The sequence below is a fragment of the Urocitellus parryii genome, chromosome 2 (genome assembly GCF_045843805.1).
Source record: "Urocitellus parryii isolate mUroPar1 chromosome 2, mUroPar1.hap1, whole genome shotgun sequence".
Classification (NCBI taxonomy): Eukaryota; Metazoa; Chordata; class Mammalia; order Rodentia; family Sciuridae; genus Urocitellus; species Urocitellus parryii.
The window spans coordinates 183,191,613-183,334,719 of record NC_135532.1 but is presented as its reverse complement, the minus strand read 5'-3'; the positions used below and the strand labels follow the sequence as shown (position 1 = coordinate 183,334,719).

The following is a 143,107-nucleotide window of genomic DNA, read 5'->3' as shown; positions in this document are numbered from 1 at the left end:
ACCAGAGGAATCTGAGGCTCCATGGGCTAGTCCTGGGCTGTCTAAGAAAGTGGCATGATTCTTGAACACCTTCAATATGGCTAGTCTACACAGAAGCATGTTGTGGTGCGAAACAAAGAATGTAAACTGTCTCATAATTTTTGTATATTAATCACACATATGAAATAGTATTTTGGACAGATTGGGTTAAACAAAATATTATTAAAATTAGCTTTATTTCTTTCAACTTTAAAATTTTTTTGAGTTGTAGATGGACACAATACCTTTATTTATTTATTTATTTTTATGTGGTGCTGAGAATTGAACCCAGTGCCTCACACATGCTAGGCAAGTACTCTCTCTACCACTGAGCACAACCCCAGCCCCTCTTTCCACTTTTTAATGCAGCTACTAGAAATGATAGAATTAACGTGATTTATGTTGTATTTCTACTAGATGGTGCTGGATTCAACAGTTACCCTAAACCACAATCAAGCTTCAAACCCAGGCTGATCTGTCTTCAAAGTCTCACTCCTCACTCCTCTGCTGAAACTACAATTCTATGCTGATACTAAAGTTTCCCCACATGTGGTAGGAACCAAATACATGTGTACCTGGCCAGGGCTTCTAGGGAAAGAGGAAATATGTTGTCCTCTTTCTACACATTTGTGCATACTCTGAGAGCATCATTGTTTTTCAGAAAAGGAAACTAAATCAGATGGCATGCCCGTGGTGTCTCAGACCCTTTACCACACAGTGCTGGTGGTAGAACTTAAACCCAGGACTTGCTGTCTCCAAAGATTAGGCTCTTCATCCTGTTGTGTCCCATGACTCCCATACTCTGCACACTAGAAGGGACTGGGCTCAGGTTGTTGATACTACTTTGAAACCCAGATCCCTGGGACGTGATGAACAGGTCCATCTTGATGGACCTGAGGAGTGGCATCTTCTCGGGACAGGATGAAGTTATGTGCCATCTTCACGTTGGCACTGAAGGGGCTCTAAGAAACTGCTTTAACCTGACTTCACAGAGGAGGAACTGGGCTTCCGAAAGGTTTTGCCACTAAAGCTCACCTCACACAAATCAGATTGATCCAGGATCTGTGTTGAAGTCCACCTGACCATGGGGTCAGCATTCGGTCCCTTTTAATCTGTTTGTTTTCGTCTTGCCTTTCACTGTAGTTGCACTAGTGGCCTTCACCTATGGGGCTGGTTCATTTCCTCCTGCCTCAGACCTACCTGCTGAAACAGCTCAAAGAACGTTTGTGTACTGATTGCAAAATTAACTCTGTTTTATCCCAGAATTGCAAAGTCTTTTTCTATCCTGACAAACAGAAAAACCTGAGCATCTTTAAATTTAAATCTTTAAATTTTTAGAGTTTATTTGAGCATTCAGGGTAGCGCTGGACCACAACAGCTGACACTTTGCCAGGAATAACAGGATGGGGAAACTTTTCATAAAGTTTCTGCAGAAGCAAGACAAGGAAAACAATTTTGCCTGGAGGAGTACGTGGAAAGTTCCTAGCTAAAGGTTAGTTGGTAGTTTCTGGTTGGTTCGGTTTCAAGTTTCAGGTTTCTGTTTACTTTGGGCTTTGATTTGTTCCTGTAGGAATTTAAAGTGCCAGAGCCTCTCCAGTCTAATGGACTCTCGATTCGAATTTTTTAACAATACCCATTTCTGGTTTCTGGGTACATTCTCCTCATATTGTTCTCATTTGAAAAGCCATGCCCACAGTCCACCTGTAAAGAACAGAGATCCTTAGATCTGCATTCTGTAAATCAATCCTCAAAAAGTTCTTGTTTGTTTCCAGAAATTAGTTAGGACTGTACCTTATCAATTTTTATTAGTCTTTGTCCATTTTGTGTTGGTATAACAGCATTCCTGGGAACGTATAAAGAACAGATTTGTTTCTTGCAGCTCTGGAGGCTGGGAATCCAAGGTCAAGGTGCCCAGGGCTGGAGAGGGCCTTCCTTCTTGCCATGTTGTCCCATGGGGTAAGGCAGGAGAGCCAAGGAGAAAGGGGGCAAGAAGAGGCCGACCTCGCTTTCATAATAAACCCACTCCTGTGATCCTGCCAGGAGGCCATTCGTGAGGGCAGACCCTCCTTTTGAGGGTCCCGCCTCTCAACACTGTTGCATCAGAAATGAACTTTGGGAGCCATTTTCAAATCAGATTGGTCTTACCTTCAATTCCTGAGAGCATTGTCGGGATACTTAGTAAGTGCTTGCTGATTTATAGAGAGCTATCGTGATTGTCAAGAGCTGGCACTGCAAGCCAAGCTCTGGTCTGGTCTTCCATGTGGATGATTTCTGAGGCAGGTGTTAAGATTCACTCATTTGACAGATTTAGCTATGGAGGCTTACAGCAAGTAAGTGGCTTCCCAAGTTCATTCAATACGTAATTGAACTACAATTAGGCCATTGCTATCATGTTGGCCCAGTGAAAAGAATTCTAAACTAGAAGGTTCTGTACTACCATTAATTTACTTACAACTTTTTTTTTTTTTTTAAGGCACTCTATCTTCCTAAACCTCAGTTTTCTCATCTGGAAAATATGCCGGTTGGATTTATTAAATTATCTTTAAAAGTAGTTTTCAGTGAACTTATGTGCTACCACCCAGTTAGTGACCCAGATATTATGATTTCCCTGTCTATGAGCACAGCTATCTAATGAGAAAAAAAAAAAAAACTTGTTTCCATTCACATTAAAAAAATTTTTTTCTGAGTTATTGAGGACTTTCATTTTTATTTATTTAGTTATATGTGGTGCTGAGAATTAAACCCAGTGCCTCACACATGCTAGGCAAGTGCTCTACCACTAAGCCACAATCCCAGACCCTTCGTTCACATTTTTAATGAAATTTAAATTTTATTACAATAACCAACCACATTGATACAGCCAGCAACACAAGTATTTATATTTGTTTATTGTGCAAGCAAAGATTTAAGTAAACATAGCTGCTTTAGAACTATTAAATGTTTTGCTTATATTTCGTTTACTCTGTCAGCCATGGCTTACTACACGTGTGTTTCGGTTCAGACCAGAGGGACATTTCTTTCAATCTATTTAGAAGATCTCCACTTCCAGTCAAAATTTTCATTTCATCAAAAAACCCTCACAGACAGCTATCCTAACCTACTAGTATGTAAATTCCCAGAATATACTTGTGGGTTAATTACAGGTGTTATTAACAGCTTTATCATAGTCCAGTAAGTGTAGGAAAATCTGGTTTAAATGGTTTTTATCTCCCCAAAGATTTTGAGAGCCTTTAATATTTTCTATGTGTGGATACTCTCCAACACTGCACACAGATGGAGGCAACGGTTCCTAAACCAATTTGAACAGAACCCTTGGGCAAGACAGGGAGGTGGAGAAGGCAGGTAGGGCATGGGTGCTATTCCTTTCATGACTTGGTTTCCAGGAAAGCTTTTGGAGATAACCTAATCTAGAAGCTCTCTTTTGTCATGGATCTTTTATTTTTTTCCATGATAAATTACAGCTGGTGTGTGTGTGTGTGTGTGTGTGTGTGTGTGTTTGAAAGTAAATATTTTTTAAAAAATTGTCTTTCATACAGCCTCAATAAGTAGAACCTTCCTTGACCCCAAACAAACTGAAGGAGGAAGGCAAAAGTCCCAACCAGTATCTGGCCAGTGTTCCAGCCTACCTGCCCATCATTATCTTTCTCTCAGTAGTAGATTTTAGCCCCTTACGAATTTGCTTCCATTAGCTCCATAGAAAGAAGAATAGTCTGAGTATTATGTGAGAACTTTTGAAATCTCATTAGCCTTTTTCCATTTAAATACAGTCTTTGGCTTAAAATAACCAAGTGAGGCTCCTAATTAGAAACACACCTGTGCTTGTGGTAGGTGACTAAGGCTGCCTTTCGGGGCTAACATGAGTGGTGAACTCAGGAGATTGGCTGGAAAGTCAGAACTCCCTGGGTCTCTTGGGCTCCCATGATCTTGCGCTGCTGCCTGAGGTAAATGTCCAGCTGAGGAGACCAGCAATGAGGAATGTGGAAAGGTGATACCCACCCCCCATTATTCTGATTCAGGTGGAGACCTGGACACAAAGGAGAATCTAGTTATGATTTCCTAAGAGCCTTGAACAAATGTTTGCTATGATTTTGGGGAAAAGGTTTAAGAAACTTACATTTGTTTATGTGCACACATGAATACAAGATTGATTGCTACAGGTTGGAAGGTTACAGCATTGGCAAATCCTATCCAAAGTATTGACTCAGGGAAATGCTTGTTCAGAATTCAAGGTGATAAGTTAGGAATAGTATTTCAAATCCTTGTCAGCCATTCAGATTGCAATGATAAAATGGCTCAAGTCTGCCTTAAAGAGCCCCACTGAACAGCCTGCTCCTTCAGTTTCACGGATTGACCCATCCTGGGCCTTGTTCCCCACAGAATGGGTCTGCTCCAACTGCTGGTACTCTGTATCCTGGCCACCTGCTGCGGGGCTGTGTCTCCACCCAGGGAGATTCCGAAACCTGCACCACTGGTCTCTCGGGGCTGCAAGGACTCAGATGTGCTGTCAGTCGCAGGCTTAGCTCTAGAGGATATCAACAGACAACAAAAGGATGGCTATGTGTTGGCCCTCAACCGAGTGAAGGATGTCTGGGAACAGAGACAGGCAAGTGATAGACAGTCCCCCTTCTGAGATAGGCATTTGGACAGACTGCAGAGATGGGCCAGAGGGATGGGAACCCCCAGTTGGCAGGTGCTTTTCAAATTGGATACCCTGCTAAGAATGCCGTGCCCTCCTCTGCCAGGGGGTGCTAAGCTGCTCTTATTGGGAACAAGTGCTTACAATGTGCTTTCTCTGACACCTAAGTTTATAAGGCATCTTCACAAACCTCATGTCCTTTGACTCTCCCAGAAATCAGGGGCAGTTTTATCTAGTCTTCATGGGTTTCTGTTTCATCTGGGATATGGTGTGTCTCTCCACCCCTTCCCACCCCACAGGATGACCTGGGATCCCTGTTCTACCTCACTATGGACGTTCTGGAAACCAGCTGCCATGTGCAGAGCAGGAAGTCATGGAAGGACTGCAGTGAGAGGCCCTTGCATGAATCAGTGAGTGCTGGTTGTCAGGAAAGAAACTAAGTTCTATAGGGTGAAGACTGTTCAGTGTATGCCATTTTTAAAATATATCCCTCTGTATAATTTCCTGGACGAGGTGCATGTGTGCTTATTCTAACACTGGGGACAGAACCAAATTTAATCAGAGGCATTTCTGAGAAGACACATTAGGATAATGCTGACCAGAATTGAAGAGTTGCCTCCAAATGGTTTTCTACCTCCAAACCTCTCTGGTAGGCTTTGAGCCAGTGTGAGAGAAAGATCTAAGGAAAAGATTCTGGCTATGAGATTAAGATAGACAGCAGAAGCAATGGAGGGAGAGCTTTCCATTTTATTTTGCTTTTATTTTTGGTTTTAGTAAACACTGACATGAGGTTTGAGGCTTGGAAAAGGGATGGCTCACAGTATGGGACCCTCAAGGGTGCCAAGGAAGGGTTTTCTGTAACCATAGGACCTATTGGGCCTCAGAATCCATCCTTTCTAAGATGACCATTGAAAAGATTTGAAAATAATAGCATTAGTTTTGATTTGGTTTTTAATCACACTGTGATTATTTCCAATAATTGATATGAACTATGTAATAGGAATGCAAGATAGTGATGTGTTTAGAAGTAAAAATTTTGATCAAAATATATTTTCTAAAGATATATCATATTTGTGTGTGTATATATATATATATATATATATATAAAGTTTTTGCACAGAGAAAGATTTAGATGGACTCATCCTTAATGGTTAACATGGGTAACTGCAGGGGGATGGCAGCTTACAGGGGACCAAAAATATAAATACAGAAATGAAGATTCTAGAGGCCTTAAAAACAAGATATTTTCTAATCATTTAACCAAATTTGTCAGTGTGCACCTAACTGATTTTTTAAAGCAAATAGTCTATTTACCCTGTTGTTGGTTATATTTGTTATGGTGATACTATCTATGACAACACATACACTAAAAAACACATATTGGCTCTTACATGATAGAAGTTTATTTCTCATTCATGTAGAGTTCAAAACAGAAGTTTCTGAGCAGAGGTGGGGTGGAGGGTGGGGGAGGGGTTTACTCCAGGAGGAATATGGAGACAGGGGTTCCATATTCCTGTGGCTCAGGCTCTGCCATCTTCAACTACTGGTTTCTGTTGTCACCAGGCTCAGCTGCATCTTTCAAGGGAAAGAGCATAGCGAATAGAGCGTGCCAGACCAAAAAGTAGTTACTCTGCTCACATCTTGTGGTTAGAATTCAGTGATCCATACTTAACTCTGAGGGAGGTTGGGAAGTATAGCTCACTGTGTCCCAGGAAATGGTTCAACAGTTTGATGATAAATTTCATTTTTTCCCAGCCTAATCACAGAATTTGATTTTGAGTTTCTCATTACTTTACAATGAAACCTCCAAATTTTAATTTGGGGAGTATTTTCAAACCTCGTGGTTTTAAATCAACCATGTTATAAAATGTATTTGTTGATTTCAGGTTTATGGCAAATGTAAAGCAATGTTTTACATTAACATGCCAAGAAGAATTCTCTATTTACCTGCTTATAACTGTACTCTTCGCCCAGGTAAGAGATCATGATGATTTTGTTAATTTTAATAAAAGATGGAAAGACTATTGAAATAGGGCTCTGCCAAAAGTGTATACAGTTTCTTCTATCCTTGCTTTGTATTGTTTAAACTTCCACTACTTACCTCCCTACTGAAATTCAACTTACACTGCTTCTTTTTCCACAATTAATCTTCCTAAATCACCTTCAATAGTTCTATATTAATGCCCTGCATTAAATTCTAAATTTTCAGTCTTATATAAATGGCACATTCTCTATAACAGGTCCCAGGCTCCTTTCTAGCTATCTCTGCCATTATTGCCATTATTTTCCTGACATTCCATTCAACTGGATGCCGCAATATTATCTGAATACACACTGTACTTTCCAATATCTGCCTCTTGATTGCTCCTCTCCCTTTACTGAGCATGCCCGCCTCTGATGAACTTTGTCATTGGAACTTCTACCAATTCTTTAAGGAACACCGCCTATACAGTTTCTTCCACATTCTTCGCTATTCAAGAAAAGAAGGGTGCTCTCCTGTTATGCATTCCTACAAGACTTGGTCTAAACCACTCAGGGAGCCCAGACTGAGTACTGCTTTGACTTGGAGTCTTCTATTTCATTTAGAATGTAGAGTGTTTTCTCTTTTTCCCTACTACATACGCCCTAGTTCTTTTCAAGTTGAAGGAGTCACTCACATTGTTGAACATATAAAATAATAGCAAGGGAACTGGTGACATTTGAAATATGCACATGCGTGCTTCTGTATCCTCTTTTCACAAGGGAAAGCCCTTGGAAAGCCAGCACCTCATAGCATGAAAAGATAGGATATGGGTCCTTATCAAGCTGCTGTGTGCCTGTGACTCTCCTTGAGGATCTTGTTAAAGTACAGATTCCAATGCCATAGGCCTGGTCAGAGCCCGAGATCCTGCATTTCAAACACGATCCAGGTGATAACAGTAGAATTGGTTCCTTTAAGTCACAAGGCAACAGAACAAACGTTTTATTAGTTACAGCTTAAGGTTCCAGGTTGTGAAGACAAGACTCACCTAAAATAATTTAGAGAATAACAACTAATGAATAGCCTCAGGACATTTATGGGAGTCCCAGGTACCAGGGCTCAGAGAGTCAGAAAGTGACAGGTGGGGATGAAGCAGGAGTGACAAGCTTTGGACATAACTCCCCCATAATCTTCCTCAGTCCCCAGAACAATCAATCAAAATAATGTGTTTTCTCTGCAAAAACGATTTCAAGGCAGATTCCCTACCTGATTTTCAGAATAGATTTGTCATCCTCAGCGCCTCCCAAACAGAAATTGTGGTTCTACCATTAGTCACATGGTGATTTGACCAATTTTGTTTTCTGGGTCACTTACATTTTCCAGCCCAAAAGGGTGTGTGTTTCCACCTTCCGCTATGTCTCTTACTGAATCTATAAGCATGTGCACTATGTGCAAGATATGATGCTAGGTATTAAGGACTAAAAGATAAATACAACATGGCAATAATGACAGCCCAAACTTTTAAAGGCATTTGGTGTACAGAGGCAAAGGAGAAGATGTTAAATTGGTTGAGGTGCTCTGTCTTTTATCAATTATAGTGGACTATGTTGTCTTTGAGCACAATTCCTAGAGTAGATAAATTTGTGTGAGGTGGAAACAATTTGGCTTTGATTTCTTTATAAAAATAATACTGTTCACCACAGAAAACTCAATGCCAACAACTAATTTCTTTTCCAGAAAATGTATTTTTCACTCCAGCCTTATCTTATCTATTCAATCTTTACCTTATATGATATATGACTATTATAGGCTTGAAAATCCATGATATTTTTAATCTATTCTCATTGACATCAATAGTTTCTCGGAGAAAAATTTACAATGTGTGCCCTGACTGCCCAAGCCCAGTTCCCGTTGACTTGTCGGATCCCAGAGTTCTAGAAGCTGCCACGGAGTCTCTTGCAAAATACAACAATGAGAGCACCTCAAAGCAGTATTCTCTCGTCAAAATCACCAGGGGGTCAAGTCAGGTAAGGCTTAAATGCCCAGGTCCGTTACACAGTGTATCTCATACCAGTCTCTGTAGATTTCTAAGCTGAAAGGAGAATATCCAGGCACTCTTTTTGATTGGAACCCAAGAGCCCCTCTACATTCCCTTTCCTGGTAGATTCAATATACATTAAATCATGTTTCAGCTTGTACTATACCATGCCATTTCTATGAGTCATGTGACTTGATTTTATTTCATCAACCAAAAGGCAAGAAGAGAAATGGATTCATAGTCTCATTGGTGGGGTTCTACCTAGGTTTACTAGTTACTACTATGTCCTCATATCTGACTGACCATGGACTACTTCACAACACAACAGGCACTCCATGCTAAGACCTAGGGTAGAGGTTGAGTTCTACAAATTAGGGGAAATGGAGTTTCATTTGTATTTGCTTACATTGATATCTTTCATTTATTTATTTTTTTTCATTTATTTATTTTTGTGATGCTGGGGATTGAACCCAGGACCTTGTGCTGCATGTGAGGCAAACACTCTACCAACTGAGCTATATCCCCAGCCCACGTTGATATCTTTCATATGAAAAATAAAAAGACAAAAGACAAACCTATATGAGGAAAAATAAGCTTACTAAGGGAAAGTATTTAGGGCCCATTCTAATCCTAAAGAAAGTTATGTTGATCATGTTTTCTAAATAATCAAATTATAGTACATGCTTTGATCTCTGTGGGGATCTACAGAGACAATGGATATGTGTGTTGGCAATGCCTCTGGATATGTATCCTTTCTGTAAATGTAATGCTGCAAACCTGAATGTTTTTCCTATGTAGCAAGGTTTAATTTTAACATCTCAACCCTTGTCTTATTATAGTGGGTGTTTGGGCCTTCTTACTTTGTGGAATACCTAATCAAAGAGTCACCCTGTACCAAATCCCAGGCCAGTAGCTGCACACTCCAGTCCTCTGATTCTGCAGTGAGTATTCCAGAGAGTTCACAGAGTTGTGTCACCAACACTTTATTACATTAGAATATTTTCATTAGCTTCCAAAAGAAACCCCATAGCCATTTTAACAGCTATTCCTCATTGCTGCCCCTGGCAACTGCTAATTTATTATAATATCCTACTATACCTGAAAATGTACATACTCTATGAATCTACAGTTCCTCTTCTAGAAATTTGCTCTAAGGAACTAACTAGAGATATGTGAAAAGATAGAGCTGGATACTTAAACAAAAAAGTTGCATTCAATGTGGTTGTCATACAAAAAAGCTTGCTAAGATAATACAGAGGAATATTAGATAGCCATTATAAAGATAATCACAGAAGAATATCTAACACCATAAAGGGATTTTCATAATATACTGTTCAGTGACAAAATAGCTATAAAATAATATGTATAATATAATACTAGTTTTGTGGAAATAATATATATAATATGAAAAAAGTTTGGAAGAAAAGATATCAAATGACTTGTTGCAGGCAACAAGTATTTTTTTTCTATTTTCTTTTCTTTCTTTCTTTCTTTCTTTCTTTTTTTTTTTTTTTGGCACTGGGGACTGAAGCCAGCGGTGCTTTACCACTGAGATACATCCCCAGTCCTTTTGATTTTTTAATTTTTGGAAAGGGTCACACTAAGTTTCGTAGGGCCTCATTTAGCTACTAAGCCTGGCCCAGAACTTGTGATCCTTCTGCCTCAACCTCCCAGGTTGCTGGGATTACAGGCATGCCACTACACCCAGTTTATTTTCTTTTGTCTGTATTCTAAATAACTATTTATTACATTTGTGGTAAGAAAACAAAGTTATTTTAGTTTGCTATAAACAGAGGTTGAAGGAAACTGAGAATGGTTTTGTCTGAAAAGAGGAAATTCAAGTGGGACATACATAAAGGGCTGCTGTATGAAAGATGAAGCAGATTTTATTTAAAAGATAAAAACAAGCTTTATATAGAACTAAGACCAAGACATAAAATTGTATAGCCACAACTTTCTGCTCAATACAAAAAAAAAAATCTAATAATCAGAGATCTGTTCATCGAGGAATACTAAATACTGAATACTAAAAACTGAGTTTTGGAAGCAATTTAACCTAGTTTATATAATTTCTAGGGGTGACATAATTGGCTCAAAAATCTGCCATTTTATGGTAAGAGCATAAAATATTGATTGGCTGTGTGTCTTCAAAAGCCAAAAATAAATTGATTTCCATTTATGATCATCAGTAATCTTAATACTTAACATAGTTTTGTGTTCTCTTTCTTTCAGCCCGTTGGTCTTTGCGAAGGTTCTCTGGCTCAAAGAGCATCAGAAAAATATGTCTCTGTGACTTGTGATTTATTCCCACCGCAGGTATTTTTCGTCCTAATTATCTTTTTGTGAAGAGCTGCTTATTTACGTTTAGTAGCCACCACCCCATCCCCTTTGATTTTCCCCAAGATCCCTGATTACCACTTCACTAAGGCGACCCTGAGGCCACACCCATGTGGTAGCTCATCAGAGACCTGTCACATTTCGTTTTAGTCACATTTATGTTCCTGCAGAATTAGGAAGACACACTCAGAAACAGGGCACTACCAGCTCAGAAGGCTTGAGCCTCTGAAGCATTAAACTCAGTTTCCCTGAGAGACCTTATTCCCAAATTCAGGGAGAAGTCATCCATGAAAACATCCCATCCCCCTCCAACAATGTTTATTGAGCTCTAAGAGTGAGAGGCAGCCTGGTTGAGTTGCGACAAGCCACCCGTGCTGGTCCTGGTCTGCATTCATGAGCTGTGTGGCCTGATTCTTGCTTCCTCATCTATAGAGTGGGACTGCCACAGCAACCTCATTCAGATCCCAGAGGGACAAGTGAGAGGACTGGACAAAGGGCATTGTGTAGGGCCTGGCACAGAATATACAGTAGAAGGTGCCTGCAGCTGCCCCTACGAGGAACAGAGAGAGCACTCACCAGGGGCTTTTAGCCTCTCTGGACAGTTGTTCAGCTCTGAAATCAGGAGACTTGCAGTCAGTCCTCTACAGACCCTGGTTCCCCTGGCCCCTTTCTGTTTTTCTTTTTTAACCCCTTCACCAGGAGACCCATCCCTCTAGCTGGTCTCCTTTTAAAATCTTCTTCCTGAAAGGTATAGACCAGCTTAGCCTGCCACCAGATGTGGCTTATGGAATTCTACATTTAAAACATTGTTATTTCAGGTTCAGTCCCCTGGAGGCGACAACGTAGAAGAGCCCCCAAAAAGAAATGCAGTCTCCTCCGAGGCTTCCTACAAAACTGCACCCACCTCCATCCAGTACCTTCCTGACCTGTTTGATGAGAAGCCTGAAGATCCCCAGAGCACAGGCCTTCAGGAGGCCTTCCCAGTGCAGCTGGATCTAACCACCAATCCCCAGGGAGACACGCTGGATGTGTCCTTCCTCTTCCTAGAACCCGAGGAGAAGAAGCTGGTTGTCCTTCCTTTCCCCAAAGAAAAGCAGCACTCTGGTGAGTGCCCAGGACCTGCCCAAAATAATAGCCCTCTTCTCCTCCCACCCTGAGAATCACAGAGAAGTTTCCTTGGGGATATAGTACCCTGTGTGAGATGAGAGGTGGTGGGACAGGATGGAGAAAGAACGGGTTCAGATGTAGAAAATAGCTAATAAAGTGTGGCTTCCATTATTCTTGGTCTCAATTATTGGCTGGAAATGGAAATAATGAGACTCCCCCACTTGGGCTGCCTTGGCCTCTGGACACGGTACTACATGGTGGGCTGCATCCTTTTCCAAAATGTGATCTTATGCCATGGACCGAGGTTTATCCTTTCAGTGTATCTGTGTGCTCAGCAACCTGTACTAAAGCTCTCCATGAGTAAAGATACTCCCCTAAGTGCAAGAGGTACACGAAACGGGCTCAGCAGCTTCCCTTTTGACCTCCCCTTACAAGACCAAAATGACCTTTAGTAGGAGAATAAATAACTACAATGTGGTACATCTAGACAATGGAATATTACTTGTCACTAAAAAATATGAACAATCAGGTAATGAAAAGACACAGAGGAAATTTAAGTGCTTATTACTAAGTGAAAGAAATCAATCGGAAAAGACTGCCAACTGTTTGATTCCAACTATAGGACACTCTGGAAAAGACAGAATAATGATGACAGTGAAAAATATCAGTAGTTGCCAGAGGCTAGAGGAGAGAGAGGAGAGAGAGATAAATTAATAATGGAGCACAGAGGATTTTTAAGGCAGATAAATTATTCTGTGTGATAATATAACGGTGGATACAAACATTACACATTTGTCAAAACCCATGCTAGGTACCCTACTGAGTGAAGAGGAAACCCTAAGGCAAACTATGGACTTTCAGTGAAAATGATGTGTCATTGTAAGTTCTTTGGAGGGAACAAATGTGACCGTCTGGGTTCAGATGTTTATCATGGGGCGAGGGAGTTTGTGAGCATGGGACAAAAGTAAAGAGTACTTAGGAACTCGCTGTACTTTCCACTTAGTTTTGCTGCAAACCTGAACCTGCTTTAAAAAATAATGTCTATTTTTTGAAAATAAAGTAACAAAATAATACATTAAACGTCTGACCAAAATTGACTTCTTTTTTTTCTTAAAAGAAGTGATTCTTATTACCAAAAAAAATAAAAATAAAAACCCTGAATGTAAAAAATTATATTAACTGATCCAGTGATTCTCAAAGAAATAATCAGAGATATACAAGGATATTTACCCTAGCACTATTTATAAAAACAAATAAATAGAAACAACATAAATGACCCAAAATGAGGAATGTTGAGTATATTAATATTTATATAACTTGCAATATACCATGATCTCTGAAAATAATTTTCCTGAAGAATATTTAATGATCTTGACAAGTCCTCACAGTGTAACCTTAAAGGAAAAGACAATATTTAAGCTACATATTACAGGAAATTGTTTAAAGTCCTTCCCTAGGGAAGGGATTGTATGAAATGAAAGGGAGAGAAACTTAATTTTATTTAATAATATTGTTTCTTTTATTTTATGTGAGGTTTTTGTTTAAAATTTAAAATTATATGATTAGAATAACCCAATTTTTAAATTTAAAATCCTATAAAATACCCGAAACAATACTTTAAAATGTTATATAGTAACCTGAAAAAATAAGTTATCAGTGAATAAATACTCAACAACAGTGAAGGAAAAAATCTGTATGTACAGAATAATTCCAACAACATAAAAAAATCTGTGTTGTATATATCCAAATAGAAAACATTCTATAAAGAAATTATGTTATAGTTGATTTTTCTCATGGGTAGTGGAATTTGAGATGAATTTTCTTTATACTTTTTGTAGTTTCCATACTTTTTTTTTACAAAGAATATGTATTCTATTATGATCAAAAATATCTTAAAAGAATGAAAGTTCTGTTAGCTGACTTTTCCTGAAAACATGGTAAAAACACCTAGAAAGTAACTGAATGTCAGAACAAGACTATGGAGGTGAAGATCTGTCTACTTCAGTCTGGCCCCAAAAGCCATACTATGAAGTCACCACCACTCCTCTTCCTCTATCACATCTAAGGCCATTCCCTGGTTCTAGACCATCTGGGAAGCTTTTCCAAAGCCAATGTCAATGCCTAGAGCATTTGACAGTTCTCAGAACTGAACATCTCTCCTACTCACCATTGTTTTTGCTTCCTCTTGACCATACTATCCCACTTACCTTTAATGTGCTCCCTGAGACACCTCAACCTGAAGCTTCCCTGGTTACTGGAAAGGCATCGTTAGCACTGTATGTCTTAAATATTCATTAAAGCCAGGGGAAGGGAATGCCTGGGTCCTGCAAGTACCCCCAAATCTCAGCAAAACAGTACTGTAGGGAAAGCATAAACTGTCCTTCCTTTTTCCCAGTCCCAGCATTCCCATCCCTTAATTTACTCCAGCATCTGATTTGCCCAGGCACTCCATATTGGGTGAAAGACTTGATTAAGGAGCTCAACTCATTAGAATATAAAATTGTTTTTGTTTTAATCAATAATTTCCCCCTGCCCCACTGGGTTGGAGCCCTTAAGGATACCTACAGCAGATTCCATACTATTTATATCCTTCTGAGTTATACTATAGTGGTCCCATTCAGTTGTTTAAAAGCCAGTTGTTGTTCACACTAAAAGTTCAGTCTCGAACATTATCTTATACATGTTTCTTCCACTTTAACACTCACTAAACCAACCTGTGACCCTTGGAAGTGAAGTCTATTTTTCATATAACTCTTCCCTTTTCTTTCTTCTAATTCTTTCACTTGATTCAGTTCTATCTGGATGCTCAATTATTCTCAATTTTGACTGCACATTGGAATTACTTGGGAATCTAAAAACTATCCAAACCCAGATCCATTCTGATTGAATTGTTTTGAAGGGTCCTGGATCCCAGGATTCTTTTTAAACTCCTTGGGAATTTCTAATATGAAATCAAGATTCAGAACTATTGCTGTAGAACCTTACTGTAGAGAAAGTACAAGGAGGAAGGGAGATGCTGTCTTCTGATTGTTCGTTGGTAGTAGGGAGGGAAGTGAAGTTGATTCCCGTTAGTCTTTTCAGAAGCTGCTGCCCTCTGCAGGTATGAAGGTTCCACATAGGTATATAGGTTTCTTTGGAGGGTTAGTGGCAGGGGGTCAGGTGTATCCCAGCCCTGTCTTCCAATGCTGAGCCCTCCCGACAGGGGACAGGTATTCAATTGCTTGACTCCTGTTCTCATCCCTCTCCTCTTGCACATGAACCAGTTCTGTTTGGCATGCTTTAAGAGCCACAGAGAATTGGAATGATATGGGAATGCTCCCCACTTCTTCCCAGGTACCCTAATAAACAGCATTAATAATAACAAATAGCATCATTTATTCAGCACCTAGTCTGTGCCAAGACTTGTATTAGTTGCTTTATACATGCTTTCTTATTTAACTTTATTTAAGCCTACAAAGAAGTATTAATCCTCATTTTATAAGGGAAGAAAACTAAAAATCAGAGGAGTTTGGGAATTAACACAGGATCACACAATAAGAAAGTGACAGAGCTAGGATTAGAAATTTACATCTGACTCCAAGGCCACTGTCCATTAATCATGCTATTCTACCTGAAGTCAATTCCTTGTATAATGTTAACTACTAAACATGTTACCAAGGATTCTTTTTAAAGAATTCTAGCGGTAGAGCACTTGCTTAGCATGTGGGAGGCACTGGGTTCCATTCTCAGCCCTGGATATAAATTAGTGAATTATTTAATTAAAGACCCACTGACAACTAAAAAAAAAATCTACTGATTGCATTCTACTGAGTTTTAGTGCTGCCATAATTCAAAGAGGGGCTGATGGTGGAGATTTCTGGCTGAGACTGATAGGCTGATGGAGGAAAATTACCTTAGCACAAACCTCACCACTGGGTATACACATTGGCAATGCTTAAGGTCAAAAATAGACTTTGGATCTGCAACCTACTAAAAATATCCAGATTTGGGAAGGGGAGGAGACAGGGGGGCAGGAATGAAGGTGGAATGAGTGGGCATTATTGCCCTAGTACATGTATGACTGCACATATGGTGCTATACTACATCGTGTATAGAGAAATGAAAAGTTGTGCTGTAATTATGTACAATTTTTAAAAATCCAGATTTGTGTAGATAATGGTTTTACCGGATCACCAGTGGCATGTCTAAGCTTTCTGTCCCCAGGATCCACTAATCATTTACAGATTGTTGACAGATATTTGAACCAGGGGTCAAGGTGAACATTCCTAGTTGCACAACAAAAATGTATAAAGTTTCATCAATTGTGTGTGTGTGTATAAATTCTCTGCTATGGTAGACCACAGCAGGGGGAGTGTAGCAAAATGAAGGTGCTCACTGCCCTACTACTTTTGATCTCACTGCAATGTTCATGTGCTGTGAGTCCCACCGACTGCAATGCTGTCGAGCCTGAGGCTGAGAAAGCTGTAGACCTTATCAATAAATGGCGACGGAATGGCTATCTTTTCCAGTTGCTGCGGGTCGCTGATGCCCACTTGGACACAGTGGTGAGAAATCGCCCATGTCAGAGCTGAGCTGGGAGACCATGCCCCAGGGCAAATGAGACTAGCTCCTCAGCACAACAAATGGCTTCAGTCAGGGTCTTCTGTTTAGTTTCTGTGGCTGCTCTAGATTGTTTATTTTTCCTTCCAACTCCACGTTTGTTATTGGAATAGATTAACTAGGGATCAATCTGTAAGCACTTAGAAGCACTATGCAAATGGCTTCAAGAGAAAAATCAGAATTAACTGGCAGGCTTTGCCCTTGAGGAAAGAACAATCTTCTGATGCACAAAGGTAAACTGGGTAACAAAGGATGTATTTAGTGATCAAGTGCTGATTTGGAGCACTTTCAGTGAAAGGAGAGCTATTAAGATTGGGTGCGAGAAGACTTCAGTTGAATCTGAAGAATGGGTAGGATGTGAATAGGAAGAGGCCTGGAGAAAGGCATTTCAAGAGAATTCCAGGTACATCAAGGTAGACAGGGAATCAAAGAAGGAGGCCCTAGGGAGTAATTGAATGGGCCGGGCAGGGCAAGGGGTGTGATCCAGAAGTTCTCCTCGGGCTCTGGAGAGGCCAGAATTCAATGTGAAGTTGGAAAAGAGACTGAGCTTGTCTTGAAGACATTTAAACAAGACTTCACTTAGATTATATGATGATTTGAAGTAGATTTGATGGGCTGATAGAGATTATGGAAGGCCAATGAAGTCTCCTTGCAAAATATAATAACCTACCTTCTCTTTGGTGGAGTGACTGAAATCAGAGAGGTCACTATGGACTACTACAGAGGGTGAGCAGAGTAATATACCCTTTTTAAGGTGTTAGGAAAGTACTGAAGAATGCAGAGAATAGAAATCCAGGAGTTTAGCAATGTAATGATCATCAACAACAAGCAATTCATGATCAGCAAGTAATTTAATGATCATCAGTTCCATTTCAGGGTCTTTGCCACATGTGTAGGGCACAGAATGAATGGGCATGGTGCTACCTCTGAGTGGCAGTATGGGTTTGTGGCAGTGGGGTGAACAGGAGAACACAATGTGCCTGGAGAGATGTAAGAAGGTGACAGGAAAGTGAAGTAGGAAGCTATTTCATGTGTTCAGGAACGAAGAAATGATGGTCAGACCCAGGTAGTTGGAATTCAGCAAGAGAATTAAAAAAACCCATGAGAACGTTTCAAAGAAAGACCATTGATGGCTTGATTTCTGTGTGGCCAAGGTAAAGCAAAGCCTATACACATTTTCTAAACTAGAGCCTAAAGCAGTAAGTAATTAATAGCTTCTGACAAAGAAGAGGGAAGTTGAGAGAGGAAGCAGATCTGTAAGAGAAGAGAATTTAAGTTGAAATCAAGATCAGAGGTCCAGATTCAGGAAGAGAGCTGGGTGAGAGAACACCACCACCACAGCAGACTGCACATGGTGATATGGCGATCTCCACTTACCATTCGAGGCTTGTATTGTCAACACCTCCACCTACCCAACACTGCCCTTCAGTGACGACTTTTTAAAATTTGGGGGCATAAGAAACCTTACAATGAGTTAAAAAGAGCATTTGGAAATAACTATTTGAAGCCATTTATCCAAATAAATAGATCAAATGACATAGAGGTAGGACATCTGCAAAGACTCTGAGATAAGCAGGAATTCTGTTTAAGAAATAAAGAGATTGTTTTTATTTTAAAAACCTCCTGAGCTCCCTCATCCTACTCACCTTTTGCTTTCTTGGCATTCTTCAGGGATCTGCGACTGTCTATTATTTAGTCTTGGATGTAAAAGAATCTGACTGTTGGGTCCTGTCCAGGAACCAGGAGGACTGCATACCAGCTCATTTTAGACGGCCGTCTGATATAGTAAGTATACAGGGTACCATTCTCCTCTTATCCTACTTACCTTCTATCAGCTTACACAGGGAAACCATACGTCTGGTCTAACCTGGAAAAGAGTAAGAGCAGCTTATGCCTTGAGACTCATGAAGATTATGTTTACCTTGAGTGACACCCTGTAGAGAGCCCTTCATGGGAACTCAGGGCAAGATAAGTCAACAAGGCTTGTGATTCCTTGGGATAGTGTGATCAGCTGTGAGTCCCTAGGAAAAATCACGTAATATTCCTAGACTTCAGTCTCTTCAATTGTAAAATAAGAGGAGAGTCTTGAAATAGATAGACTCAAAATCCTTTCCAAGCCTCATAATCTATGGTCAATGAAGCTATGAATTTGTAAGTGTATCCTATCAAAATTGGTCTCATTATCAGGAATGGCAAAAGGGCTTAGTTGCAATGAGGAAGGGGGTCTTGCTGTGCACGTTGGAGGTGGGTACTGATATGCCAGAATCTCTGTCACAGGTGTAAAACACAAAGATGAATAAGCACAGATAAAAGATTTCGTTTCCCAAAAAATAAATAAATAAATAAGAGGCTTACGCACCAAGGTATCTTAGTGCTTTTTCCTTCATAAATGTTTGAGATAGGGTCATAATCCATTTAAAGAGTTTCTCCTTCATTTTCCTAAGGGTTTTGGGTTCTGATAGTATGCAGCACACAGGAGCAAGGTAAGAAAATGCAGGGTTTGAGACAGGGTTTGATGAAGAAAACCCCAAATACAATTTTCTCTGTGTGTGGTGCTGAGGATGGAAGCCAGGGCTTTTGTGTGTGTACAAATACAGTTTAAATGGATAGCAGGAGTGTGTGGCATTCCCTTCATGTTCCCTCATAAAGGACGGTGGTATGCAATGAGTCAAAAGCCACTTTTTTTTCAATATTTATTTTTTAGATTTAGGTGGACACAGTATCTTTATTTTATTTTTATGTGGTGCTTTTAAAGATTGAACCCAGTGCCTCATGCACGCTAGGTGAGCACTCTACCACTGATCCTCAATCCTAGCCCAAAACTCTCTTTTCTTTTTACAGGTGATCGGGCAATGTAAGGTAATAGTTACAAGATATTCAAAAGAATCTCAGGACCTCCGAATGAATGACTTTAACTGCACCACCAGTTCTGGTATGTTAATCTGTTAAATTGCTAAATAAATTTCTGATTAATACAGAACTCAGTCATAGAGTGGTATTTATCATATTAATACCATGATGTACATCAGAAAGGATCCCTGTTCTCATGGTCTTCATTATTACTCTCCTGAGAATAGAAGGAGGACAGTTTTCCCCTGTTACTGATACATCTTCCTTTAAAAAAAAAATCAATACAAGAAAATAGAGCTTTCCAAAGTGCCATATAGCAACATTGTGTAGACATAGGCTCTGGGGTCAAACTTGCTTGTGTTAGAATCCCAACCTCATCATTTACTAATTCTGTGGTTTTTGAGGCCAAGTTATTTAACCCAAGATTTTTCTCATTTAAAAATAGAGATAATAGTAGTAGTATCTGTTAGGATTCTTGTTAGAATCAAATAAAATGGTCTATATAATATGCTTTGTGGAACATTTACCACTCATAAGTATTGGCTTCATATTTTAAAATTATATATTACTCTATAGTTTACAAAGTGATTGTTTATAAATAATTTCATTCACCCTCACCCAAGGCTATGAAATAAAGATTGTGTTGCTTTCTATTTTAGAGATAAAATAATTTAGGCAGAGGTTCAATGACATGGCCTTGGGCACATGGTCAAGATGTGATGAAGGCATGACTGTATCAACAACCATGGTGACTCTAAAGTCCATGCTCTTTATATTTGCTTTTTCAAAAAGAATTATCACAGAATGCCTTGAAAAATGCTAAATCTCAACCTGGTTTAATATAGGCCACAGTGGAGCAACTTCTACAGGAGGTTGCCTTAAAGAAGGATTGAGCTGTATCTTCTCTCTCTGGACCAAACTTTATGTTAAGGAGGCCTCTTTCCTCCTTGGCAAAGACAGGAAGAATTTATTAAAATATTTGCATTTTATGAATGGCAGGGCATCAGAACAGTGGTCACAATAGGGACCTGAGTGTTAGAACAAATGGAAAGAAAGACTAATGGTTTAGCTCAGCTGCTGACTGGCTGATTGATCAACAAGCTACTTAGTTTCTCCAACCCTGGATTTGCCCATGTTTTAGATGCAAGTTCCTGTTACTCTTACCACCATGAATTTATGTATCGCATGGAGTCTAAACATTGACATCCTATTTCCCACTTGTAATTACAATATTGCCGTCTTCTTTCTCTAGTGTTTTCAGCACTGAGCAATAACAAAGACAGTCCTGTAATCCTGGATTTCTTTGAGGACACGGAGCAATACAGAAAACAAGCTGACAAAGCCCTTGACAAGTACAAAAGCGAGAACAGTGATTTTGCCTCTTTCAGAGTGGAGCGAGTAGAGAGAGTCGCGAGAGGGGTGAGTCACCACTAATGTCTAGCTAGAGTGTGAGGACCCAGGCACCAACCTGGCAGGCAAGAACTGTTGACAACCCTCTCCACTTGCCCCAAGTGACCAGCTGCCTTTGAAACTGTGGCAGCCTTTTGGCTATCACAAAGAACTGCTCTTCTGCAAGGGTTTTATTTTTTTCGAGAGGCAGAAGGGGAGGGTAGACATCTGAAAGAGAGAAGAGAAAATCTAAAAAGGAAAGAGGGAAGGACAAGAGCATATTAGGGTTAAGTGAATCATTCAATCATTGAATTTTAATCTTCTTATATTATGTAGAAACTGTTTAAATGGATTATGACCCTATCCCAAACATTTTTGAAGGAAAAAGCACTAAGATATCTAGGTATGTAAACCTCTCAGTTTTTGGAAACAAAATCTTTGATCTGTGCTTATATGGTTATATTATGAGGCTGTGAGAAATAGTCTCACGACATTTGGTGTGTCTAGAGAACTAGATAATTACCTGCCTCACAGTCCAAGGACTCAAGTGCCTTCCACCCAGAGTTGTCTTGAGGAGCAGCTGGTTGATATTCGATGTATATTTCAAAAATGCAAAACTAAATGGATCACGGTACATACCAAAAATGGAATGCATTTAATACAATTTCCAAAAATAATGTGTTGGACCCAGAGGCACTGGAAAGAGTTCAAGACATATTAATAAGACAAGCAGTTTACAGAGCAATACTCAGCACATGAACCCACTGAAGTTAAATACTTAGGTCGCCATGGATATGTGGCAAAAGGCTAGAAGGAGAAATATATCAAGTGGACCGTGGTGCTCACTCTGAGAAGGAGAGGCTAGGGTGCAGCAAGAGTGATTTTTCACACTATGCTTATCATGTCTGCATATTTGAACCCTTAAAGTGAAATGGTGTTCACCCTATCACTTACATGATACTTTTTCCTCCCTGTGCTATGGATGAAACCCAGAGCCTGGTGAGTGTAGGCAAAACCACTGAGTTACATCCCAGTAAAATAAAATTACAATAACTAATGTAATTAGTTACATTAATTTTATTTTATTTTGAGATGGGGCTTCACTAAGTGGTCCAGGCTGGCCTTAAACTTGTGATCCTCCTGCCTTAGTCTTCTGAGCAACTGGGATTACAAGCATGCACCACTTTGCCCAACTTATGTGATACATTTTTAAAAGGCAAAAACCATAAGAAAAATATCATTTATTGGTGATTTAAGCATTCTAGTGTTTTACAATACATTGGATAGTTACTGTTCTCTTTTTCTACTTTTTCTGTTCCTGAAACTATGTTGCTCCTATCTGTTCTAGAGAGGAGGGGAAAGAACCAAATACTATCTGGACTTCTCTGTGAGGAACTGCTCCACACAACATTTCCCCAGACCCCCTAAAGTGAGTGAGTATAACAAATGTCTGTGAAATACTAAGTGTCATCTAGAGAGTTCTTGCTCCCTGACAGGCACTCTTCTAAGTGCTTTATACATTAACTTATTAACTCACCACCCTATGGGGTAGAAACTCTTTGTCCGTGATTTGCAGATGGGGTAGAAACTCTTTGTCCGTGATTTGCAGATGGGGAAATGGAAGCATGGAAAAAGTTAACAAATCATGAGAAAATGCCTTTATAATATACATGATATATAACTAAACCTAAAACAGGTTTTTAACATGTTAGAATTAAAAGTTTAACTGAAACTAATAACCAGCTTATATTAAGACCCCCCTACGATGTGCTCTCACTCATTCCAATGCATCGACACCCACAGGGATTGCATTTGACAAGTAAGGAGGTAACAGGTTCGACAAAGGAAGGGTCTTGCCAATGTTCACAACCCAGCTGAGACTATAATCCAGTTCTTCTCATGCCCAGTCCAGTGGGATTTTTTTCCTAATTATTTACAAATTAATCTGTATTTCTACTAGAGAATCTTATTAATGATTCCTGACATTTGCTTGGTGACTCACAGTTTATAAAACACCCCTGCATATATGATTGTATTGTGGGAACTTTGTGATAACCTACTGAGGGGAAGCAAATGCCTGCCTCCATTTCTTTGTGGCAAGTGGGCCTAGAATTTCAATCACTTACCTAAGGCACTTGGCTAGAAAGTGCACACAAGACTTGAATTCTAATTTCAAGTCCAGGATTTTGCTGAGGTTTAGTAACACATTCTCTCTCTGGCTGAAGGGAGGAGGCATTTGTTATTTCCTTTTCTGACTGCTCAAAATTTTAACCTGAATTAATTTTAGATTCCTGCTCGGTGGCTACCAGAAAAAAAATGCTTCCCTCCTCTATCCAAGAAACTCAGCTATCATTGTGTGGGTAATAAAAGACCAGTGCAGAACCAAGAGAGTTGGTGATTAGAAATTGGTGATAATATTACCCTGATTTTCTAAATCCTCTCACCATGTGAGTAGATAGCATTGTACTTGTTTATAGTCTGAGTTTCAGAAAATGTGTATAACCTGTGACTCACACAAGTAGAAAATGGTGAAGCCAGGATTAGCACAGACCTCTCTCCAAAACCATACTCAGAGCCTCAATACTTAATAGCTTGGTTTTTGTTTGTTTGTTTGTTTGTTTGTTTTCTAGAGAAGAATTGTCAACTTGTCTTTGTCTAGCTTTGACGGCTGAACTTAGGGGACTTTGGAGCATCGGGCTAGTCAGTTCAGCCCTCATACTTAGGATGGGGCCAGCAGACTCTTTACCTTGACAGGGTCCTTGCAAACCTGTCTTTATACTGGCTCCCTCCTTTCTCACGCTTTCAAGGGACCAGTTAAAGTCATACAAATTTATCTTCTAAACCATTCCTCATTTTCTCTAGGCACTGACAACTCAGATCTTCAGGGCAGAAGTGTTGGCCTAAAGGAAAAGCAGTAATGACATGAGCAATCGCCACACACATGGGGAAGCCCCCAGTGTTTGTGACCGCTCACAGGAGAGAAGTGGCAATGAAATCCTTTGTAACCTGTACCTTCCCCAATGGTTGACTAGGAAAGATTGCTAAGTAACTGGTGGAGATGTCTGATAATATTACTACCTGATTTTTCTAAAGCTCTTCTTCCTTCTCAGTTCATAAGTCTGGGTGGGAACCCTCATACCCCTTGATAACACACACACCCACTACAGACTTCTTTCTCTTTTGTAGGTTTTTGGATTCTGCAGAGCAGATTTGTCCTATGATATAGGAGCCTCTGACTTGGAAGCCCCAGAATACCTTGAAGTAACTTGTGAAGTCTTTAACTTTGAGGTAGGTTGTCAGAGTACACTTTGTTATGAACAGTGCCAGACTAAATATTTTCACACACACAGTGTATTTGGTTCTTAGAGTTGTGTGTGTGTGTGTGTGTGTGTGTGTGAGAGAGAGAGAGAGAGAGAGAGAGAGAGAGAGAGAGAGAGAGAGAGAAAGAGAGAAAGAGATTGATTTGGAGAGAATAGAATAGGCTTCTGGGAAAAGGAGTAAAATTTTTGGCATGACACCAAAAAAAGTATAAATTTTTTCTCAAGAATTGGGGAGGGGCAAGATTTGGCAGAAAAGTACAATGACCAATTCAGTCAACCTTAAATGAATATAAAAATGGTCCTTATAGTTACAACTTCCAGTGCTGAGACTTCATAATTCTTGGCTTTTATTGTTAGACGTTGAACCTAAGAGGAATTATTTGGCCTCAAGCTTATCGTGTAAAGGTATATAAAATAAGATTCAAAATGATATTTTATAACCATCCCAGAAATCTTTATGCTTTTATGAGTGAGCACAAAGATGTTCTTCACAGTAATTTTTATATTAGCAAAAAAAATAAAAATTAAAAAAAAAGAAGGAAGAAGAGGAAAAAGAAAAGGTAGGTTTGTTACCTTTGTATTCTTATACAGCTCCATAGACTTTTTTGAAAGTTAAAGTCTGGATGAGGAGGAAAGTAAAGAGTAAGGATTTTATATCATCCCTCAGAACTCTGTTGTGAGTCTAAGTTTTAAGACACTAGTTTTCCTAAGGCTGGTCTACAAATGGGTGCCATTCCTTAATGTAGTTTCACCAATATATGTTAAAGTAAGAAAGCTTAAGTATAATTCAAAAATTTTTCATAATACAACATATATTCCATTCAAAAATTATTCTTTATAGTTATTTTCTGACTCTTGTCAAGATATCATTCCTTTTGTGAAATAATAATGGTGTTAGTGGGCAGTTTTGTTTGCATCTTAAATGTTGATTTGGCTAGATAAAAATTGGACACCCTTTTTTAGTATCTGACTTTTTAAATTGATTTGCGAAGTCCAAAAGTTTGGAAGCCATTGCCCTAAGTCAAGCTAAACATCTAATTTCTCCTTGTGCGTTACATGATAACACACACTTTTCTGTTCTTTTACCAGGAACATAGAAACATCAGTGATGTGAGACCCCACTGGGGCCCTCCCCACCACTTTGATGGGCATGGACATTCACATCATCATCCTCAGAAGCCACATAAGTTTGGATTCCGACCTCCCCCAGAAGGAAAAGATAACTCTGACAGACCACCACTTCAAGAAGGAGATTTTCCACCATTTTTGCCACCTCCAGGATCAAGATGTCATCACCCTCCTTTTGGCACCAATGAGACCCAAAGACACCCTCATAATCATAGTTCCAGTGATCAGCATCACCATGGACCCCATTCCCATGAACACAGTCCCCATGGCCACGGGCCCCATAAACATGATCCCCATGGACACGGTCCTCATGGACATGGACCCCATGGACATGGTCCTCATGGAAACGGTTCTCATGGACAGGGACCCCATAGACATGGGCCTCATGGACATGGTCCTCATGGACATGGACCCCATGGACACGATCCCCATGGCCATGGTCCCCGTGGCCATGATTTCGATGACTATGGACCCTGTGATCCACCTTCCCTTGGCCAAGGTCCCCCAGATCACCATCACCGTGGCCATGGCCCACCACATAGGCACCCAGGAAAAAGAGGCCCAGGTAAAGGACACTTTCCTTTCCATCCGAGACAAATTGGATCCATTGTTCGACTCCCTCCACTAAACATAAATGAAGTTCTTCCTCTTCCTGAAGCCAATTTCCCCAACTTCTCATTGCCAAACTGCAATAATCCCCTAAACACGAAGATTCAGCCCTTCCCTCAGTCAGCCTCTGGATCGTGTCCAGGGACGTTCAAGAGTGAGTTTCCACACCTTTCCAAGTTTTTTGCATATCGATCTCCAAAATAAAATTTGATTCTTTGATGGGCATCCTCAGAAGCCACATAAACTTGGATTCCGACAGAAGTAAATCATATTCTAAATTAGAGCCATCTGTGAAATTGCAGTTGTTTTAATCATACTTTTATACTCAGGATAGGGCAATATGTGGGTGTGGAAGGAAATGGTGCAAGAAGAGACAGATAGATGGAAATATGAGGAAAGATTTCATGCTACAAATCAGAAGTTAATTAGGTCACTGGCCACTGTATTGCTTGCAGTAAATTTCTAATTCTCAGAGTTTCCTTCTTTAGTGGATTGAACTTCTCTAACTCTAGATTGTCCATTACTACTTGTGCTATGTTTAAGCATACCAACAAGATATGTATTATTACTTAAAGGATTATTATGAAAGTGACCCAAACTGTCTCCTAGTGGTTATTTCTACTTGTCTAAATTTCCTCTTGGAAAAATACTATCTAAGTTCAACTAAGAAGCAAATAAAGTCCCAGCTATAAATTGCAAAGGAAGGGCTGGGGATGTAGCTCAAGCGGTAGCGCGCTCGCCTGGCATGTGTGCGGCCCAGGTTCGATCCTCAGCACGACATACAAACAAAGATGTTGTGTCCACCGAGAACTAAAAAATAAATATTAAAAAATTCTCTCTCTCTCTCTCTCTCTCTCTCAAAAAAATAATAAAATAAATAAATAAATTGCAAAGGAAGTTGCAGGCATGAGTCATGACCCTAAATTCACATGCACAATAAATATCACTTTATTTTCAGAACCAATTAATTTCTATTTCAGGTCACCATCCTCCTGGACTAATGGGAAACTTAATCCCAGTCCTTCCTGGCATTTTTGCTCTGCCCCGTGATTCCCCACACAAAGTTGGTTGTGTCTCAGTTCTAGAGTCTCATATAGTGCCAGGATGTTTGGGTGGGCACAAGTAGGTCTGATTCTTGATCACTGGCTCAAGATCAAGAATCCTGGGCCCCGCTGCTGAGGCCTATTCACTACCCTGTTCACATTGCTCTCTGAGGCTAGTTAGTCTGCTACTTTCTGTATGGAACTAGAAATATAGGGAGTCTTTGTAACACCACCAATGGACATAACTACCGAGACACACCACGTGGCCATTCTCTTCCAGGCCTCTTTACCGCTTTTCAGTCTGCATTCTGGAAGCAGAACAGCATTCCTTGGCTCAGGACCCCCAGATACCACTGCCCTTCTCATCTCTTCTTCCTAGGCTAGGGACTCTTCTTCTAGTCTCACATAGCTCACTATTCATTTTTGGTGCTTTCCCTACACTCTAATCCTCTTTCTTTTTCCTTCTTTCCAAATCAGAGCTCAAGAAATTAGAAACAGGTCCATAAGACTTCAGGTTCTCTCTACTTTCCTGCCACAATGATGATTGATAATCTAAATATCTAATAGCCAACATGACACAAGACCAGGTACAACAACCAATAAGAACAATTCCCAGCCATAAACAACCAGTGTGGCCATACTAGTGAGGACCAGCTGAACGTTGGCTTACAGAATTGCATTCTTTCAGGCAGCGTGAACATAGGATGAGCTGCTTGAATTAGGTCTTGAGAAAGGTGAAATCCAGGAATTTCAGGTCAATAGCTCAAAATGTTTTCTCCCACAGAGTAATTTATTTTATAACTTCTAAGGTACTTGCATAAATATTACTTGAGTTAATGAAAATGTTACCTGGAAAGCATAGGAATCAAAAAGCTCTCAATTCATTTTAATTAAATTCATTTGTTATATGCAAACAGTTGCCGAAGGCAAATAGTGCTGCAAAAAAAAAATTATTTCTACCCCAGGGAGCATATATGCTACTAGAGGTTTTAGACAACATGCCACAGGTTGTTGCTTTTCTAGATTTTTTTATATCAAGATGGCTAAAATGGATATGTTTGTTTGCAACTATGCTATCTACATTCAAAAGTGATATTAACAGAGGCAATATAAGGTTGCTGACTCCTCAAATGCCTAAAGTCTGAACTCCTTACCCTTCTCTAGAAAGATCCTACTTTCAAACATCACCCTTCTCTTCGTAGCACCCTACCATTCTTTAAGACTTAAAGACTTGAAATATTTGTTGATCCTTTCCTTTTCTTTATCCCCAGTAAATTCTATGTCAGTACAGATTTTGCCGATTTTATTCACTAAAGTGCCTAGCGCATACTGCAGTTTCATAAATGTTTGTTTAATGAATTGATATGATATAGTAAACATTTACTATAAATCTAGAGATTTTTCATGTTCTTTTATTTTTAAAAATTTTTAGACAATATAATAATACATAGTATTTGGGTTCATTTTGTCAAAATAATGCATGTGAGGAATATGATTTCAATCCCTATTCCCCTCCGCTTTATCTTCCTTCCTCATGCCCCCTGTTCTCTCTTCTTTCTATTGATCCTTCTATTGATCTTCCTTTTTTTTTTAGAGAGTGAGAGAGAGAGAGAGAGAGAATTTTTTAATATTTATTATTTAGTTTTTGGCGGACACAACATCTTTGTTGGTATGTGGTGCTGAGGATCGAACCCAGGCCGCACACATGCCAGGCGAGCGCGCTACCGCCTGAGCCACATCCCCAGCCCTTGATCTTCCTTTTATTCCTTTATTTTTGATTGGTATTTTATATTTGTGTGTGTGTGTGTGTGTGTGTGTGTGTAAACTTATTTTGGTGCATTTATATGTGTGTGAACCAAGATATTATTTATTTCATTCCATGTTTCTACCCCTTTCTCTTCTTTCCTCCCTCCTGTTCTCCTTCTTCTACTCTACTGATCTTATATCTTTTTGATATTCAATCTCCTTTCCTGCCACTTCTTTCCCTTATTTTCCTCTACCTTCCACACATGAGAGAAAATGTTCAGCTTTTGATTTTCTGAGTCTGTCTTATTTCACTTAACATGATTTTCAGAATTTCCATCCATTTGCCACCAAGTACCTCCATGATGATCAGCCTCAAATGTTCCTTTCCAATTTATCCTGGATAGTGACTGTTGCTCATCTCCTCATCCTCCCACCTTTCAACTCCTACATTTCTGTTGCTTTCTCCTTTCTCTCAGCCTAAACTCTTACCCAAGCTCTTTTGCCTTTAATTTCCACCCCCTCTCCCTAATAGAACCTACCTTCTGCCATTAACAAGCACTTGAAACTGGTGAGTCAGAGATTCTTAACCATTCCCTTCTAGTAATAGATATAACTAATAAGACATAATTAATTCTCAGGCCCCGACCATATGTCACCTCACTCACTTCTCAAAACAACCCCAATAAGATATTATGATTCTCTGTCAGGAGCAATGGTGCAGAATTGCAAGTTTGATGCCAGCCTCAGCAACTTAGCCAGACCCAAAATAAAAAAGTTAAAAGGTTTAGAGATGTAGCTTAGTGGTAGAACACCCATGAATTCCATCTCTGGTACCACTTGTGCACGTGTGCACACATACACACACACACACAGATGTTGTGGTTTTCTACATTTTATAGGTGAGAAAACCAAGGTGGGAATATTATGTGACCTTGACTTGCTCAGGGTAACATAGCAGTTAAGTATAAGAGCAAGACAGGAATCCAGGTTAGACACTGCCAAGCACATGTTCCTCCATCAGCACTGTAAAGCCACCATTCAGCCCATATTGACCCCATTTTTCCCAGGACTCTCAGGGAGACGACATTGCCAACTTAGAGATCCAGTACGTACTAACAAAGACTCAATCTTTATCTTCTTCTTCTTTCTTTCTGCTTTTTTTTTTTTTACTTGAAGGCAAACATCTACTGAGTATTAAGTCATATCTTTAACCTACCCTGAGACCTTCTTTCTTCGAATATTTTCTCTTTCTTTCTTTCTTTCTTTCTTTCTTTCTTTCTTTCTTTCTTTCTTTCTTTCTTTTCTTTCTAAATTTACTTTGTCTCTTACCCAAGGAAGCTTTTCCTTTATAGAACTAATACAATTGAGCAGAGAGAGGCTGGCTTGGCCAAAGGCCAGATAAGATGCCAAGAGTTTATATCCAGTCATGCTAATCTCCTGGGTAAAATTCCCAGAACTCACTTGATACCCCTGTGCTTAGGTTCCCAAGCATACAATATAATTAATAGCAGCCTGCTTCTAGGCTGATAAACATCCTGCAAAGAAATTTTATGTGAAAAGTGTCTGCAGGTTGCCCTCATTGTTGCTTTGTTTACACACCCAGTGACCTTCACAAATGGCTTTGGGAAAGTCACAAGGAAATAACAGAGCTACTTTTCTCTCCTCCTTTATTAGACCCCGCTCTAATTTTTTATGCAAACTTGTGCAATCACTGGAAAATGTGCTATGTGCTCCTAAGTGCTTTTCAAAGGCAAACAGTCAGGTCAGTGACCCAAGTGTTGTAATGTTACAGGCTGAAATCTGCTTGGATAACCGGCAGAGCTATTTGTCCTTTTGGAAGAGAGCAAATAGTGTATGGCAGAAGGGCCCCAAGTGTTGAGGTCCCAAGTGTTGAGGTAGAGAGAGAAGAGAACAGAGGAAACAAGAGACTGGAGACTGTTAAAAATCAGCATCCAAGTTGGCTCCCAATTCTAAGGGAAACCATCTCTCAGATTCTACAGGGAGACTGTTGAATCATGAAACTAATAACTATCCTTTTCCTCTGCTCCAGGCTGCTAGCAAGTTTATCCCAGGAATCTGTCACTGAGGAAATTGATTGTGATGATGAGGATGTATTTAAGGCTGTGGATGCTGCTCTGAAGAATTATAACACTAGGATACAAAGCGGCAACCAGTTTGTGTTGTACCGTGTGACTGAGGTCAATAAGACGGTAAGTAAGTCATGTTTTACCTTGAAGTCACTTGGGATTTGTGCAATCACTCAGAGCCCAGTTCTCTCTCTCTCTCTCTCTCTGTCACACACACACACACACACACACACACACACACACACTATACAACACCACCACAACCACCACCAATAACAGCTACCAAAGACTGATAATCAGTTGGAAAAGACCAGAGCTACTTGGTGTTTTTTTTTTTTCTCTCTCTCTCCTAGTATATGGGGAGAGAAAAAGAAAAAAAAAACAACCAGCAAGTAGGGGTAGAGAGCAGGGTATGGCTAGTCCTTGGGCATACCTAGCCACACCCTGCTCTCTACCCTTCACAGCCTCAGGAAGGCAGAGCCAGGGGTAGAAGGCAAGGTATGGCTATCCTTGGGCAAACAAAGTTGGCTTTTTGGATAGAAAAAGTAGTATCCTAGTGGTATATGCCTGTAATACCAGAGACCAAGGAAGCTGAGGCAGGAGGATCACAAGTTTGAGGCCAGTCTCAACAACTTAGTGAGATGCTGTCTCAAAATAAAAGATAAAAAAGCCTGGGGTTGTAGTTCCATAGTGAAGTGCCCCTGGATTGAATCCTCAATACCAGTGGGGTGGGAGCAGGGGAGCAGTATACTAGAAAGAAAAAATGGAGAAAGGTAAAAGGGGCTACAGGAGAATCCAAGAACTCAGTGAGCCTGCAGAAAGGGGATTGATTCACTAGGTGTCTGGCCTAAGAATACAATCTAAAGACCTCTAAACCTTAAATGAGAGGGGGTTCTCTATGCGGTGTATTTAAGAGGAGTCAGGAGTCATGGTTCTACCGGATTAGGCAGAATATCTGCCATGATGTTTTTGTGGCTGAGTTCACCAAGGTTAATAGTAATGTTTGGGTTGACTTTTAATATACTTTTATCTCTGCCCTGATGAACTCAGGTAGGAGAAAATGCTGTCAGGATGTATAAGTTCAAGGGTATACAAATCTTTCAAGAGTTTGTTTAAATTTCACTATAAAAGACTACTTCTCTGGATTAGTTAGGCAAATGTTTTACTTCAGTAGAAATAAACCACCACCCTGTGACACCAGGAGGATAAAGGAGAAAACCCTAGGCGACATGGTTTTTTATTTTATCATTTTTTTGGAAAGCAAAATCGAGTCATTTTGTTTCACAACCTAGTATGTCTGTGTAAGGAATTCTGTATCCTGCTGCTTGCAAGCAACAATTCATTGGTAGTGTCTTCATCAACTAATTTTGTGGCAAATTTGGACTTTATGCTAAAATGTCCATATAATCCTATTTTATCTTTACTTTGCCATGTGGGTACAGCTCCTATCACCTCCTACTCTTCAGCAGGAAGAAATCTTGGAGATAATGTTGTTTTTTTTTTTTTTTTTTTTTTTTTTTTTTAGAGAGAGAAAGAGAGAGAGAGAGAGAGAGAGAGAGAGAGAGAGAGAGAAATATTTATTTATTTTTTTAGTTTTCGGCAGACACAACATATTTGTTTGTATGTGGTACTGAGGATCGAACCAAGGCCGCACGCATGCCAGGTGAGCGCAATACCTCTTGAGCCACATCCCCAGCCCCGAGATAATGTCGTTTGACTCCATCATGTCCCAGATACAGATACTGTGACCAGGCAGGCTTAGAGTACACTACCCTGGGCTCTAGGGGACTAAGGAGTGTGGCTAGCTCTGCCTTCCTGAGGTTATGAGGCGGTCTGAGACATGCCCTGTCTTCTGGGAGACCTCCTGCTCTTAGCTGCAACATGAGTGGTTGGACAACATCGACTCCTGGGCCCCTTGGTGCTCTGACATGCCAGAGTTCTGTATCTGAAAACTCATCTAATTCACCTCTGCACATTAAAATTCATTGTATGACATCTTAGAAAAATTATGTTTCCCCAAAAAAGGAATGAAGCACTGATATATAGAATGAAGCACTGATATATTCACGACATCACTCATCCTTTCAGGCTAAGGATTCTTAGCATTCTTTCAAGGCTTTGAAGACATTATGAAAAGTGAAAGAAGAACCACATGTTATGTGATTCCACTGATACGAAATATCTTCAATAAGCAAATACGGACAGACAGAAAGTAGATTATTGACTTCCAGGGAGATGGAGAGAGGAAGAATAGGAAGTAACTGTTAATAACTAAGAACAGGTGCAGGGTTTCATTTGCAGGGGAGATCAAATGGTCTAAGATGGATTAAGGCAATTGTTGTAAATACATTAAAAAACATTGAATTGTACTGTTTAGGTGGATGAATTATATGATGTGATTTTATCTCAATAAAGCTGCTTTAAAAAATGTGCTGGGGGGAAGGAAAAAAAATAGAAAATAAAGTAAATAAACTCTAAAATCATGCATTATTAATCCTACCACACAGAAATAATTATTAATAATTTTTAATTTAAATATCTCTCATTCTTTAGAATTATCAAATGTATGTTTATTAGGAAAAAAGTCAGAAAACTTAGAAATGTTTGCTTAAAGAAGAAAGCAAAAGATAATTATAATCCAACTGAGAGACAAATATTTTAATGGATTGCTACATATCTTTCCCAGCTTTTTCAAAGACATATGTACATGTAAATTAGTTTTCACTAAAAAAAAAAAAAAATAAGCTAACATTTTTGTAAATATAATATGAATTTTCCTCTGTAGAAATATTTATAAAAATGTAAGTATTTGGGCTGGAATGTGACTCAATCGGTAGCACGCTCGCCTTGCATGCGTGCAGCCCGGGTTCGATCCTCAGCACCACATACAAAGATGTTGTGTCCGCCGAGAACTAAAATAAATAAATATTTTTAAAAAAGATGTAAATATTTATATTTTTAGTGAATGTGTGGCTCTCATTGAATCAAATCAGATCAAGGCCAATATTAATAACTATCTCAGAACCCACTCAGATTATTCTTGGTGGGCCAGCTGTATGAACTCCATAATCTGTGGTTGCTCTTTTCAGGTTGGCTCTGAAACATTTTATTCCCTCAAGTATCAAATCAAGGAGGGTGATTGTCCTGTTCAAAGTGGCAAAACCTGGCAGGATTGTGACTACAAGGGAGCGGAGGAAGCTGTAAGTATGTAGGTGATTCCCAACATGAAAACATAAAAATCGTACTTATTCATGGGCGACCGTGTGATGTTCTGATGCTGTATCCATTATGTAATGTTTAAATCAGGTTAAACATATCTACCTCCTCAAACGTGCATGCTTTTCTTTATGGTGACAATATTCAAAATCCTTTCTTCTAATCTTTTGAAATCCACAGTTCATAACTATTACCTACAGTCACCCTCCTGTGCAACGACACATCAGAACTTCTTGCTCTCACTGATCGAAATTCAGTACCCACTGACCAACCTTTCCTCACCCCTGCCACCCTCCATCCCCCTCCACACCCGGCACTGCTCTCTTCAGCCTCCAGTAAACACTGTTCTACCCTCAACTTCTATGAGATAATTTTTTTTTTATATTCCACATATGAGTGAGGTCACATGGTCCCTGCCTTTCTGTGCCTGGCTTATTTCACTAGCATAATGATCCTCAGTTCCATCCACATTGTTGCAAATGATAAATCTACCTTTTTTAATGACTGAATTAAAAAGATATTCTCTTGTGTATATGTACCAGGTGTTTTTCTGTATCCATTTATCAGTTGTGGATGTCTCACTGGAACTATTAATATTATTGAGCCTGTTTTTGAGGGAGGCACACAAACCTTCAAATTTGTAGAAAAGTCAGATTCTTAATTAATATCTGGGCTCTTCTTTTTTTTTAGGTTTTTTTTTTTTTTAGTTATCTTATTTATTTATTTATATCTGGTGCTAAGAATCAAACCCAGTGCCTCACACATGCGAGGCAAGCATTCTGCCATTGAGCCACAACCCCAGCCCAATATGTGTGTTCTTGCATAGATAGAAAAATCATGGATAAGCCTTCCCATGAGAAGGAGATCCTAGTGATTACCCAGGACTTGGGGGTCAGACCTCAGAGAGATAGCAGATCAACATTTGGGCTGAGCTCAAGGTCCAATGAGAGAAGAATGCAGGTACTTCATCTACTTGGGCCTGTGTACAAATCTTGACTTTGCCTTCAAGTACCTGGATGGTGGCAGGAAAGCTACTTGACCTCTCTGATTTGATGTTCTCCCCTATAAAGAGATGATATTGACCTCATTGTATTGTTGGAAGATGAAATAAGACAAATTATGAAAAGGACCTTGTGAAGAAAGGCTATCCTTAAAAGGGGGGATTAGAAAATGAAACAAAACAAATAAACATACTAAAATCACCCATAACTAACCAAACACCTACCACATGCCTGGTGCACCACAGAAGTTATTTTATCTTAAGGAAAGTTGGAATTACTGTCTGCCTGAGAAGCAAGTCTCTCTTTTCACAGTCCAGGAATTCCCCCTCTTTGATATCAGAATATTGTCATACTCTGTGCATTTTGAACATGACAGTCACCTGTAGTTATAAAATGTCTCAGGATGGTGGTGCTGTTCTGCCCCTCATTGAGCATTCTGGTAGTCAGGGCTAATGAGCTGCCCTACCCGCCTCCTGAGCTGTGGGGATGAAGATGTGCTTTATCCTAATAGAATAATGTCTGGTGCTTAGGGCAAGTCCAATGGGCGTGACTGAAAAATGACAGGATAGAAAAATAACAAAAAGATACTGTTCAACAAGAAGTGGAAAGCCGCCAAAGTGCCCGTGGTGTGGTGGGCCTCTGAGGGTCACCTTATTGTGAGTTTTCACACTTCCTCTTCACAACAAGTGTGGCAGAGCTCCTATGAGATGGGTAAACTGAGACTCTGAGGGGCAAAGAGACTTGTCAGAGGGAACAGTGAGCAAGTGGCAGATGCCAAGGTCCTTGCTCTTTCTCATAGGTCAATTTGAACCTTGTGCAAATGGTGTTAATCCACTGAAATTGAGAGGTAAAGCAAGCAGAGAGTTTAGCAGGAGGTTCTAAGGCTCTGTGAATATCTTGGTGAAAAAGAAGTGTCTCTGAGGCTCTTAAAAGCCTCCCCATTCATATTGCCTCTCCTCTGACACATCATGAATATCAGTGGGCTATAAAACACAATCACTAGGCTACAAAAGAAAAAAAATGCTCATTCTCATGTCTTAAAACTCTGTTAGAAAAAAAAAACTTCGCAAGTTTTTTTAAATTTTTATTTTTAAAGACAGGCATATTTAGTAACAGTACTGGGTGGACTTCTCTATAGAAAAGATTGGGGTAAACGGTCTCTATCTTTTCTTTTAGGCCAGAGGAGAATGCACAGCAAACGTGGCGAAGAGGGAGAGTACGAAATTCTCCGTGGCTACCCAGATCTGCCAGATTATTCCAGGTAGTTGATATATCTGGTGACAATGCCCAGAGGAGATTAGCCATTTCTATGTATCTGGAACACAACCCAGGCCAGGTGACTGTCCCCTCCCACAAGGTGGCAGTTGCAATGACATTTGCAATGCTTAGGAGCATAGCTATATGGGTGGGTGGAACTGCAGAGCCCTGATGTTGGGCCATCATATGCCAATCATCATGCCAGACCCATTCCAACTCTATTCCTCACCTGTCACTTTGGATCAGGTGTGTGGGGGTGGGGGAGGGGGTCCCCTGCTAAAAGGGCGGGAAGACAGACCTGCCCTCAACTGTAGGCAGTATCCCAGAATAAGGCAAGCAGAGGCTCTGAGGTTGGTGCTGCCTGGAACTTTCAGAGATCTTTGTCACCTGTTTCACTGTCACTTGGGAGATAGCAGTGTTTCCTGCTGCTCAGGAGCTCTGTGAGACTGAAAGGAGACAGGAGGCCTGAAGGCGCCATGTCTAACTATCTTGATAATTATTAATGATAATCTGAACAAAAATAATAATTAATATCTATTGGGCACTCGTGTTCCAGGCATGGTTCTAGGCATTTCACGTGCATGAACTTATTTAATCCCCAGAGCAACTCTTTGAGGTAGATATTAACATCACCATTTTTCAGGTGAGGAAACAGAAAGAGCAGTTAAATAACTTGTCCAGGATCCCACAGATAGGAAGTAATGGAGTTGGTAGAATAGAACATCAATAAATGAAATTGCTTAAGGACATAATTATGGAGCAACTTGTCAACAAGTACAACCACTATTAGCCCTTTTGCTAATGTGGCAGAGGTACCAAGTATCTCCATAAATATGTGTCAGGAAAATATTAACTGGGCAAATATGCAACTTCTCATTGCAGAAGTTATGTTGTATTGGGATAATAGGCAAAGTTAGAAATCTAGAGGGGACTGCTGGGTGTGCTGGTGCACGCCTGTAATTCCAGCAACTCGGAAGCTAAGGCGGGAGGATTGCAAGTTTGAGGCTAACCTCAGCAGTTTAGCAAGACCCTAAGGCCCTGTTTCACAATCAAAGATCAAAAGAGCTGGAGGTGTAGCTCAGTGGTAGATCACGCTGGATTCAACTCCCCAATACCAAAAAAAAAAAAAAAAAAAAGGAAAGGAAGAAAGAAAAACTGGATAGGGTGGGAAATTATTTGGTCACCCAGAAAAGCTGAATGTACTTCTTTCTCTATTCTTCTCACCCTCAAAAAGCTATCCTTCTCTTCTCTCCCTCCCCACTCAATCTTCTGAATAAAAACGGGTTGGAGACAAGGCAAACTGCTGGTCTTGTCTCTATCTCCTCTTCTACCTTCTGTATTTGTCTCATCTCTCTATATATCTTTTTTTTTAATAATAATTAGTGATTCTCTCATTTTCCCCACTGATTTCCTCTCCAGTTTTGTTGTTGTTGTTGTTTGGGGATATTGGGAGTTGAATCCAAGTGGTTCTACCACTAAACTACACCTCTATCCCTTTTGATCTTTTATTGTGAGACAGGGTCTTAGGGTCTTGCTAAGCTTCTGAGGTTAGCCTCAAACTTGCAATCCTCCCGCCTTAGCCTCTGAGTTGCTGGGATTATTTATTGAGAGAAATCCAAGAAAGAGGTGTAAGGACAGTCATGTTGAGAAGCTAACCACTGAGGGGCAGCACTGTCCACCACAGCTGGCCTCCTGCCTGTGTTAGGTTCTTCCTTACCCACAGGGTGAGGAAGCCTCAGGCTCTCAGGGGGTGACCCTGCCAAGTGCGACTCTCATTCTGCAGCTATGTCCCCCTTTCCGGTTAGGGCTGCCTGTTGTGAAATTTACTTGATAATTTAATACAGGCTCTTTTTCAAATATCTCACACCATTTACCAGAAACCCTTCTGCAATTCCCCATTCTTACAGCACACTCTTCTTCAGGCTCTTCTGGAGGTCTCTGATGCCCTGGACTTATGTGGAGAATGTTGAATATGTGCATTTTCCTGGGGGAGGGGGCCATAACTTTTATCGGATCCACCATGGAGTCTGTGTCTCTTTGAATATAGTTGAATAAGAAGGCAGTTGGGTACCCTGACCTAGGGAATGAGAACCCGGCTCAGCAGCCCAAGTCGTCTCTACCGACTGTTCCCAAAGCTCTGGTAACATGTGTATGCCACATTCCACGCTACTGTGCCACAACTATCCTGTTTCCTTGGGAGCCTCTCCTCCCTTCTCTTAGGCCCTCAGACCTGATGGTGACACCTCAGGTCACCCCCACCTGCCTTAGATCATGCGTCTTCACTTTTTTCTTAGAGACCTCCTTGACCTCACTCTGGGTCTTTATAAGCTCTTGCTGAATCATATTGAAAGGATCTGTCTACACTTCTGTCTCTCCCATCCTTCATAAAAGTGACCATTACTAACACATGGAGGTCTCCCTACAGCCCAGCTTAGCGCTGGGCCTATCATAGCAGGTGCAGACCAGCCTCAAAGGAAAGGGTGTGATACCTTTGCCCCTTCACACGTGCACCATCCCAGTCACCTTGACTAACAAGAAAGCTCTTGGCCTTCAGCACTCTTCATATAAAAACACAGCCAGGCAGCCACATGTATTCCTTCCCCCAGTGGTTTCTTTTAGGTGATGCATGAAATCCTAAACATAAAGATCTAAGAAATTTTTAACAATATGTGTAACATAAAAATTTTTAAATGAATCTGTATTTGCACTGGCTCTTTTTCTCTTAGATCAAAGAGCACATTTGTCAGATTGAATTGATATGAAACACCTTAAACTCTGAGTTAGGCTTCTGCTTTCATTATCACTGAAAAATAAGCAATATATCTGCAATGTTTTAATTTTTAATAAAAGGATACATTCATGTGTAATTTTTGTAATTTAAAAATACTTTTAATAAAGTAAGGGCTGGAGATATAGTTCAGTGGTAGAGCACTTGCCTATCATACATAGGGCTTTGAATTCAATCCCTAAGCACTATCAAAAAAATTAATAAACTAATTAATTAATTTAATTCAATACATTAAAAATAATTTTGCATGATATTATATAGATAAGATGTTTCTGAGTGAATGATAGTCCCCCCCCAAGCTAAAAAGCAGTTTTATATTCTTGTTTTTCCTTCTGCATAGAGAGTTTACTGCAAAATTTGTTAGAGCTTTCTAAATTATATTCTTGGCTGGGTGAAGCGGCACATACCTGTAATTCCAGTGACTCAGGAGGTTGAGGCAGGAGAATTGGAAGTTCAAAGCCAGCCTCAGCAGTTTAGTAAGATCCTGTCTCAGAATTTCAAAAATAAATTTAAAAGTTGGAGATGGAGCTCAGTAGTAAAGTGCCCCTGGGTTTAATCCCCAGTACTGGAGGAGAAAAAAAATCAAATAATTAAATTTAAGTAAATGATTAATGAATGAATGAAATATCTTCTTGGTTTAGGACAAGACAATGTATCAGATGCTGGTTTTGATAGCTAACACTGCCTTTTTGCCTTCTCTCCGTTCAGCTGAGGGCCCTGTGGTGACAGCCCAGTACACCTGCCTGGGCTGTGTGTATCCCATATCAACTGAGAACCCTGACCTGGAGCCCATTTTGAAACATGCCATTCAACATTTTAACAACAACACGAAGCATTCCCACCTCTTTGCTCTTGGAGAAGTAAAAAGAGCCCAAAGACAGGTTTGTTTTGAAATTTTTCATGTCACATGATGTAGATCTTTACTTTCAGGGTTTAGATTTCTTAGATCTTTACTTTCAGGGTTTCATCACCTAAAATAAATCATTGGTGGGAGGAAAACATAAGATTGTGGGTGTGTTTTCATGTAAAGAGCACCAAAAGCAAAGAGTGGGGAGTGTAATATGCAAAGGAAAATGGGTAGCTAATAACTCATCCTTCCTTTCAAACTGTTTTAATGAGCAAGTAGTCATCACTACATATTTTTCCCAGAGAAAGAGAAACGGAAAAGTCATTCTGGCTTTAGAGTTTAAAAATCCATATCTTTGGGGCTGGGGATGTGGCTCAAGTGGTAGCGCTCGCCTGGCATGTGTGCGGCCCAGGTTCGATCCTCAGCACCACATACCAACAAAGATGTTGTGTCCGCCGAGAACTAAAAAATAAATATTAAAAAAAAAATTATCTCTCTCTCTCTCCTCTCTCACTCCCTCTTTAAAAAAAATCCATATCTTAAAAAGGCTGGCTGATTGTTTTTTTTTTTTATGTTGCCCCTAAATTACATTTCTATATCATCATGGAGAAAACAGTAAATACCTAATAATCTCTATTTTTTTTTTTTATTGGTTCAGTTCACCGAGTCTTTTCTGCTAATTCACTGGGACCCTTGCTTTTCAGATACTTATGAGTGATTCATTTTGGTCAATAAAATTCTCTGAATTTAAGACACCTATGACTTGCCTGGAGGCAAGACACACTTTTTACTCAATTCTGTCCTTATACAACTATCAGGGTGGGGCCAGCCCAGAATAAAGAAGGAAAATTCCACTACCTGGTATTCTCAGAACCTATAAAGGCCACTCCCCCTCTAAAGTTTTCTTATCTAGAAGAGAGAGCATTATTGTTTCACAAAATTCACTAAAACTTTTTTTAATGCAGACTGGCAGAGGAAGTATTGCTAGGTCTTATTAAAGGAAATGTAGCAAGTTCATCTATTATTGCTTTTCATTTGTAGATGTGCATGAGAGTGTGTGTGTAAATGTGTGTGTTGTGTGTGTGTGTGTGTGTGTGTGTGTTTAAGTGTTTTGTTTGAGTCTCAGGGTACTCTATACTCAGTAATGACTTTTGTCAGGTAATAGTAATAGTTTTCTTGAGCACTTATGCTATGCAGTACTTTAAATTTCTCATAACTTTTATATCTCGCTGTGAATAGTATTTAAGTTTTATTTTAAACTCTTATCCCCAAATTATTGCAGGTGGTGGCTGGATGGAACTATGGAATTACTTACTCAATTGTTCAAACTGATTGTCTCAAAAAGGATTTTCTACTCTTAACTCCAGACTGCAAGTCCCTTTCTGATGGTGTAAGTGAGCAAAAGTCTAATTATAAAGTTCTTCAATTTTGTTTACCGTATTCAGGGGCATAGACACTATCAAAGCTATGTGAGAAGATAATCCCTAAAACGTAAATGACATTTAGCAACTCATAGTCACATTCACTCAGTATCCCTGAAGTTAACAATAACCTAACCTTTGATACCGGTCAAATTTGCCCCATCAAAGAATCTGCATATCTAGCAATTAAGTATTTACAGAATATACCGTATTTCACCACATAATCGTTGCACTCTAATTTTCAATCCAAAAATTGGTGCATAACGTTTCATCCGTAAAGATCGCAAGGTATACTTTTGTTCTCCAGACGCTTAAAAGGAAAGCGGAGCAGCATTGCTATTGCGGGTGGTATACGAATGCGCGTTTTGTCTTGCGCTCAGCGAGCCCTGAGCCTAGAATTCTCAGCCTCCGCGCGCTGTCAGTGGGTTTCCAAAAGCCAATTCTCGGGATTTCTTTAGAGCGCTGCGGTGTTAACGGTATTGTCAGTCAACCTATTGAAGACCCATAGCCACAAGGGGAGGCTGCTGGCTAGGCTGCCACAGGATTTGGCAAGCCTTGCATCTCGCGGTGATAGCTAAACCGTACAGTTCGTCTGTCAGCAATAAGTCAACGTCCGAAGCCTTTCTTTCTGATTGTGGGTAAATATAAAAAAAATATATATATATTCTTCCTGCTTCAAGCTGAAAGTGATTATAGTCGCTGTGGAGCCCAGAAACAGACCGTAGAAAGAGTTTTCCGTGAACGAAAAGTTGAACAACAATAAAAACAAACAAACAACAAACAAAACGACTTCTCATAAGATCAGCAAAAAATTGGGGGCATAAAATCTGCGACGATTGCGAGGGGAAATACGGTAACCAAAGACTAGGAAAGGCCCTAAACAAATGATGAAATTGCCAGGTTTATCTTTGTTATGTCTTCACACTTTCCTATCTCCTGGGGAGACCTGAAGGGCACTGAATTCAAATGTGTTCTCCAGCTCCACACAGGACAGTTCCTGACTTCAAACTTTTCTCACCTTCCCTCTTCTACCTTTGTCTTTTAATAAGCACATTCTGAGTCTCTATCCCTTAGTGGCCTTATATAGGATGATATCTTGTCATCTCAACCACAAAATGTTAAAATGGTGTTGGCAATCTTTGGTGAGTGTTAAAATGGCTAAAGGCATCTTTCTCCAGGGATATTTTCATTGTAGCAGAAGACTGTCCTTTAACTAAGGAATTGCTGGGCTGGGAATATAGCTCAGGCGGTAGCATGCTCGCCTGGCATGCATGCGGCCTGGGGGCCTGGGTTCGATCCTCAGCACCACATACAAATAAAGATGTGTGTCCGCTGAAAACTAAAAAATAAATGTTAAAATTCTCTCTCTCTCTCTTTCTGTTAAAAAAAAAAACAAAACCAAAACTAAGGAATTGCTGAATTGCTGCAAGTCCTTTAATCTACTTCTAAAATTCTATTAGATGGGGGCAGGGTGGAGGTGTGGAGGTGGGGAGGGAGGGAGAATGGAAAGTCCAGACCACAGGATGTTAATTTTGGTGGTGTTTTTAATAGGATAATATTGGGAATGAATTATATATGCAGCATTAGGAAATGGTTAAGTAAATGGCAGTATAAATATAGAGTAGAATACTGTTTATAGAGTTTTTAGTAGAATAATAGAATGGTCACAATATGTTCAGTGAAAAAAAAATCAGGTTACAGAACTATACATACAGATTTACACTGTTACAGATCTGGGGCTCTCTGTGAAGCTGAGGCAGCATGAAGACACCCTCTTCAAATCTCAGTTCTTGAGATAGAGTCAGAAAGATTTCAGGCATGTTTTTCAGAGTAATAGGAATGAGTTTATTGAAGGGTTAGGGACTCTCAAGGGAGTGAGTCCTCTCAGAGAGGAGGGGGACAATGTGCCTCTCTTGCACTCCAGTTTTATTGGGCATCCCAGAAAAGTTTCCATAGAGTTCCACCCAGGTCTACTTCTTGACTTTCAACTAATAAGGTGACATCAGACTTTCTAGTCTCTACTGTCATTGCAACTTTAGTTCACTTTGGCCCATGGTGACCAGTTCTAATTGGATTCCTTAAAGAAAAAAAAAAAAAACATATATACACATACATATATATTTAGTTGTAAATAGACACAATACCTTTATTTTATTTATTTATTTTTATGTGGTGCTGAGGATTGAACCCAGTGACTCACACATGCTAGGCAAGCACTCTACCACTGAGGTATGACCTGGCCCCTAATTGAATTCTTAACCATACATTCTTACAAATTTTATGGTTAGAAGGAACTATCCTTATCTCCCAGAGTTTCAGGATCTGGTCACAAAAGTTTCCTTTCGGGTAATTTGGGTTCCTTTTATCAACATTGTTTTGGGCCTTGTTTATTTCTCCTGCAGTGAACAAGTAGTTTGCTGAGGAATGTGACATACCCTTTCCATTGAGGCCCAGCGGGGATGCAGGTTAATTGCTTCTTGGAAGGAAAGCAGGTGGGGTTAGCATAGTAGGCTCATTTTATAGAATTATTCTCTTACTCTTGTGTTCCCACCATTCACATCTGTCTATCCCCTAACAAATTCATCCAAATATATAAACTAAAAGTAAAGGTGAATATAAAAAGTGATAAAGCCTTCTGCATTTTATGCTGAGTTAGCTATTTGAGGTCGTATAGATCTAAATGTTATGTAGCATGTTATTTCTTTGCAACACAAAGAAATTCAAGTGTTGGATGATGTTACAAAGCCAGTCAGGTTTTTGTTATAACTTCTTTGAGACTCCACTTCCTTATTTGTAAGGTAGGAGATGGTAACAGCAACTATCTCACAGAATTTTTATAATAATTAAAGGAAATGAAATATAAAAGAAATAGTTTGCCCACAATTGCTAAGACTGAAGACCTTGGCCAGGTGTAGTGGCATATACCTCTAAATCCCAGCAGCTGGGGACGCTAAGGTAGGAGGATTGCAAGTCCAAAGCCAGCCTCAGCAATTTATCAAGGCTCTAAGTAACTTAGTGAGACCCTGTCTCTAAATAAAATACAAAAAGGGATAGGGATGTGGCTCAGTGATTAAGTGCCCCTGGATTCAATCCCTGGTACAAAAAAAAAAAAAAAAAAAAAAAGGAGAGATTGAAGACCTTGGTATTCAAGGTATATTTCATGGACTAGTGTCTTGAATCCTGACATATACTGAATCAGAATTTGCAATGTTAACAAGATTCTCTGATGATTTTTGTATATATTAAAGTTTTAAAAGCAGTGATTAAAGAGGTTTTATGGTAGTTCTCAAGCCACACAGTTTATTAGAATCACCTGGTTACCTTTTAAAAACACTTATTTGGGGGCATTCCCCCAGATTTACTGAGTTAATTGGTGTAGGGTGGGTCTCTTGGGTTAGGATGATATGAAAGCTTCTCAGTGAATTAGATGCATTGACAGAATCAAGAACTATTGGGCTCCTCCCAGCATCCTCCTCCCCATCTCAAATGACACTTACTATATATGTATTCCTTTATTGGAAATATACTTATTATTTAAAAAAACACTTTGAGAATATATAGAGACATAGGAAAAATAATATTGAACTATAATGCCGAAGACCCAAAGATATCTTAGTGTATTTTCCTCTCAGTGGGAAATAATTATGAACAATTTTTAGTGATTTTTCCTCTTAATAGTTGTGATTGTTTTACACGGTATTTTTTTCACAAAAGAATTTTTCCATGTCATTAAAATTCTTGATTAAATTATTTTAAACACCTGTGTAATATTCTAATGAAGACGTTTTACATTATTTTTTTATAAAATATTTATTTATTTTAATATTTATTTATTTTTTAGTTCTCGGCAGACACAACATCTTTGTATGTGGTGCTGAGGATCGAACCCAGGCCGCACGCATGCCAGGCGAGAGAGCTACCGCTTGAGCCACATCACCAGCCCCATTATTTTTTAAATCATTCTACTTTTGAATATTTGGGTTATTTCCATATTTCATTATAATTAACAATTCACCAAAACTTTTCGAAGCAAAACTATTTCTGTATTTGGTATTTTTATCTTCAGAATAAAGCCCCAGTTTTATATATGGTATAAATCATATAAGAGTATTTAAATCAATCCCTCTCTCTCTCTCTCAACACACACACATACATACACACACACACACACACACGTTAACTGTTTACTAAAAATGCGTCAATTTACAGTCTGTCTATAATGCACAGTAGTATTCAGTACTATTTTTTTAAAGATGGCTAATTTCATAGATTAAAATATTTTCAGTTTAAATTTCCTCAATCAACAATACAGTTACTATGCATTTATTTATCCATAATATCTTCATATGTGTTAGAAGTTTATGGAGTGTGGGCTGGAGATGTGGCTCAGCGGTAGCGCGCTCGCCTGGCATGCGTGCGGCCCGGGTTCGATCCTCAGCACCACATACCAACAAAGATGTTGTGTCCGCCGAGAACTAAAAAATAAATATTAAAAAAAAATTCTCTCTCTCTCTCTCTCTCTCTCTCTCCTCTCTCACTCTCTCTTTAAAAAAAAAAAAAGTTTATGGAGTGAGCTTATGAATTATCATCTATATCCTTTGCCCATTTCTCTTTGAAATGAATTTGATTAAACTGGAAAAGAGCACTTATATATTAAAGGTATCAGTGCTTTGCCACATTGTCTCAGTTTATACCATTCAGTTTTCATTATAGTATTTCTGACTCAAAATAACTTTTGTTCATAGATAACCAAATCTACCAATATTTTCCTTTCAAAATCTTCCATTACTTGCCTAGCAGATACTTCATTTTTTCCCCTAGTTTGTATGTGTTCAATATTTTTAAAACATAGCTTTTAAATGTATCTGGAATTAATTTTGATATATATTATGAGGTATTTAAATTTAATTTTTCAAAAGAACAAGAAAACTTCTCAACATTCTTCTCTCCTACATAAATTTGTGGCAACTTTTATCCTATAATGGCTTCTTATGAAAGATCTGATCTTTATTTTTATACCTATACTTTCATGCTTTAATAGCCATGACATCATATTAAGTTTAAACATGTGATTATTATTCTAATGTTTGTATTAAACCAACCTTTCAATAAATTTGCAAGAAAAACTCCTTGTCACATTGATTGGAATTGCTTTGCTTTCTTTCCTAAATTAATTTAAGGAGAATCAGCATATACATTATATCTCATCTTTTTACTCAAGAAATTGTTACATCTTTCGATTTAGTCAAGTTTTATTGTCTACTTATAAAGTTATGTGATTTTCTTTATATAAAGCCAGAACATTTCTCAACAAAATTATTCCTAGGTTTTATTTTTGTTTTTGCTTGATTTGGTGTGGTTATTGCTGTTAAGAATTAAATCCCATTGTTTCTCTTTTTATTTTCTTCTTTTCTTAATAAGTAGTGTTTATGTATAAATTATCATTTTTATAGGTTTATCTTATATGCAGGAACTTCTCTGAACTTTCTGATCAACTCTAGTAGCTTTATATTGATTCATTTGATTGTTCTGGGTATATAAGTATATATTTTGCAAATAATAACTTTCATCTCCTTTTTTCTTTCTTTCTTTTTTAAAAAAACTGGGGATTGAACCCAGAGGCTCTTAAGCCACATCCCTAACCCATTTTTATTTTTTATATTGAGATAGAGTCTCACTAAGTTGCTGAGGCTGGCTTTGAACTTGCAACCCTCCTTTCCCAGCTTTCCCAGCAGTTGGGAATACAGGCCAGAATCACTGAGGTTTATCATGTCTTTTTTTTTTTTTTTTTTATAAATATTTATGCCCCAAACAATGGAACATTTATTTATTTATTTATTTATTTATTTATTTATTTATTTATTTATTTTTGAGAGAGAGAGAGAGAGAGAGAGAGAGGATTTTAATATTTATTTATTTATTTAGTTTTCGGCGGACACAACATCTTTGTTTGTATGTGGTGCTGAGGATCGAACCCGGGCCGCACACATGCCAGGCTAGCGCGCTACCGCTTGAGCCACATCCCCAGCCCTATCATGTCTTTTTTAATGACTTTTTTTGGGGGGAGCGGTGGGGAGGGACAGTAGTGTCTCATTGAATTCAACTTACCTTCCATAAATATTTTTTGAAATGACACTCACCACATAGTTATTTTTTCCCCTGATTTTACTGGAAAAGAAAATTTAGAATTTTCTAAAATTTTATCATTATGTATGCTATTTGCTGTGAGTTCCATATTGACATTCTTTATCATGTTAAGGAAGCATCCTTATATTTCTGCTCTTTAAAGAGTTCTTTAAAAAAAAAAAAAAAGGAATTGGTGTCAAACTTAGCAAATGCTGAAGTTGTAGCTCAGTGGAAGAACAATCGCCCAGCATTTATAGGGCCCTTGGATTCAGTCCTAGCACTACACAAAGGAAAAAGGAAAAAAGATTCCAAGTAAGTTAAAAATAAAATCATGTATTACAGGTTCAAGGACCATATATTTTTATAAAAAGAATAAAGTTTTAAAATAAGGAATAAACAAAGCTATATCAGGTAAATGTAAAAAAACAAGGACCTAGAAGAATAGTATAAAGGAAAATTCAAGGTAACAATGATTCATCAATGTTGTAATTATACTTACATGGTTATTATTGTCTATGATAAGTATTCTTATCATTTATTTCATCTTTTCTCTTATTTATGTAGGGGATATGTTTGTTGATGTTATCGATTCTATTATCTATTTCTTATTTTTTCTTTTGCAGTTATACTATGTTTTATTCCTTGCCCCCATCCCCAGCATTGATTTGGAAAACAGATATCTTTTAAAATGTTAAAGATTTTAATTTTGCTTTTTAAAAACCAGGATGTGGGTGAATGTACAGATAGTGCACATGTGGATCCTCAGCTAAGAATTGCTTCCTTCTCACAGAACTGCAACATTCATTCAGGTGAGAGATAACACGTGTTGCCACCCAATAATGAAATAGTGGCCCTGGACAACTGGCTGAGTCTTTTCATATAGATCATACTTTTGTTCTCACGACATCATGCAGAAGTCTCTGTAGCCTATGGGCCTTTCTGAGAAGTTCTCATCCCTCCCCTGCCCAGGGTGCTGCACCTGCTGCAGCTGAGACTGTCCTGCAAGTGGCCAGAAGGGAATGTGGTGAGAGAAGGGAAAGTTTCTGCTTTCTGGGCAAAACTGGTCTGCAGGTACCATGCCAGCTGGTCTTGCTTATGTACAAGTCGTTCTAAAATCTGGTGTTGTAAATTCAAGATTACTGTCTTGTTTTAACCACTCAGGATAAAATCCTTCTAACTAAAGTTGTGATTCTTTTTGCATGTTATAATGGAGAAAAGAGAGATAGTGTGAGTTTATGGTCAACTCAGTATTTCTTTCCAAAAGAATTGGCTTTCCTTATATTTGGGAAATAGTTGTATACATTCCATGATGAAAAGCATTCCCAAAGTTTCCTGTTCATCAGAGCCACAAGACTTAAAATTTTCCCATTGGAGAGTCATCCCTATAAATTAGACATTGGTTTTTATAGTTTCCATCAAATATGCAAAAAATCAGGAAAAGTGTAGCATACTGATTGAGTCACTGACACCCTCCAGTTGCATATGTTTACCTAAACACACTGGGCTCTGAGGAGGGGAACAAAGAGGTAGGAAAATGAAGGTCATACTGAAAATATTCCCTGACTCATCCCTGAACCCGAGCTACCATGTGGCCCTCTATAAATTAGGATGCTAGATCTCATGTGGGAGAAGTACTAGGCTAGGCTGCTTCTCCAGTGCACAGGCTGACTTAAAGTCTCATTCTTTCAGGAGAGGATCTTGTAAAACCACATCCCAAGATTTGTCCCGGCTGCCCCTTTGAAATACCTCTCGACAGCCCTGAGCTGGCAGAAGCACTTACTCATTCCATTACAAAGCTTAATGCAGAAAATAACGAAACTTTCTACTTCAAGATTGACACTGTGAAAAGAGCTTCAGCACAGGTCTGTAAATTATGCTTAAAAATGGGGATGTGATAGTCTGTGAAAATTGCTTGCTAATTTTACCACTGATCTTGGCTCTGGATTGGGAAACAGTTTATTTAATAATGGAATATGGTAAGATTTGAATTGTGAACCCAACTTCTCTGCATGTTTCATGTGTGATTTTAGGTCTCTTAAAACATTCTGTTTATTGGGCTGGGGTTGTGGCTCAGCGGTAGAGCGCTTGCCTAGCATGAGTGAGGCCCTGGGTTCGATCCTCAGCACCACATATAAATAAAAAAAATAAACGTATTGTGTCCAACTAAAAAATAAAAAAAAAATTCTGTTTACTATGTATAAATGACTAGGGTAAAGATAGGATAATGTATGTCAAATCACTTTTCAAATTCTAACATGCTGTCCAAATACCAGCAACTATATTATAATTAATAAAACTCAGGATTTTTATTCTATGGCTTTCCATAGAATTATAGAACACAGTGCCTTGAGCTCAGCCATATCAGTCAGTCGGTCTTTGACTGGACCATCCACGCTGTCTTACCTCCATGTTGTTTCTCTCACTGCCCCCTCTGCCTGAGGTGCCCTTCCCACTTACAGGTGCACAGTTGGGTTCATCTCCAATTTCATGCCTTGTCAGTAGAGGATAAGGGTTGTCCTCATCTGGAGTCAAAAAACAGCTGTATCACAGCATCTGCCACTGACATCCTGGATGACCCCAGGGTAATTCAAATAATCTTTGTGGCCCCATTTGTGAAATGAGTAGCTGGATTAGAAAAGCCCAAATCCCTACCAGCTCCAACAGTCTATGCCTGTCATGTATTGCAGACTCAAAGCTGGCTTGCCTAACTACAAGCTAAAGAAAAGTAATCAAACTAGAATCAAGTTGTTGCAGCGAGACAACATGATCTTCATAGTCCGGTGAGGAAATTCTCACTTAAAAGCTCATACTTTGGGCTCAAATTGAATTTCTAGAAATATAAAATAGAAGTCTTTATATACAATGGTATTTACTGTGCCAATGTCTCGGCTTGGCACTGAATCACAAGCCACCACACAGCTTTGTAGGTTCAAACAGCAATTTTTTATTCCCGAACTTACACCGGCCGTCTACAAACACGTTCAGGGGAAATCCAAAATCTTCCAGCACAATTTACCTACTCCACGAGGCTTTTTTCCAAATCCCATTTTAATCTCACGAGAACTCAACAGGAACAAGCAGCAGGAACACCCTAATCCCAGCAGCAATAATCTTCAACCTCCAACTTCCCTAAAACCCCTATTCTCTTAAACCGCGAACGCCTTAAACTTGTCTTAAACTGGGAACGCCCTAAACCCAAATTATCTTAAACCCGGATACTTCCTAAAACCTGCAGGATACACCCTAATCCTGGATCCACCCTGGTCATTGAGCAGGGTCACCTTTCTCAAACACACATGCAAGGTCACAGCAAATTTCCAAGGCAAGTCCATTTAACATGGGGTACGCTGGCAAGGAAATATCGATGCGTCATTCCTACTTGGCAATGGCCCTCAGCATACTGAAGTTTTAATTCTAAGATCAAATAATGGTAAGCTGCCCAAATGACCAATAATACAAAAATGATTACACAATGCCTGGTATATTCCTACAATGGAGCATTAAACAGCAATGGGGGCAGGGGCAGAAGTGGAGGTTTCTTGGTAGCAGGGATTGAACCCAGGGGAGCTTAACCATGTGGCTGAGAGTGAGCCAGGGTATCACTAAATTCTTAGGGCCTCACTGAATTGCTGAGGGTGGCTCTTAACTCGAAATCCTCCTGCTTCAGCCTCCCAAACTGGAGTTACAGGCATGAGCCACATCATTCAGCATTGAGCAGCAATTTAAAAGTGTCTTTGTGATGAGTGCTTGATGTAGACAATGTCTGATTATAATAGTCAATGATGAAAAAAAGGCCATAAAGTTGAATATACTTTGTTCTCAATTATGTTATAAAAAAACACAGAAAGCAATATTGAGGAGACACGCTTCAGACTGTTTGTTAGTGGTGGGGGGGCTGGGGTTGTGGCTCAGTGGGAGAGTACTTGCCCCGCACGTGTGAAGCACTGAGTTCAATCCTCAGCACCACATAAAATAAATAAATAAAATAAAATAAAGGTATTGTGTCCATCCACAACTAAAAAAAACATATATTAAAATAAAAACAGTGGTGGGGTTTTGACGAGGGCATAATGGGCTATTTATTTTAACTTTCTAAATTCTTATGTTAGTTTTTTAACCTAAATAAGTAACCAGACTTTATTAACATAATCATAACTGACACTTAGATCTATGACTCAGGCGCTCTACCACCCACTCTGCGACCTCGCCGCCATGTAACACCCCTGTGCTTACTTGAAGAGATGCTCATTCATGCCACAAACTCTTGAACTTTACATGTTCACTCTTGTGTGAAATCCTCTTCTGTGGTTGTTTTTTTTTTTTTTTTGTACCATGGATTGAACCCAGGGGTGTTTAACCACTGAGCCACTGAGCCACATCCCTTGACCCTTTATATTTTTATTTTGAGACAGGATCTCACTAAGTTGCATAGGGCCTCACTAAGTTGCTGAGGATGGCTTTGAGCTCAAGATCCTCCTGCCTCAACCTCCTGAGCCGATGGGAAAATTGGTGTGCACCACCATACCCCTTTAAATCCCCTTATTCTTACTGTCACAGGAGTCATCTGCCATATATTATATGTTAGAGGTTTGCTGTCAAGAGATAATGACTCATTCTCAAACATGAATATCTCATGCCTGAGGAGTTACAGTTCTCTCTGTAGATTAACTTAACATTCTAGTATGAGTGTCTGTTTACACTAAGGATACCAGGGGCACCCCAAGCAGTAATGCTGTGAACCAAAAGGAGTCACATGCCCCTTCAGTTAGTTGTCAAACCAATCTGAATACACAGGAAAAATTTCAAACCCCCTTGTAACAGATGAATCTGCACTGATTTTTTTTACATTTCAAAAGAGCAATTTGACTGCTTACACATGGTCACTTAAGGCAGCCTTAGTGCTGGAAATAAATTAACATTTGAGGATTTGCTGAAAACTGTTCACCAAGTGACCAATTTGACAAGTTGCTGGGGATATGTTTTGTAGTTTTAGTCTTGTCTTGGCTTTGCATGTTTAGTCCTGTTTGGATGCACATCCATTCCAAATCGGATTGATATTTCAGACACCAAACACTTTGTGAATCTTCTATTTTCACATTACTGAGTGAAATTTCTGACCTGTATGTGTCTACTTTGCCCTGCCCCCTTTCCTGTTGGCCTGAGGCTGTGGGTGCTCTGCCTGCCTCTACTCAGATGAATAAATGTCAGAAATCTGTGTCTGATTCTTTGAGGGTTTTTCCTAGGAATATCAAGGAATATGTATATACTGAGATTGTTTGTGCAAGTTGTCAAATCACCCAACTACTTGCAAGTATGACAATTTACATTCACACAACCTGGGTATAAAACAATGGTTAGGGATCTTGATTTTAATTTTATTCTTATCAGCAGTGATTGGGGCTGCCTGTTTCCCACACCTAACACCTAACAGGTATCATCAATGTTTTTATCCTTGTGAACACAAGAGATTAAAATTGATGTTGCACTGCTTTTCAAATGTGCATGTTACTGGTCATCAATAAAATTAAATTTTTTTCAGGCTTAATAAGCATTTTAACTTTTTATCTGAAATACCTGCTCAAGTCCTTTGTTCATTTTTTTAGAATTGGGATTTACATGTATACAAATATCATCTAACATAATTTTCCTACTTTGCTTTTTTACATTGCTTGTTGGGATTTATGAGACTCTGTTTTTACTTTTGTCTCATCAAATTTAAACAGTTCCCCCTTACTTTAGGAATATTTATTCTATTTTTCACCGACAAAGACCTTTCTCATTCTGAGTTCTAATGAGTATATATTTATAATATTCTAGTTATTTTCTTTAAGTTTTTAAATTTACTTGGGATTCATGTTGCTATTTGGTTTTCTCTACTTAAAAAAATAGTTGGGCAGGATGAGTTTAATCTGGAAAGACTTTTGATAAAAATGATACCTGATAATGATGGTGAAGTGATTCTGATTTTGACGCCCTAGAATGGAAGACAGTACTAACTTAACCATACTTGCCCAACAAAACTATGGCAGAAAATATAGAGGAGTTTAGTTCTTCCTATGACTGTGCTCTGTAAACCTCCATCTATCATCACACATTTCTCCATGCTTTTAAACAGCATAAAGAGATAAAGAAGGCTTGTAGTGTGCTTTTACAAATGTAAGATTACACTACCCCTCTGTAACTTCCTTTTTTTTTTTTTTAAATAATGACTCTCCCTCAAGGTCAACAGATACAGATGCCTTGCATTCTTTTTAAATGCTGCATAATATTACACACACATACTACATTTAAAACACTTAAAATCTATAATTAAATACTAAATAATTTGCTCAAGAAATTTGGCTATAAAATGCTTAATGGAAAAGAGTATTATGGGGGCTGGGGTTGTGGCTCAGTGGTAGAGTACAAGACTTGCACATGTGAGGCACTGGGTTTGATCCTCAGCACCACATTAAAAATAAATAAATAAAGGTATTGTGTCCATCTACAACTAAAAAAAAAATATATATTCTAAAAAAATAGAAAAGAGCATTATGCAGTGCTTAAAACTGTTGTTAGAGATGGAAATCCTAATTTTAAACAACTGTGAGAAGCCAGCATGATGGCATACACCTGTAATCTCAGCTACTAGGGAGACTGAGGTAGGAGGATTGCAAATTCAAGGTCAGTGTCACAACTTAGCCAGACCTTGTCTCAAAATTAAAAATTAAAATTAAAATAGAAAATTAAAAGAGCTTGTGATTGAGGCCCTGATACTGGTTGAAATCCCAGTACCTGAAGAAAAAAGAGAGAGAGAGAGAGAGATTTCAAATATTTTTTAACTAATTTCATAATTTAATCCACATAATTTCTATAGTGCTAACTCAGCATTCCATTGATTCAAGATTTGGCAGGGGAAAAAAACTTGAAGGACAACAAGTAATGTTTGATTAAAATAGAATTATAACCTGCTTACCTCCATTTAGAAAAGCCAAATATTTTAAAAAATATTTTTAGTTGTAGATGGACACAATATTTTATTTTTATATGGTGCTGAGAATCAATCCCAGTGTCTCACACATGCCAGGCAAGCACTCTACCACTGAGCCACAACCCCAGCCCACCAAATAGTTTTAATATGCATACAAACTAAAACTTTTATTATGGAATGTTTGTACTTTTTTCGGTACAACTCTTCAAGTTGGTCAATATGTAATTAAAATTTCAAGGTCCTCTCTTAAAATTCCTTAGGGTAAAAAATATAATTTATTTTACAAATATTTATTAAGCATGAATTTGGGGCTAATTACTTTTCCAGGTGGTGGCTGGGAAGAAATTTTTTATTGAGTTCACAGCCAGGGAAACCACATGCTCCAAGGAAGATAATACAGAGTTGACTGAAAGTTGTGAGATCAAAAATTCTGGTGTGAGTAGTAATGCTTTTTCACTACTTGATGTTTTAAGTAGCCCTTATTTAAATGTCTTATGAATAACACTTGTCTCTCTTTGGGCTTCTGTTTTCATTAACAGCAGAGTCTAAGCTGCAATGCTGAAGTTTATGTGAGACCTTGGGAGCAAAAAGTTTACCCTACCATCAACTGTCAAGTGCTAGAAATGGTATGATTCTGATTGCCATCCGTCATCTGCATTAGCTCAGGGTCAATTCTGCTCATTCTGAAAAGCCATATTGGGGGTGGAAAATGAACCATTACTGAAATGAACTGGGGGACTATCTTTTTTATTTTTTTTTATTTTTTTTTAAGGGTTTTTTTTTTATTTTTTATTCTAATTTTTATATATAACAGCAGAATGCATTACAGTTCATATTACACATATAAACACAATGTTTTGTATCTCTTATTGTATATAAAGCATATTCACATTCTTACCATGCAAGTATTTACCCACTCTGGCAGAAGGTTGAAGTTCAATTATTTAACGAGGTTAGTGAGGGAATCTGTAAACTAGGAAACACCAAGCATGGTTGAGGTTGACAACCAAGCTTCCAGGGGATGCTAACAGTGTGTGTGAAGTGATCAAGGGGATTGCTGCTCTTTTTTTCTAGTCATAAGAAGTGTGAGATTTCTCCGAACTATTTAAAAAAGATAGTCCAAGCATGGTTGAGGTTGACAACCAAGATACTTGGACTATCTTTTTTAAATAGTTCGGAGAAATCTCACACTTCTTATGACTAGAAAAAAAGAGCAGCAATCCCCTTGATCACTTCACACACACTGTTAGCATCCCCTGGAAGCTTTTGTGAGCTGGTAATGAGATGCAGTCCCTGCTGTGAGGCGCTAATACTGGATACTCACCTGGGGCAGATGCAGCACTGGGCTATGTTCTGTTTTCATCCAAGGAGCTTTGAGATGCAGACTCTCACACTCATTCCATATTGACTGAATCAGAACCTGCAATTGAACAAGACACTCCCCACCAAGGGATTTATACACATGATTCAAATCTGAAAAACATTAGTTTGCATCATCTTCTTAAGTCTTAAAAGAACTCTGGGAAGTAAGTAGCGCTTTCCCCACTGTTAAGGATGAGACATTAAAAATTAGAAGACTGAGGTCCCAAAGTGACATTTTAAGTGCTTCCTCTGTTCCTGAATTTTCACATACATTATCCATTAGTATTCCTATAACCTTCTGAGGCAGTTTTATTATTCTGTTTTTGCAGAAAAGTGAAGCTAGTGGCACTTGGAATCAAGTGTGGGTCAAATCAGAGCCCAAGCCCATATTATGCAGCTGATTACTAGAGGGTCTGGCTTGATTCCAAAGCTCATCTCTTTTACTACCAAACACTGCCTTCAACCATCACTTTCTCACAGGTAGTAAAAGTCTAGGTAGAAATAGCCTGTAAATCCATATCTTTCATCACAAGTTGCCTCTTTCCCCTGTTCTGAGGCAGGTTCCTGTCATACGTGTGTATATGTATAGTCTAACACAACAGACACTGCATTACAAGCTTGTGAACATATCCTAATGTGTCTCAGTCCAATAAAGTGGCTGTGGGTATATGCTCCCTAATATACCTAGTTTATAAAGACACTTAGGGCCTTTTAAGATAAAAGCAGTAATGGTGGTAATAGAAATAGCATCAATTAATAAATACTGTGTAATGGATGTACATAATTATAAGCTTAGGAGATAACCTAGAGGTCATGTAGTTCAACCACCTGGTGTTTTTCCAGATGAATAAAAACCTCTCCATATTTTAGAGTATAATTAAGAACAATAATCAAATGTCCACAAATTTCAAGATCAATCAAAAGAGGAAAAGTTGTTATTCATCCTTTCTGGAAGATTAATATAGTATTTAAAATCTGACGAAGACCTGCTCCATTGTGAATCAAGATAGTAATGCCAGATCTCAGTCTCTTTTTCACTGATAGTGTGGCTTTTGCAGTAATGTGTTCATTTTAATATTTCCTATTTAGACGTCATTGAGGAAAAGGCCTCCAGGTTTTTCACCTTTCCGAGCAGTACCAGGAGAAAAAAAAGAAGGAGGAACAATTGTAAGTCTACCCTCCACTTCCATGGCACCTGTGCAAGATGAAGAACAGGATCCAGAAAAAGAGGAAGGACCCACTCGTGGGCATGGGTGGGACAGTGAAAAGAAAATTAAACCTGGGCTTGGCCATGGTCATAAACATGAGCATAAGCAAGGCCATGGGCACAAAAGGGGACATGGGGTTGGCCATGATCCTCCAAAGCAAAATGCCCTTGGCCATGGTCAACAACAACAGCATGGCCTTGATCATGGATATCAACCCAAACTTGACTTTGATCTTGAACATGGCCTTGACCATGGACATCAAATAGGACATGACCTAGCCCATGGACATAAACATAAGCTTAAGCATGGTCATGAAAAACATAAAAACAAAGACAAAAACAATGGAAAGCTCAATGACCAGAGACCAGAGCATTTGGCAAGCTTTCCTGAAGTTAGTACTATATCTTCTACACAGACAGAGGAGAAGACGGAAGGGCCAACGCCCATCCATTCCCTAACCCAGCCAGGTATAGCAGTTACCTTTTCTGACTTTCAGGACTCAGATCTCCTTGAAGCAGTGACACCTCCCATGCCACCAACTCCCACAGAGAATTATGATGATTTGATCCCTGATATCCAAATAAAACCAAATAGCTTTTTATTTGAGCTAATACCTGATTTTCCGGAAACAAACTCCCCCAAATGTCCTGGACGTCCCTGGAAGCCAATTAATGGAAATAATCCAGTCATGGAAATGAAAGAATTTCATGATTTTGATCTCTCTGATGCTCTTTGATAATTTATGCAGCCATGGGTATTTTTTTAACACCTCATCATCCCCTCCCTGCATTGTCCAAATATAAATATCCTAATATGAGGCACCAAAACCCATAAAGCTTCAAAACAGCCTAGAGAGAAGTAGTGAGCCTCTCAATGGAGACACCATCAGTCTCGAAGAATTGTATAAAACTGTGTACCAGAGTTTTAAATCCTTTTTGAGTCTTCCTCACAAGTTTTCTAAATTGGCAAAGAAAATGGACCAATGTGCCTTATTACCTACTGCCATTTACTTTTCATGAATGCATACCTCAAATGTACTTTATCAATTTTCATTCTAAAACTTGCCATTCTGAGCAAACTGATACCTGGTCCCTGAGTGTGTATGAAAATAAGGAAAGTCTAAGAGACTGAATGCTGAACTTTTTAATGGTGTAAAATTAAGTTAAACTAGACGCAGTAGATTACAAATCTGTAATCCCAGTGGCTTGGGAGGCTGAGACAGGAGGATCACAAGTTCAAAGCCAGCCTCAGCAACTTAGCAAGGCCCTAAGCAACTCAGCATGACCCTGTCTCAAGATAAAGTATAAAAAAGGGTTGGGGATGTGACTCAGTGGTAAAGCTCCCCCGGGGTTCAATCCCTGATACCAAAAAAATAAAAATTAAAAATAAAATTAAGGTAAAACTTCTAGATATCAAACAGGGATGGCAAGAAAGAGAGACGGGTTAGCCAAAGGGAAGGAAATGGAAAATTAAATAAATTTGACTTTCTCTTTCCACATTGTGTTAGTTCTATCAGATACAGACTCCCACTTGATCAAGTTATTCTGATAATTCCTTTTCTGGGTGCAGGTGTTTCTCATAAGTCAATCATTTCTGTTTATACATTAACTATTACTTGCAACAGGGTTTAAGTAGTTTTGTTCATTTTTTTTTCTAAGGTTAAATTGAGTAATCTTTAGTTTTCAAAAGTTCTGAGTTTGATAAAGATGTAAAGCAGAGGAAATAATATCAAAGCAGTTTACTAAGCAAACTTTATTTTTATAATTGACAAGGGAATATCATAGAATGTGATGCAAACTTTGTTCAGAAATTTTGAGGAAATTCCTCTTTAGCCTCACTTTAAAATAATATAATCTTTGTGCTATGATATTGAAAACTATTGACATTTGAAAAAGAGAATATGATGGCCTTTCATTGTATATGATAGCTTTTCATTGCAGGAAGCCTTACATTTTATAACCTGTGCTGTACTTTTGCCTATAGAAACAAGATAAGGCTTTAAACAGCTACACTTGCCTATAAATACATGTGCTGCTGCTATTAAAATTTATTGAGCTCTGGATTTTTATTTCATTTTAAATATTGTTTGTGCTTTGAAATAAAGAACCAATGATACCAGGAAAAAGTTTCACCTTGTCAACTGACTGCTTCCAGTTTTTTAAAAATTGAACCAAATATCAGATTAACCAAGTTTTACTATACTTACAGAGGCACCTAATGTCCTGCGAGTACATGGGCCGACCCCCAAAGACAGGGACAGAGCCAACACCTGAGAGTGAGGTCTCTTGACCAGTGGGCAGAATCTTCACGCCTGGCACAATAGCCCCAACCACCTCTGTCAGCAGCTTTGAGTGGAAGGACAAGAAGAAACATGAGATAAATTTTAAATATAGAAGAATGCTATGTTATCATTCTGTTCCTGGGAGAAATAAAATTCAGAGTTGATTAATTGACAGTGGTTTCCTTTCAGCTATACCCATTCTATAGCAAATTCCAGCTGGTCACCAGTGCTGCAGCTCTGCCATGGGAGCTCGCAATCCAATTCTGGAACATTCTCTCTAACCAAGCCGAGAATCCTTAAATGGAACCTCCTTACCACCAAGACTATCATGGGACTTAAGTGAAGGTTTAGTGGGTTGTGTTTCTACCAATAATCTCAGCTCCCCCCCCCCCCTCTCTCTCTCTCTCTGCCTTGCCTTCTTCACCCTTCTCCTGACTTCCAGGTGAAAGCTAGAAATAGAATTGTTTACTATTTTTATAATTTGGACAGTTAGCAAAAGATAAAAAAAAACTTTTGTATTCATATGAAGTCTATCATGTTCTCATTATAACCTCCAAAAAGTTTAAATAAAATTTGAAATTATATTTCTGAGACAGATAAAGGAGAAAATAGAAAAAAAAACAACAAAGTAAAACATGATAGAGATTTTATATTTTCTTTAATGAAAACATTTACTGAATACCTAGTATAGTCTTCCACTGTGGTTGACCATATACTTTTGTTGTGTAACTTAATCTTTGCAACTCACCCTGAGGCCCGATGGTCATCTATCTTTCATAATGAGGAAATTGCAGTTGTTTGCTGTATCCTGCCCAGGGTCACACAGTTAATAAATGTCTGAGATGGCACTCAAACTCAGACCTTTTGGACTCCACTATGCCATGTCATCCTGGGGCTTTATTATCAATGTTATCATTATAAAAAAAAACACACCAAGATAATTTTCTGATTCTGAACTGCTCACTATCTCAACCCCTGCCCCCCCAAAAAAATTGTTATTAAATATCTCATAGCTGATGCTATAATGAGTACTGTTCAGGATAAACTCAGTAACACCACTTCCTAAGAAGAAGAAAATTAAAATTGAAAAGATATAGTCCTTTCCTTCAAAGAGCTTGCAACTCTCTTGGGAAGACAAGACAAAAACTTATGATACAGAGACTTAATCCAAGCCATGATCATTTGTGGAGCAGTAAGCAGACCTGAGCAATGTGAGAAGAAGATGTCAAAGAGGTGGAGAGACAAACTTGAAAAGGCAGAATGAAGCCCATTGGGTTTACAGTAAAGTAGGCAGTAAAGTCCCTGTCATAGTTCCTGACATGCTCAAAAAGTATTTAAGACCAACTATCTAGAAGGTTCTGGGTAAAAATGAGTCAGCATAAGATGAGACTGTTCCAACTATCTCCAGACTATCACATTTTAACAGATGGACAACTTCTCAGGGATGATATATAAAGCCTCTAGTTGTCTATGCAACATGAAGTACTGTACTTCTCCTTGATGCCTTTGTTAGATAATCTAAACATGAGTTCCCTATGACCTAGCACCTAAGTCTCTTGCTTTTTAAAAAATTTATTTTACAGCGCTGGGGATGGAACCTACATATGCATATATGCGTGCTAGGCAAGCATTCAACTGCTGAGCTACATCCCCAACCCCAACTTCTTCCACTTTTAAAATGTCTGCACTGTCCCCAACTCAGGAGCCAAAGGCACACCCCAGATGTATGACCCTGGCTCTGGAACCACATAGCTTCATCTATTTATGCTTCTCTTCAGTGCAGGAGTTCCCCTGGTTCAGTCCAACTCATGTTCTCTACAAAGCCTGGGCCTAACTTCTCAAGCAGAAGGCCTTTGCCAGCTTTTTACCTCACCCTTTTTTTCCTGCTAAGCCTGAAATACTTAACTCATAGGAGGACACACACTTGGGGGCTCCATGGCAGCCTTACCCATACATCCCATCCTCTGTATCTTTACCTTGTGGGAGAGGCCCCATCTCTCCGATGCTCCTCTGAGAAGGCTTGAGAGGACCCAGGGGTTACAGTGACAACCCACTCAAACCTTAGTGGTTTTTCCCTGTGGAAGTTTTGAAGATCAGAAAGCAAAATATCATCTCAATGTCTTGCAAAAAATGCTTTGGTTAAAGTATTTAAGGTTGTCCCTCCAGCCTTTACAAGAATCTCCATTTTGAACACCATTCTGTCTTTTGCAAGACTTTGATAGGAAGTATTTCTCTGTATATTCACATTGGAAGCAGGACAGCGAGATGGTGAAGAACCAGGGCTCTGTAGTGAGACAACCCAAGTCCCAAAGCTGGCAATTTAATTACCTTTTCAAAGCCCAAGTTTCCTCATCAAAAATATTAGGTTAATAATATACTCATCTCATAGGCATGTTATAATGATTAAAAAGGAGAAATTCTTATAATTGTCATAATGCTTAGCACATGATAAACCCCCTGGGAAATACTTTGTCAGAAAAGGAGATGCGTGTGACACAGCATATGTCCCTTTGTGCCTTTGCAGGTAAACTCAGGATTCAAATATTGTCATCAACTCATAACAAGTGGTTGGAAATATTTTCTCCCTCACTTCCACTTCTTTAGAATAACCCAGGAAGCTCCAGGGATTGTCTGTGTTCAAAGCTCTGGGAATAGTCCTGGATATCAGTATTTTTGAACTATTGCTCACTTAGTTCTAATGAATCCAGGTGTGAAGCTAATGGTTTAGGCCCTCCCTATTTTCTTTAAATCTAATTATTGAGTTTTATATTGTTCTACTTGATCAGCACTTTCACATTTTGGAGGAAATAGGAAGGAAGGTTATGAAACTCATGAAAAATGGATGGAGGGCTGGGATTGTGGCTCAGTGGCAGAGCACTTGCATCACATAAAAATAAACAAACAAAATAAAGATATTGAAAAAAAATGTTTTTAAATGGATGGAAGGATGGATGGATGGGTGGGTGACTATTGTATGCATTAGGATTATCACAATAAGAATAGCAGGTATAAGATGGTCATAAATGGCATTTCAAAGATATAATAAAAACAAACAGAAATAAAAATAAATTAATTATTGAGTCTGAAGAATGAAGGACAGTAATGAATAAATCTAAGTGACAAGTTTTCTAGTGTAGCTGCCTTAAGAGAATGGTAAGACCACTAACACAATCGAGGAAACTGAGAGTTAGTTGGTCTGTGCTTTCTGGTAACTCATAAAGAAACATACCAGGGCTGGGGCTGTAGCTCAGCTGGCAGAGCATTTGCCTTGCATGTGTGAGGCACTGGGTTAGATCCTCAGCACCACACAAAAATAAATAAATAAATAAAAGGTACTGTGATTGTCTACAACTAAAAAAAATATTTAAAAAAGAAAGAAAGAAAGAAAAAGAAAGAAACATACCAATCTGCTGGGTGTGGTGGCACATGCCTACAATCCTAGGCACTTGGGAGGCTGAGTCAGGAGGATCACAAGTCCAAGGCCAGTCTGGATGCCTTAGCCAAGCCCTGGCTTAAAAAGTAAAAAGGACTGAGGAGGCAACTGAGTGGTAAAGTGCCCAGGGGTTCAATCCCCTGTTACCACCCCACCCCCGCAAAAAAAAGAAAAGGAAAAGAAACACCTACCACATTTTAACAGCTGACTGAAGTCAATATGCAAATGAAATGAAAAACACTATTACTTCCCAGTTCAAATTGATCAGAGCCAAATGGACAGGGTCATTTCATTTACTTTGATATTTGTGACACTTGTCACACAAACAGGGTAGTGTCATTAGGCACTCTTGGACTAAGCTTATAGAAAATGTGGGAAATGTCAATTACATATCATATCAAAAAGAACAGAAAGTAATTATTCTCTGAAAGTCATAATAACTTCGGTTTCTACTACTGAATAAGAAATGACCCTAGCAAAGGTTTTGGTTCTAGCAACTGCCATTCTGTCTTCTCTAATGCAGCAATTACAGATGGCACCATCTCTAGTGGTATTGAATATTCTCATTAGAAATGGATGGAATGGTCATTCTTGAGGGAAAAACAGTGCCAGCTTCTTAACAAGTACTGTTTACTGGCTGGGTGATATTACACTGTGCCTACTTGCCCAAGCAGGAATTAAGTTTTCAAGAAGCCCCTTTACTATCTGTTTCTAAGCTAGAATTACCCAAAGGAGAAGTGTGTGAGAAATCTGTAAGACGGGATGAAGCAGTGGCCATTGTTCTCACCAGACAAGATGCAGGGAGAGATGGCTGACAGATCAAGGGATTGCAGCCTGTCTTCTCTTTCCTGCTTTGCAGCCGCCGCTCTCCCTGTTGCCCACCAGCCTGGCCTATTGCCGCACTAGACCCACCAGGGGCAAGAGCCTTCCACAGATTTCTTTACTAGCTCCCCTGCCCAGTCCTTCTGGCAGATGGCTGTGCATGTCCAGGTTTGATTTGTCCAACATCACAATGCTTTCAGAAGACTGATTAGTAACTTCCCTCTAATCCTTTACCTTCCCTTCGCTGCGCTTCACTTTTTTAGTTCCTCCTGTCTGGGGAGAAGAGATATTGCCAGAAGAGGGTCTGGAGGAGTTCCAAGGGAGAGGGAGAAACCCAACTCAGGACCAGCAGGGTCCTTAGCTTGTGTGATGGAAAAGAATTTCTGCAAGTGTCACTCAGAGGCATAGACAGAAGTTTATTTAGGAAAGCACCTACATGTTCTAGGGAGAATATGGGCTATTGAGAGAGAGAGAGAGAAAGAGAGAGAGAGAGAGAAAGAGAGAGAGAGAGAGAGAGAGAGAGAGAGAGAGAGAGAAAGAGAGAGAAAGAGAGAGAGAGAGAGAGAGAGGAGAGAGAGAGAGAGATGTTTTGGGAGCTCCCAGCTCTTTTTTAAAAAGAGAACTTGGTAAAAAGTGGGTATGGGAAAGTACATAAGGATGTAGGAATATCATCAGTCTGGTGATTACAAAAGGATTTATGGTGATCTGGTATTTCTCAGGATCCTAGTGTGATGGAGTCTCCATTATTGGATCAGTAGACAACACTGGAAAGTCCTCTAAATTATAGGCTTCTTAAAATGTCATCTCTCTCTTGGCTTACTTGATTTATTGAAGGGCTAATTAACAATGCACAAGGTAGATATACAGATTTCCCAGGAATTTGGGAGTGATAGGCTTGGGAGAACTGACTTGGGGGAATTACAGGCCTGGAAAAGTATGTGGAACTTCTGAACTCAGACTTTATTTCCTTGTCCTTCCTTAAGATCTACCTATATTTATTTCTTCTATCCTGCCTCTCCCACAATGCAGATCAACTTCCTATTGCAAATTCCCTAGGCCATAGTACTCGTGGGGTTCTGCTTCCGTGATCCAATCTTGACAGAGTAGAATATGTTCTTAGCATGCACCAAGCTTTGGGTTCAATCCCCAACACCAAAACAAAACAAAATCAATCTTGACTATCACCCTAAACTTTCCCCCTTACCATTGTACACATTCTATTCTGTTGCTTTCAAATACCGAATCAGATCCAGTAATGCATGTGCAACTGAACATGTCCTAAGGAATGGTTAAAGGCTGATCCAACCCTCAAGGAGATCCCAGGTAAGTGGGAGACACAAGCATATAAAAATACATATAATGAGCACAATTACAATGGTAGAGCTCTGTTTAAGCTGCAGTCAGAGGACAGAGAAATCTGAGAAGCTGTAAGAAGCTGAGAGGTCAAGGAACCATCTCACACATCATCATGTTCCCAGGGCTCAGGCACAGTGTCCAACAGAAAATTAGTGTTCAATAAATATTCTGGAACTGATTAACTAAACTGATTTTGTGTGTGGCACAATGTAGAGCCTCAGACATTCAGCATAGTAAAAGGTAAACACAGTGTATGCTTTTTCTCAGTTTACAATTGAGTGCAGCTATTCACAAATTTTAGTACACATCAGAACCTCCTGGAAGGCTTATTAAAACCCATTTCCAGAGTTTCTCATTCAGCAGGTCTGTGATGGGTCTCTAGAAGTGGCATTTCTAATTGCTTCTAGAAGTATCTTGTGCTGCTGCACTGGGGACCATACTTTCAGAATCACTGAGAAAATGCAGTGTTTCTCAATCCTGGCTATATATTAAAATCACTTGGGCAATTTATCTTTTTAAAAAATACTTAGTTAGGAGCATCAGCCCACACCTACTAAATCAGATTTTAAAAGCTCTGTAGGTAATTTTAACATACAGGTCAAGACTGAGACCACTGATATGACAAATAATGATCTCGGAGTTATCATTAATTGCTTGTTTCCTATATACTAGGTATGGCCTGAAGATCTAATACATATTATCACCTCTTTGAACCCCATTTTGCAGGTGAGAAAGATGAGGCTCAGAGAAATGGGATAAGCTGGCAAGATCACATAAGCAAGTGTTAGTAGGGGGGCAGGAGTGAATCAGGACTCACTGACAAGAGTTCATGTTCATAGTTGCCAGATGACAGTGCGATATGAACCTCACAGAAACAGTGTCCCTGATTTGAATATTGAATAATGAATTGTTCTCTAGTTAGGCAAAGGGGCAAAGCATTTCAGGCATAAATCCTGAGTTCCCCATCTCTGCAGGCAGGAATTTGTAGGTATTATGGGAAGGATTTCTGAGCTAGTTAGGAGGACAGGAGATGACCTTGGTGGCCCACACTCTTCTGAGAGTCAAGAATTCTATAATGAAGAAATCTAGAATCTGGGGCTGCTTCATTTGTAGAGACCTAACGAGACCAAGAGGATAAGGAGAGGTGGGCATAATACTCAATCAGAATTGCCCTGAAAGAATAATAAGCTTGTGTGTTTTTACTGTATTTAATTCCTCTTTTTTGAACATGTACTACTGCTTGATCCTGAAATCTTCTCCATCCTCAAACAATTTTATGTTAGTTATTTAAGGTCTATAAATATTAGTAAGTAAAAGCCAGGAAAAAGTAGGACTGAAGTCATTTTTATTTAAATATTCTTTTAAATGTTAAAATTCATTACTAATTTTTCTTGGGGCTGGAGTTGTGGCTGGGTGGTAAATGGTTGCCTGGCACATGTGAGGCACTGGGTTCAATTCTCAGCACCACATAAAAATAAATAAATAAAATTATCATGTCCATATACAACTAAAAATTTTTTATTTTTTTATTTTTTCTAGGTAACTGATCAATATCCATTTTTGCTTTAAAAATATACCATTTTTATGATATTTGCTTTAATATTTAATGTGAAAAATAGAAAATACAGAATAATGAGAAGATAATAAAAACTATTGTAAGCTCACCAACCAGAGGAAAGTACTGTTGAAATTTTGATGATATCCCACTCTGCTGGATTACTGGCGCCAGCTGCTGCCCACTGGCAGATTCCTTTGGTGGGTCCTGCCTGTGAGCCCCAGGCCGGGGACACCCTCTACCAGCCAGACAGCGCACCCCCCTCCCCACCGCGGGACACTTGTGTCCACAGCAGCTGCTACTGAAAATATTTGGAAACTCTGTGAATACATCAAAAACCACAATCAGTATCCTTTGGAAGAGTGTTATGCTGTCTTCATATCAAATGAGAGGAAGATGATACCTGTCTGGAAATAGCAGGCGAGACCTGGAAATGGATGGGTGATCTGGGAAATTTAGAGTGATCTGTGCAGATTGCTACCTGAAGAACTTTGCTTCTGACCCATCTCACATGAAAGACTCCAGTGGGAATTGGAGAGATCCTCCTTCACCCTACCCCTGCATTGAAATTGGAGACTCCAAAATGAACTTGAATGATTTCATCAGCATGGATCTTGAAGTAGGATGGGGCGCTGTCTACATGCTGTTTAAATTTGTACCTCGGTTTGGCAGTAACTACTGAATTTGACATCAGGATGTGGAACTGTGCAGAAATTCTAGGACATAGACAAGCCATTCTTTCATTTAGGACAGCAAACATTATGGTACAGTTGGCTTGGAGTTACATTTCTCTCTTGATTCAATTGAGGGAAAACAGAGTGAGCACAAATATCAGTGAACTGAACAAAACCTTTTTTGGGCTGAGGTTGTGGCTCACTGGTAGAACATGTGCTTAGCATATGTGAGACTCAGGATTCTATCCTCAGCAACTCAGAAATATAAAATATATGTGAGACTCTGGATTCCATCCCCAGCAACTCAGAAATATAAAATAAAATACAATCTTTTTTTAAAAAAAAATATGTCAAGTTGAAACTTGATGTAGCATGTAATTGCTAGGTTATTCCTGTGGCTTATTTGCAAAAATATGTGATGATTTATGTGGGTGATTGCTCTTGTTAAGATAGAGATGTGGACTTGGAGCCAGCTCCGTTTGTCTGTTCTGGGTGTTTCCTGTCTCTCTGGCTACACTAAGCTTCTTGTGGGCAGGGCCATGCCTGTGGCTGTGGAAATCTCTGATGCCTATAGAAGGTGCCCATAAAATATTTCTAGAGATGGTTCTGCTGCCTGGGAAAGGATAATACTGTGAGCTGAATCAGCAGTAATTATTAGTCTTTTTGGACTATGATGTTGTTAAAAAGGTTGAAGTTCTCTTAGGCTGAGTGATATTTTGGCCTATTTGTAAATTGTTTTAAATAAAATAGATTTAAAACTAGTTTTGTTTTAAAGATTTTGTGTTGCTCTTGGTGATCCAAAACACCTAAGAATGTCTTAATCATAGATGAGAACCATTGCTTTAAAACACATTGATCATGTCTGCCTTCCTGAAGATGCCTTGGAAATGTGGCTTTAATTGTAAAATCCCAAATAAAAAGTATTTATAATTACAAAAAAGAAAGAAAGAAAGAAAGAAATTTTGATGATAGCTTTCCAGAAAGATCTTTTCCAAAAGTCTTCAGGCATATGTTTTCCAGAAAAAGAATCATACTACAGAGACATACTATAGAGACAAAAGAATCATACTATAGAGACAATATGTATTGTCTATTTTTCTCTCTCTTGCTATGTATATATATATATATATATATATATATATATATATATATATATATACATATAATACATATATCTCAATATATCATGATCATTTTTGTATCTTTAGATTTGATTCCCATAAATTATTATATACTTATAATAAATATCTGAATGCCATTCAATAATGATACACTGCTGAAAACACTCAGGAAGAAAATTTAGTAAATATTGTTGCTGTGGTTGTGGTAATCTCTGAGCCATGATGAGTATATATCCATAAAATGGGTGGAGCCCCATATATCACTAGTAGCAAACTCACAGAAGGACCCAGGATTCTTACTTTATGAATAATGTTCTCACTTTTTGTTGTTATTGTGGTGGGGATTGATTGAACCCAGAGACGCTTAACCACTGAGTCACATCCCCAGTCCTTTTTAAAATTTTTATTTGAGACAGAGTCTTGCTAAATTCCTTAGGGCCTCCCTATGTTGCCGAAAGGCTGGCCTTGAACTTGGAATACTACTATCTCAGCCTCCCCAGCTGCTGGGATTATGGGGTGCATCACTGCTCCTAGCATGTTAACCACTTTTGAGAGGTGATTCAGCTTAATTTTGTAATTCCTAGTCAGGTGAATGAGGACTCTGTGAGCCTGAAGCCCATGTAGAGTATGTTTCCTCACCTCTAGTAAAATGGGAAATGGAGTGTCTCTCCTCCTAAAGGCTGACTTCCTTCCCAGCTCATTTCCCTCCTTTGCAGGGAACTGCTGCCCCCCAGAGGATAAATGCATAAGTGAAGGTATTTATGAGGGCTATGGCCCCTGGGGAAATGCTTTTTCTTCTTTAATGAGAGTATTTCCCTCCTTTCTGTTCCATGTTCTTGCAGGACTTTTGTGTAATTTCAGTTTACCTAAGAGTTTTCTAATTTCTTTTATTATCTGTCTCTAATTTTTGCCCCTGGAAAGCCCATATGTACCCAGAAAGCTCCAGGACCTCAGAAGGGACTCCAGCCTTTCTGAAATCTTTACTAGTAAAAGCTTTCTATTCCAGGAAAACTAGGGTTGAAATGTCACCAATGACAGAGAATGGAAGAGGTCTTTGAAATGCAGTATAACTCAACTTCAGGAGGAAATTGGAAAATAAAGCTCAGTAAAGTGTTACAAATGTACTTGAGGTATAGGGATATAGCTCAGTGCTAGAGCACTTGACTAGCATGCCCAAGGCCCTAAGTTCAATCCCCAGAATGCAAATAAATAAATAGAATGCAACTGGGCTTCTATAACTAGATTCAAAAACCACTACAACTCTATGTGAATCTAAGAGAAATGATCTTAAAGATTATCAAGAAAAGTGGGACATTAAGCCATAAAGCCTGACAGAAGAAGGCAAATACTTTGCTGCCACACTGTCCACAGGTGCCCAGCAGTAGAATTATACTTATGGAAATGCAGAAAATAGATTAAAGTTAGTCTTCAGAAGACTGAGACTTAAAAAGGGGTTTTTATTGGGAAAGATGACTTCAAAGTGGAAAAGTTGAAGTTTACATGAGAGCTTATATTTGACCAAAACAAAATTAAAACAATTATGCTATAAAGATAACTCGATTATTAATAAAAAAATTAAAATGTGTTTTTTATGTTCTAATACATACACTCTCAAAAACATTTTTTTTAAGATGAAAAAGGAAAAACTTAACTTTCATTGAATGACCTAGTATACTTCTTCAGTTACAAATTAAAGACTGGAGGAAGGCATGATAACATGAAATCAACAATTAGTAAATCATAAAAAGCCAAAGAAAGAGGAGGAAGAGAGAGAGAAGAATAAGAAAGGGAGGGAGGGAGAGAGGAAGGGAGGGAGGAAGAAAGGGAGGAAGGAGGGAAGGGAGGAAGGGAGGGAGTGAGGGGCCTGGGAAATAGTTCAGTGTTAGAGCACCTACCTAGCATGCCCAAATCCCTGGTTTTAATCCCCAGCAGAGGAAAAAAAAAATTAAAAAGCAGGAGGGAAGGGCCAGCCAAATGGCCAAGGATTTTGGATAAACTGAATTAAAGTATTCAGAAATGCTGCCCAGGTTAAAGAAGTGAATAGCATTTCTGGGGAGAGGAGTTGGAGGGGAAGGGAAATGAAGAAGACTTCCCTTTCACAGTGTATCTGTCAGAACAGAAGAGGCGGGGAGCCACCAAAGGAGGCAGATTTTAAAAGGGCTGCTGAATGAGGCTTTATTGAGATATCACTCCAGGGTGGAACTCCTTCAGACTGACTGAGTGGACAGGAGAAGAGTCTGAGGAGCAACCACGTGGAAGCTTGACTGGACTGGACTTTTATGGGACTTACAGCAGGAAGGGAAGGGCTTGGGACAGGAAAAGGGGTTTTTAGGGTCCCTTGTCCCATTGGAGTTGGTCAGGGGAGCTGGCTGAACTCCAGGATTGGCCAGGGGTTCTGCTGATTGACAGGCATTAGTCTGGAGATCTCGCTGATTGACAGGTGTTTCCGCCAGCGCCTTATTGATGTTCCTTTCCGGTGCCGGCTGCTTTGTCCTAAGTCGCCACCAAGTCACCCACCACCGACCTAACAGTATCCTTTATTCTTTTGCATTTTGTACAGTGTATTTTTTGCATATTCAAAAGTGAAAAATAAAATAATCCCCTTCCAAATTACAAGCTCACATATTTGACCCATGAGTTATACTTCTTACAGATTCATCTGCGCATGTGCAAATGATGTGGGTACAGAGTCGTTCTCAGCAGTGCTGTAGGAGCAAAGGATGGGCGTATCTGAATCAAGTAGGTTTCAAAACACGCTGTCTTCAGTAAGTTAATATGTTAAGACATATTGTATTTATGGAGAGATATCAATACTTGTGAATTTTCTTACTTAAGCCAGTGAAGAATTTTTGGCTCTTCCCCCCACTCTTTTTTTGTTTGTTTGTTACTGTCACCAAAAGCTCAGTCCTTTTTTTCTAATAGCGAGGACATGGTTTTGAGAAAAAGGAAAAGAAGAGTTTTTTGCATTGCTAGCAAAGAAGAAACACATGGGAGTCTGTTCCACAGGCTGTGATTCTGCCCATCTGCAGAAGCAGGTGGCTTTTATACAGGTGATTGAGAGAAAATGAGATTAGAAAGGAGATCAGGAAGGAGAAGATAAGGGAAAAGAAGATCATCAAGGAGAAGTTTAGGGGGAAAAATGTAAGTTTCAAGGCCACAAGAATATAATCAAAGCATCAAGTGAACCCCTGCTACAGTACCAGGGATTGAACCCAGGGACCCTCAACCATTGAGCCACATCCTCAGCCCTTTTTTAACTTTAATTTAGAGTCAGGTCTTGATAAGTTGCTCAGGGCCTTGCCAAGTTGTTGAGACTGGCTTTGAACTTGCCATCCTCCTGTCTCAGCCTCCTGAGCTGCTGGGATTACAGGTATGCACACGGGTGCCCAGCTCTTCTCCCATGTTTATGGTAGTTTTTAAGAGGGGGAGAAGAAAAGAGAAAGTATGAGGGCAGAGAAGGAGGAAACAAAACTGGAAAAAGACAAGAGGAAGGGAAACTCTGTTCTCCACCCACCTTTGCTCCCAAATTTCCTTTTTTTTTTTTTTTTTTGTCATCCCCACCCTTTAAAATATATATATATATTTTACTCACTCATTTATAGCCGGGATCTCACTCAGGCCCAGGCTGGCCTTAAACTTGTGATCCTCCTGTCTCTACCCCTTCAGTTGCTGGAATTACAGGCATGTGCCATAGTGCCCAACCACAAGGTTTTGATAGAAAAAAAAAAAATCTGTGAATTATCTATTTAATGAAAAGGTTGGAATTCCATTCCTGGGTCTATTATCAAAAGCAATGGTTCTCTAAGTGCGGTCCTCAGACCAGTAGCCTCAGCATTATCTAGGAACTTGTTAGACATTCAAATTTCAAGCCATCCATGTTTTAATAGAATTGGGTAGTTTTGAAGCCTGGAGTTTAAGAATCTCTGATTAAAAGAATTGTTTTGATGACTAAAGAGAAATAAAGAGAAAGAAGGAGAGACTAACAAGAGAAAGGAGGGGCTGGAGGTGTGGCTCAGTGGGAGAGAACCCCAGTATGTGCAAACCCTGGGTTTTTACCCCAGCTCTTCAGGAGAAAGGAAAATCCCCAAGATGGCAATCAGCCTGTGAGTTAACAGGAAGATCTTATTTCAGAGCTTACTTGTTTGCTTCTTTAAAAAACATTAGATTGTGCTTTGTTTCTCCTAAGTACAAGCCCACCTTTGTGATTCAAGGTTTTGTAAGGGGGGTCCGGCGGAGCGTCAGAGGGAGAGACCACACAAGAGACTTACTCCATGCAATTGGCAAAAGGGGATTTATTGGGGATCCATTCCAGCGCACTGGGGCTCCGTGCTTACTCAAGAAGGGAGAGCAGCCCAGAGCCCCTAGCAGAGGTTCAAACAGAGCTTAAGTACACTTTTTGGGGAGGGCGGGAGGCTTTGCATACATCAGAACAAATCATCATGAGGCGCGGGGAAATTGAACAACAACTCTGAGACGTGATTGGCACATTCATTGGTGGGAACAGATCGGGCGGGGGTGATTGGTCATTCGTAAGCGGGTTACACATTCAAACTGATTGGTCCGGGCCCTGTGAGGAACTGCACAGGGCCCTAGGCTAAATGGCCAGTAGGGTGTTGTCTTAACTATCTCAGGAATCTGGGTGTAACAGAGGAATTTAATAATACCTAATCTTTTACATTCAAGCTTTCCAGTTTAGAAACTTTACCCTTTCAGTTTATCCTTGACTTGTCTGTCTTTGACCAGAGTGAAATGGTTCCAAAGACCAAGAAACAACTCTAGTAGAGCTCCCATATTGAAAACCTCCTCTGCCAGAAGCCAATTGATCACTGTCCTATTAGGAAAAAAGTACAGTATAGGCAATTCTCTCTTTGCACGGTTTTTTAAAAAATTTGTTTTAATTAGTTATACATGACAGTACAATGATCTTGACATATCATACATTTGAATCAGATGGGATATAATTTCTCATTTTTCTGAGTGTACAGGTTGCAGAATCACATTGGTCTTGCAGTCACATATAACCACAGCAATAATAATGTCTATTTTATTCTGCTGTCCTTCCATTCCCCCCTGCATGGTTCTTAAATGCACAGATTTCAGTTAAGATAATCTAGTTAAAAATAACACCAGTCCCCAACATCATTCTGTGACATGGTGCAAATTTCAGTTACTACGTAAAATTGTTGTCAAAAACTGAGTCCTTGTGAAAGACCTAAGCAACCTCATTTTACTTGGGACCTCATTTTGCTTTGAAACTTAACCCCTGATCTACCGCAGTCCTAAAGTCAGGAAATACCACAGAAAGCTCTGCAGAACACAGATGGTGATTGCCTAAGATAGGCCAAGATATCGAAATATCTGAAATTCCAGATGGCACCCTCCTAGATGTGGTGACCATTATCTAAACCAGAAGCCCTTCAGCTTGGCATGTATGCCCCTTGCAAAACCCTCATGGTTTAAACCAATCATTTTAAGTGAACTAACCAGTAATCCTTTCCAGATTCTTTCCCGCCACTTGATATGCTAATCATGTTTTAAAGTTGTTATTTGATTTTCCCAAGGAATGTGATGATTTGCTAAGAGATGCTATGATGTATGTGAAGTCCCTGCCTTCCCCAAAGAGTATATAAAACTGCTGCAAACCCTGGGCTTGGGGCCTCTCAGCATCACCAGTTGCTGTGTGTGCACAGGGGACTGAGCTAGCTCGCAATAAATGCCTCTTTGCTGCTTACATTGATCTTGGTCTCTGGTGGTCTTTTGGGGGTCCCAAATTCGAGCATAACACTTGTTCCCAATGCCAATCCAGTAATGAGAACACGGTTTTGAAGAAAAAAAAAAAAAAAGCTTGTAACAGTGGTCCACTATATTCTTTGAATATAACCCTTGCTGCTTTGCCACGGCAACTTATTTTTAAAATGGACATGTTTCTTTCTCTTCCTCTCTCCTGCTCCTCCCTAATCTCTTTCCCCTACCTAATCTCAGGAGAAACAGGGTTACCTTTCTTCCCCAACCTTGACAAGAGTTAATTGTCCTTGAGTAAACACCCACCATATGAAGGAAGTAATCCAGACTTTGGGGATGGTACCAGAAGATCTCAGAAATATTTCCCAAATTAACAAGTGAGTTATAACTCCAACAGAGAACACATGGAATGTAGCCTTTGAATCACCTGTTTAAAAGCCCCCTGTTCCTGCTGGTGGGCAGAATCACAGCCTCTGGGACAGGAGTCCCCTGTGTTTCTCCTTGCTACTGAAAGGAAAGTGAGGAACGGGAGACAGGTAAGCAAGAAATGAAAGATGGAGACCAGGCAGAGATCCACACAAGAGCTTATTTGTCAGAGCTGACAACTAAAGGCCAACTCTCTATAGGAGAGAGAGGCAAAACAGGCTTGGGTTCTGGGACTTTTAGGGGAGAAGCTCAGGAATCAGAGCCCAGTGGGTCCTAATGTGGGTGGTGAAGGGCAGGGTTGGTGTGCCTTTCTCAGAAAGGCCCTTGGGCGGGGAAAGTGAAGCTTTTTCCTTAAAATGGCGGCTGTCATTTAAGATGGCCGCCTAGATGCTAAGCAAGGACTTAACAGCTAGCAAAGCAATAAAACTCTTGCCAAAAGCTTGGTCCTTGTCCCCGATGCCAATCCGATAATGAGGACATGGTTTTGAGAAAAAGGAAAAAAGAAGGTTTAATTGAGACCCTGTCTCAAAATAAAAAATGAAAAGGACTGTGGATGTGGCTTAGTGTTAAAGCTTCCCTGGGTTCAGTCCCCAATACCAAAATAATAATAGGTGGGAGAGGCGGGAGGGTTAGAGTAAAAGAGATGACAAAGACAGAGGCATAGTAATGTGGCCTCCAGAAGGAACAATGCTCTGCTGACTGCTTCATTTACAGTTTTATGGGACCCATTTCTATGTTTGATCTGTACAACTGTTTAGGTTGTTGTTTTTAGGCACTAAGTTAGTGGTAGTTGCAGCAGTGATAGAATACTAATGCAAGCATGAAGGCATTGGGCTTCACGTATGGGGGATCCAAAGGTGAATCAAACTGAATCCCTCATCTTGAGATGTGTACACTGTGGTTGAAGAGATGAAATACATATTCTAAACTATAAACTAGCACATATGTGTAACACCATGGCTATGGGAGTCCAAGGAAGAATTTACTTTATTTCTGGGGTAATCAGGGAGGGCATAGTGGAGGAGGAGTGTAGTGAGAGGGCAAAATTGCGACGTATGCAGTTGAGGGGAGAAATAAAGAATGTCCAAGTGCTGCTTCTGCCCCTTTGAATGCTTTCTTCACTCAAATTACTCAATACAGTTTTTACTCTATAGGTTCATAATCAAGAATACGACAATCCCTAATGCTAGGCACTGCAATAGACATAATCAATTCACAGCAAACAATTCTAGATTAATTAACCCACAGCAAACAATTCTAGATTAATTCTAAGCACTGCAAAACACACTTAATCATGATAGGTTAATGACAGGCATTTCCTCTGCTTGCTAAGTTCAGAAGTCTTAAGCCTTAGGCTTTAGGTCCAGCAGATGCACATTTACTCAGACTGCGGTGACCAGATCAGGAACCAAGGCAAGCTTTTCCTGGCGTGGAGTAAACGACCGGTTGAGGAAGGGGTCATAGGGAGGAGTTGCGGCTCTCATCAGGGTCCAGATGAGGTGGTAGAGTTTGAGAGCGGTGAGGATCACGCAGAGGCTCAGGAACAACAAGTGATGGAATGACAGGTCCTCATCAGGCTCTCCACTCAAGTGCATCCTTGTTTCCGCTGGCTGAATCCCTGTTCATTTGCTCTATCATTTAAACTAAATTTGGGGTTTTTTTGACTCCCCTTTCAGTGCTTATCAATTTCCACTGGATTTCTCAGTGGCATCATTTACCCTGAGGTCAGAAACATCTGGTTTGGTGGTCTCCACCCTGATCTTCTCATCTTTCCCTCTTATCAGAGGAGGACAGCTTGGTAGGGCTTCACACTCTATCAAAGTGAGGAGAAGTAACTTGTTTGAGGCCCTTGGGGAGGGATCTGTGAATGTGCCTGCTGAAACTGCAGGTTAAAGTTTAAGCTGGTGGTTTTAAAATGGAGTTGCTTAGGCTCAGGCCTGAGGCTATCCGAACAAGGAGGTTTTTGAGCTTCTCTTAAAAGGGTGATTTTTTTTGGTAATATTTATTTTTTAGTCGTAGTTGAACACAATACCTTAATTTTATTTATTTTTATGTGGTGCTGAGGATTGAACCCAGGACCTCGCATGTGCTAGGCAAGCACTCCACCGCTGAGCCACAACCAGCCCCTTAAGAGAGAAAGTTTAAGAGAGAAAAGGAATGAGAAAAGTGACACACTTTTACAAATTAAATCACATGACAAATTATTTTAAATAAGTTTATTATTAGTTATTTGCTAAAGGAAACACACTACTCCTGTAATAAAAAACAATTACACTTTAACATATCCTTTGTACTAAGCAAGATGTTTAGATTTGCCTGAATGTAAAGAAAGACACCCTAGGAATGGGGTTATCACTCAGTGGTGGAGCACTTGCCTAGCATGTGTGAGGCATGCTATAAATAAATAAAATAAAGATCCATTAACCACTAAAAAATATTTTTTAAAAAGAATGATATCTAGTAATGATTATCTTAAAAATTATGTGTAATATATATTTATAGTACTATATATATAGTTTATATATATATATAAACTGAACAGTACTTGCCAGTAAACAGTAGATTTTTCCCCTCTTCCATTTGTGCTCCCTTTAAATAAAGATATTTAGAGGATATTTTTGTTGTAGAAAAGTTTAAAATAACTATATATAATACATGGTTCCTATGTGTATATCTATCCATTTTAAACCACAGATAGAATCTTATTAACAATAATTTCTTGAGGTAGATTTTTTTTTTTTTTTTTTTTGAGGTGCTAGGGATTGAACTCAGGGCCTTGGGTACACTGGGCAAGTGATCTATCACTGATCTTCATCTCAACCCTTAACTAGCTTTTTTTTAAATATATATTCTTTATTTTATTTATTTATTTTTATATGGTGCTGAGGATTGAACCTAGGGCCTCACACATTCTAGGCGAGTGCTCTACCCCTGAGCCACAACCCTAGCCCCTTAACTAGCTTTTTACATTTACAATATCTTTAAAATCTTTCCATTTTGGTACACATAGATCTGGTTACCTCACTGCTGTTGTTACAATTTTTTTCACTAATGCCATTATGTTATACCAGGATCTAATCCAGGGTACCATGATACCTTTAGCAATCATTCTTTTTTTTTTAATTAACTCATTTATTTTGAGAAAATGTTAGATTGACATGCAAGCATAATAAATAATATAAAGAGCTAGTGCTCCTTAGCCTGTTCTACTGATGGTAACCCTTGGTAAAGCTGCAGTATAGTGTTATAACCAGGATGTAGTTAAGTCAGAGTATCCCGTCAATCATGAGGATCTTCAGGTTGCCCTTTTATAGCCACACCTACTTTTCTTCTACAATCATCCCTCCCCCACTCCTGGCCACCAGTAAACTGTTTTCCATTTTATCTTTATAAGTTTATCTTTTCAAGAATGCCAGATAGGGAGAGTGCAGTGGCACACACCTGTAATCCTAGCAGCTAGGGAGGCTGACACAGGAGAATTGTGAGTTCAAAGCCAGCCTCAGCAAAGGACAGGCTAGGCAGTAAGCAACTCAGTGAGACCCTGTCTCTAATTAAAATACAAAATAGGGCTGGGGATGTGGCTCAGTGGTCAACTGCCCCTGAGTTTAATCCCCTGTACCAAACAAGCAAACAAACAAACAAAAGAATGCCATATAGAATAATGCAGTATGTAACCTTCTGGGATTCTTTCATTCAGCATGATGGTTTCAACATTCATCCAGGTTGTTGTATATGTCAATGAACATATTCTCCTTTTTTATTACTAAGTAGCATTCTATGGTGTGGATACAGCACAGTTTAAGCACACAACTGTTGATAAATAACTGGATTGTTTTCAGCTTTTGGCTATTTATAAATAAATCTTCTATGATCATTCATGTATGAGTCTGTGTGTGAACATAAATTTTCATTTCTCTCAGCTAAATGCCCAGAAGTGATATTGCTGGATTGTATCCTATGATGTTTGCATGTTTAGTTTTATTTTTAAACTACCCAATTGTTTTCCAGAGTGGTTGTACCATTTTACATTCCCACAGCCCTGTATGAGATCCAATTTCTCTACATTCTTGCCAGAATTTGGTATTGTCACTTCTTAAATTTAAGCCATTCTAAGTTGTGTAGAGATAATCTCACATTTTTCAAAATTTGTGTTTTGCAAATGGCTACTATTAAACATCTTTCCACGTGCTTGTTTGCCATCTGTATATTCTCTTGAGTGAAATCTTTTTTACTTTTGTTGTATGAGGATTTTTTGCTTTACTGTTAGTTATTGAGAGCTTTTATATATTTTTATATATTTGTGGTTTGCAAAATCCCAATCTGTGACTTGTCTTTTAATCCTTAATTTAACTGGGTCTTTCAAAGGCCAAGGTATTTCTGCACCCGCTGTTGCACCTTGGCTGCTGACTGGGCCTTTGGCGTGTGCTTGGTGCCCCACAGTGATCAGCAGGGCCAGCGGGGCCAGCTGGACCAGAGGCCGGAAGCGGTTCTCCCAAGCGCCAGCTTCCCCGAAGGTTCCATCACTGTCTGTTAGGCAGTGTCCCGGGCAGCAGGGACCCGGTGCTCCAGGTCGCCCCCTACTTTCCCACCACTGGCTGGGAAGCTGCGCTGCATTGCATGGTGGTGGAGGGGAACCTGAAGGGCGGGAAGAAAAGGTGTAAATGATGGAGAAGACATAAGAAGAACACGAGAAAGGAAGAAAAAGGAGATGGAGGAGGAAAATGTCATCAGAGGCTGCCAAGAAGCAAATTCTGAAGTTGCAGGAGCTTTAGGTCTGACAGAGAAGTACCTTTTTTTTTTTTTTTCCAGCTCAAGAAAGTTTCCATGAGGAAACTTGTATACAAAGGAAGCAGAGCACCCTAAACACTGTGACATCAGCTGTGTCCCAGCTGATGCTGACTCTTCTTACCTGAACTCACCTCCTCTGCATGCAGGGAGTGCTGTAGGGCACAAGCTGCCCAGGATAGCTGACAGCCAAACAGATGTTCCTACCCCAATTGCTTACATCCTGTATTCCCTGGGCTCAGCTTTTGCAGGGACCCCAGAGCATGGGCAAGTCTGGCAGTCCTGGTGGTGTCACTGGGGCTCTCAGCACTCTCCTTGCCTTGGGCGAGGTGGCCTGCCAATGACTCTGACCAGTCTATAGTTCTGGTGAGCATGGCTGAGCAGCTCAGTATTTCCTGGCAGTACCTATCTCAGCCACAGTCACAGACTATGTCCTGCTGGGTCACTTTCCTCCCCACAGGGTTCCTCTAGCCTTGTAGTACTCTATTCCTTGAAAAACAGATGGAACATGCTAACTACAAAAGTGACTTTTCTGGTTTCTCCTTCCTGTGTCCCTATATCCCCAGGCTCTTCACCTGGCCCTGGACTCCTTACCTACCTCCAGCTCCCCATGCAGGTGTGACCAGCATACATTTTGGACTTTGCCCCTACCAAGTAACCTGGCCCTCAGCTCAGCTTCATCCAGCACAGCCAGAACCTCAATTATCTTTAATCTCAGCCCCCCAACACACACCATGTTTGTGGGCCCCACTCTATGTGTCCCAGTCCCAGGTCATTAAGATCTACCTAGCATTGGGGGAGGGGGGGAGAGAAAGGGAGAAGAGTGAATAAGCAAAGGTTTTTCATTTTAAGGATGAATACAGTTAACTTTTTCTATTTCTCATTTGTTTCAAGTGTGTGAATAATTAGTCATTGAAGCATTTTATTTTTTTCATGGTTGCTTTACAATCTTGATCTGACAATTTCAACATCTCTAGGATGGCATCTATTATCTTTTTTAATCAGGTTGAGACCTTCCTGATTGTTTGCATAGTGATTTTTCTATTGAAACCTGGATGCTCTTATATTGCTATGTGACTCTAGGGTGTTTTTTTTTCTCTCTCTCTCTCAGTATATTGCTTTTTTAAGACAGTTAACCTAGAACCATATGTTGGAGCGGGGAGAATTTCATTCTGATAGATTATTAGACTAAGACATTTAAAAATAATTTTTATGGTAAAAATAAAATTTTGCATAACATATATATTTTTTAAGATGGAGTTTGCTAAGTTCTCAAACTCTAGATCCTCCTGCTTTTCTCTAACAAGTAGTTGGAATTATAGGCATGCATCATAAACGTTTTAACTATTTGTAAGTGGGCAATTCAGAGGTATTAAGTATATTCATAATATAGTGCAAATATGCACACCTATCCATCTACAAACCTTTTTCCCCAAACTGAAACTCTGTACCCATTATGACTCCTTGTCCTCCCCTCACCCCACCATTTTACTGTTTGTATGCTCACCTAAGCAGAATCATACAATTTTTGTCCTTTTGTATCTGTCTTGTGTCGGTTAGCATGATGTCCTCAAAAGTTCTAAAAAAGACTGTGCCCTGCCATATTGTAGCATATATCAGTATTTCTTTCCTCTTTAAGTTTGAATAATATTCCATTATGTGTATAAAACACATTTTATTTATTTTTGATCCATCAATGGATGTTTTGGCTGTTTCCATTTTTTTGTATATTTTAAATAATGCTGCTTTAAACATTGGTGTACAAACCTGGTTGAGGCCTTGCATTCAATTCTTTTGAGGATACACTCACATATAGAATTGGTGGATCATAGGGTATCCTCTGTTTAATATTTTCCACAGTGGATACACCATTTTACATTCCCAACAGCAATGAATTAGGTTTTCAATTTTCCAACTTCCAGACCAATAATTGCTATTTTCCCACACCAATAATGTTATTATTTGTGTGTGTGTGTGTGTGTGTTTTATGTTTTGCTGTGCTAGGAAAGTGCTCTGCTAAGATGTACACTCTAGCTTCTTATTATTTTTATATCCCCCCCAATGGATACAAAGTGGAATTGATAGTGGTTTGATTTGCATTTCTCTTACAAGCCGTAATATTATCTTTTCAATTGCTTATTAGAGCTTAATTAATTCTGTTTCAGCTAGTTCTCTGACAAACCTCTGGTTTGGAAGGAAAGCACCCCTCTCCATTGCCAAGAGGTGGCACCCCCTCACACACTTCAGAGGGGATGCTTCTTGTTATTGACAGGCTGGTATTGGGGCTTTGCTGCCACTGTATGATGTTTAAGTCCTGATTTTCCATCAGGCGTCCTCTAATACCACACCATTTGAATGGGAAGGAGAAACTTAGTTATTGCCAGGTATCCCAGAAGTCCAGGCTCCGCTGTGGTCTCCTCCAACAATGTGGAGGTGGTGGTAGTTGTGATACTGATGACAGGATACTTCATTACATACAGCCTTCCCACTTGGCCTTTGCTGTCATGGCCATGGGTAGGACCCAGTTTCTTTTGTGGTGTTAAGACTGAAATAATGTGATATGCCTAAAACTGTTCTTCCTGGGATGCCTCTTTACTGGTTGGTTGGATAGAGATAGCTGATTTTTGTTGGAAGTTTTTCTTGTCTGTGCCTATTGGTTTTTCTGGGTTGCTGGCTGCTTCTGTTTCAATCTGGGATGTAAAAAGAAGAAGAAGAAAGAAGAAGAAGAAGGAGGAGGAGGAGGAGGAGGAGGAGGAGGAGGAGGAGGAGGAGGAGGAGGAGGAGGAGAAGAAACTGCAGAGAACTTACCACCAACTCAGTCTCAAGGTTCCTAGCCAGTTTATCTTTTGTATGCCTCTCAGAGTCTTTTTGTGTTTGCTTTATATACTATCTAGCCTTTTAAATTGTACTTAGGAGGAAGAATAGGGAAAAAATATATCCATTCAATTTCCTAAAAGCAAAAGAGGACCACGTTGTTTTTAATAGCTAATATGTGTGTATACCATTTATTAATCAATGTCATTTTGATACATACTTAGGTTGTTTCCATTAAAATAATGAGGAACCAGGCCCAGTGGCACATGTCTATAATCCCAGCACTCAGGAGGCTGAGGGTGGAGGGAGCACTTGAGCTTAGGAGGTCAAGACCAGCCTGGGCAATATGGCGAGACCCACCTCAAAATAAATACAATACAATACAATACAATACAATTATGAAGAAAGAAACATCCTTGTTCACTGTGGGGATGGTGAAATGGAGGAGCTGGATTCTGGTTTCTTGTGTTAGTAATGCATAGCTTAAGATTACTAACTTGAATACTTGGGGAAATTAATATGTGCATTTTAATTCTTCATATTGCCAAAATATCATAAAAATGTTATACAAATTAAAACTCCCACCATAGAATAGAAGTACATCTGTTTTCCCACTGAGTCTTGACAAATTTTCTGCTCTTTGGTCTTCTGATTGACAATTGTTCTCTTAAATTGTTTTGATGTGCTTATTTTCCTTTCTCAATTGGATCCAAGTTGAGAATTCTGTCCTTTTTCTTGATGCCTGCAAGGACCCAACGTGGTGCCATATACTAATGGTTGTTTTTGTTGATGGGTTTAGCAGTTCAAATAAAGGGGTAGAGCTGACAATACAGAACTCTACTAGAGTTTGATGACTTCAAAACAAAACACAACATTGCAAGGTTTAAAGCAGGATTTTTCAAAGTGTGGATTAACCTGAATGAAAATCACAAGGGGGTACTGGGAAATCTAACATTATGTGCTGTGCCTCCTGATGGGATGGATTGAGGACATTTCACAACTTATACATAGCACACTTGTTAAAAAATGTAGAAATGTAATCTAATAATGAGGGAGAAATCAGAAAGATTAAAAATGTGGTACATTCTAAAACAAAGAATAATGAATTGTCCTGGAATCTAAAAAAATGTCAAAGTCATAAAACACAGGGAAAAGGTAGGAGATACTCTTCCAGATTAAAAGAGGCTAAAGAGACAGGACCATTAAATATGTGTGATCCTTGATTTGATCCTAGATTGAAAACATAAGAAACTATAGTATGTCATTGGAACATTTAAGAAATTTTGAATTTAGACAGATTTTAGATATATTCTTATATCAATAGTAAACTTCTTGGGTATAATGGTATTTTTATAATTTTATGAAAGGAGAATAATTTTATTTTAAGATATAAAGGATGTCTGGCTGAAGAATTAGGAGTGAAGTGTCACTGCATCTGTGACTTTAAACATAATTAGACAAAGAAAGCAAATGTGATAAACTTTTAACAATTGGTAATTGTGACACGCATTTGACATTTATTGCTTTATTCTGGCAACTCTTTAGTAGATTTAAACATTTTCAGAATCAAAAAGCTGGCCCCACATCAGACCAAATCTAATGAATCTGTGTGGGAGATCAGAGTCAACAGGTATCTGTATTTCAAATAGAACTTGAGTTTATAATTAGAGCACTTCCCTAACAAGCTCAAAGTACTGGGTTCAATCCCCAGTACCAAAAAAAAAAAAAAAAAAAAAAAGAAAGATATAAAGAAAAAGTGTCTGATCTGCTCTTATAGAACCTTGAAACTACATCAGTTTTTATGCACACTACATTTTGTGTATGTACAGTGCTGGGAATCAAAACCAGAGCCTCATGAATGCTAAGCATGTCCCTTTCCCCCAAGCTACACCCATAACACAGGTTTATATTTCTTGATTTGAAATACAGAATGTACTTTTATTGAATCTCTATCTAAGGGTAGGAAAATATGCATTTTGGTTACACAGTAGAATTTAATAACCTTGGAAAAGTGGATTCAAAGTTAGACCTTATAAAGTTCAATAGTTCCTTCCATGATTCTTTTCAGTTTTCTCCATTTTCTTCAATTTTATTACCTTTACCTATTTTAATGCCAGTGGTTTTATAAGTTATGAAGAACATGGCAGTGAGTGCCTCCTTCCAAATTGCTTCAGGGATGCTGCCTACCTACAGGCAGAATCTATCCTCTCATTTCCTCCAGAAACTAAAGAATAAAAAAGAGATGAGTAGCAGCCCTAACTACCACTCCTATCCTGCTTGAGGCAATTCTTTTCAAACACTAAAATTACAGATGTAGGAGCAGAAGGTTTATGCAGTTTCCTTACTGAATAATAAAGAACATTAATAAGTAATAATTAGATCCAAAACATATACATTAACAAACTTTTTATATATCAATAAATTACCAACATACTGTTGTGTGGCTATCGCTTAAAATCCACTGATGGACTTAATGTAAGAATCTCAAGATAGCACACAAATGCTTCCTGAATGATGAGACTATATGGTATTTCATTAGGAAGATGTCACTACCAACAGAACATATTCATTAAAGGTTTTGATATTGTTTTTTCATGTAGTACTGACAAATTTGTACCAATTCCATGCTTCCTTTGGTGAATGTCAGCTCATAGCTGCTAGATGGGATTGTAACTGTCAGGTGAGGTTACTGAAGAGCAAGGCTAAATTGGATGGCTCATACAGGAAATGTGACTTTTAGCATTATTTGAGGTCTCACAGGTGCCAGGCTGGATAAGAAGCATCTATAGTTGACTTTTAGAAAGCAATCTAATTTTAGATCCCTGGTAAAGAGAAACATTTTCTTTAATTTCAGAGTGTGAATGCTCTTTGTAGATCTGCAGAGCGTTGTTAAAGCATATGCTTTGATCATTAATTCACTTATTACCTAATGTTCCTTATTATTTAGTAAGCACATGCAAATGTGGTAAGCACAGCACTTATTAGGAATACATTGTGGGGCTACAGATATTGTAGATCTGAGTTTCTGACTACATTATTCTTTTTTATCTTGAAACTTCATCAGTGCTTGTAACCTAAAGGTTAGCCCTTTGATCATTTCCTCTTAAGAGACTTTGGAAAATCCTTCACAGTATCTAGTGGTAATGCTAGTCCTAAAGAAAATACTCAACAAATAGGTGTTAATTGCTGATTGATTTCAGCCCATGATCACTTGATTTTACCAAACTAAAATTCAAGTGAGACTAAACAGTTGGTGCCCTTTCTGATTTAGTATTTTCCTCACTTTCTTAGATTTCAGGGTATTGGTTTTTTTTAGTAGTTTTTGAATGAGACAATAAGGTTCTCTGACCACCATCCTTCTCCAGAAATGCATTACCTCAAATCTGGATTTGAATATTACAGACCATCACAAAGAATGAGAAGCAGCATCTTTAGACCAAGAGCCAGGTCCACTTTGTCATTTTGGTATTAATTTTTGTTACAGTTCCTGGCAGTTTTCAAGTAAATGCATGATTTTTTAAAATTAAAATGTTATTTAGAGCCAGATCTCCTCTATAATATAGGAAACTGAATCATTTGCTTCAGTAATTAGACTTTGTTTTCTGAATTAACGTGAAAAACGTTCTCTTTTGAGTAGTCATGATGCACTCAGGACTGTTTTAAACTTCAATGATCAAACATTTTTATTCTTAATAAGGGGCTTGTGTTCAGTCAGTCTAAATGAAAATCTGAGACTAAGAAGCCATAAAGTTTAGATAAGCAGCAAGATTTGTATTGCTCTGAATTTCAGTTAATCAACATTTCACTACACATAAGCAATTAAAACTCAAAACCTTAAAAAAAAAAAAAAAAAAAGAACCCAAACTTATTTGGTCCCAAAGTGGCATGGAATTATATCTGCCAGAAGTATCATTAAAATTTCTGCTTACTTGGTTCTAAACCTCTACCCATCTGCCAAAGTTAATAATGATTTTATCAGGCTTTCCTTACACCACCTGTTACGTTAAAATCATTAGCATTATTCTGAAAAGACCAGAAGCAACAAGAGGCGAACAGAGTTGTTACTCGGAGACATCTGTAAATGGCAATATAATTTTTTAAAAAATTTTCTTTTTGTTGCTCTGCAAAATGAACCGGCAAACCGGATTTTCTGGCATGTGCTGGGTGGCCGACATTTTCCCTAGCAGGGGTCTCACACTTTCAAGATCTAAATGGATGTTAAATGATGGGGTTAAACGCCAGGTGGCTCTTTACCGTCAAATTAAATAGTGGTGAGAAGAGGCGGAATAACCTGATTCTCCTCCAGTCTACAACACGGAGATGCCAGTCCCTCCGTTACCTCACCCCCGGCTGCGACCTCGGAGCGGGGCCCGCGGGCGCCCCGCCGCGAGCTAACCGCGCGCAGCAGGCTTCCGCCTCCCGGGCGGGCCCCAGCTCCCCGGCCCGCCTCTGCGTCGGGGACGCGGAAACCCCGTAGGAGCAGGGCGGGCGGGGAGCGGTGTTTGTCTCCCTGCTGCAATATTCTTCCGCGGCGAAGTAAAGAGTTCCAGCCCTCCTCTCGATCCTAGGATTTCCAACGATCCTGCAATGTCGAAAAACTATGAAATCTGTATTTTCTCATCGACTCGCTTAGGATTTCACCTGAGGTAATGACCCCAGGATCACAATTTTGCGGCTACCGATGGGAGACAAGTAAATTCCTCCGCAAGAAACGGGTTCCGGCCACGAGCCTATAAAAAACCGGTGGCGCGGTGCGGCTGTCTTTTCAGTCGGGCGCTGAGTGGTTCTTCGGATCATGTCTGGTGGCTCCGCGGATTATAACAGGTATGGCGCCTTTCCGGTGGTGTTGTTGAATAGTGAAGGTTACGTAGCGTCAGAGATTGTAGTGGATGGCATGGAGGCACGAAACTCAAGGTACATCGGCGTTTCCTTGGGGTACTATGCCCCTGTGTGCCCTTCGAGAAGCTTCCATGATGGGTTGGGCCCCGAGATGCGGGTAGAGAGAGCGAGGGCCCGGAAACGGAGTGTGAAGGGTTTTTTTTTTTTTTGACAAAGGCATTAGAGGAAAGTGGCTGCTTCCCCTCCCAGTGCAGCAAGGTATACATTTTAGTTTTAAAGCCATGGCGCAGCCCTCGTTCTGTGTAGTGTAACCCAGTCCCAAAGCTTTATTTGCGGCCAACGGCCCGAGTTGGGGGTCCAAGACGGCTGTAGCTGAGGACGGTGGGTCGCTGCGGCGCGCACCCCATGGCCCGAAGGCAGTGGGGCCTGGGCCTGCAGCTGGAGCGCCGGCGAACCGTTGGCATAGCCCTTTGCAGGCCCCTTCGCCGGCGTCAATCACCCCGGCTTGCGCAGAGTTAGGGGCGGAGCTCCTCCCGTGAAGCTCTCGCGAGACGCTCCGCTGCCGAAACGGGAGCATTTGGCGCTCTGGCCTAAGGGGAAGGGGGCTGATTAGTATTTGTGGGCCTGCTTTTACAGTTGTCCACAGCCCTGAACCTTGGGGAAGGCCCACTGTTCCTAATGCGCCCTGCAGCATCTGCTACACGTGTAGGGAGGGCAGTGACAAAGTTTGAAAAGGTTAAGGTGGCTTGGGAAAAGGATGTTGCCTAACTGCGGTGTTCTTGTCGCAGAGAACATGGAGGCCCAGAGGGAATGGACCCCGATGGTGTCATCGAGGTAAGAAGTGGGTGTGGATTCTTGAAGGTCTTGAAAGGTGAGTGTCTTCATTTTACTTAATTGTTTTGTAATTTTTTTAACTTAACAGAGCAACTGGAATGAGATTGTTGATAACTTTGATGATATGAATTTAAAGGAGTCTCTTCTTCGGGGCATCTATGCTTACGGTTTTGAGAAGCCTTCAGCTATTCAACAGAGAGCTATTATTCCCTGTATTAAAGGTAAAAGAAAACTCTTGGCATTTTAAAAATGAATTAACTGTTCTATCTTAATGTGGACCATAAAAAAGGGAAAAGTAACCTCTGGGGGACTACTAGCACCTATTTGTATTCCTTAAAAGTGAAATGATGGCAAACATCTTTCGGGACTGACCTGAAATGAAGAGAATACTCATTGCTGATCACTTGAATATTGGGCATAATTCATGTTCCAACTGGAATACATGGTGTGAAGTAGAAGTGACGATTTGATGTGGGATCGGTAAATATGTATCCTACTTTTTTTAGGGTATGATGTGATTGCTCAAGCTCAGTCAGGTACTGGCAAGACAGCCACATTTGCTATTTCCATCCTGCAACAGTTGGAGATTGAGTTCAAGGAGACCCAAGCACTAGTATTGGCCCCCACCAGAGAACTGGCTCAACAGGTATTGATAGTGTAGTTCAAAAAAAACTGCTTGCGTGTTGCATAGGTTTCAGGTTTCACAACTGTGAAGAATTTAAAACAGCTTAAATTGGCCCTTTCAGAGCCCTCCTTTTTTAATTGTCCATGCATGCAGGGAGTTTTTGTTCAAAGTTAAGCAGGAAATGTGTGTGTAGGTATGTTTTACTAGGGTTGTATACCAAGATTGTGAATCCAAAGCTTTCTGTTTAGGGTGAACTAGATTTGTACCTGTTTTTTAATTTGAATGCAGTTGTGCAACATGAAAACTGCAGTGACATGTTACCATTTGACTGTCTCAGTAGTTTGTGATGCATCTGTTGCATGCTATGTTTTCAAAGCTCACTGCTGTATTGGCTTTGAAGTAAACCTTTCTAATAAAGCTGTAGGCTTTATTAAGGTTCAGGCACCATACCCTGTGGGAGAAATCAATATTTGCCCTAGCTGTAATTACATTCATTACTTGATTCACTGTTTACACCTTACACAGTGAAGAATAATGTAGGAAATGTTACTTAACTACTTGATATCTGGGTCAGCAGGATCCAACTTATGACAGGGCACAAGACATGAAAAGAATTGTACCTTGAAGTAGTTAGGTCAATCTGCATTTTAAGCTTGGAAGTAGTTCTGTGCTATGCATGCATACAAGCTGTTGACAGACCAAAAACTTGCCATTATGCTTTGGAAGTTAGTCACGGTATATACTTTTACAGGACAATGATTAATTTAAAAAATTTTTTTAGATCCAAAAGGTGATTTTGGCACTTGGAGACTATATGGGAGCAACTTGTCATGCCTGCATTGGTGGAACAAATGTTCGAAATGAAATGCAAAAACTGCAGGCTGAAGCACCACATATTGTTGTTGGCACACCAGGGAGAGTGTTTGATATGTTAAACAGAAGATATCTTTGTAAGTATTATCTTAATATGGTTTATTTTTACTATTAGACTCAAATTCATTAATGGAGAAATGATACAGTATGACTTTGTTATTAACAGCTCCAAAATGGATCAAAATGTTTGTTTTGGATGAAGCAGATGAAATGTTGAGCCGAGGGTTTAAGGATCAAATCTATGAGATTTTCCAAAAATTAAATACAAGTATTCAGGTAAGCTTTATTTCACTCTTCAGAGGTTTTGTTTAAGGCAGGTACAGTTACAATATAACTGAAGTGTTTTATTGTCGTTCCCCCTGCTTAAAGCATTTGATACATTACTATCTCTGTCTAGTTCATTCCATGATAAGACAGAGACGCTTGGTGTCAAACATTATTCTATTTTTTTGTTGTTCTTTTTGTGCTATCTATTTCCGTGACAACATTTTTTCCCCCTCTCTCTAAGGTTGTGTTGCTTTCTGCCACAATGCCAACAGATGTGTTGGAAGTGACCAAAAAATTTATGAGAGATCCTATTCGAATTCTGGTGAAGAAGGAAGAATTGACCCTTGAAGGAATCAAACAATTTTACATTAATGTTGAAAGAGAGGTAATTTTGTCTAATTGTTACGAGAGATTTTTACCTTCTTGTATAAGCACTGTGCTAAAATTGCAGAAGCTAGGATCATATCTTGGTTTTTGCAATAATGCTAGCAGAGTACACACAAGAAGAAAATTAACTGCACTGGATCCTAAAAAGACTGGGGTGGACCTCTTTCTTAATGTCCAGTGTCCTTTGTCTTAAGATTTAGTGCAACAAATATTACACAGACTTACGGAAAGAATTTCTAATGAACAGTAAGTTTGTTTTTTCTTCTTTGAAATGCTTTAGGAGTGGAAGTTGGACACACTTTGTGACTTGTACGAGACACTGACCATTACGCAGGCTGTGATTTTTCTCAACACAAGGCGCAAAGTGGACTGGCTCACTGAAAAAATGCATGCCAGGGACTTCACAGTTTCTGCTCTGGTAAGAGATGTTCTTAGTAATCTAAAGATTGAATATTTATTTAAGCAGGATTCAGACTACAATATAGCTGTTAAGTGCTGTGTTGTCGTTCCCCCTGCTGAAAATAAAGTTGTTTCTTACCTATACCTGTCTGCTATACCCCTATGGTAGCCAGGGACGCTTGGTCTCATACATGTTCATAAAATTAAATGTTGACCTGACTGGTGATTCTTGAATTAAGGTTTTTTTCATTTGCAGCATGGTGACATGGACCAGAAAGAGAGAGATGTTATCATGAGGGAATTCCGATCAGGGTCAAGCAGAGTTCTGATCACTACTGACTTGTTGGTAAGTATGTATGTACTTTACTGTTTTTTTTTAAGTAATATACCAAGAGTTAATATGTTTGGGAAGGTTTTTTTAATAACCTTTACCAGATTGGGCTGTTTGGGAGAAAAATAAAAGACCACGCTCCACAGTGGGCTATACCACTTTGTATAGTTCATTACTATTTTGTGGCCTACATTATATAGGCATCTCCCAGTGTTTTTGAATAAGACTCTGAAATATACACTTGTTTTATTTCAGGCTCGTGGGATTGATGTGCAACAAGTGTCTTTGGTTATAAACTATGATCTACCTACCAATCGTGAAAACTATATTCACAGGTGAGAACATCTTGACTTTGTATATTGGTGAAATAAATTCATATTTCTCTTTTTATATGAAAGGCAGTGTCATCAGGGAATAGTCAGTAAAGACAGTAACATAGATGTAATTTACATTGTACTTGGGAAGATTGGTCAGAACAAAGTGGGAAAACTTGTAATCTTTGGCCCAGTTTGTGCACATACAATACTGATCAGGTTGCTTTAGATCTGTTGGTTGTCTTAGCGTATGTTTGAGCTTTATTTTTAGTGATGCTCTTTGTCCATGTGCTTTTTCTTGGTGATTCTATAATTGGGATTTTTCTTGGTGTCGCCTGGTAGCAATTTGAGTGATCCCTGGTTTAGTTATAGTGGCTTTATCCCTAAATAAATTGAATTGTACTTTGTTATATGATGTAAAAAAAGACTTTTTAAAAAATACAGGAGTCGATAGCAGCAGTTGATGACGAGATGGCGCTCAGAAACGGCGTTGACGTAATTTAGGACGTGGAATCATAAGCGAAACAGCACACTGTTTGAATAAAGAGCGAGTCGGTATTTATATTTGTTTTTCTTTTGTCATGATTATTTGATATTTTAAGTTGCTCCAGCCAAGGCATTTTGTATGTTAGCATTTGTTAGGGAGCATTAGGTGGTTGTATTGTCTGGTTTCTATAGGAAGGTAGAGAGCTGTTTTGGAGGTAAACACGTTTGAGTAATTTTGAGTATAACGTGTGAAACTGAGCAAAAAAAAAAAAGCAGTGATAAGTTTGGGTTACCATACCAAAATTAGTTTTCCCACTGGAAAAAAAGTTGTGAGTTTTAGAAAATAGTTAACCTTGCAGCATTTGTATTTACAGTTTACAGTTCCAGAAGTGCGTCGAAATGGATTACATAACTGTTCTCTTTGTTTTATTCCTGGTGTTTACATCTGTCCCAGGCTGACAACTGCTCTTGGCTGGCCCACTTTGGTATGGGCTTTAATTTCACTACCCCAAACACAATACTTGTCATCTGCTTTATAATAATGCTCAAGACGCCTGATAAAATCTCATTTTGCAGCCAGACAAGCCTTGAATCCTTTTGGCACTAACTGCAAAGGAAGATTTTTTTCTCTAGATATTGATTTAGCAGCTAGTGCTCCAATTAGAAGCACGATAACCTTGATAAGTAAACAGCAGCTGATGGTTAACAAGTGGATCCTCATGTTCAGTAGTTCATAAAAGTATGCAAGAAGTAATTTTCTGATTGCTGTTTCTTTCTCTTATACAGAATTGGCAGAGGGGGTCGATTTGGGAGGAAAGGTGTGGCTATAAACTTTGTTACTGAAGAAGACAAGAGGATTCTTCGGGACATTGAGACTTTCTACAATACTACAGTGGAGGAAATGCCCATGAATGTGGCTGACCTTATTTAATTCCTGGGATGAGATATATTTGAATGCAGTGCTCGCTGTTGCTGAATAGGCGATCACAACGTGCATTGTGCTTCTTTGGGAATATTTGAATCTTGTCTCAATGCTCATAACGGATCAGAAATACAGATTTTGATAGCAAAGCGACATCAGTCGTGAGCTCTTGTGAGGAGAGTCATCGGCTTTATCCTCTTTAGAGTTAGACTGTTGGGGTGGGTATAAAAGATGGGGTCTGTAAAATCTTTCTTTCTTAGAAATTTATTTCCTAGTTCTGTAGAAATGGTTGTATTAGATGTTCTCTATCATTTAATAATATACTTGTGGACTAAAAGATATAAGTGCTGTATAAAATCAGCCAATTATGTTAAACTAGCATATCTGCCTTTATTGTGTTTGTCATTAGCCTGAATAGAAAGGCCTTTAAAATTGATTTTTTTTTTTTTAGAAAGCATTTGAATGCATTTTGTTTGGTATTGTATTTATTCAATAAAGTATTTAATTAGTGCTAAGTGTGAACTGGACCCTGTTGCTAAGCCCCAGCAAGCAATCATATCCTAGGTAGGGTGAAACCCCCAGTAAAATTGCCATATTGCACATGTCTTAATGAAGTTTGAATGTTAAATAAATTGTATATTCACTTTAAAGATGCTCTGGCCATTTTATTTTCTCTCAAAACATTTTATTTACAAAGATCATTTTATTCACTTTATTGACTTTAACAGTTCTGAGTTAATTGCTGCATCAGGGTTGCACACAGGCCAATCAATTGCAGGTGTTCATCAGCGCCATCTGCTAAGCATTTGTCAACTTCCTACAAGAAATAATAAAAGTTGGTAAACAAACTATCCTCAGATAAATCATCTAGGGTAATCATGGTATGTACTCACCGCAAGCTTTTCTGTAATGATGGACTTCTGTTTATCAGAAAGGTTATCATTTTCTACAACCACATCATGGAGTTGATTTATAAGTTGAGTGCCTGCATGACCCTCATCTATCAATTCCTGTGTAACAGAAAAAATTGTTAGGGTAAGATCACTTAAATTTTACCCCAAGTTTGGTAACTTTTTACCTTCACTACAGCTTCCAGTTTATCAAAGGAGCCACTCTGACATGCAGCAAATATTCCATCAATTGCCTCCACTGGTATAACCTAAAATGTATAAAAAATCACTTCAATATAGATTTCATACTTAGGATGGTTAGGTTGTCTATGTGTGCAAAAGGAGTTATCCTCATCTTCCCAACTCTGAACTTGTGAAGAAGAAACTTGGAACAAGAACAGCAGTGAGTGAGACTACCCACCCTTTTCCTGATCCTTAAGGGCCTCAGGGAAAGCACTTTCTCTGAAAAAATGGGAATGATGTTTTGAATGTAATCACTGAGGTGAGTTTTGATAATGATTTCAAAGGTTGAAATATACCTTTTGTTTGTAGGTTTTGCCCTGTATCCATGGATTTACCCAACTGCAGATGGAAAATATTTGAAAACTTTGCATGTGCCCTGAATTTCCCTAAACAATATAAAAACCAGCACAAAGGCGAACACAATTGATTACATGTGAATATTACATCATTTGCATAAAGGATTTGAATGAACATTCTTGGATTTTTTGTGGGGGAAGGGCTGTTCTGGACTCAATCCCCCAAAGATTTAAGGGATAACAGGGTACCCTAATGCTATACCTTTTATACTTAAAAATCAGTGTTACCTCTTCTAGTATCTGGTACCCAGTTTATTCCCATGTTACATATTCTAGTGTACATAATAGCACCATAAATATCTGGGCAAAATTTTCAAACCGCCACAAAAAACAGCTATAATGAATTTATCTAGTTTCTTACCCCAGCAATGTCTGTGATCACTTTTTCCGTGACTTCCTTTCCACCTGTTAATCGAGTAGCACTTTGAAGAAATGTAATGGCTTTCCTTAAGTCTCCCTCTGATACTTTAACTAGATAAGCTATTCCCTGAAAAGAAAATACGTTTTTTTTAATTTTTTTTTTTTTTTGTGTGTGTGTATATATGTGTGTAGTGGGGATTCAATCAAGAGGCTCTTTATCCCTGAGCTCCATCTCCAGCCCTTTTTCATTGTTGAGATAGGGTCTCACAAAGTTGCCCAGCCTGGCTGGCTTTGAAGTTGAGATCCTCCTGCCTCAGCCTCCCTAGTTGGTGGGATTAAACTATGATGACCAGTTAGAGCCTTTTGATTTTAATGAAAACATTCCATATTTATCCTATTTCCTGGATCACAGAAAATAAGCAAAGGAAATTCAAATTATGGTTGAATTCTGAATAAGGACCTTATCACTTGAAGTGTATTATTAGACTATTGCAGTATTTGTATTGTATATGTGACCTCAGTTTTGGGTGTCTGAAAGAAATTAGCTTAAATAATTTAACAGTAGTAAACCTTTAACTCCTAGACATTCCAACTGTTGCTCATCTAGCTTCAGTTTGCCTGAAAAATATAGTAGGGTCAAAGTGATAAATTTCTTTCCAGAACTCTTCATGGACATTCATCAAATGAATTACTTATTACCTCATTACTAATTTTGACATTTTCCTTTTCAGCAATGTCTAGTAATCGCTGCTGTTGAGTTTTATCTGATAAAGGCTTGAAGCGGAATTTTGAACATCTAGAGGTCAAGGGTTCAATTATTCTACAAAAGAAAGAGGAAAAAAAAACATTAAGAACAAATCAAGATGGAATGTTAATGCAGTCTTTAAATAAAAAAACTGCCTTACAAGTGGTATCAACAACTATATTTGAAGTGATATGCTGATTACTCTGATCCATTACATATTGTACATATGCAGAAAAATGTCACGTTAGCCCATAAATATGTTCACTTTCTACGTGTGAATTAAAAAAATAGACTGGCCAGGCATGATGGTGCATGCCTGTAATCCCAGAGGCTGGGGCGGCTGAGACAGGAGGATCACTGGTTCAAAGCCAGCCTAAGCAACCTCAAGACCTCGAGGCGCTAAGCAACTCGGTGAGACCCTGTCTCTTGAGTGTCCCTGAGTTCAATCCCCAGTACCAAAATAAATAAGACTGCCTAGTATCTACAGGGAAACATACATACCTACTAATATAGTTACAGATGAGACAGAAACGTGTGGTTTTAGATTCTTTCTCCATAGTTCGTCTTAAAGCTGCCTGAGCAGCTGAGGTCATGGAATCAGCTTCATCCAAAATTACAATCTTAAAAGGAGGACATGGCTTCCCACTAAATTGGAGAAACACATAGGAATCAGACTTTAGCATGTATTGCTTTTAACAGCTTTGCTGAGATATATACACACTTTACCCAATTAAAGTATATAATGTATTTTAGTATATAGTAGTTCCCAGTGGATGTCTGAAATTGGAGTATTAGTCCATACACACCATGTTTTTTTCCCCTATGCTTACATAGCTATGGTGAAGTTTAATAGGCATCATAAGAGATCAGTAGTATTTAGCAACACATTTCTTTCCAGACCTCTTTATGGGTATTCATGAGGCCAGCCAATAAAATGAAATAATCTTATCAAATCATCAATATATATTTAGTGATTGCCAGCATCACTCTTTTTGTGTTTGGAGGGTATTACGTAAAAACCATTGTTACTTGAACACAAGTTCCATGATATTGTGACAGTTCTGATAACCAAGATGGCGTCTGAGTGACTAATAGGTGGAATGCACATACAACGTGGACATGACATGCTGTATAAAGGAATGAATGATTCATGTACCAGGCAGGACAGAATTGAGATTGCATCACACACACTACTTGATGGCTTATAGTTTGAAAATGGTTTATTTCTAGAATTTTCCATGTAACATTTTCAGATCACAATTGACCACAGGTAACTCAAATTACAGAAAGTCAATACAGTGTGCAGTGGGGGCATGACCATGTTCATGAATTGTACAACCATTACCACAGTCTAAATTTACAATATTTTTTACATCCAAAGAAATCTTGTATCCATTAGGAGTCACTCTTCTTGTCCCCAAAATCTGCCAGCTCTAGGCAATCTTCTGAACTATTTATCCATTAATCATTTGGACATTTGGGTTTTCATGTTTTGGTTATTAGGAATAATGTTATGGATTTTATTCACATTTTTGAGCAGTCATGCATATTCATTTTTTTTTATGGGTTATGTACCTGGGGTAGAACTGCTGGGTCACATGATAATTCTGCCTAACTTTTAGAGGAACTGCCAAACTGAGAGACTTTATTTTACATTCCATCTAGCAATGTATGAAGTTTACAATTTCTCCACATCTGTCAACAACTTATTCTCAATTTAGAATAATTTTAGCCAGCTAGTAGGTATAAAGTAGGATTTCATCATGGTTTTGATTTTCATTTGCTTAATGATGTTGAAGAGCATTGTTTTCACATTTTAAAAAAATATTTATTTACTTGCAGATGAAAACACAATATATTTATTTTTATGTGGTGCTGAGGCTCGAACCAGTGCCTCACACAAGCAAGGCAAGCACTTTACCACCGGGCCACAGCCCCAGCCCCTGTTTTCATATCTTAAAGGCCATTTATATAGCTTTTTTTTTTTAAATTGAGAAATTGTATTTGGATTCCTTTACCCATTTTTTAGTTGGGTTATTACTGTTATTTGGCACTGTGAACTGAACTAAGAGCTATATTCTGTTTGTTTTGTTTTGTTTTTTTTAATTTTGTTTTGAGATGAAGGTCCTGCTAAATTGCTTAGGCTGGCCTCAAACCAGTAATCTCCCTGCCTCATGATCCTGAGTTGTGCTGGGCTATTACTGAGTTTTAAGAATTCTTTATCTATATTAGTCATTTATTAGAGATAGAGTTTAAAGAAAAAAAAAATAGTCATTCACTTTCTACAAATTTTAAAGTGTTCTGATGTAAAATTTAACTCTGCCACCTAAGCTCTGTGTGCTTCAGGCATGACAGTCATATTTTAATTACCAATAGTGTTTCTTTTCACTCTAAAACTATCCCAGTTTGAAAGAAATTTTGTGGTAACTCAAGCTATGAAATATACACTAAACTAAAGAGTTTATCTGACAAGGGAGGTAACTTGTTTTCTAACATAATTATAAAAATTAAAGAAGCTCAAAATTTGGCAGCAACATTTATTGTCTTAGTCCATTTTGTGTTGCTACAAAAAGCAAAACCCTGGGCAATTTATAAAGAAAATACATTTATTTCTGTCAGTTCTGGAGGCTAGGAAGCCCACAATTGAGGGACTGTATGCATCTGTTGAGGGCTGTCTTGTTATAACATGGCAGAAAGCATCAAATGGCAAGACAGAGGCTGCTTACGCGATCTCGCTTCCTCTTATAAAGCCACTGAAGTCATCATGGGAGCCCTGCCCTCTCATCTATTCTCCTAATTATCTTCCAACATTTCACCTCCAAGTACCATTAACATTAGAATTTGAAGATTGTTTCAACATATAAACTTTTGAGGGGCATATGCAGACCATAGCCTACATTTAAAACAAATAAAATTACGTGCCATGGAGAAGGGAAGGGAAATTTACTTACTCTGAACGACTTCCTGACACAGTTAACTGAGCAAAATTTTTCACCTTCTCTCGAACTACTTGTATTCCACGTTCATCAGATGCATTTAACTCAAGAACTCTTAATCGAAATAGTTCAGGCCTATTTAAATATGAAACAAATAAATATACAATAAATATGAAATATTAACACTGCAAATAAATATGAACATAAATATGTTCATAAATATGAACACTGAAGATGATTCAAGTAACCTAGGCCTATCACATTTTAACATTTGAACATTGCAATAGTTTAAAATCCACCTAGTATACAAAATACATAGAAGGTATGTGAGCAAGTCTGTGTTCTTTCTTTTGCAGAGTCATGTAGTTAACATGTTAGCTTTATTCATGCATTAAAAAAAATGCTACATAAGAAAATATGTAAAATTTTAGTCCTCTTGATATAGTATAATTATTATTTTGCTATGTTACAGGAACCAATGTAACCTGGGCGTGGTGGCACATGCAGCTTCGGAGGCTAAGGCAGAAGGATCAAGAGTTAATAAAGCCAGCCTCACCAAAAGTGAGGTGCTAAACAACTCAGTGAGACTCTGTTTCTAAATAAAATTCAAAATAGGGCTGGGGATATGGCTCAGTGGTCAGGTGCCCCAGAGTTTAATCCCCGGTACCGAGGGGAAAAAAAAAAAAAAGAACCATTGTAAATGTTATTTTAATGGTTATATGATAATTCCTTACTGGATTTACTTAACATACTTAACTGTTAGAATTCTTGATACTTGAGCACTTTTCAAATCATTTCCAGAGTGTAGCTTATTATAAGGAAAGTCACTGTGTGTAGCTTGAGATCAAACCCAGGGCCTTGTACATGCTGGACAAGTGTTCTACCATTGAACTATATACACCCTCAGCCTTAACATGAACAGTTGCCCCCCACCCCAGTACTGGGGACTGAACTCAGGACCTGGTGCATGCTAGGCAAGTACTCTCCACTGAGCTACCTCCCTAGCTCTGGCATGAACAGAAGAGTTTTTAAAAAATTATTAAAAGTAATATATGCTTACTATGGAGAAATCAAAAGAAAATAAAAATACCTGGCATGCCCTGTCAAACCACTGGTCTGAAACTACCCTCTGGTCTTTTCTCTACATATATTTTAAATTAAAACAAACAAACAAAATCCAACAACAACAAAAACAAGACTGGCTAGAGGTATAGCTCAGTGGTAGAGTGTGTACTTAGCATGTATGAAGAACTGAGCTCAATCTTAAACACCACCCCTGCATCCCACAAGAGATTTAGTTTTGTTTTTATTTTTCCCAATTGAAGCACTAAGTAACACAGTGAGACCCTGTCTTTAAATAAAATACAAAATAAGGCTCAGGATGTGGCTCAGTGGTTGAATGTCCCTGAGTTCAATTCCCAGTTACCGCCCCCCCCCCCAAAAAAAATCAGAAACAAAAGTTGCTGTCTAAGCTGGGTGTGATGGGGCATCCTTGTATTCCAAGCTACTAGGGAAGCTGAGGCAGGAGGATCCCCAGTTTGAGGCCAGCCTGGGCAACTTAGTGAGACCCTACCTCAATATAAAAAAATATAAGAAAGTCCGGGCAGTGGTAGAGCATCCCTGGGTTGAATCCTCAGTAATGAAAAAAGGAAGTTGTCATCTAATAAATCTAAGGCTATAGCAGCTTCTTCTTTTGTTTTCCCTTACACTGTGACACAATTATCCTTTCATGTTTGGTGTTTCAGAGTCAACTAATTATTTTCATATGTAGGATTCCTGATGTACCCCATGGCTATAGGCCTAATAAAAAATTCTTGCTAAATTCAAGACAGCCTTTGTTATGTTTGTGCATGTTTCACTGATATTTAGATGCAGGCCACTATCAATACACATTTTGTATATGTATTACATAAGGTAAAAAATATGTGAGAACTGCGAGGGACCGCTTTTTATTGAGATACTAATTTATTAGACAAATTGCTCAAAACTACAAGGCGTCTTAAATAACTGATATCTGAGCTCATTGTTTCACAGCAACAGGAAGTGGCTTTGAAATTATTACCGTAGTACAATATGTACTACAGTTAATTTTATGTAGTTAGAATTAATTACTGCATCTTGACATTTGTTTACATTTCTGACTTTGAATAGCATTATATATAAATTGTGTCTGTACACATAAGTTTTGACACATTTTTAAATTTAGATTTGTGTATATTTTATGGTAGTAATGACAAAATAGACTGTTAATGACATTTTATGCATTTATGACATGCCCTTTTCTTAAAATTTTCAATATTTACAGATTACATGATTCTTCAAGTTTTTCCAAGTTTTTGCAAATCTTCAAAAAAAGCTACATATAATTATACCTATATAGTTCAAATCCATGTGGTTGAAGAGTCAACTGTCCATCTATTAACTCCTCTAGAAGAGTTGACTATACCAGTTAGTCAACCAAGGAAGAGGAATCGAAGAAATGTCACAGGGAGACTTTTCTGGTGTACCTGGAATTAAACTCCATCAACTACCACTTACTCTGCTTACACTCAGGAGGCTTGAGGGCAGAAGCTTGCCTGGCTGGCCACTCAAGGAAGGGACTAAGAAATCCAGATCAGGGGCAACTCAAGAGGGGGTGATGCAGAAAATAATAGCAGTTTCTATCTCAAAGATACAGATGAAGCATTACAAGGGTGCTTGTAATTAATGACCAGGGACAGGGTGGTCCTCTGGGCTCCAAAATCATAACAAAAAAGTTATAGAAAATAATTTAAAGAAAAAAAAATCACAAGCTCCCTATGTTGTAGTACATTCAAATGTTTGAACAAAGTTCAGAATGCAGGTCACAAAAGATGTAGGTAGCTAATTTACTGGGGAGGAGGGGATGAATTGGGATTAATAAAAGTTCAGAAATAAAAATAAACCCAAGAACCTCACAGAAACTAAATGAAAATTTTTAGAGAAAAGTAGTACCAAAGATTTTTGGTGTCAAATTTTTAAAAAGGTGAGAGATTGTTTGATTAAATTCAGCTTACCCAAAGAGTTCTCTAGCAGCTGCCAAAATGGTGGATGTCTTCCCAGTTCCAGGTGGTCCATAAAACAAGAGATTAGGTAGCTGTGGAAATTAAATTTTAACTTTTATCAATTGTATTCGGCACAAATAGACGAAATGATGACTGCAAATGTCTGTGGAACAGTTTAGTGATCTCCCTAGTAGATACATGTGTGTAGCTATTAAGATCCCTTAATCTAACTGGTATCATAGTACTAACAGTTCTAAATACTGCTTTTTCATATACTATCACTTTTTCCCCCAAAGTTTCTTTCTACTCTCTTAAATTGAACCAATATCTATGCTTCTTGTATTTATGACCTACTTATGTCTGAAGGGAATCTCAGGCTTTTGATTTCTTTGTTCAAGATTGGGTGAGATTTTATATAAAGATGTAGCTGTTTCAAAGGGGAAAGAGATCAAAAGGGTAATGGAATTTGGCCAATACTGAGGAAAAAGGACTGAAAAAGGCATACAAGAGCTTTGAATGAGAACAAAAATATTTAAACAACAACAAAACCCCCCAAACATCTATAAAGCCCTAGACACTACACCACATCATGACTGTGTACCCTGTAGGGATACCCACAAGAAAGGGAGAATTCATTAGAATAAAGGGTAAAATGAAATGACTAGCTATCTTCTTTTATACCTTTAATCTAGCTAGTTTGGTTCCTATCAACTAGGCAACTGATCTGTGGTAAAGATTAATAAATGTATTACATTTTAATGAGCTCCATTCTAAAACCATGCATTCTTTTTGGGTGTACCAGAGATTGAAACCAGGATCAATTAATCACTGAGCCACATTCCCAGCCCTTTTTTATGTCAGAGTCTCACTAAATCCTTAGGATCTCATTAAGTTACTGGGGTTGGACTTCAATTTGCAAACCTCCTGCTTCAGCCTCGAAAGTTGCTGGAATTACAGGCATGAGCCACAGTGCCCAGCTGAAACTATACATTCTTCAGTAAGTCCTCTAAGGTAAGGAAATCATTACATACAGGACACTATGAAGTAGTTTATTTGCTTTCATTTTTGCCTGACCACCCTGTCCATTAATTCTTCACCTAATCAAATATCACTGTGCTTGTTATTTAAACCTTATCACTGGCTTCACACTCTACTTAGGAAGAAACCACAAAGGGCTCGGGATATGGCTCAGAGGTTAAATGCTTGCCTAGCATGTGAAAGGCCCTGGGTTCAATCCTCAGCACAGCCCGCCTCACTTCCCTGGCAAAAAAGGGAAAAAAAACAGACAAAAATCCACAAGCTGCTTACCATGACCTGTAAGGACTTATATGACCTGCCCATCACCCTCACCTTCTAGGCTCCAGCTTTAATGGCTTCCAATAGCTAAGTATTTTCAGGCCTGGCAATATATTGTTCCCATGACCTAGAATCTGACTTTACTCTTTTTTTGCCTGGCAAACTCCTAATGCATTACAAGTTGGACATCTTCCCTCACCATCCAATCTAAAGTGGGTCTCCTCTCCTATTTGCTCACTTGTTTTTGTTGCATTTATTTCAGTTTACATTTATTTATGGTTATTTACTTGATGGTTTTAATTGTAAAATACCTGTCTAACTCCCTAGATGGTTTACTCAAAAAAACCAAGAACCTTATTTGTCCCAGTCACTTCTGTATCCTTAGCATCTACTATAGTATTCAGTACAGTAAATACTACTACATTGTTTACCAAATAAACCAAAAACCAACATACAGGTAAATATACTAATTAAAAGACTACTGATTGGGGGCTGCGGTTGTGGCTCAGTGGTAGGCCACTTGCCTAGTCTATGTGAGGCACTGGGTTCTATTCTCAGCGCCACATATAAATAATGAATAAAATAAAGGTCCATCAACAATTAAAAGAAAGATTAAAAAAAAGACTATTAATTGGTAACATATACCTTAAGATACAAACTATGAGGTTCTATTTAAAAAATAAAAATATTCCTAGATTCCTTAGTTTTTAAGGTTATACCTGTTATTTTGATTGATGCATACCTCAACATTTGTAATGATTCATCCAAGTAATTAACTTATAACATACAATAACTTAAATTCTTTAAAACAGTAGAATTATTAAACCTTATATAATAATCTGATATATGTGGTACATTTAAGAACTGTGGAATATCACATCTTAAAACTGATTTTTTTTTTGAGGGGGGGTGGGAGCCAGGGATTGAACCCAGGGATGCTTAACCATTGAGCCACATCTCCACATCCCCTGCATTTTTAATTTTTTATGTGAGACAGGATCTCACCAAGTTGCTTAGGGCCTTGCTAAGTTGCTGAAGCTAGCTTTGAACTTGCCATCTTCCTGCCTGAGCCTCTTGAGCTGTTAGGATTACAAGTGTGTACTACTATGCCTGGCATAAAACTGATTTTGGAAAAAAAAATTATTATAATTCTACCTTTGAAAGTAAATGAAGAAAGTATTTTTCTTTACTATTTAGAATTTGAAAAATTATTTTTTGTTTTGTAAAATTGAGTTTGAAAAGAAGCATTTTGGGTTTTTTTTGTGGTACTGAGGATTGAATCCAGGGCCTTGTACTGTTCATGCTAGGCAAGTATTCTACCACTGAGTTATATCCCCAGTCCACAAAATATTAAAAAAGGGGTCACAGAACAAAGACCTTTATTCAATCTCAAGTCAAAAATTAAATCATAATCCTATAACATTTATTTAAAGAGCTGAAAATACTAGTAATTAAACTGGACCTATCTTGTGATGCAATTAAAATTATACCACTGTGAAATTAATTGTGAACCAAAACAAACAGTTAAAGAAAAGCTTTTAAATAGTTTTGTAACTGTAACTTCTTTCCAAAGGTGTACTGTAATACAGATTGAATGTCCATAATCTAAATTTCAGGCTCCAAAATCCAATCATTTTGAGTGTCAACATGATGCTACAAGTGTTTAGTTACCCTAAATACGTTATTTTTTTCACTATCAGTGGAATGTCATTTTTTTTAAACTGCTGTGATATATGAATAAATGTAGAAAATGATTGCTTATCAGCAGTATCTAAATTCAGAGTCAGGAATGACAGTGAAACCAAACAACCACACACTGTCTATGTGGGTGGATGAGATGGTAACACTGTTGTTTCCTGATGGTTCAATGCACACAAACTTTGTTTCATACATGATAATTATTAAAGGTATTACATAAACTTACTTTTAGGGTTATGTGTATATGAAACATAAATAAATTTTGTATTTAGACTTGGATTCTATCCCTAAGATATTTCATTAGGTTTGAGACAAATATTCCAAAATTTGAAAAAAATTCAAAATCTAAAACATTTCTGGTTCCAAACATCTTGGATAAGGTATATTCAACCCACAGGGTAATTATAAGAGAACTATGGAAGCAAAAACCAAAGAACTTCATATTAAAAGCAGCCAGGTTTAAGGAGGCATATCTTGATTAACAAAACAAGCAATCCAACCATATTCTACTTTCATCTGTGACTTTCTTCATTGAGTTCTTTAAGTACTTGGCACATCTTTATATACAATCTGAAATTTCTAATTCTTTACATGGGTTTATTTTGTCTCTGAACAATCTAAATGACAGGTTACTCAAAGATTATTTTATCCTATACATTACAGCTGGAGACAGAGAGCTTAAGCAGAATTAAATGCTCAATGATTTTATTTTTAATTTTTGGAACTGGGGATTAAACCTGTGTACTCTATCACTGAACTAAGTCCCCAAATCTTTTTTATTTTTTGTTTTGAGGCAGGGTCTTGCTACAAGGCTTTGAACTTGCAATTTTCTTACCTCAGCCTCCCAAGTAGTTAGGATTACAGGCATGCAGCTTTAATGATTTTCTTATGCTGTAGTTCAAGCCAAATCGTAAAGTTTGAAAAAGTCTGGCTCTTTATAACACATAACATTATCTATCATTATCTTATTTATTTGGCTTGTTTATTGTCTCTTCTCACCAAAATAAAAGCTCATGAAAAAAGAAGCCCAGTCTGTTTTGTTCATGGTCTTTACTTACTTGAATACTCTTTAGCAATGCTACATATGACTGAACAGAAGATACTGTTATGGTTTATATCTTATATCACTCCCAAAGATGGTATACTGGAGGCTTGGTTGCCAGCCTGGGGCACTACTGGGAGGCAGTGGAATCTTTAGGAGGTGGAGCCCAGTGGAAGGAAGTTAGGTCACTGGGAGCATACCTTGAAGGGACATAGGGATCCCAGCCCCTTCTCTTGTAGCTTTCTGGCCACCATGAGGTGAGCAGCCTCCTCAGCCATGTACTTCCACCATGACATACTGTGCAGCCACAGGCCCAGAGCAATGTGGTCAAGCAACCATGGACTGAAATCTCTAAAACTGTGAGCCAAACTAAACCATTCCTCCTGTAAATTGTTTATTTTAGGTATTTTTTAACACAGCAATGGAAAGCTGCCTTATACAGATGCTTAATAAGCATCTGTTGAACTAACTGTTTGTACAGTTATCAAGGCGTTGCTATACAGACTCGTATCTAATGAAAGCAAAAGGTTATAAACAAAGGAAGAGGGTAAATAAATTAATTCTTAAATTTCCCAATGACATTGAGCATCATCTGGTACTCACATCAGCTCCTTCTAAAGATTTTTTCAACACTGCAACTACTTCTTCTTGGAAAGCAACTTCATCTACACATTTTGGGCGACTGAGGGGATGGAAGGAAAAAAAGTTATTTAGCATTGGTAGCCACAGAAAAGTCTCAAGTGTTTCTTCTTTTAAAATACCAATAATAATTCTCATATATTGGGAATGAATTGGAAGAAGGTAGAAACCTCATTTGTATTTACCTTAAGTAATATATACTACAGAAGTAAAATAATTTTTTATCTCCCATCTGCACTGCTTGCAACAAGAATTAAGCAATGGGATTTTATTTTATATGCCACAAATGCCAACTGGATAAAAATTAAATGCTTGCCTAGAAAGTGTTATATTTTGACAAGATTATGAAGCTGATCTGAAAAGGGAGAACTATTTAATAATCTAAAGAAAGATAACTATGTTGGTTACATATATATACTTTAAAATGTGAATTGGCTAATGCCATTTTTTTCTTATTATCTAACTGTACCAAAAGGGCTAACAAAAACCAAGTTTAACCAATGTGAAGTATAAATTTCATCCTAAGTCATTAATTAGTGATGTTAAGAGAAGCTAGAATAAAGTTATATATTCCCATCCCTGAGTAGACTTTGTGTTTAGTTAAGTAATCAAGTTTTTGATCCACATTTTCCTAATTAATAAGATTAATGCTAGGCAGGAATCATACCTCTATATATTACAAACCAGTGTCTCATGTTCAAATACTGCAAGGATTAGGCAGACAATGAGAGTGAAGAAAGCAGATGTACAGCAAGAAAAAAGATAATAAGAACTATGGCAAATTAAGGAACATATGACCTTCCCAAAATGAGAAGCAATACACAAGTCCATTTAATTGTCATTGAGATCTTGCAGCCAATGCTGCCTGATCTCCTGAGAAGCTGAAAATATAGATTTTTCCCACTAATAATTTTTTGAATAAAAAAAAAAATCTAGATTTTTGGGCTGAGTGTGTAGCTTAGTGGTAGAGTGCTTGCCTAGCATGTGGCATGCTGGGTTCATTCCTCAGTATTGACAATTAAAAAAAAAATCTTAAAAATCTAGATTTTTTATAAGGAATGTTGGTACCAAACAAAACATATGAGTACCTTAATTGGCCAATAAATAATTTGCAGACCCTTAATAACTGAGGCTATATCAATCCATTCAATGGTTACAATGACTTCTTATAATATCATTTACTGATCTTATAAGAAAATTAAAATGCTATTTCAAGGGTTTTGATGCCAAAAATGTATAAACAAAATTAGACAATTTCCACCTACTAGTAATAAAAAAGGAACATTTAGATTATTTGGATTTAAGTAGAATTCCTCACAGCCAGTTTGCAAAAACTGTTTTCTTCATTTCTGTATCCCAGCCCCCCAAACTATAAACTTTAGCTATCAAGATTTATCAAATAAGGGAATTAAACTAGGTCACTGTAAGGTATCTTTCAATACCAAGTTTCTGTGATTTATATAATTGGGTGATTTTCAAGAACAGCATCTAAACAAAATGAACTAATTCCCCCTTACATTTTTAAAAAAGAAATCAGAACGGATTACAGCAGTAATTTATTAGCTATTTCCACAAAAATATAAGTGTTCTTACTATTTTTCCACCCATGGAACATGTTTGACTTTCTTGTTCTCACCACTGCTCCCTGCAGTGGCAGCTACTCCTCGATCCTTGGTTAATGGTGGTTTAGTACTGATAGATGTGCCTTTTAGAAATGCCTGCATGGTTACTTCACCCTGATGAAGTGCAAGACAATAAATAAATAAATAAAATAAGGCTTTCTTGAAATCATTAAGAGAAAGTTCAGCCTGAAAGCACAATTACCTTGTGCAAAGGCATTCATAGATACTTATTGTAAGGACATCACCCCATGCCCCAGGATGCTCTGAATGCATTGTACTGAAGGTTACAAGGGTCACAAAAGAGGCCAAAGTTCTTAAGGAACTTAGAATGTATTTATAATGAAAAAGTTACAGAACAAATACAAATTGCGTATCAGAAAAAATTTTAAGAATTCCAAATGCATTGATAAATATGACACCACTAATAGTTAAATTGTATATGGACCTCTACAGTTTCTTCAATTTCAGTTATGGGTGAGATCTAGCTACACCCTGAAATGGACCCTGCAATTAGAAGTGCTGGGACCACAAATGATAATCTTCACTGCTACTACAGCCTAGAGCTCCACTCAATGATCTATTTCATTGGCAAAGCCGGGGTCCAACTAAAGAAGCCCCCGCTCCCACCCCTGCCACGCCCATGGGGTAGGAAGAGTGGGGGACTCTTGTTAAAATGAAAATAGTTGTTTCTCTGTAAACATGTTCAATTGAAGAACCCAATACAGAAAAGCATGAGAAATCTAAAAAATTCAAATAAAGTCCCTTAAGGAAGTAGAAGATAGCTACTAACATTTGGGTAAACATTCTGCCAGGGTGTTTTCGTGGGGGGGAAACAAACAAAATACATCATTAGCCTGCCTGAAAATCCTTAGCATTAGTGGCAACTCTTTTTTTTTTTTCCCCCCACTGCTATATGCCCTCCGTGTTTAGAACCGTGCCTGGCACATGACAGATGCTCCTTAACATTTGATGAATTAATTACCACCCACAAGACGGGATTTTCCCTTCTGCAAAAGGAGAATCCCTTCTGCAAAAGGAGCTAAGGCCTATCCCATAAGACAGCTGAGTTAAGAAAGAAAACTGCGAACTCTCAGCTCTGCATGGCACTGACTATACATTCAATAAAATAAATTATTAATATCTGTAAGCGCCCAAGGGTCTTAACGTCATTAGACTATTCCATCCCTGCTACGGGCTGCTAAAAATAATACGGCCCAAAGCTGGGCTCTAAGAGATGCTTACACCGAACCCCCGTCTCGCTAAGGGATGCGGACGTGGGTGGGTATGCGAGATGGAAGACCTCACAGGGGCATTACGGGACGGGCAGGGAAGGCAAGCTCCACATTTCACCCGCTGGTCACCTGCAAACCCTGTTTCCCGCGCGGGAACCGCAGAGCCTGGGTCTTTCAGACTCTCGTCACCAAAGCGAGTGGACTGCCGGCTCGTTCTGGGATCTTCCGGAATGAGAAAAGGACGAGGTCGTGGCAAAGTCTCAGCTCTGTTCCTAATTCAGACAATAACGGGACCCGAAGACTTGCAGTAGGTGCAGTCTCTACAGTCGCCTCGGTTCCCGCCACGGAACGGCCGCGAAGGGCAGGGCGGGAGTATGCGCGCAGGACACGCGTCACTTCCGGCGGGGCTCGCGCCGCGCGTTGAGAACCCTTTGCGGATTGACGCTTTAAGGCGCTTCTTTAAGGCGACAGACGTTTCGAGAGGCGTACACTGGGACGGGCATAACTAAGGAGATGCGAATGAAATTTCACCCAGTCCTTTGCACCCACTCGAGACCGCCGGGAACGACACTTTAGCGCGACTGTCTCCAAATTAGTGGGTTCCGCGGACACAACGTTCTGGCGGGAAAGCGGCCCGCGGGCCGAGGGCCTGTAAACTTCATTTGTAGTCGTGGGGCATCTCGCCGGCGTTTCTGCGACGACACAGTTCGACTTGCAGCCTACTTTATCCCAAAGGACTGGGGTTGGGGAGCGTGGAGTCGATCTTTCAGCAGAAGAGGACACACTGTGGATCGTGTCCTCCGGTCCTTCTTGGTCACAGATCAAACCATTTGCCTTAAGGGCAGAGACATTTGAAGAAGGTTCGTATCTTGGCCTCTTGAAGGTACGTGTAGTATATGCCTCTTGGAGAGGAGGAGGATCCTCGAATGAGGGGTCCTCCTCATTCCATGTCCATGCAGCCGTGGACATCTAATTCCTGAACCCTGATTAGAAGTCTAGTAGCACACGTTTAATGAAAGCTAAACAATTGATAATAATGTCAGCTCCTCCAGGGTTCGTGCACTGTGGGCTCCAGGCAGGTATTTGAGATAAACCACTTTTATCTTTTCCAAATACTGGGTTTAGCCCTGAATTGTACATTAATCTTATTGAAATCTGATCCTTCTCAATGCTGCTGCCTCCACAGACCTTTACTAATTAAAACTGTAAGGTTTGATTGGCGCGATGGCTCAGGCCTGTAATCCCAGCCGCTCTGGAGGCTGAGTCAGGAGGTTCGAGAGTTCAAAGTCAGCCTCAGCAATCCAGAGGCGTTAAGCAACTCAGCGAAACCCTGTCTCTAAATAAAATACATAATAGGGCTGGGGATGTGGCTCAGTGGTTGAGTGCCCCTGAGTTCAATCCCCAGTGTCAAAAAAAAGAAACAAAACAAAACAAAAACTATAAAGTTGACAAGGGTCTTCTGTTAGTGAACATGGAAAACCCAAACGCTGTAATAGGTGCTGACAATACAGCAGGGAACAAGCTGGAAGATGCCTGCAAGTGGCTTTATGGACTAAAGTATTAGACAATGTGATGTGTTATGCAGAGGACCTAGTGAGGGAGGGTGAAAGGGAGAACATGCAACCCAGGCCCTAATCTAATCAAAGGGTTAACCAGATTTAACTAAGGGTACTTTATGCTACTTTGTATCTTCCACAGGTCCTATTATAATCCCTGGATAGTATAAAGCACACAGGTACTTTATCTGGTCATTGCTTTACATTATTCTGATTAAACTGTACACTTAATGTTTATAGACATTTTATTGCATGTAAATTAGACCTCAATAAAGTTGATAAGACAGATCTGTGAAAATAATGTGTGTCCATTCACTACTTGAACAAACACCGTGACTGCGCAGAGGAGGTATTGTAATCCCATTTTACAGATAAGGAAGCAGTAGTCTTGTCCATTTGAACTGTTATAACAAAATAGACTAGGTGACTTATAAACAATAAAAATCTAATTCTAGAGACTGGGGAGTCCCAAGGTCAAGGCATGGAGATTCAGTGTTGGGTCAAGGCTTACGCCTCATAAACAGCCAGTCTTCTCACTTTAACTTCACATGGTGGAATTAACTCCTTCTGGCCTCCTTTAAAGGGCACTACTTCTTGTCAGGCAAGATGGCACACACTTGTAACCCAATTTGTAATTCCAGCAGCTCTAGAGGCTGAGGCAGGAGGATCCCAAGTTGAAAGCCAGCCTGAGCAACTTAGTAAGGCCCTAAGCAACTCAGGAAGACCCTGTCACCAAATAAAATACAAAAAAGGACTGAGGATAAGGCTCAGTGATTAAGTACCTCTGGGTTCACTCCCTGGTATCCCCTCCACACACACACACACCAAAAAGATTCAACGATTCATGAGGTCTTCACCCTCATGACCTAATCACCTCCCTAAGCCCCCATGTCTTAAATCATCATCTTTGGAGGTATTATTTCAACATATAGACTTAGGGGTAACAAACATTCAAATCACATCAAAGGTTAATAGCAAATAAGTGGCAAAGATAGAATCCACATGTAGGACTGCCTGCCTGACTATAGAGTTGGGGCTTGTAATCAGTCACTGGGCAGGTCCAGAGTTGGCAGAAGGGTGACTTTATGTTAAGTAGGAAAAAAATGCTAAATGATTTCTGTGGGAACGATAGCCAGTGTCTCTTTGCAGGGTTCTTTCTGCCCAGGGGAATCCAAGCCACCCTAAAACTAACAATCTCAGATAATTAATTAGCAACAAAACACAAACCCACAGAAATATATTTACTTAATGTAAAGCCCCTGAGAGATCTAGTCCCCATGGGTTCTGGAACAAGACAAAGGGAAAATGGCTCTGGTAGTTTATTTAAGGAGTATACCAAAGACCGGGATAAGGTTTCAAGAGCTGAGTCTTTGTTGGGGATATCTTGCAGTCAGCAGGTGGATTGACATCTTGGCAGGTCACACCCATCTCAGGTGCTGTGTGGGCCACAGCAGAGTGGGATAGAGATTCACATTGTCCCTTGGCAGTTGACCAGAGGAAATGTCCACTGGTTATTCCCAGACACCAGATGTCTCTTTCTACGAGGCTTCCATCTGTGGTGACCCACATGCAATCCATGAATGGCTCGTAACAAAATGATAACCTGTTTCAGCAATTTGTTTAGAAAAAGTGCCACCATCCTCCAGGCACATTCAGCTTTTGATGGGGTGAACTTAGTAAATTAAGAGGTTGGGCTAGATTTCAATCTCTACTTGCTTCTTCAGGTGACCATTCTATTCTTGTATACAACTATAGGCATTATCCTAGTCTAGGGAATTCTTAAATTTATGTGCACACCAAGCATTGTCATTAGAACAAGAGTTACCTATATAAATATACATGTTTTGTATTAATACATTCACAGGTGCTTAAAACAGTCCATAGTTTATAATAGCTTTTATTATTTGTTTTTAATAGATATTCATTCAGTTACTATTATTGCATTACTATTAAGTGGAAATTTGTGAAGTTTTTTAATGTAAAAGAGGGTTTTGAGTATGTTGCCCTTTGGAACAGACAAGACAGAACCATACCTGGATTAAGTTTTATGGGGTCACTAGAAAAGTAAAGCACTAAGGTGGTAAATGAAAAAAAAAAAGTTTTTTGGGATTGGGAAGGATTAACAATACCATTTTAAAACCAGGGAGTACAGATGGAATGGATGCTCTGGTGTGTCTCCTTTCAGGACTGAGATACTACCTAAGTTGCTGGGAGTATGACAACTGACAGTTCTTAGCTGAATCATTCTCCAGCAACTATCCTCAGCCAAACTAAGCCACTTTATCTGAGTTGCCAATCTTCGCTGGGGGCAACCCACCTCCTAAGACCAGTTAGAGGGGTAGAAGCGCTTAGCTCCTTTTTCTTAAGGCAGCACTCTTTATACAGGTTATTTCAACCCGCATCACCAAACAGTTTCTTCTGCCTACTTCTGCTTCCTTCAGCCCTCTCAGGTTTTGTTTTTGAGAGTACCAGGAAATAAAAAATTATGCATGCAAATATCAATATCTGTTTCCTAAGGGATTTAATCCAGAAGCAGTTCTAGAAAAAGGCTCTGTAGTTGCTTAGCATGTGTAAGGTCCTGAGTTTGATCCACAGTGTGCACACACACCTGCAAACAAATACACAGGGTTTAAACTGGAATTTTGAAGCCAGATTACCTGCCAGCCGCTGGTATGTGAACTCCAGAACCCCATCACTGGTGGTCGAGGAGCACTGACAGCTCCTGGCATGCTGTGGAAATTGTTCAAACTTTCATCAGTGGCAAACTGAATTGTGGTGCTGTGGGAGGGTTTGCAGCAGATGAAGGATCTCAGGGATTTGGGGAAATAGTAATTGTAACAGCTTTGGAATGTGATAGTCATTTGGGAAGGGTGTGATTAATTCATTAAAGATAATGAAAGACTGAGGGTGATTAATTGCCAATATAAGATCAAATATGAAAGCCAGAGGTCCTATTTAGTAGCATATAAAATGATTCACATATCCTGCAGCCAGAGGGTAAAGAAATCTGAGCCAAATTGTGTTTGGAAACACAATTATATGAGTGACAGCGCCCCAGAGAAGGTTAAATTCTCAAACCCAGCAAATCTGGTACACCAAGGTCAAGACCTGATTGAGGAAAAAAAACTAGGATATTGAGACTTGAAAGGAGGCTATTTGAATTGATGGACTTGACAATCTCAAATGTCCAGATTCTCCTGACTTCTGTACACCTATAGAAGCAGCCCATCAACCCTGTTACATACAGGCTGGTGCTCCTCTTTTAGGGATGTGTGTGGACATTTGATGATAAGGAGGCTTTCACCTTGTACAACACACATTTCCCCTCACCTCCCATTGGTTTACCTTCTTCTCCATTCTTCCACCACTGAAGGGGAGGGAATTATCCACAGTGTGAATAGCTGGAGGTAGGGTCATGGGGACAACCTTAGAGTCTAGAGTCAGCCTGCCACAGAATGCATGGAAGATTCTTCATGAGCATCTGACAGAGGAGGAAAATGCTAAATTTGATTCATGGATGATCCAGTTGGTATGTGGGTGCAAGGCAAAAATGGGCAGTTGCTATACTACAGCCTAACTCAGGACTGCACTGAGGGAATATCCTCTTAATGGCAAAGCATCAGGCAGAAGTGATGGCAGATAGAGACTCATAGGAGGTGGTTGAGTAGCTTGGCCTGTTCATCAGGGATGTGATAGGGAAAGGATGGGAAGAATGGCAATGAAGGTGTTTGGAGAAGAGGTGTGTGGACCAAGGCAGTGAGAATGAGGTCTGAACATCTTTATAACTGCATTAATGCCCAGCAGAGAGCATTCCTGGTGGGGGAGGCACTAATCAGCCAATCAAATAAAATGATTTCTGTTGTTCTCAGCCAGTCAGCCTCTGCCCTCAGCTGTCCTCATGTTGGCACAATAAACTTCTGAACAGAGTAGCCATGGTGGCAGAGACAGAGGCTATACATGAGTCTAAAAGCATGGGTGTTCTAGTTACTGCAGTGTACAACCTGCTCTGTACAGAAACCAAAGATCAGCACTCCTCTGGTCCCATGCCCATTCCTCAAGGATATCGATCAACCTTTCCCCACAAATAAAGAAAGTATCACTTGTTTATCCCAGGAATAAAATTCTGCTCTCTAGATTATTCTAAAAATCCTTACTCCCTAAAGTAATGTTTCTTAAAGGATGGTTTAGGGCTATTGCATCAGGACTACTTGAGAGGTTTGTCCAGTCCTCGTCTGGACCTGCAGAATCAAAATCTCTTTTAAGTTTTCTGTTTGGGAATATGTATTTGTGGAACATGGAGGTTTTTGGTTAGTAGCTGCTATGGTTTAAATGTTATTGTTCCCTCCAACACTCATGTTGGAAACTATTACCAGTGTAATCAGTCCCAAATATAGAAATTTAATCCCTAGTAATCCCAGGATTAATGCTGCAGTGAAAAAGGCTTCTGGGAGTGGTTTCTGCTCTCTTGTGTGCTTGCCCTACCACCTTCCACCATGTGATAACTCACCAAGAAGATCCTCCCCAGAGGCTGGCACCTCGATCTTGGACTTTCTGACTTTCAGAACCGTGAGCTAAAATACCTAGTCTTGTTATTTTGTTATTGCAGCAGCACAAAACAGAATAAGGAAATGACCTTTTACTACACTACTCAATATTCTAAACTTCTCCTAGAAACTAATTCAGTTGTGATGAGATGAGGAGTGAAAATATATATTAGGAGCATCAAAATTGAAGTCACTTTGCCATATCAGTAGGACAGATCCACTATTCAGTTTCCAATATCAAATCACATTTACACTGTCTCAAACAAACCTGGCAGTATACTGTAGGTGACAGAATGAAAAGCATATGGTTTAGATAAGAAGGAGAAATGCCTACATAATAAAACATCGGAACTGAAAAGCCTCACAGGTGTCCCAGTCCCTTTCTTTCACAGCAAACTGAGGGTCAGTTTCACACAACTTTGCTGCTGAGCCAGATCTCCTGAGCCTGGAGCACCAGACAGGGTCTAATGAAATGTCACCATGAGTAACGTCATAAGGGCTCTAAGAACTTGAAGAGGGCCCATAGTGGACTGTGTGAGTGAGTGGGAGGCAGGTCCTTGAGGACCTGTGAGGAGATGAGACTCTCAGGGGCAGGATAGAGACTCATGGGCACGAGGGGCAGTGCAGAAGGGTGGTACCCAAGTTCCAAGTTCAGGAATGTCAAGAACATCAGCACCTTGTATATGTCTAGCACTTCACAAAGCTCTGACATATAAATATTATCACACTACAGCACTTTTCATCCTTTGGGATTCTTAGGCATAAGGTACCTGGGGGACATGACTAAGAAGGACACTGAGAGCCAGTGAAGGATTGGAGACAGCCCAGCAGAAGGGCATCATGTCCAGAGGGTGTTATGGAGTGAGCTAGGGTTGGGGCAGGGAAGAGGAGAGTTGTAACCAGTACATGAGGCCCTGCAGCTAGAGAGGCAGAGGAGGGAGGCAGGCCCTGTGGTTTGGGACATCTTCATATGTGGCATGGCCACTTGTGATAGAGGGGTAGGGGACTGTGGGGAAAGCCCACAGGGGCAGGCAGCACTCAGTTGGGATACAGGACAAGGCCCCAGTCCTGGCAGAAATCAAGGCCACAGTTCAGTTCTAGCAACTGGGCAACATTCTTTGGTCACATGCCCAGGTGCCCCAGGGTCCTTCAAAGACCATGGAGCTGCCTCCAAGCAAGCATATGCAGTGGTGATTTGAGTCCTGACTTGAGAGATTCATCAATAGAGTGAGGGAAAAAATCAAGAGAGGGAGGTAGGCCTCAATATCAGACTGAGAACTTTGCCTTTTATATTGTAGGCAACAGGGAGCCACTATAAGGTATGTTCACAGGGAGTGTCATTCTTATAGCTAGGATGACACCATGTCTGAGGTTTCCCCCACAAACCTTATTGTTGACTTATCACTCTTCTTTTGGTAGAAAAATGGGCAATTTGTTGGGCACACTGATATTGCTGGACTCAGAAGTAGTGCAGCTAGCTATTGAGACATGGAGGGACCCAGAGTCAAGGTGTGCAGGGAGCCCAGCAGGATAGGTGGGAGAAGCAGGGGAAGAAGCCAGGACCATGCAAATTGGACTGCAGAAACATTTTCTAAATGTTGGGGATAGAAGTGGAGAGAAGGGGATGAGAAATCTCAAATCTCAAATGTACATTTAAATATGTAGTTGTAGTATTTTTATGTGTGTCGCTTTCCTTGACTAAACACTCAGAATCACTGCAGGTGAACTGGGCTGCACAAAATAATCACACAAGAGATAGAGATACGTTTTTCTTTGGGGTCCTGTGTGGGCTCCTCTGACTTAAGGGTCCACAGAAAGAGAGAGTGAGCACATGCTGAACTCTTTTATTGAGGAGAAGCCATTCAAATGAGGGAAGGTATCAGGTTTCAGGGGGTTGAGTCTAGCTTCATGATTTTTGCTGTCAGCAGGTTGACTGACATCTAGGAAGGCCACGCCCAAAGCACGGGCAAGACAAGGGGACACACAAAGGGCATTTCCATGGAACATTCTATCCCAAACAGGGCAATGGGTAGAATTACAAAGGAATAGGTGAGTTTAGCTCTATCCATGGGGTAACACACCTACATGTGAAGACACGCCTTCAAACTTCTTAGACTGGGGCAATGTCCAGGTTACGAGATGTAGTGACCAATCAAAGCCTCTCCGCTCCAGGATGAAAGTCATGAATCATTCAGAGCGGCTCCCCACATATGTGTGTGGTGGACTTATTCCTTTAATACTTGCTGACTAGATTGTGTGTATATGTAAAATAAACTAAAATTGGCTTCAATATGATTAATGATATTTTCTTTCCACTCGAAATAGGCTTCTGTATGAAACATGCAAAATTTTTTCTTTAGAAGAGATACAAAAAAGAAATATCAAATGTTTTGAGAGTTCATGTTGATAATTGATTTTCTTAGCTTACTTTCAAGGTGCTTTTTAAAAAAATTTTATGAGAAAGTTTCCAAGTCCCTCTTGGTGATTATTATTAACTCTGATTCTTCTTGGTCCTAGACTGGTTTAAAAAGGAAATACATACTTCAGAGATAGAGGAATCTAAATGTACAAGTTTTAACTCTGGCTCACAGACAAAAATTTGCAAAAGGTCTGGATCCAGTTTAGTAATCTATATCATTTCAGAGAGATATAGGTGCTAAAGGGGCAGATTACGTAGCAATTAGCCCTTAACACCCACAAAGTGGCTACCGCAAAAGCAGCAGCACAACTGTTAGGAGGTCCTGTACCTCAAAGCTCAAATCTAATTCTGTCTCTTGGGATAAGTATTATTATTATTATTATTATTATTATTATTATTTTGCAATGCTGGGGATTGAACCCAGGGCCTCATGCATGTTAGGAAAGTACTCTACCACTGAGCTATATCCCCAGCCCCAAATTCTTGCTTTGTATTTTCTTTACAAAGTGAAGGTGGCGCTTTATAGTCTCTCTGTGAGGATTAAATGAAATGCAGTTGTAAGCACAGCTCAGACTGAACTTTCACTCATGTTAGCACAATGGTACCATCCAAATCCCTCCAAAGGGTGTGGATACTACTCAGGCCTGAAGACAGGGAATCAGAAATTAAGAAAACTTCAGCTCTCTCAGTCAAAATGAGCCTGTTGTGCTAGAAGTGGCCATTTTAAATCTTTTTTACCCCCCATGTCTTATACATGTACTTAGGGTAATGATGTCTAACTCATTCCACCATCATTCCTCCCTTTTGCCTCCTCCTTTCCCCTCCCTCCCCTTTGCCCAAAGTTCTTTCATTCCTCCCATGACCCCCCCAGCCCCCCAATCGCCATTATGTGTCAGCATCCTCATGTCAAAGAAAACATTCCGCCTTTGGTTTTGGGGGTTGGCTTGCTTCACTTAGCATTACATTCTCCAACTTCATCCATTTACCTGCAATGCCATGATTTTATTCTCTTTTAATGCTGAATAATGTTCCATTGTGTATATATACCAAAGTTTCCCTATTCATTCATCTATTGAAGGGCATCTAGGTTGGTTCCATAATTTAGTTATTGTGAATTGTGCTGCTATAAACATTGATGCCATTTAAAACTTTTTGAGAGAGCTGGGGCCTCACCAACAACTTCCAGAGTAGTTTCATTCTGCCATCTAGTGGACACAAAGGGCAAACTCAGATTTGGAGCAAAATTGTTTTTGTCGTGATCTCATACATCTGTAATTTACCAAAAAAGTATTTCCTGATTAGTACATGTTGAACTTTCTACCAAGTCCACTTATTAATAGACTCCACTTTTTAAGGAAAACAACCATCCATTATCCTAAACACTAAGCGCAAAACTAATTTTTCTAAGACATTTGTATTTACAAACTATGAATTTCAAAGATTGTCTGAGGAGGGAGGAGAGAATGCTCTGGAGTAGTCATCATCACAAACCTTCCCACTGCCATTATCCATCTATACAGAGCACTCTTCACATTTATTGGACACATAGATCAGAGTAGCCAGAGTCTCTGAGGGCGATGTCTTCCTGAAAACACTGGGTGAAATCATTGAGAGAATAAAAGCAATCCATTAAAATTAAAAATTAAAAATGTTAGCATGACCAAGATGAATATTTGTTAAGGCCTATTGCTTGAATTAGTTGTTTTGCTGGTGTATTTCCTTTGTTTTGATTTCTAAGAGCACCCCTGGGTGTCCATTAGGATTTCCATTTTGTGTAGGATGAAGACATTCACAGCTAAATCCCCCTGGAAAGGTAATAATCGCAGCATGCTCAAAGTGGCTAGTGATCTCCTGAGGCTATTTGTTACTCTTTTACCATTAACAATAATACTAGCAGATGATATTTATTGAGCTTCTATGATGTGGCAAACACTTGTTCTTGTACATTTTATTAATCTTTCCATTAATTCTCCAAAATAGACATAGTTGCTTTTGCTTTAGAAATAAAAATGGATGCCTGTGACTCTCCTTGAGCAAATCTCAACTGTGCCCAGTGCCTGGTGGTGAATAATCATTGTCTGGTCAGCTAACTCTTGGGAGTCAGTTTCCTTTCTTGAAAAATGAGAATATTTTAAACTGGAGGATATTCGCTAAGGCTTTATTGATTCTAAGAATTCCTCTGCCAGATGAGAGGATATTGTCCTTTTGTTCAAGTAGCCCAGGATACAATGGAAGTGACAGAGCTAAGTGCACATAGAGTGGGGTGAAGTTTCTGTGAAGGGACAACATGGCAGGCATCTGTGGGACTTTCTGCCACCTCCCAATGAACACTTTCTCCACTCTGTCCTGTCCTGTCTCTGTTCTTCCTTTCCTTTGCCCTTGCCATTCCCCTCTTGCTTTTCTTCCTTCCTTCCTTCCTTCCTTCCTTCCTTCCTTCCTTCCTTTCTTTCGTTCTTTCTTTTTTTCTTTCTTTCTTTCTTTCTTTCTTTCTTTCTTTCTTTCTTTCTTTCTTTCTTTCTTTCTTTCTTTCTCCTTCTGTCTGATCCTAAAATGGTGCTTTGCTAACCTTGGATTATATAACATGTTAGCAGGTCATAAAATTGATTCAGTGATCTGGAACATCATTTAAAAAATGAAATAACAGAATGCAAACCATTAAAAGGCATCACTCATGCTGAAGACAATACTGTGTAAGACTTGTTTTAATACAGGCATAACTTATTTCAGAATTGTGTGTGTGCATGCTGGGGACTGAATCCAGGTCCTCCAGCATGCTAAGCACATGCTCTACCACTGAGCTACACCCCAACCCCATTTTATTGTGCTTTGACTTACTGCACTTTGTAGGTAACTGCATTTTTAAAACAAATTTAAGGTCTGTGGCACAGGGCATCTAGCAAGTCTGTTGAAACCAGTTTTCCAACAGCATGTGCTCACTTCATGTCTCTGTGTCAGATTTTGGCAACTTTTGCATTATTTCAAGTTTTAAAATTTTTATTGTAGTTGTTATGGTGATCTGTGATTGTTGATCTTTGAGGTTATTACTCTGTTTTTGGCACCAAGAACTGTGCCTATGTATGATAAACCTTGTGAGTGTTGTGATTGCTCTACCAACCAGTCGTTTCCCTGGCTCTCTCCCTCTCCTTGGGACTCTCCATTCCCTGAGACAGTAATATTGAAATTAGGCCAACCAACCCAGCAATGTGCCTCTAAGTGTTCAACTGAATGAAAGAGAGGCACATCTCTCACCTCAAATCAAAATCCAAAAATGATTAGGCCTAGTGAGGAAGGCATGTAGACCAAAGAGAAGAGTGGATCCAAACTAGGCCTCTTGCACTAAAGCCAAATTATGAATGTAACAAAAAATTCTTGAAGGAAGTCAAAGTGCTCCTCCAGTGAACACATGAAGGATATACAGTGAAACCGTTTTATTGCTGATTCAGAGAAACCTGGAGCATTTGGATAGATGATCAAATCAGCCACAATGTTCCAAAACCTAATTAGCTAAATTAGCCAAAGCCTAATCCAGAGCAAGATCCTCCCTAATCCCCCTTCAAATGAATGAAAGTTGAGAGAAGTGAGAAGCTGCAGAAGAAAAATTTGAAGTTTAGAGTTTGGCTTATGAAGTTTAAGGAAAGAAGCCATCTACATGACGTGACGTGACATGACAGCAGTGCAAGATGAAGCAGCAGGAACAGATGGAGGAACAGCAAGTCACCCAGAAGTTGAGCCAAGAGCATTGGCAAAGGTGGCTCTGGTAAGCAACACATTTTCAGTGTAGATGAAGCAGTCTTATGCTGGAAAAAGAGGCCATCTAGGAAATTCATAGCTACAGAGTAGAAGTCAATGCCTGGCTTCAAAGCTTCAAAGGACAGACTGACTCTAGTTAGGTGCTAATGTAGATGGTGACTTGAAGCTGAAGCCAATGCTCATTCACCATTCTGAAATCCCAGAGACCTTAAGAATTAGTTCAGTGGCACATATATGTAATCCCAGTGACTCAGGAAGCTGAAGCAGGAGGATTTCAAGTTCAAGCCCAGCCTCAGCAACTGAGACCCTAGCAATTTAGTGAGACCCTGTCTCAAAATTAAAAATAAAAAGGGCTGGGAATTTGGATCAGTGATTGAGCACCCCTGGGTTTGAACCCCAGTACAAAAAAAAATTACACTAAACCTATTCAGCCTGTGCTCTAGAAATGGAATAATAAAGGTTGATGGCACATGTCTTTACAAGATGGTTTACTTAGTATTTTAAACCAATTGTTGAGATCTGTATGTAGCTCAGAAAAAAAGATTCATTTTAAAATATTACTACTCTCTGACTGTTGTGGCATGTTCAAAGCCAGCCTCAGTAACTTCCCAAAGCCCTAAGTAACTGAAGAGACCCTGTTTCTAAATAAAATATAGGAGATGTGGCTCAGTGGTTAAGCAATCCCTGGTACCCCCCCCCCCAAAAAAAAAAATTACTGTTCATTGACAATGTACCTGTGCATCTCAAAGTTCTGGAGATTAATGTTTTCATGCCTGCTAACTCAACATCAATTCTGCAGCTTCAATTGCTGATTCAATCTGAGAGAAGTAAGTCAAGCTGCTTTTGGAGTATTAGGTGGAATTTCTAGAGGGTTTCTAGGAGGCACTGCCTGGCTGTATCCCATGTTCCTCATATGGTTCTTCTGACCTTCTCTGGGGAGGGTCTGGCCCCAGATGTAGCTTGGGGTGGGGTTTCCTCTGATCAAAAGGAAGGAAGCCTCCACTGCCTCACTGCCTGCTCAGGTAACTGTTCCCCCACCACCAGTTGCAGGATCCTTCTGCTCTGTTCCTGTTTGCCCAGAATGTCTCCCTCTGCAGTCCTGCTCACCTTTCATGGCCTGCTCAAAGCCCTTCCCTTGATTCTCATCTGAATAGAAAGTGTCTTGCACTTTCACTCCTAGAGATATTACTTTGCTGACCCTAAGCCTGAGGCTGCCCTTTATGCAGATGCTCAGATCCCTGACCTGACATCTGAGCAGTATGGGGACAGAGACCACTTATATTTAGAATGGAGATAGAGAGCAGGAATGTAGAATCCAGCTGCAGAACTTGGCCAAGTGACTATACTATCTTGTCTGTTTCCCCATCCATAATTGGGGTTAAGACCCCTATCAGGTTGTTGTGAGGATTAAATTTTGAGAAACACCTAACATCCACCAGGCACATGGCAGCTGTTCAGTATTTGGTAGTGGATGCTGTTCCCCACAGTGTCTAACAGGCCCAGGATATTAACAGGTGTGCATAGATGCCAGAGATTATCTAATCAAGTCATGTAGACAGAGGCAGGATGCACCTGCGTGTTCCTCTGATTTTCTCTCATAATTTCTACACCAGGGATGGGATGAAGTGGTGTTCTACCACTGAACAACATCCCCAAGTCTTTAATTTTTTTTTTTTTTTTTAATTTTGAGACAGGGTCTCACTAAGTTGCTGAGACTGACCTTGAATTGTTGTGATACTCCTGTCTCAACCTCCAGAGCACACTGGGATTACAGATGTGTGCTACTGTGTCCAGTCAGAAATGAACATTAATTAGACGCAAGAAAAGGAAGCAAAGAAAGAGGGATGGTAAGAAAGTTGTCAAATAAAAAAAAAAATGGTGGTTTCCTTGGAGGAACAGGGAGGTAGGACTATGAACACCATGTGGGCATTTTTTCTCAGTTACAGCATTTCAGAACTACAAAAGCAACCTGGAGACCACAGAGGGACCACCCCCATCCCACCACCCATCTCTGCTCTACCAAAGCCCAGGTGAGCAGTATAGGGCCTTGGGGAGAAGGTGGCTGAGATTTGGACAAGAAGTGTAAGCCAATCTGTTGCCAGGGCTTCTCTGACTTTCTTCTTGGCATTTCAGGGCACTGAGCAGCACCCAGGGGCGCGCTGGGGTGTCCCCTGGCCTGCCCGTTCCTGCGGGGGAGGCGACGGGTGTCCAGGCGCAGGCAGTGCGGGCGGTCGCAGCAAGCCCGAGACCCTCCTCCACGGAGCACTGACCCTCGTCGCAGGCTTCCTTCGCTCCGTGGCCGCGTCTGCATCCCGGGGAGGGGCTGCCCTGATGGGGACGAACGCAGCGCGCTCCTTCAGCAGAAAGCAGCCAGCGGGCCTCGGAGCCCCGGGTCTGCAGCCCCTGGAGGGGAGCCCAAAGCTGAGCGCCCCGGGGGTCCCAGCTCAGGGGCCCGAGAACCTGGGGACAGCTGCACGCGCTTACACCGGAGCGCGGGTTCCTGGGGTTCCGCCGAGTCCAGGAGGTGCCAGAGCCTGTGCGGGGCTGCTGTCACTCGCCATTGGCGACACCTGTTTTATGCGGCACTTAGTGCCCAGATGGCTTGGTTTCAGAGATGATGACTCCAGGTTAACCGCTGAGAGACTTAACCTTTAGATTTGTTGGTTTAAATATTGGCTTTAGAGCTTCGTGTATTTGCTTTTAATTTTATTTTCATTTAAGTGTAGCTCTTTTGTTTTCCAGTAACTTAATTTTATAGTCCTCAGTTACATTTTTAAATCTTACTTTTTCAAGTTTGTTTTCAGTTATTTGTAATTACTTCATTTTGAGGGATACATACTTGTGAATCAAAGAACTTTAGAATGGTTTACTTCTAATTATTTCTTATGAGACTTGGATTATTTATTTTTCATAGTCTATTTCATTTGTAGTTTTGAGTTAATTTTTGTTTTTGTCTGTTTGATTTTGAGGTTATTTGATTCTGAGTTATTTGCAGCATGACTTTTTAGTTATTGTAGTTTTGAGTTATTTTTACACTTACTTAGTTTTGAATTATTTAGCTTTTGGTTGCTTATTTTTAAAGTTATTTCCAGGTATTTAATATTTCTTTTCAGAATAGGTTGAATAGGCTTCAACCTATTTAGCTTTTGAGTTATCTTCAGAGTTATTGATTATCAGTTATCTACTTTTTTGCTTATTACTTTTTTCCTGTTCTTTATTTTTTACTTACTTAGTTTTAAGGTATATTTATTTTCAGAATTGCTTTGTTTTGGGATTACAATTTTCCTTGATATCTGCGGAGGATTGATTCCAGATTTCCTGTGCATACCCAAATCTGTGGATGCTCAAGTTCCTTATGAAAAATAGTGTAGTTTTGCATATATCCCATGCATATCCTCCTATATACTTTAAATCATCTCTAGATTATGTATAATACTCAACACAATATAAATGCTATATAAATAGTGGTTATGCTGTACTGTTCAGAGAATAATGGCAATAAGAATTCTGTGAATGTTTAGTCCAGACACAATTTGAAATGTTTTCTCTCTGCAATTGGCTGACTCCTCAGAGGAATATGGAATATGGAAGGTCAACTGTACTATCTATCAGTCAAGTTCCAACAACTGACAGAGACACCATACTGATTATTTCAACACATTATTAAATATAAAGAATTATTACCCTGCTATTGAGGTGCAAAAAGGAAATATTGATGTATCATGAAGATTTCAATTGTAAGAAGCAGCTATAGCTCCAAGAGCTAAGAGCAAAGGACAGATGTTGGAATTATCAAAATCCAGAGTTTGTGGAGGTGGCTCATGGCTGGCACTAGTCCTCTGAGGAGGTGCTAATTATGGCACAGGTGGCTCAGGACTCAGGGTCTGAGGTCCTGGAGTTGCATGCAGAGCTCCACGGGGGAGCATGGCTAGCAGAAAAGGGCAAGGAGTTAGTTATATGATTGTTGGAAAAATGACCACCTTGATCCACTGGTGCTGCCGGAGCTCGATGTGGCACTCAGAGTAGAGATGCTACTAGGGGAAGGTTGGCAGTATACTGAAGGGGTTCACTCCCTTCCTCTCCCCCACCCTTCAAAGCAGAGAAGAGAAGGGTGGGCTGAAAGCTGGGAAATCAGAGCTTGCAGCCAGCATTCTTGCAGTTACCTAGTTTTGGATAAGCTTTGGATTTAGTTTGTTTCATAATAATTAGGGATGGTTTGATTTTAAGTTTTCCCTGGACACAGGATCTAGCTGAGTATTCAGTCCTCCAATTGTTTCTGGAATGGAGTGGGTCAACTAATTGAGAGCAGTGTCTCTTGGGAGTCTCAAGAAAACTACTTTAGAAATCAAGAAAACAAAAATAATATCTCTCTTTGTTCTTAAAGAAACCCTTTGAGTAGGTGATTAAGAGAGAGAAAGAAAAGATTAAGGGACGGCTTGTTTAGGAAGGGGCTCCTTGGAATAATTGTCCATCTAAGGTTCTACTTTGAACTTTTCAGAAAGTGAAACAATGTTGTGGGTCCATATGCTACTGCCCTCTAACAACAAAACATCTTTCCTGATGATAGAGTATGTTTCAAAAAATCAGAAAATTAATAATTTGTGATTGCTCAGAGGGGGATGGGATCAAACCCTCCCCACTGAGAATGCCACATATGGAACAAGAGGTTATGAAAAAAAGTATTAGTCATGAAATAAGGCTTTCAGGGCGGGGCGGGGGCAGCACAGGTTCCCAAGCTAAAGGGATCGGTGAGTAGTTTGGGCTCTGAATTTTATTGTGGTCAGCACTGAGCCTAGGTGGGGATGCCATGAACAGGCTGGGATTTGTGTGACTTCAACTTGCTCAGTGGATCTAAGCTCTTTGTTGAATCTATAAAAATGTTCATACTTGATTGCACTGGCAAAGGACAAAGTACCAGAACCTCCCTGACTTCCCAGGAGGCGACTTTCAGCAGATCACACATAATAGATGGGAGACAAGAGGAGCCTTTGCAGTCCCAGTCATTGTTGGATGTCCCCGGCGCTGTCCCCAGGTGCTCTACCCACTCTTTCCTTCCAGTGTACATGTGTCCTCTTCTCCAGGGCCTTGCCCACAGTAGCCACCCAGAGATAGTTGCTGATTGGATTACGGTTGAGGGACATTTTATTTTATTTTATTTTATTTTGTGGTAAAACCCTCTGAAAGTACGAAGGGAAAAAAAAAGAAAAAGACAACTCTTCTGTGGGTAAAACTTCTGTCATGGTTTCACTTGTTTGGATAAGGAGAAATTCAGAAAAATGAGATGCAAGTTTCCTAAAACTTTTGCAAGAATTGTTCATATCCTTCATGATTTTATAATATGGCCTATTGTTCCCTAGAGGAAATCTGGTAACATGCTTTAGCTGAAGTGGTTGGACTAAAGGAAGCCCTGATTCTGTACAATTTGGTGTTCTGAGTGTACACTAAATTCTAACTGTGCATTGTGCAATATTTAGAGCAAAGAGAAATCATCCAAAATAGCATTTCCAGAGTGTTTTTCAGAATTGGCAAGAAAATGCAAGAGATCAGCCAGTTGCGGTGGCGCACGCCTGTAATCCCAGAGGCTCAGGAGGCTGAGGCAAGGGGATCAGCGCAAGTTCAAAACCAGCCTCAACAATGGCAAGGCACCAAGCAACTCAGCAAGACCCTGTCTCTACATAAAATACAAAATAGGGTTGGGGATGTGGCTCAGTGGTTGAGTGCCCCTGAGCTCAATCCCCTGTACCAAAAAACAAAACAAAACAAAACAACAATGCAAGAGATCAGCAATCTTCTCCCTTAAGCTGTTGCATGAGAACAACAACAACAACAACAACATCTGTCTAGGCTCAGAGAAATCTTATAGGAAAGAAGACTGCATACTTTTTCTTTTCTTGTCCTTTGTGGTACTGGCAATTGAACCCAGGCCTCACACATACTAGGCAAAGTTCTCCACAACTGAGCTACACCACAAGCCCTAGTTTTTTTTTTTTTAACCCAATCATTTCTCAAACTTTTTCACTGCAGAACTCATTCCTTTGTATAATACCACCTGCCCTGTGTATTACTAAGCTGCTCTAACAAAAAGACCCAATGACATAATGACTTAAACAATGTTTCTATTTCATGCAGCATCAATTTCTTTATCAGTGTGGTTAAAACTCTGTCACAGCCATATCTATGTCCACAAGTGGGGAAATAGACGAATGGACCACATGTCCGGTACTTTATGACTCAACTCAGAAGTGGCACACATCACATTCTCTCACATTCATTGGTAAAAACTTAGTCATACGGTCACTTCTAGCTTCAAGGAGGAGTGGGAATTGTAGTTCCTAATGAGAGACCATTTCCATCTTATTTCTTATAGCTACATGTATTAATATGTGCAGTAGTCGCCCCACCAGCCTGCAGCACAGCAGGGGCTAGAATCTAGAGGCTCCAACTCTTAGTGCAGAGCTCTCATCACCACATTAGCATCTCTGTGCTTGGCCAACATGTGTGTGAAGTCCTTCTCTACAATAGCTCCCTGTCATCGTGAGGTTGGAAAGGTTTTTTAAAATTTATTTTTTATTAGTTCTAATCAGTTACACATGACAACAGAAAGCTTTTCCACTCATTGTACAAAATTGGAGCACAACTTTTCATTCCTCTGGTTGTACACGATATAGAGTCGCACCATATGTGCAGTAATACATGTACTTAGGGTAATGTTGTTCCTCTCGTTCCACCAACTTTCCTACTGCCATACCTCCTCCTTCCCAGTTCCAAGATTATTCTTTAAAATATGAGCCGGCAAGGTGGTGCACACCTGTAATTCCAACTACTTCAGAGGTAGAGGCAGGAAGATTGGAAGTTCCATATCAACCTCAGCAATTTAGCAAGGCCCTAAAAAACTTAGCCAGACCCTGTCTGAAAACAAAACAAAACAAAACAAACAAACAAACAAACAAACAAAGTGCTAGGAATGTAGCTCAAATAACCCCTGGGTTCAATTTTCAGTACCAAATAAATAAATAAAACATGTCTCTGTATAAAATGTTCATGATTTTATTTTTTAATTCTTTCATTTGACAAATCTGTAATTATTTTGTTTTTCAAAGGACAGAATGTCCTTTAAAAATTTGGGGATGTAGCTCATCCCAAATTACTGGGATGCAGCTCACTGGTAGAGTCTCAGCTACTGGGAAGACTGAGGCAGGAGGATCCTTTGAGCCCAGGAGTTCAAGGCCAACCTGGGCAACATAGTGAGACCCCCATCTCAAAAAAGAAAAAAAGAAAAGCTGTTTATTTTAAAGAACAACTTTGAAACTGGGAGCATCTTTTCAGGCAAGACACAAAATTTAGGATCCCAAAAGGAAAATGTTAATAATTAGACTGCATTGTCACAAAAATATTTGTATAAAACATTTTTAAAGTGGATAGATTCAAGTTTCAAATCATATAACAAAGGATCGATTTTCATGCTGTACAAAGAACTTCTAAAAATTATTACGGACAATTGAACAGGAAAGAAACATAGTTCACAAGAAAACAAATGCATGTAACCAACAAATATATAAAAAGCAGTTTGCACTCATAGATGATAGAAAAATACAAATTAAAATGAGACTTTTTATAAAACCCATTAGAATATTATATATTTAAATATTTAACAGTACTGAGTATTGACAAGAATATAGGAGAACAGATACTTTCATGCCATGTTGAGAGGAATATAAATCAATATTGGATTTGGGAGATTTGATTTATAATAACTATCTAAACTTAAATTGTGCCTATCCCTTGATCCTGCAATTCCATTGTTATAAATTTATCCTACTTATTCATGCAAATGGGCAAATATATATGTACACATACACACACACACACACCCCTACACATACATATCTATGTACATATACATAGATATGTATACATAATTTTCCAGGTTTTTAATGTATAGGTTTTGGGTAGACATAATTTTCATTTTTATTTTTAGGATTAATTCTTTTTTGTCAACTTCTTCTTTCTCCCTTCCTCCCTCCCCTGATCCCTTTCCATACTTTATTGGTCTTCCTTCTATTTTTGTATTTATTTTTGAATTGGTACCTTATAGTTATATATAAAATTGGAATGCATTGTGATATATTCATACATGTACATAGCATAATTTGGTTAATTTATTATTAGTGTCACACATTTTCTGGGTTTTTATAATTATTTCCACACAGAGGAGTATGACTGCTATTTAATTTTTTAAGAAACTGTTGAATTATTTTTCAGAGTGGGTATATCATTTTTCATTTCCATTTTTTGTGAGTGATCCATTTTTATGCACTCTTAACCAAATGTAGTATTCTCATTATTTCTAATTTTAAATATATTTTATATTATCTATTTTACCCACACTTTTTCTTTTAATCACCTAAAATCCAACACATAGATTAATTAAGTTTCATTCTTAGGGTTTCATATTCTCACTAGTCCACAGGGTGGACTCACTCTGCCATTTTTACAGTTGTATAATAACACAAATCTACCACTATGATATTTCTCACTATTTTTTATTTTAGCCATTCTACCAGCTATGTAGTGATATCTCACTGTGGCTTTAAATTATATTTTCCTCAAATGATTAATTATGTTGAATAACTTTTTATGTACTTATTTGGCACTTGTTCTCTCTCTCTCTCTCTCTCTTTTTTTTTTTTTTTTTTTGCAGTGTCAGAGCCTCACATGTGTATTAGGCAAGTGCTCTACCACTGAGCAACATACTCAGTTCAAGGAAAAAGAATTTTTCTTTCAAGCCATTTGTAGGGATTTGGAGGATGGAATGGAATCCAAGATGTCAACCTAGATCTGTGTGACTACAAAATCTAGATGCTGCAGGAATGCTGCAGGGTGGACTCACTCTGCCATGTGCTCCAAATTTAGTATAATTTTTCAAAATAAGGTTATTACGCTTACTTATTTCAGTTAAGATTATTCTTTAAAAATTATGATTAAGCAAAAATATATAGCTAGTTATATATGGCAAATATATAGTTAAGTTTACCTTTACCATAGTTAAAGGAAACTGAGTCATCTTGCCTGTTATTCAGTATCCCAATTCACATGCTGACTTGAACAATACAAGGACCCCTGGAGAAAATGGTTACATTTATGTGGTTACTTCATTCTAGATAGCAACATTTCTGTCTTGGGAAAAGAACTAGCCTCAAGGCATTTCTGATTGAATGTTTTCCAGTTATAGTCTTTAAACCAGCATGCCCCAGAATTGCTCTTTCCACATGATGGCCTTTGTGGTAGATGGCAGATTTCCCTGAGGCCTCACAAAATAACAGGCTTTCACAATGCCACCGGCTGACAGCCAGACCCAGCACAATCTTGTGTGATTGTGGGGCTAAAGTCATTCCACCTTTGTGCAATAAAGACTGCTGAAACCAGCTGCATTCCCATAAGGGTAGAGGAAAATGCCCCCCCCCCACCACCACCACTTTTTTGCCATTCCAAAGCTACCCTGAAGCACATACATGAATCTTGCTTTCTCAGACCATCAGGAGGGGAAAGGACACGAGCTATTAGAAAGCATGTGCATTTTGTAGTCACACAGATCTAGGTTGACATCTTGGATCTGTGCCTTGAACAAGTTACTCTGGTTGAACTCTGGGTTCTTTATTTGTGAAGTTCCAGAAAAATCACAGTTATCTCCAAGAGAGTATTGAGCATGAGCACTTGCTTATTCATTGATTAGACATTCATTGTTATTTAACTTGTACTAGGTCCTGTTTTAGGGGTTGAAAGATACAGCCTTGGATAGACAAACCCCTGTTCTCATGAAATTTACATTCCTAGAAACAGTAACACAGACCAAACATAAATAAGAAAATTTAAAAATAAATTAAATAAATAAAAATAAACCAGTAATGTAACTGAGAGTTTCTACCATTTCTTTGTTTTCTCCTTAGTAAAACTTACCTGCTAAAGTACATAGAACCTCATTTTTGCAGGCACCCTACGTAAGCCAGTAGCCCTTGGAAAGGAGCTCAAGTTTCCAATTTCTGGGTCCTAATGTGATGTTTCTAGAAATATTTGCATATTAGCAGCAGCCCAAGGCTTTAGGTCAGAATTTTACTGGTGGACTTGACTTTTCTGGGGGACTCAGGGTCTGTGTTGTCAGTAGGGAGTGGTGGTTAGGGGGCAGGTGACATGCCCAGCCTGTACCTGAGAACATTTTGTTTCTGAATGTCCTGTTAAAGTTGTGGCTGGCATCCAGAGCCTCTGCTCGGGTCATGATCAATTCATTAGGATTTGTGGATTGCAAGAATTAACTCTGATCCTGCCCTTCAAAAATAAAACATGAATTGTCAAGAGAGACCAGGGTGTTGAATGTTGTCACTCCAACCTGAGCCTTATAGGAATACCTAAGTGGGGGGGCAGTTTCCAGTCCTGCAGGCTGGTTCCAGTCCAGGGCTGTGTTCCCCAATAGACAGATTAATGTACTGCTCAATGTACTGGAAAATCAGGGCCCAAACACACACATAAAGTTTATTTGTGAAACTTTATTTTGAGATTTAGAACCAGAAAATCCTGAAATATGGTGTTCTAATACCAACTTTTATAGATGTTTTCTGTCATATTATATTTGATTTTCATGTAGGCCATAAACTTTGAGAATTCAGGACCTCTAAATGTTTTGAACTTGCCAAGCCCTACACCACCTGGGAACTTTCCTTCATCTCAGCTCTTAGAATTAATACACAAAGTCTTTCCTAAATTCAGGGTCCAGGTCAGAGAGTAGAGGGTGCATTCTGTTTCTTACCCTCATGCCGAGCACCATCTGGCTGTTCTTCCTGCTTAAATCTTGATGTCTGAGCCACACAATCTCATATTTAATCGTGCCCAATAAGCAGGAGTGTGATATAATAATTAATATCCTTGATTTATTAGGAAAAGTCTGTGGGAGAAGGAGGTCTCTTGGACAACTGAGCAATTTATTTTACTTGAGGAAGTTTCCTCTCAGATACAGAAATGTCCTGTTTTCCTGTTGTGGTCTTTACCCCTGTCCTGCTTTCTGTTGCTGTGGTAGAAGGCACAAATAAGGGTCAATGTGTGGGAACAGGAGTGTTTTGACTCAAGATCCACTTGGCTTCCTGAGTCTGCTGGGTTGCACCAGGTTCCCTAGGGTGAAGACCCAAGATGATTGCCAGGGACAAGGTGCCCATTCATTGGTCTTTGGCCCTTCCTTGGCTGGCCAATGAGAAAGGACATTTGTGAGGTGGGGACTGTCTGTCCCCATGAGTACCAGGCTCTTGAGAGAAGGCCTTCTCCTTCTCACATCCGTCCATATTGACTAAGTTGGTGGGTCTGACTCCATACCAGAGGGTAAGAGCAATTCTATTAAGTTCCAGGCTTGGGGGGCGGGAGATGACTGCCCAGCCTTAGCTGGGATGTGCCCAGTTTTTTTCCTGTCTGTCATAGTATAGAATTTGTTATGGGCAAAACCCAGGGGAAGGCAGAACTGGTCGAAGCAGACAAGCCTCAGAATTTTTTCTCAATTCTCCAGAACTCCAAGAGAGAAAGAATTGTTCCTTCTGGCCAAAAAGCCTAGTGCCATCTTGAATTTTCCTAATTCACTTGTGGGAGGATGCCTACTGAGAAAAAGGTTAAGGTCAGTGAATGGGAGGGCTTGTCCACAGATGGAGTCAGATTTGATAAAGGACAAGGGATTAAATCACTTCTCAGCCTGACCAGGTACAGCAAAGGAATCAGCATGTGCAGAAGCAGCTTGGGAAAAATTAAGTAGAGGTTTGACCTCAGACTTGAGTTTAAAATTGGCTCTGCCACTTGATTCAGTTCAACAAAGATGGTTGGGTATGTGCTACTGGCCACACACTGGGTGGTTCATGAGATAAAAGATGAGTGTGGTGTGGCCATTGTCTGTAGATTTGGGGATATCATAGCTATGGGGATATCTTGCCAGGCAATTGAGGGTTTCAAGTGAGGTAAAGAGAAAATAGTCTGGGAAAGTTATAAGAAATCTCATTTTTGAAAGGTACTTTCTGAGAGGAGCGCCTGGATCTGCCTGATCTTTGCCAAGCCCAATCCTATTTGTCCCAGAGAGTGCTGCCTCTGAAGCTTCCTGGTGGTTTTCACCTGTAGAAGCGGTGGTCAGAGTGGGGTGGGCAGGGGTAGGGGATTAGAAGTCAGAGCAGCCCCTCATGGATTAGAGGACACAGGTCGCCGATATGGAGATGTTCTGGCTTTTTAATCAAGCCTCATGCTTGATTCTGATTCTTTTTTTAAATTTTTTTTTTTTTGAGAGAGAGAGAGAGAGAGAGAGAGAGAGAGAGAGAGAGAGAGAGAGAATTTACTTTTTAGTTTTCGGCAGACACAACATCTTTGTTTGTTTGTGGTGCTGAGGATCGAGTGCGCTACCGCTTGAGCCACATCCCCAGCCCTTGATTCTGATTCTTGATTTACTCCTCTGGACTGTTAGGAGTAAGGCTTGTTCTGTCTTGACTGGTTGGGGTCAGAATATCCTAGCAGAATATGGCCAAAGGAACACAGTGGTGCCAGCTTGGCTAATGGAGCTGAGCAGTAGAAAGAAATCAAACCCTGCAGCTTCATCAGTGGCCCTCTGTTGTCACCCTTCCTTACATCTTGAGAAGTCTCAAGGAGAGACACCAGTCTTGCTTCTTGTCCTTTTTAAGGTGGTTGCAGGGACAAACTCTCTACTATCTGCTCACCAAGTCAGAGGATCAGTACTCCAGGTACTTGGCTGAGGTCAGGAGTGATGTGTTTTAGAGATCAGGAGTATTCAATTGGGAAAACTTCTTGGGGAGGGAGACTCATCCTAAAAATGCAGTGGAAGGATGTTTTGCTTTACCAGTTGCTTGAAGGTATGAGTGAATGTGCGTATGCACGTGTGTTTGTGTATGGGTGTGGCAAGCCTAGGAATACTGACATCTGTTTCAGGCTGAGTGAAAACTTTCAGACAATTCTAGGAGCCAGACAGAGTTGAGTAGATTTATGATTCTACCATTTATCATTAGGCTTTATCATGCAAAATTGCCAATATTTTACTATTTCAAACTTTAAGAGTAGCAATTTCAAGCCACTTAACCAATTGTTGTGTGATATGAAGCCAGCATTTCAACCTCTTTGAGTCTGAGGGTCTCTTATAAAGTAGAGTACAAAGCGGGAGTATGGGAGGATGAAATAAAGTCAGATGATATGCCAAAGTGTTCACCAATTTCAAAGTGTTCTTGTGTACCTTAGCAGATTGGGAAACAGAGTCTGAAGGTCAGTGGTGGATGGTTTACCGGTTTGGAAGTTGTAACAGAGATTTCTCTGAGATCATTTCTTTTATCTCTATTTCTTTATCTCTAAAGTGTGGGTCAGTTTTCTTCCTTCAGGGAGCTCTTGTTAAGGTGAAAATAAATGATGTGTAAACACTCCTCACATGGTATCTGGCTTCTGTGAGGATCTAATAAATACTTCCCTCTTCCTTTCCTGCAGTCTTACCCTTTGAAAAACCGGGACAGTGAATAGATGATTTCTGAGGTCACTTTGGCTCTGGATGTGAAGATTTTGTGCACTGTTCTGACTTTTCCTGCTGGAGCAGTTGGCACCAGTTTGGCAACCTCTTCCCCCATAGAGCTCTGTCTCTTGCTAGTCCCAAAGGGGATCCTGTCCTTGTATTTCACAAGATTATGCTATTGCTATTGAAATTCCAGCAGGTCAAAGTGGAATTTCTCTTATATTTTCAACAGGAAAATGAGAGATCATACTCTGGCCCCTTAAGATCCCAAGCACATCATGATCATCTCCTTATGAATTTAAAAGGGGAATGAACTCATGCCTGTGTACAGTTTGCCAGGAAGATCAGGCCAGTGTGGTGATTTTGGTTTCAAATTGTACTTTTGCTCTCATTTGCTTGTTATCCTTGGATAGAAATTACTGAATCTCTCTAATTGTTGGATTTCTCTTGTGACAACCGAGTTCTATCTCCTAGCATTATGGGTAAAATGAGAAAAGAGTAGAGGAAATGGACAGGGGAGAGGAAGGAGGGAAAGGCGAAATACTGGGGAATGATATTGGCCAAATTATATTGCTATACTATGTGAATGAACATACATGTAATAACAAAACCCAACATATGTACAATTCTAATGCACCAGTAAAAGAAAATGATGGGGAGAAGGGAAATGGATATGTAAAAGTAGTCCAAAAATATTTGTTTGCTTCTCTTCTCTCACTTACTGTAGAGCACTTTATATGTTCATAAAATACTTTTTCATGCTTTCTACCAACTGGTTTTCATAACAATATTGTGAAATAGGCTAGGTAAGAATTAATACCCCACATTTATAGACAAAGCGCATGAAGTCTGAAAGGTGGGTAGAAGAAGTAAGACACCCAGAGAGTGAGGAGGAGCCTGGGGGAGAAGCCAGGTCTCCTGCTTCATAATTTGCAGGCCAGGTCTTTCCACACTATCCTCTGTCATCCCCACTCCATGGGGAAGAATACTAAAGGGAAGGTATGTGAGTGCAATGCTTTCCCTCCTGGGCTACGTTGAAGAACTGTCTGTTATTGGGATCCAGAGGACCTGAGTTTGACTTTCAGATCCTCTGTGTTTAATTCTGGGATCTTGGGCAAGTCACTTAACCTCTCGTTTTCCTCACTCCAAAATGGACTCAGTCATAACTGACATTTATTGAGCACTGACATGTACCAAACCAACGTTCTAGGTCATTAAATCCTCCAACAAACTTGAAAGATTATAACACATTAAGGGTAAGAACAAATACTTGTCACCTAGGTACTAAGATTGTAGAGTCTGTGCTTCTTATTCTACCCCATACTGTCTCTCAAGATGGTTGTGAGAATTAAGAGAGACATTACATGAGGTAGGGACTTTACAGGTAATATTTTCCACAGGCAAAGGATTATAAGCAGTCCTAGGATTTAGCTTTATGACCCATGTAAGTTTTTCTTTATAGGTATGATTAAGTCTTAGATTAATCCTTAGTTTCATTTAATAATGTTTTCCCCATAGAAACAGACGTTTTTGGAAATCAAAGCATAACAATTCTTTATCTAAACAAAGAATACAAATAGTTTTGTAATTTTTTTTGAAAATGAGGCATCTTTACATTGACTTTCAGTAGTTATCAACTGCTCATTTTTCATCTAGAATTGGGTTGGAATGCAGCCTTCTTCAATCAGACTCTTCTCTCAGCATCAGAAACGTCCTGATGTCCTCATTCCTTTCTTTTCCCTTTTCTGCACCTCTACCTTATGCCACCCTCAGAGGACCCAGACTGATTACATCTGTAACTGGAGAAAGCTGTCCATAACACTGAAGTGTTGGAGACAGATCGTGTTCCCTTGGGTTAGGAGAACAGGATCTCAATTTTTCAGAGAAGGGGCGGAGTCAGAGAATTGTCTTTGCATTTCCTCCAAGCACTTGGGGTAGACCACCAACCCACCTTTTATCTTTAGGTGCCACAACTAGTTTGCACATTCTGGACTCTCTCCTCCTGTCTCCCTACGGAAAATAACAGAGCCGCACAGATATTTCTTTCCTCATTTCTGCGGAACACAAGCATAAAGCCAAAGTTCTGAGTTTTATTGGTCAAGTTGTAAGAAGAGAGGGCAGGCATGCCAAATAGTGGGAAAGCTTAAAGACACATGAAATCTTAAGTTCAGAACAAGCACCTCCTGAAACATACAGGGGGCTTTGCTGGTCTCTTCTTGGCTTCTCCTCTAATTCACTTCTTTCTTCTAACCTTGGGACATACCAACCTTGAGCTACCTCTCATTTTGTTTCGGGCACTTTCCCAAGTCCTCCAAATTCAGTAGAGGGCGATCAAGGCACACACAGATGAGAAAAGGAGTATTGAAGGAGACTTATGACCCCTAAGGAGCGGCAAGGGTCTCTGTGGTTCTTGTTTGTCACTGTCCCTCTCCTTCTCCTATCTGTCTGCCAGTCTCATTCTCAATTCTGACTTTACTTATAAAATTATAATAGAACCTGATATTTGATAAATAATGCATCAGATCAAAAGAGAGGGAAATGTTAATTTAGTTAAAGGAGCTTAAATAGTTGGTCTTCAAATGGGCGAAAAAATCATTGAATATCTGGGATCACAGCTTACATCAAGACAAAACCAGAGATGAAGTAGAGAAGGAAACTTTCAATATATCAAATGATAGGAAAAATAGAAGAAAATCAAATATTTACCCAATCCCAACTTTGATAAGGGCTATTTAACACCTGGAAACAAAGAAAACTATAGAATTGTCTATGTAAAAACTGAACCTTCTGTATAAATAGAAATTAGGGTAAACAGAAGGATAATCTAACACCGGAGAAAACAGTCCCAGCATGTATGGCAAAGTGTTGATACAAAGAGCTCACACATGTTGATTCTGTAAACATTATATTCATGATAAATTGAGTAACAAAGCTATCTGAAAAAGGAAATTAAATTAGGAAATAGACCAGGCATTGTGGCGTATGCCGGTAAATCCCAGCAGATCTGGAGGTTGGGAGTAGGCAGGAGGATCACAGGTTCAAGCCAGCTTCAACAACTTAGTGAGGCACTAAGCAACTTAGAGAGATTCTGTCTCAAAATAAAAAATAAAGAGGACTGGGGCTGTTGCTCCATGTTTAAGCGCCCCTGGGTTCAATCTCCGGTACCAAAAAAAAAAAAAAAAATTAGGAAATAGGATTTTAATAAAATGTACAACTCATTAATGACTCAAGGATACAAAATATAGCAGTGAGATACCATTTCTTTTGCTCACTAAACTAACAACAAGAAAAAAGTGTTTTTCGTGATAATATTCAAAGCTGGTCCTTTTATATACATGCTGACATGCTACTGGATAGCAGAGTGACATCCTCAAGTATGGGAATGTATATCAAGATACTTGAAAAAATGTTCATCATTCTTGGTCCAGTAACTTCTAGAAATATGTTATATTGGGATAATAATTGGAGGAAAAGTCATATACCTATGGGTGTTTAAAAATATAATTTTAAAATGATATGTAATATTATTTGTTACAGAATATAAAATGACATTTTAAATGAATTTAAACAGAAAGTTCCCCAAAATAGAATGACCAAGTATATTTTTGTCAAGTCAAATCCATTGATGGATTAGCATTCAGAAAGGGTGGTTATAAAAACTATAAAATGATAAAACAAATATAGAAGAGTAAATTTCTGTGTAAAGTATAACTTCTACTATTTAAAAATAAACAGGGAGGGGCTAGGGATATAGCTCAGTTGGTAGAATATTTGCCTTGCATGCACAGGGCCTTGGGTTCAATCCCCAGCACCGTGCGCGCGCGCGCACACACACACACACACACACACACAAATAAAATAAAATAAAATAATAAAAATAAACAGAAATTCTTGGTATTAGAAATTATTTTCTTTTCTGCAATTTCTAAAAAGCTTATGCAACACATATACACATGCATATATGTGTACTCACAATATAAATATATATATAAGCACACATACATACATATATGATACAGATGAAAAATGAGTTGGTTGTGCCACATGAAGAGGGCAGCATAGTGCCCCAGGTAAAAGGGTGTAGAAGTGGTATTCCAGATACCATGCAAATCTGATGTAAGATTGCCAATCAGGGTCTTTCCTACATTTTTCACAGAGAAGCAATTTATTCTAAAAACAAATCTTATTCTGAAGCTTCATGTAGTATAGGAGAGCCCAGCAAACTCATGAAAAACAGTGAGTCTTTGGAGTAAAACAAGGACATGGAGTACATTTCATTTAGAATCAGGTCTTTGTAACTCACCACCTTATCTCACAGAGGATTTTAGTGACACTTCTGATCCAGGATCCTAGAACCTATTTCCTACCCAGCCATTCTTTCTTTTAACTTCTTGTTTAGAGAAAAATGGAGAGACAAAGACCCCGGCCACCAGATGTGGCATCTAAGATCATCCAATGATGATCTCCCAGACTCTAGGAGGGGTCCAAAGTCCATAAGGGGCCTGAATAGGGCCCTCTTCTGGGAGAGGGCTATGGAGGGTTGATTCTGGGACCCAAAGGCCCTTGGACACCTATCCCACTTGAGCTCTCTGCTAGGGCTCCCAGAGTACACATTTTAATACACTCCACCGTCCCTCCTTCCTTTTCTCTTTTTTCTTTTTCTCTTTCTTTCTCTTCCCCTCTCTAATTCTCTCTTTTTCTTTCTTTTGTTATAAAAATATTTATTTGGTTTCTGCTCTGTGTTTGCAAAATATTAGACTTGCCCGATGGTGTCTGTTTAATGGAAAAACAGGTGAGCAAATTAGGAATTATAGTAGAGTGCAAAAAGGGTAATAATAGAGGTAAGACAGGAAACTGGGGGAACAGAGGAGGAACAACCAACCCAGATGGGAGAGGGAGGACAGGAGGACTTCCTGAAGGAAGTGACATACAAACTGTGTCCTGAAGGCTGAGTAGGGTTTGGGAAGTGAGGAGGGATAGGTATGTGGCCCAGGCAAAGGATCAGTGGATGTCCTCATAGGACAACACATCTCTGGTTGTCTGATTAGTTCAAGGTGAGGCTCTGTGTATACATGTACCAAATGGCCAAACATATGACCCAGGAGAGGGGAAGAGGAAGAAAGAGAAGTGTGGGGAGAAAGAAGAAGGAATAGTCACAGAAAATGAGAGAAAAGGAAGGAGAAAAGAAGAAGAAGAAGAAGGGAGACAAGGAGAGAGAAGTTGGTTGAGTGGAGTGGACAGATCTGAGTCATCATTCTTGGAAAACTCAAGAGTGGTGATTGGCCAGCTGCCTCTTGGAGCATTCCCTGTACCTGGTCCTGTGCTCAGATATGGGGAATTTGAAGAGAGTCATCCCTGCCATCATGAACTCACACTCCTGCTGAGGAAAGGAAACTTCGTACAGGGAATAATGCTAAGCATTGCAAATTTGGGGATAGAAAGAGATCAAGGTAGGTTCAAATAGTCAAGAAAATCTTGACAGTTCTTGGAGTGGACCCTGCTGAGATGGTTTAAGTGCTACACATTCCCGACTGGGGGTGCTATCGTGGGGACTGCCTCTCCCACGGCTGACAGTGTCCATGTTGATTTCAGGACTCAGGATGCTGTTGCTGCAAGCCCTTCTACTGCTATTAGGCCTGCTTAGTCATGCCCAGGATGTTACCACTGAAGGGCCAGGAGCCCTGCTTCCCATGCCCAAGGGGGCCTGTGCAGGTTGGATGGCAGGCATCCCAGGGCATCCTGGTCATAATGGAACCCCAGGCCGTGATGGAAGAGATGGCACCCCTGGTGAGAAGGGTGAGAAGGGAGATGCAGGTAAGAACAAGGTTTTTTGTTTCCTCCATCAATCCTGGGTAGAGGAGGGCCTCCAGGGCTACATGAGAGCACTGGTTATTACTTAAGGCCTAGACATAGGAAACATGCAGCACTTTTTTCTTATGTGACCATTAAGCAGCCTGGAATGGATTTTGAGTTGGACGTCCAGGGGAGAGACAAAGTGGTACCTTTAAATCCAAATTTCCTTGACTCCGTTCCACTTGCATCTCCTTCCTTGTCCCTTTTCCCATCCTCACCCTCACTCTTATTCCCCAGATGTTCACTTTTCCTATTCTTTTCTCATTCATTCCTGTTTCTTCCAGCAGCATTCTTCCAGCAGTATTCAACTGCATACTCTCCAATGTTCTCCACAAGTTTCGGAGAACTCTTGGTTTTGTTAAGAGGATAACTCTAACGTAGAAGACTCTGTTACGGGTTACTACAAGAAAGCCAAACTGAATGTAAACAAGTGTCCAAAGTGTGGAACACAGAGAAAACATGCTCAATGAAGATCTGGATTAATATGAAATTTCTTTGAGAAGGCAGGATTTGAGTCAGACCTTGAAAGATGTGTAGGCGGAATAGAGGATAGAGGGCATCATGGACAGAGCAGATAGAGGGCAAAACTGTAATTGGTTGAGCCAGTATACTAAGGGTTAAAAGGTAGAGAGTCTATGATGGAAACTTATAGGAGATAAGGTTGGAGATTTATTTGTGAGAACCCGCTGGGCTCTGGGGTATGTACAAAGAGGAGGTGACATTTCTCCTTGTTCTGTCAGGCAGGCTGTGGGTGGAGGTCCCAGGGACAGTGGTTTTAGCTGGACAAAACCTAGACAAGAGCTCCATTTCCTGTGGTCACTGAAATTGTCTCATTCTCTAGGTCTTGTTGGTCCTAAGGGTGACACTGGTGAAATTGGAGTGACTGGGGCTGAAGGTCCCCGAGGCTTTCCAGGAATCCCAGGCAGGAAAGGAGAACCTGGAGAAGGTGCTTATGTATACCGGTCAGCATTCAGTGTGGGACTGGAAACCAAGGACACCATCCCCAATGTTCCCATTCGTTTTACCAAGATCTTCTACAATCAGCAAAACCACTATGATGGCACCACTGGCAAATTCCACTGCAACATTCCTGGGCTGTACTACTTCTCCTACCATATCACAGTCTACCTGAAGGATGTGAAGGTCAGCCTCTTCAAGAAGGACAAAGCTACGCTCTTCACCTATGACCAGTACCAGGACAAGAATGTGGACCAGGCCTCTGGCTCTGTGCTCCTTCATCTGGAGGTGGGCGATCAAGTCTGGCTTCAGGTGTATGGGGATGGAGAACATAATGGAGTCTATGCTGACAATGTTAATGACTCTACCTTCACAGGATTTCTTCTCTACCATGACACCAACTGATCACTACTCACTCTGAGCCTCCACCAGACCCAACAGTCAAAAAGTCAATTAAAGAACCGTCAACATCTTTCAGCATAGCAAAGAGATTGATTTTATTGTTCAGTATGAGAATTTTAAACATTATTGGTCCATTTACTCATTAGTTAATTAATTAGGATAGGATTTGGTTATGTGGAGAGAATGAGGTGGAATTAATTTTCACAAAAGTCATGTACTGTTGTTTCTAGTCTTGAAGATGATATGATTCCTGGCCTCCAGGATCTCTTATGTAGTAGTAATAATAGAATAATAATAACAAGTACTGAGGGAGTATCACCCTGTAATGACTGCCAAGAAGTAGGTGACAATGCTATTTTGTGCCCACTGTGTCTCCTGACATTCATGCCAATCCTATAAAGTATACAGGAAAGACACTAATCTCCTCTTTTTACAGTTGGGGTCCTGAGGTTGAGAATTAAGTGGCAGAGTTAAAAATCAAACCCAGAGCCTTGGACTTTTCTTACCAGACTGTTTTCCCTTGTAGAAGAACATGGCCTCTTTGGAGTGTTGGTTTGGGTCTGTTTCCCACCTCACCTAAGGATCTCTGAATTCCTCTTCATCAGGTCAAATCTACTCCCAGCAGAGCTCCCTCAGAGAAGGTGGTTGGTTCTATGGTAGGTCCCATCCCAGCGGGACCACACAATGGCTTCTGAACTGCTCTGTACTTGTTCTTCTCTGTCTCTCCTCATGCTCTTCTTTCCACCTAAGAAAACTGCTTCCATCTCCAAATGTTGAATTCTTCCCTGTTCCTCAAGTCCACCTGGATAGGAGCTTCTCTAATGTGACCTCTGTTTCTTGCAAACTTTCCTTGCACACAGTACTTTCTGTGTCCCTCTGTTTTACTATCAATGAGTGTCCTGGATGTGGGAGGCATCATCACTCAAACTAGGGGCAACTGCCTGGTGAGGGCTTCCTTCACCCATGAATCCCTTGCAGGTCCTTGATAAATGCCTGATGAAGACTGATCTCTTGAATCTCATATGTACCCAGAATTAATTCCACCTCATTCTCTTCATATAACCAAAGCTTCATCATCTGTAGAAATATCTTTAATTTAGGAATTCCCTGGTTTTAAGCACCAAATCCTTACTCAAATAGATAGCTTAAACCTTTCCCATCAGAGAAAGGGTGATTATACTTTACAGAACTTAAAGATTTCTCCTTCAAAAAGATAACTTGAACCTGAAATGCAAAATGCAGGGAGGAATTTGGAAACCATTCTTTCTATGGATACTGTCAAGGCTGGGGATGACTTGGGCCTCCTGAATTTATTCTTTTTATTTTTTATTTTATTTTTTAAGAAATACAGGTGGTTGATGGTGGTTTTAGGAAAAGTAATCATAGCGTGTGTATTAATATAGGAATGGAAAACCCATTTTTGCCTACAGTTTTAAGTTCTGGATGATTCCCTTTTATATGTATGTTGTTTTTCATTAAGTGGTTATTTTGAAAAAAATAAGACAAAAAATAAGACAAAGCTTTGTTTTTTAAAGTACTTGCATATCATTATTTTCTACAAATAAAATTGTTATCTAACATTAAAAGTAAAAGCACTTGCTGCATGTGAAGTGTGTTTTTATTTCTGGAGGAAGGAATGTGGTTTAAAAAGGGATGAACTTTGGGTTAGTTAG

The 143,107-nt window shown here is 39.4% G+C and overlaps 6 protein-coding genes and 6 non-coding genes across 16 annotated transcripts; 10 read left to right on the top strand and 2 right to left on the bottom strand.

Moving 5' to 3' along the window:
• Positions 1-4,301: 4,301 nt before the first annotated feature.
• Positions 4,302-12,267, top strand: Fetub (fetuin B). The gene is made up of 7 exons (XM_026389386.2): positions 4,302-4,621; positions 4,954-5,064; positions 6,541-6,628; positions 8,472-8,641; positions 9,492-9,593; positions 10,885-10,968; positions 11,808-12,267. Exons 1-7 carry the CDS (start codon positions 4,397-4,399, stop codon positions 12,144-12,146), a joined length of 1,119 nt encoding a protein of 372 aa, XP_026245171.2. The 5' UTR covers positions 4,302-4,396; the 3' UTR covers positions 12,147-12,267.
• Trnav-cac (transfer RNA valine (anticodon CAC)) lies at positions 9,102-9,178 on the bottom strand. The gene is given in 2 exon segments: positions 9,102-9,137; positions 9,141-9,178. It is a non-coding gene; the product is annotated as a tRNA-Val (tRNA).
• A 4,171-nt stretch (positions 12,268-16,438) lies between the features above and the next one.
• On the top strand, positions 16,439-26,583 carry Hrg (histidine rich glycoprotein). The gene is made up of 7 exons (XM_026389377.1): positions 16,439-16,640; positions 18,367-18,480; positions 19,537-19,627; positions 20,798-20,964; positions 22,283-22,363; positions 24,121-24,222; positions 25,344-26,583. The coding sequence occupies exons 1-7, from the start codon at positions 16,458-16,460 to the stop codon at positions 26,193-26,195; spliced, it is 1,590 nt and encodes a 529-aa protein (XP_026245162.1). The 5' UTR covers positions 16,439-16,457; the 3' UTR covers positions 26,196-26,583.
• Positions 26,584-30,629: 4,046 nt separating this feature from the next.
• Kng1 (kininogen 1) lies at positions 30,630-59,512 on the top strand. Of its 2 annotated transcripts, XM_026389420.2 has the most exons (11): positions 30,630-30,990; positions 33,957-34,067; positions 36,261-36,345; positions 39,838-40,010; positions 41,259-41,366; positions 48,248-48,332; positions 49,213-49,385; positions 54,821-54,928; positions 55,033-55,119; positions 56,945-57,022; positions 59,272-59,512. In XM_026389420.2, exons 1-11 carry the CDS (start codon positions 30,796-30,798, stop codon positions 59,350-59,352), a joined length of 1,284 nt encoding a protein of 427 aa, XP_026245205.1. In that variant the 5' UTR covers positions 30,630-30,795; the 3' UTR covers positions 59,353-59,512. The 2 variants fall into 2 exon arrangements, with proteins under 2 accessions (XP_026245205.1, XP_026245204.1); XM_026389419.2 differs by lacking the exon at positions 59,272-59,512 and having other exon boundaries at positions 56,945-59,176.
• A 27,324-nt stretch (positions 59,513-86,836) lies between these two features.
• Positions 86,837-92,999, top strand: Eif4a2 (eukaryotic translation initiation factor 4A2). 2 transcript variants are annotated; one of them, XR_003300824.2, is made up of 12 exons: positions 86,837-86,896; positions 87,700-87,745; positions 87,834-87,966; positions 88,252-88,391; positions 89,152-89,320; positions 89,410-89,519; positions 89,752-89,895; positions 90,178-90,315; positions 90,553-90,642; positions 90,883-90,962; positions 91,386-91,496; positions 92,214-92,302. XR_003300824.2 is itself a non-coding variant. In XM_026389313.2 (11 exons), the coding sequence occupies exons 1-11, from the start codon at positions 86,868-86,870 to the stop codon at positions 92,356-92,358; spliced, it is 1,224 nt and encodes a 407-aa protein (XP_026245098.1). In that variant the 5' UTR covers positions 86,840-86,867; the 3' UTR covers positions 92,359-92,999. The 2 variants fall into 2 exon arrangements, 1 of the variants encoding a protein (XP_026245098.1); XM_026389313.2 differs by lacking the exon at positions 91,386-91,496 and having other exon boundaries at positions 86,840-86,896; positions 92,214-92,999.
• LOC113183182 (small nucleolar RNA SNORD2) lies at positions 88,083-88,151 on the top strand. Its single transcript, XR_003300840.1, has one exon. It is a non-coding gene; the product is annotated as a small nucleolar RNA SNORD2 (small nucleolar RNA).
• Positions 89,555-89,680, top strand: LOC113183178 (small nucleolar RNA SNORA63). The gene has a single exon (XR_003300836.1). It is a non-coding gene; the product is annotated as a small nucleolar RNA SNORA63 (small nucleolar RNA).
• LOC113183181 (small nucleolar RNA SNORA81) lies at positions 89,928-90,107 on the top strand. Its single transcript, XR_003300839.1, has one exon. It is a non-coding gene; the product is annotated as a small nucleolar RNA SNORA81 (small nucleolar RNA).
• LOC113183177 (small nucleolar RNA SNORA63) lies at positions 90,358-90,489 on the top strand. The gene has a single exon (XR_003300835.1). It is a non-coding gene; the product is annotated as a small nucleolar RNA SNORA63 (small nucleolar RNA).
• On the top strand, positions 90,682-90,821 carry LOC113183179 (small nucleolar RNA SNORA4). The gene has a single exon (XR_003300837.1). It is a non-coding gene; the product is annotated as a small nucleolar RNA SNORA4 (small nucleolar RNA).
• A 34-nt stretch (positions 93,000-93,033) lies between the features above and the next one.
• On the bottom strand, positions 93,034-108,788 carry Rfc4 (replication factor C subunit 4). The gene is made up of 11 exons (XM_026389312.2): positions 108,561-108,788; positions 107,171-107,313; positions 105,542-105,620; positions 100,915-100,994; positions 97,895-98,014; positions 95,445-95,588; positions 94,898-95,018; positions 94,200-94,325; positions 93,428-93,508; positions 93,243-93,359; positions 93,034-93,166 (listed from the first exon to the last, which is right to left on the bottom strand). Exons 2-11 carry the CDS (start codon positions 107,299-107,301, stop codon positions 93,071-93,073), a joined length of 1,095 nt encoding a protein of 364 aa, XP_026245097.2. The 5' UTR covers positions 107,302-107,313; positions 108,561-108,788; the 3' UTR covers positions 93,034-93,070.
• A 23,213-nt stretch (positions 108,789-132,001) lies between these two features.
• On the top strand, positions 132,002-142,763 carry Adipoq (adiponectin, C1Q and collagen domain containing). 3 transcript variants are annotated; one of them, XM_026389335.2, is made up of 3 exons: positions 132,002-132,064; positions 139,815-140,036; positions 140,917-142,763. In XM_026389335.2, the coding sequence occupies exons 2-3, from the start codon at positions 139,823-139,825 to the stop codon at positions 141,435-141,437; spliced, it is 735 nt and encodes a 244-aa protein (XP_026245120.1). In that variant the 5' UTR covers positions 132,002-132,064; positions 139,815-139,822; the 3' UTR covers positions 141,438-142,763. The 3 variants fall into 3 exon arrangements, with proteins under 3 accessions (XP_026245120.1, XP_026245121.1, XP_026245122.1); XM_026389336.2 differs by lacking the exon at positions 132,002-132,064 and adding an exon at positions 132,286-132,350; XM_026389337.2 differs by lacking the exon at positions 132,002-132,064 and adding an exon at positions 132,414-132,433.
• The last annotated feature ends 344 nt before the right edge of the window (positions 142,764-143,107 follow it).

Excerpts from the sequence above, each read along its gene's own strand:
- Adipoq (XM_026389335.2), top strand. The coding sequence starts at position 139,823 with ATGCTGTTGCTGCAAGCCCTTCTACTGCTATTAGGCCTGCTTAGTCAT. Across the intron at positions 140,037-140,916 it reads GGGTGAGAAGGGAGATGCAG|GTCTTGTTGGTCCTAAGGGT; the intron begins GTAAGAACAAGG and ends CTCATTCTCTAG.
- Hrg (XM_026389377.1), top strand. The coding sequence starts at position 16,458 with ATGAAGGTGCTCACTGCCCTACTACTTTTGATCTCACTGCAATGTTCA. Across the intron at positions 16,641-18,366 it reads ATGCCCACTTGGACACAGTG|GGATCTGCGACTGTCTATTA; the intron begins GTGAGAAATCGC and ends GGCATTCTTCAG. Across the intron at positions 24,223-25,343 it reads GTGAAGTCTTTAACTTTGAG|GAACATAGAAACATCAGTGA; the intron begins GTAGGTTGTCAG and ends TTCTTTTACCAG.
- Eif4a2 (XM_026389313.2), top strand. The coding sequence starts at position 86,868 with ATGTCTGGTGGCTCCGCGGATTATAACAG. Across the intron at positions 86,897-87,699 it reads GGCTCCGCGGATTATAACAG|AGAACATGGAGGCCCAGAGG; the intron begins GTATGGCGCCTT and ends TTCTTGTCGCAG. Across the intron at positions 87,967-88,251 it reads TATTATTCCCTGTATTAAAG|GGTATGATGTGATTGCTCAA; the intron begins GTAAAAGAAAAC and ends TACTTTTTTTAG.
- Fetub (XM_026389386.2), top strand. The coding sequence starts at position 4,397 with ATGGGTCTGCTCCAACTGCTGGTACTCTGTATCCTGGCCACCTGCTGC. Across the intron at positions 4,622-4,953 it reads ATGTCTGGGAACAGAGACAG|GATGACCTGGGATCCCTGTT; the intron begins GCAAGTGATAGA and ends CCCACCCCACAG. Across the intron at positions 5,065-6,540 it reads AGAGGCCCTTGCATGAATCA|GTTTATGGCAAATGTAAAGC; the intron begins GTGAGTGCTGGT and ends TGTTGATTTCAG.
- Kng1 (XM_026389419.2), top strand. The coding sequence starts at position 30,796 with ATGAAACTAATAACTATCCTTTTCCTCTGCTCCAGGCTGCTAGCAAGT. Across the intron at positions 30,991-33,956 it reads TGACTGAGGTCAATAAGACG|GTTGGCTCTGAAACATTTTA; the intron begins GTAAGTAAGTCA and ends TGCTCTTTTCAG. Across the intron at positions 54,929-55,032 it reads GTGAGATCAAAAATTCTGGT|CAGAGTCTAAGCTGCAATGC; the intron begins GTGAGTAGTAAT and ends TTTCATTAACAG.
- Rfc4 (XM_026389312.2), bottom strand. The coding sequence starts at position 107,301 with ATGCAGGCATTTCTAAAAGGCACATCTATCAGTACTAAACCACCATTA. Across the intron at positions 95,589-97,894 it reads GTGTCAGGAAGTCGTTCAGA|TGGGAAGCCATGTCCTCCTT; the intron begins GTAAGTAAATTT and ends TCTCCAATTTAG. Across the intron at positions 93,360-93,427 it reads AACTGGAAGCTGTAGTGAAG|GAATTGATAGATGAGGGTCA; the intron begins GTAAAAAGTTAC and ends TCTGTTACACAG.